The 144,179-nt window shown below is 44.2% G+C and overlaps 5 protein-coding genes and 2 long non-coding RNA genes across 23 annotated transcripts in view; 3 read left to right on the forward strand and 4 right to left on the reverse strand.

The window, feature by feature from the left end:
• The window catches only part of LOC132463521 (cadherin-6-like), a 29,029-nt gene extending 24,309 nt beyond the window's left edge, over nucleotides 1-4,720 (forward strand). Inside the window, exons 10-12 of one of the 2 annotated variants that reach the window (XM_060059765.1) lie at nucleotides 36-153; nucleotides 533-784; nucleotides 1,833-4,720. In XM_060059765.1, the coding sequence (XP_059915748.1) occupies nucleotides 36-153; nucleotides 533-784; nucleotides 1,833-2,389 (927 nt within the window). In that variant the 3' untranslated portion in view covers nucleotides 2,390-4,720. Of the gene's footprint in view, nucleotides 1-35; nucleotides 154-532; nucleotides 785-1,788 lie in introns of both variants that reach the window. The other variant, XM_060059766.1, reaches the window with a different exon arrangement.
• Nucleotides 4,721-32,733: 28,013 nt separating this feature from the next.
• On the forward strand, nucleotides 32,734-36,186 carry LOC132463524 (E3 ubiquitin-protein ligase TRIM39-like). The gene is made up of 2 exons (XM_060059783.1): nucleotides 32,734-32,888; nucleotides 33,456-36,186. Exon 2 carries the CDS (start codon nucleotides 33,458-33,460, stop codon nucleotides 35,081-35,083), a length of 1,626 nt encoding a protein of 541 aa, XP_059915766.1. The 5' UTR covers nucleotides 32,734-32,888; nucleotides 33,456-33,457; the 3' UTR covers nucleotides 35,084-36,186.
• Nucleotides 36,187-38,798: 2,612 nt separating this feature from the next.
• Nucleotides 38,799-42,161, reverse strand: tmem70 (transmembrane protein 70). Of its 2 annotated transcripts, none has more exons than XM_060059789.1 (3): nucleotides 41,877-42,161; nucleotides 41,154-41,274; nucleotides 38,799-39,335 (listed from the first exon to the last, which is right to left on the reverse strand). In XM_060059789.1, the coding sequence occupies exons 1-3, from the start codon at nucleotides 42,057-42,059 to the stop codon at nucleotides 38,890-38,892; spliced, it is 750 nt and encodes a 249-aa protein (XP_059915772.1). In that variant the 5' UTR covers nucleotides 42,060-42,161; the 3' UTR covers nucleotides 38,799-38,889. The 2 variants fall into 2 exon arrangements, with proteins under 2 accessions (XP_059915772.1, XP_059915771.1); XM_060059788.1 differs by having other exon boundaries at nucleotides 41,865-42,161.
• A 5,787-nt stretch (nucleotides 42,162-47,948) lies between these two features.
• LOC132463529 (uncharacterized) lies at nucleotides 47,949-49,425 on the reverse strand. Its single transcript, XR_009527043.1, has 3 exons — nucleotides 48,993-49,425; nucleotides 48,746-48,944; nucleotides 47,949-48,602 (listed from the first exon to the last, which is right to left on the reverse strand). It is a non-coding gene; the product is annotated as an uncharacterized LOC132463529 (long non-coding RNA).
• Nucleotides 49,426-51,263: 1,838 nt separating this feature from the next.
• On the reverse strand, nucleotides 51,264-99,726 carry kif20ba (kinesin family member 20Ba). Of its 15 annotated transcripts, XM_060059777.1 has the most exons (39): nucleotides 99,594-99,726; nucleotides 99,195-99,255; nucleotides 98,981-99,092; nucleotides 95,293-95,385; nucleotides 93,010-93,123; nucleotides 92,201-92,339; nucleotides 86,159-86,343; nucleotides 85,910-85,964; nucleotides 85,617-85,817; nucleotides 82,138-82,249; nucleotides 81,790-81,861; nucleotides 80,061-80,207; nucleotides 79,001-79,163; nucleotides 76,949-77,098; nucleotides 76,590-76,709; nucleotides 76,216-76,355; nucleotides 75,014-75,128; nucleotides 73,575-73,752; nucleotides 72,796-72,827; nucleotides 71,717-71,830; nucleotides 69,455-69,524; nucleotides 67,403-67,485; nucleotides 66,784-66,918; nucleotides 66,182-66,567; nucleotides 64,809-64,947; nucleotides 64,085-64,207; nucleotides 63,847-63,889; nucleotides 63,275-63,379; nucleotides 62,737-62,864; nucleotides 61,741-61,896; nucleotides 59,635-59,808; nucleotides 59,198-59,245; nucleotides 58,894-59,100; nucleotides 58,539-58,580; nucleotides 55,911-55,973; nucleotides 55,119-55,224; nucleotides 53,558-53,676; nucleotides 53,297-53,348; nucleotides 51,264-53,220 (listed from the first exon to the last, which is right to left on the reverse strand). In XM_060059777.1, the coding sequence occupies exons 3-39, from the start codon at nucleotides 99,086-99,088 to the stop codon at nucleotides 53,210-53,212; spliced, it is 4,428 nt and encodes a 1,475-aa protein (XP_059915760.1). In that variant the 5' UTR covers nucleotides 99,089-99,092; nucleotides 99,195-99,255; nucleotides 99,594-99,726; the 3' UTR covers nucleotides 51,264-53,209. The 15 variants fall into 15 exon arrangements, with proteins under 15 accessions (XP_059915760.1, XP_059915757.1, XP_059915751.1 ...); XM_060059774.1 differs by lacking the exon at nucleotides 53,297-53,348 and having other exon boundaries at nucleotides 95,293-95,382; nucleotides 99,204-99,255; nucleotides 99,594-99,725; XM_060059768.1 differs by lacking the exon at nucleotides 53,297-53,348 and having other exon boundaries at nucleotides 99,204-99,255; nucleotides 99,594-99,725.
• LOC132463530 (uncharacterized) lies at nucleotides 59,095-60,195 on the forward strand. Its single transcript, XR_009527044.1, has 2 exons — nucleotides 59,095-59,297; nucleotides 59,699-60,195. It is a non-coding gene; the product is annotated as an uncharacterized LOC132463530 (long non-coding RNA).
• Nucleotides 99,727-101,124: 1,398 nt separating the features above from the next.
• Nucleotides 101,125-107,431, reverse strand: LOC132463527 (cytochrome P450 7A1). Its single transcript, XM_060059787.1, has 8 exons — nucleotides 107,093-107,431; nucleotides 105,538-105,778; nucleotides 105,137-105,346; nucleotides 104,133-104,327; nucleotides 103,704-103,903; nucleotides 103,124-103,254; nucleotides 102,787-102,965; nucleotides 101,125-102,538 (listed from the first exon to the last, which is right to left on the reverse strand). The coding sequence occupies exons 1-8, from the start codon at nucleotides 107,173-107,175 to the stop codon at nucleotides 102,236-102,238; spliced, it is 1,542 nt and encodes a 513-aa protein (XP_059915770.1). The 5' UTR covers nucleotides 107,176-107,431; the 3' UTR covers nucleotides 101,125-102,235.
• Nucleotides 107,432-144,179: the final 36,748 nt, after the last annotated feature.

Below are 144,179 nucleotides of genomic sequence, written 5' to 3' on the forward strand. Positions count from 1 at the left end.
ATTGATCATAATGTTTCATTTGATCTTCCTGATAGCGCATTCAGACGGTGAGCGCGGTGGACGCTGATGAGCCGGCCTCAGGCCACCGCTTCTTCTTCAGCCTGGCTCCCGAGGGAATCCATCACAGCAACTTCACAGTACGCGACAACGGAGGTAGGAGCCGACTGAGGTCAGACAGGACTGGTTAATAACGTTAACTAGTCTTCACTTTGTGTCTGAAGTATTAGTTTCTTCTACAGGATTATTTTTGCTTTGGAAACTGATGATGGGCATCTGCTTGTTTGCTGGTTTGCTGTTAAAAATAGCTGCTTTACTGCTGCATTTGTTATAACCCAGGTCTGATTGAAATGGCCACCTAAACTGTCGAATAGTATCTTTAGCAGTTTTTAAGTGTTTATGTTAATGTAGGTGCACTACCAATTTCACCAAATCAAGTTGCAGCTTTCTGTTTCAACATTTGTGTTTTTTTATAATATTCATAGTTTAGTTACATAACGACTAAAAAATATTCCCTGTACCACCCCAAAACCAGACAACACTGCAGGCATCCTCACACGGCGCTCCAGTTACAACCGCCAGCTGCAGAGTGTCTACCTGGTCCCTGTGGTGATCACCGACGGGGACTACCCCATGCAGAGCAGCACAGGCACACTGTCGGTGCGCGTTTGCTTGTGCGACCGCCACGGGAAAATGGAGGTGTGCAACACAGAGGCCCTGACCAGTTCGGCTGGCATCAGCACCGGGGCACTCATCGCCATCCTCCTCTGTGCCATCATACTCCTGAGTAAGTGATGCTGGCTTCATATGATAAGGAGCCTGATATTGGGCCTGATATCCACCTGCCGACCAATTTTGATTGTTTAGTTTGCAAATTTTTCACCAAAAACTCAATTGTGATGGTTTGGCAGATGAAGAAGTCCATCTCACGCAGCAAAGGTGCAGGGTTTTCCATGCCGTCTCATGACTTCATTCATAGCAATGTAGTAATTATTTTGGTTGCTACGGTAAATACGAGTGCAAAAGCTAGCATTGCATGGCCGCCGTCCGCCATGTCTATTGACACCAAGAGTTACGGTTTTGAGAATCTGGACTTGGTTTTTTAGGGAATTGAAATCGTAAAGTGTGTGGTGTGCTTTGTTTTTTCAACCCACGGATTGATATATCCCCGGGACTGCTCGCATGATTAGCCTCACAAAGCCAGCCTAAATCGGGCAAACTCAATGCCGGTTTTGCCTCGACATATAAAAACGCAGCTTGGCTCCAGACCACAGTGAACCCTAGCGAAAAGGATTTCCAACTGTTCTGAATAAGCCGGGACATCCCGTATTTTGGGCTAAATTGGTTTGTCCCACGCGGGACCTCCCTTGTCCCGTATATTGACTGCTAATCTAGTTGGTCACGCCATGGGTGAGATCACCTGTCAATAATTGTCCGTCATCCAAACACAGGCCCCCTCATGCGCATCAGTTGCACCATAGAACTGGAATTGGCGCAATTATGCTATACGTACGTGATGTGAGTGAGATATTTTTCTGCGGTTGCTTGAGTAGAGAATTTACTGGATATTAGAGACATCACAGACTATGCACAGACTATGTTGTTTTTTTGATTGCGCTAATTCTAGGTCATTTCTGGTGTTGTTTGTTCAAATATGGATATACCTGTGAAAAAGAAAAGACGAAAAAAAGGAATGGGAAATAAAAGAGACATGGGTTAGGCCCGGCAGTAGTGACTCAACGAAAGCCTTCTTTACTTTGTTCCGTCGCGAATGCTCGCGACGGAACAAAGTGATCGTGGTGCCGTTGTGTCTAACTCTCTGTCTCCCTCCCTAGTGATCGTGGTGCTGTTTACGGCGCTGAGGCGGCAGAGGAAGCAGGAGCCGCTGATCGTCTCCAAGGAGGACGTGCGGGACAACGTGGTGAGCTACAACGACGAGGGCGGCGGCGAGGAGGACACGCAGGCGTACGACATCGGGGCCCTGCGGCACCCGGAGTCGGCCGCCGACGCCCCGGAGGACTCGGCCAAGCAGAGGCGGGACATCCTGCCCACCGGCAGCCTCCTCTACCCTCGCGGCCGCGGCGGTGCCCCGGGCCCCTCGTGCCGGGTCGGCGTCGCCCAGGCCGGTGCGGCGGCGGCGCGGGACAATGCCGACGTGCGGGAGTTCATCAACCAGAGAGTGCTGGAGAACGACTGCAACCCCACCGCGCCGCCCTACGACTCGCTGGCCACGTACGCCTACGAGGGAGCGGGCTCGGTGGCCGAGTCGCTGAGCTCGCTGGGGTCCCTGTCGTCGGAGGGCGAGCAGGACTACCACTACCTGAGCACCTGGGGGCCGCGGTTCAGGAAGTTAGCAGACCTGTACGGCGCTGAGGACGCCCACTTCTGCTAATACCAGGGAACTTTGGCATGGGCACCCACAAACAGGTGTGTGTACGTGTGCATGCGTCCGTGCTTGTGCGGGCATGCGTGTATGTGTGCGGGCATGCGTGTATGTGTGCGTGTATGTGTGCGTGTATGCGTGCGTGTGTGTGCATCTTCAGGAAACTGTTTTATTGTGAAGAAAAGCATTAATCTCATGGAAACAGACGTGGATGTGATGCTGGTGTTGGGGCTGCGTATTGTTAATTCAACTGTTGAATATTGATTATGTTGATCAAAATTAATGTACACATTATTTGCTTGCTACAGAACAAAAAACATCCCTTAAAAATATAAAGACGAGGGATTTAAGAATCTTGAAAGGGACAACTGAAACTTTTTTTCACAACTTTTGTAGCACATATGCACATACACAGCATCGATTAATGGTCTGATAGCCTTCACAAGCCTTTTTTCTGTCATTATGATCAACACGGATTTGTGCGGAAAAATCTGCCAGCACAGGATCCCTGCCCCCAAGATTTTCCTCTGTCTGCAAACATCAAAACAAATGGATGACAACATATTTTAAGTGTGGATGAAACACCAATTCAAAACCAAAACCTGACTTGGTTGGCAATTTCATTTGAAATGCACTTGACATTTTATTTGATTCAGTATTACAATTCAGTTAATAATTCAGTGAATTATTTGATTTTCAGAGCCTAATTCTAGCCTTTCTCGTCAACAAATGGCTGAATAGGCCTATGCCTCGAGTTTTATCTGTTGGTTTTATGTGATTCCTTCAGCAATTTCAGCAGAAAAAAATCAAGCCAACATTTTCCTGTGTTTACCAACATTAATATGTGAAGACTTATTTTGACAAAGTGGCCTTCAGAACCACCCTCCTCCGGCTCCTTGAAGAACAATACGTCTGGCTGCCAGGAGGGGGGACACATGACTTTTTATATCATATGATCCTCTTCAATTCACTGTTTTGTCTTATGTGAAAAAGGAAAGTCATGAAAAAGAAGAGCAAATGCAATTGTTAATTTTGTTAATGTACTTGCTGCGGTTTTGGTGTTGTTGTACTATGCTGTACAATTCTGAATGTCATATATTCAAACTCACTGTTTGTACTTATGTGTTTTCTCACATAATAACAAAATAAATCGAATTTAATTTCTGTGTAAAAAAGATTACTACTTAAATTAGTTAACAGCAGGTAAAAGTGAAGTGCTTAGGAAAAGCATCTAAACAAATGTGTGTTAAATCTACAATATCTTTCCTAATTTGATATTGTTACAGCCTCTCCTTCGTGCAACCCTTTTTTCTAACCACAACTAAATTCAACGTGCGGGGCAACACACCCACCGGCGGGAGATCAGCCAATAAGAACGAAAGGTAGGAGCATCAATGGGCCAGCCGCAATGGGCCGTCTGACCGTAGCGATACTCCACAAACTATAAAAACTAAACAACGCTAAGCTCACCAAACAATACCCCAGAAACAGAACTACCACATCTCCCCCTCAAAATAACAACATCTGGTTAACAACAGAACACGTGGACTGGGCTTCGGCAGTGAGCGGCCGGATTAGTCTTCTCCCTCCATCCAGAGCGTCGGCACAGAACAGGAAGCAGATACCAAAGAAGCCCGGGCACCGATCCGGGCATCACTTTCATTCCACTCTCTGGATGAACCCATTAAAGCGGGGAAGAATACTAGGGAATATTAGGAGTGCATTAAGAGATACCCATAACAAAACCTCAAATGTAAGACTTCTAGAAAAATCATAATTTATATATTGTGAACCAGTGATGGTTGGACAAGATTAATGCAATGCCATTTTCATCAGTTGAAATTATTACATCTTTATTTCTGGCAGAGAATTTGCCACAGTATATACAGAATTTGAATAATTCTACTGACAAAATGAATGAGCCTTACACACAGTTAGCAAAAATAATGCACAAAATATTAAAATTCTCAACATTTAACCTATATATTACATGATTATACACTGAATTAATTCAATACTTTAACACTCTATTTAATGGATTTTGCATAAGAAGCTGGGGATTAAAGGGCAAAACATTCTTGGGGAGTTAAAATTATTGGATCCGAAAACTCATGACAGAAACGTGATTGATCTTTACTTTGTATCCATTGTATTTCCAGCTATTTTGTATCTAACATTTGTAAGGCACAATGACATTCCTGAATTCTTTCAAAAAGAAGACCAAACGTCCAGCTTTAATCTTTTGTCATTTTGGAAGTGTTGGTGTTTGCAGGCTACTGCTCATCTTCGATGTAATGTAATATAAATTGTATAATTTTATCAATAAACTTTTTGCAGTTACTTCAAAGTGTTTCCATTTACCATATAAATAGAAAGGTTCCTCTTAAATTGTGGTAAGAAATAAGTACTCTGAAGTATTAGTAATGAGTTGTTTTGAGGCCAACGGCCAACATATGAGATCAGCCATTGTGGAGCTTCTGGTCTGGAATGAGATGAGGGAACTGATTGATTGATTTATTGATTTATTGATACTGATAAAATAAGCGTTCCCATTGCACTTTTTTGTAGATGATATTGTTGGTCTGTGCAATGGGTTACCCATCAGGCGGTTATATTGCCCGATGGGTATCGCCTCCCACTGCCCAGTTCCCTGTTTCATCGTCTTTTTTCACCACATAGAGCAGTGTTGGATTCCTGTTTATAGGATTTCATCAGGTATACCCAATTACCACGCTGCTGGACTCTGTTAATTGAGCAGGGCTCACAGAAAAATGTGCCATCAATACACCAATACCAATTAATCAGACCCCCTGCAGTTTAGGTACGGCACCTCCTCCACACATACTCCGCACTGGATCCTGCAAGGGCTGCGGTCCCTCTCCTATACTTTCTGTTTCATCGCAGCTGCGTGATTACTCACAGCACATCTCTGCAGGCTATAGTTGTGGATCAGGCCAATGACGGTATTGGTCTGATCGACAATGACAGCCTTCAGATAAGAGGCAAGAGTACTTAGAGTGTCAGTATCAGGGCTTCCGGTCAGCAGGAAACCATCGCCAAAGAAAAGCCAAAGAGGCTGATAGTTGACCACTAGCAGGGACAAGACGGCCTCAAACTTGCCTGTTGTTAATATGCATCTTATAATGCACATGAATCGTTACTGCATCTCCAAATGGTGAATGATTAATCCCTACCAAAAAGGGAAATATATATGGATATATGAGACATTTGGCACGTTCTCGACACAATACAAATGATCGCTCCTGTTGTATTAGAAAAAATAAATTACTTGTTATAATAAAATAATTTTGCATGATGACCAGTAAGGTAATTTAATTTGTGCTAGGATTGCCCCCTTAACTAAAATACAGTCTAAACCAGGGGTCTTCAACCTGTTAAGCCAGGGATCCGTTTGTAGATTGAGATACATAGTAGAGCAGTGATGTGAATATTTTATTAATAATAGAATACTGTTGCATTTAACCATGCCTAATAATATATGTATATGCAAGCTTCTTCACATATTGATACACACATCTTTGGTATTATTACAAAACATCTATAGATAACAATTAAAATAATCAAAATTAATGTATCAGGCTCAAACTTTTAAAATGTTAACTTCATCAATTTATATTTTACAATAAATTCTTAAGTTATGTGAGAACATATCTATCGTATTGTTTTACCTTGGCCCCAGCAGCATGTTACAGTGCCCATGGTGAGCAGTGCATAGGGTGGGTCCTCTTGGGGAGACGGAGGTTCTCCCCGTGGTGTCAGGGTGTGTGTGTTTCCCTGTGTTTCCCTCCTGTGTTGATTTCTGTTCCCTCCCCTAATGTGTCTCAGCTGTTCCTAGTTGTGTTTGTTATTTAAGCCCTCGTCTTTCCTTTGTTCCTTGTGCTGTCATTGTGGTTGTTTGTGGTTGTTTGTGGTTGTTAGTCCTGCGTGTTCCGTGTTCCCTGTCGTCTCCCGAGTTCCGAGTTGTCTCCCGAGTTCCCTGATTCCTGTGCCTTAGCCTTTAGGCCTGATTAAAGTGCAGTTTTCCCTGAAACCGTCTGCGTCTGGGTCCTACCTGCCTGCCTGCACCCGCAGTTCCTTAACACGTGGAGAAACATTGATTTGAGGTTGAGGAAAACGAGTGGGGTAAGGCTACAGCAAAGATTGCTTTCTGCATTAAGGTTCATGGGATGGTGGAAAGGATGGTCCCGATAAAAAAAATTGGTTCATCACAGGTCTGCAAGACACATTCATGTTACATATATTGCACCCCATACATATTGTACCCCAAAATAGGTTTGCTCTCTAAAGTCAACATCTCCACTTTTCAAATAAATAAAGCATATATATCAAAACATAAGATAGATACAAAAGTGTGTGTGTGTGTGTGTGTGTGTGTGTGTGTGTGTGTGTGTGTGTATGTGTGTATGTGTGTATGTGTGTATGTGTGTGTGTGTGTGTGTGTGTGTGTGTGTGTGTGTGTGTGTGTGTGTGTGTGTGTGTGTGTGCGCACGTGCGTGCGCGTGTGTGTGTACATGCAGTTGCAGACATTGCAATCGGTGGCTCTGTCTTCATGCAATACTAACCTCTGTAGGGTTCAATTATAGATATGTGCCAGGTTGCTGGACTCTCTGAATAGCCAGATCTACTGCAATCGGATGTATACATTGTTGAAGAAAATAAGGTACACTGTACTCTACTTTTCACTGTATATCTAACATATCATAACAAGAAGTATTTTAAACTGTCAATAGCCCACTGCTAGACACTCAAGTTCAACAGAAGAGTAAGGCGTTTCCCTCTGGAGAAGTTTTCTGCTGATGTAGGCCACAGCTCGCCGGTTCTCTCCTTCTCCTTGCAGTAGCACGCCTCCAATGCCCTTTACAGAAGCATCTGTTTGGAGGTTCGAGGGTCAGCTAGAATCTGGTCTCTGGAGAACGGGCTACTTGTAGAGAGCCTCCTTTAGATCCTGGAAGGTCTTCTCCCGCTCTTTTCCCCATACCAGCTTGGATTTTGACTTGTGCATCAGATCTGTCAAAGGAGGGGCGAGAGCAGCCAATTGATGGATGTAACAGCTGGTCACCTTCTGGCTTTAAAGGCCTCCACTCTGAGACCTCCTCCTCCCCATCTGAAGCCAGGTATTTTGTCTGTTGCTGGGCTAGGGGACAATTTGGGGGTTAATTGTTAGGCTTGCCTGATGTATACTGGGAAAAACGTCACACACAGTTGAGGGGAATTAAAGGGGTGATATCATGCTGTTTTGACTTATCCCTTTGCATTACACCAGGGATTGGCAACTTTCATGATAAAAAGAGACAAAAAAAATTATCATCACCATCAGAGGGCCACATGACCGAGCAATTTGTTACACAAATTGTAACATGTTTATACTCTTGTAAACGACAAATACAAAAAGTTTCTTTCAAAAGAAGCAACAACATCCAACAACAGCCCAACAACATGAGTGATGAGTGCAAAGGGCTCACATACATCATTCAATAATTAAACAAAACAGATAAACAGTGGCCCAACATTAAGTGCAACATATTGAGTGCAGTTGTAGTAGTTGTAGTGGCGACTTAAGTTGAAATCTTTTATGACTGATATCGTTTCTAAGCAAACTAGACACATGGGTTTGCCTTTGAATTCTACTAACAGATACTCTGCTTCCCATCTTGACTCTCCATCTTTATTCCTCGCTGATGGGGAAGGCCTGGGGCCCGTCTGTCATGTCACGCAAAGTTTGCTAATTCTGTTGAGCATTTTCCAATGGAAAGCACAATGGGCCAGTCACAGACTATGCCATTGAATTCAGGACTTTGGCTGCAGACAGTGGATGGAACACCCTTGCCTTAATTGATGCCTTCATGAACGGACTCACAGACTCCATCAAAGACCAGTTGGCACCCCTAGAGCTTCCCACCGATCTGGATATAATAATCTCCATGGTCACTCGCATAGACAACCGTCTTCAAGAGAGACTCAGAGAAAGACTGCGCACTTCTGCTCCCTTTCCCAGGACGGCCTGGACACCAAAGCTCCAGCCTTATCCTTCTCCGGAGGGACCAGCGCTCACTAAAGTTCCTGAGGAGCCCATGCAGTTGGGCAGGGCTAAGGTCACACCCGAGGAGCGACAGCATCGTAAACATGAGGGCTGCTGTTTCTACTGCGGCCAACCAGACCATCAGTGGTCATCATGCCCAGCAAAAGGGCAGGCTCGCCATTGAGGAGGAGAGCGCTGGCGAGCCGACCCCCTGTCTTCAACTTCCCTTCTCGTCCCATGACTCAAGTCCAGGTATCTGCTCATGACCAGGCTCTCACTCGGGGGGTGCTGGTAGTCTCAGGAGTGGATGCAGATCTCTTGGACTGGAGTATGGTTAAAAGGCTTAACATTAAGACTGAGATCTTGCCTCAACCCATCACAGCCAGGGCTCTAGATGGTAAAATCGTATTCAATGTCACCCATGTCACAGAACCCATCACACTTACATTCGCCGATAAACACACAGAAGACATAAAGTTCAATTTATTCAACTCACTACTGTAGCCACTCATATTAGGCTTCCCATGGCTGACCAGACATAATCCCCAAATAGACTGGGGATCGGGCAGGATCAAGGAGTGGGGATTCGATTGCTGCGAGTTGTGTTTTAGAGACAATACTGGTAAGATAGACCAGGTTCACGAGACCGACACTAGTCTAACTGTCAATCATGTCCAGACCAAGACTGAACCAATCGAGCATGATTGTGACTCTGACTTCCCAGATTTCACCAAGATACCGCCATGTTATCTGAATCTTAAAGAGGCGTTCAACAAGGCTAAGGCCACATCACTTCCCCCACATAGGCCCTATGACTGTGCCATAGACTTGTTCCCTGGGGCTCCCATCCCCAAGGGCAGACTGTACTCTCTCTCAGGTCCAGAGAAGAAGGCCATGACTGATTACATCAACTCCTCGTTGAAGGCTGGATTGATTCGGCCTTCCTCCTCACCGGCGGGAGCCGGATTCTTCTTTGTAGGGAAGAAAGATGGGTCTCTCAGGCCCTGTATCGACTATGCCCCATTGAATGAAATCACTGTTAAAAACAGGTACCCCCTCCTGCTCATCTCCTCTGCTTTTGAACTTTTACAGGACGCCAAAATATTCACTAAGCTAGATCTCCTTAATGCTTACCATTTGGTTCGAATCAGGGAGGGGGACTAATGGAAAACAGGTTTTAATACACCTCATGGACATTAGGAGTACCTTTCGGCTTAACTAATGCACCTGGTGTTTTCCAAGCTTTTGTAAATGATGTGCTTAGAGATTATTTAAACAGATTTGTGTTTGTAAATCTGCATGACATTTTAATATTCTCCCCTGATGAAAAGGCCCAGCACGTCCGACAGGTCCTCCAGAAGCTTCTGGAAAATCAATCGTTTGTGAAAGCTGAGAAGTGCAAATTCATGTGAACACTACCTCATTCCTAGGGTTCATCATCTCAGAGAACAAGGTCCAGATGGACCCTAGCAAGGTCAGTGCTGTGGTCAATTGGCCTACTCCAACCAGCTGCAAAAAGCTGCAACAGTTCTTAGGGTTCGCTAACTTTTACCGGATGTTTGTCAGAAATGTCGGTGCCATTGCGTCCCCTTTGCATGCTCTCACCTCTTCCAAGGATCCGTTTGGGTGGAATCCTCAGGCGGAGCGAGCCTTCCAACAGCTGAAGGAACAGTTCACCGCGGCTCCCATACTGGAGCCATTCTGTCACAGAAGTCGGCCAAGGACAACAAACTCACGTAAATTGAATCCAGCTGAGAAGAACTATGACATAGGCAACAAGGAACTTTTAGCAGTCAAAGTTGCATTAGAGGAATGGAGGCACTGGTTGGAGGGGGCAGAGCAGCCTTTTTTGGTCTGGACGGACCATAAAAACATTGAGTACTTAAAGTTTGGGTATGGAATTCTCTTTTTGGGCCATTTTTGCAAAATTACTTGAAATCGTTATCATAACCCACTTACAGCCGCTGAGTTAGAAGTACTGAAATGAAAATTAAACAAGTCAATCATCTGTGGAACGGGCAGGGCTTGAAAAACTCCAGCCAATGATTTCCAGACCCACCGAGTGGCATTGGACAGTAAGTACGTCAATCAAACGGTCGTACTGCACTCCCCCTCCCCCGCTCGTGACCCCTTCGTGCACGTACTCAAAGCTCGTGACCCAGAGCAAGCTTTTGTTTGTTGTTATCCTGCGGTAGCTACTGGAGCTAGCTAACTAGCTAATGGCTCGCTCTCGCACATCTGTGTTTGCTCGTGCATGATTGCGCGTCCATGTACTTGGAATGGTTGGAGTCAGAGTCAGCGTTGAAGGAGAGGAGGTAGGACCATTTGAGTTGTGTATTTTCAAAATCTGCTGGCGTCTCGCAAATCCCATACCCAACCTTTAAAGAATGTCAAGAGACTTAACTCTCACCAGGCCAGGTGGTCCCTCTTTTTCAATCAGTTTAACTTCTCACTTTCTTACAGACCTGGGTCTCAAAATACCAAGCCTGATGCTCTGTCAGGTCTGTATGACTCTGAGCCTGCTGCCAAGGAACCTGAACATATCCTACCACTTAACAGTGTGGTAGGAGGGGTTACTGGCAAATAGAATCAGAGGTGAAGAGTGCTAACGGGGTGAGCCCGGCACAGGGACGCTGGAAGTCAGTCCGAGTATTGATTTGTTCAGAAAACTTTCTCAATTGCAGTTACAGCCAGAGGCCGCCAGGGGGGGTGCTGCAGCACCCTAAGCACCCCCACTTCCCGCGTCCCTGGCCCGGCACCTAGTGGTTGTCCTCAAAACCGGTTGTTTGTCCCAGTGTCCCTCCGTCCACAGGTTATCCACTGGGCTCACACATCGGTGCTCACCTGTCATCCAGGGGTAAGAAGAACTGTGTTTTTCATTAAGCAGAGGTTCTGGTGGCCGGCCATGGAAAGAGCAGTCAAGGAGCAGTCAGATCGTGGTGGCTTGTCCGATCTGTGCACAAAACAAATTCTCTTCCAGAGCACCGATGGGACTGCTTCAGTCTCTCCCTGTCCCACACCGCCCCTGGTCAGATATCTCGATGGACTTCGTCACCGGTCTCCCCTACTCAGAAGGTAACACCACTATGCTGACGGTGGTAGACAGGTTTTCTAAAATGGCCCATTTTATTGCTCTACCCAAGCTGCCCTCAGCCAAAGAAACAGCAGACGTTATGATGAACCATGTTTTCAGGCTCCATGGATTCCCCAGAGACATTGTCTCGGATCGTGGACCGCAGTTTATTTCCAAGTTTTGGAAGGAGTTCTGCCATCTCCTAGGTGCCACCGTCAGTCTCACTTCCGGTTATCATCCTCAGTCTAATGGTCAGACTGCGAGGCTTAACCAGGAGCTGGAGACCTGCCTCCGCTGCTTAGTCTCCCAGAACCAGGCCTCCTGGAGTAAGCACCTCACATGGGTAGAATATGCCCAAAACACACTTCCTACCTCTGCTACAGGTCTCTCCCCTTTTCAGTGTGCTTATCAGCCTCCATTATTTCAGCCTCCAGGTCACGGTCCCCTCCGCCCATGCCATGGTCTGTCGCTGCCACTGCGTCTGGGCTGGGGCTCGCAGGGTCCTGCTGCGTAGCGCCACAAGGATGAAGAGTGTTGCAGATCGGCAACGTTGGCCTGCTCCATGCTACAGGCCAGGTCAGAAAGTCTGGCTGGCCACCAAGGACTTACCTCTCCATGTCATGTCACGTAAGCTAGCTCCCAAGTATATTGGTCGATTCCCAGTGTCCAATGTGGTTAATCCTGTGTCTGTGAGATTAAAATTCCCCAAATCTCTGAAAGTACATCCCACATTTCATGTCAGCAAGGTCAAACCACTCACCGAGAGCACCTTGGTTCCCGCCTCCAAGGCCCCACCAATCCCCCGGATTGTGGATGGTGGCCCAACATACACTGTCAAAAGGCTTTTGGCTGTCCGTAAGAGAGGACGAGGGAGGCAGTTCCTGGTGGATTGGGAGGGTTATGGCCCAGAGGAAAGGTCTTGGATCCCATCCAGTTTCGTGTAGAGGACTTAATAGAGGACTTTGACAGGCAATATCCTCAGGTGCCTGAGCCATCCTTAGAAAGGGGGGTACTGTCATGTCACACAAAGTTTGCTAATTCTGTTGAGCATTTTCATGTCAAGTTAAAATAACTCATGTCATTCACTTCCTGTTTTATTTTGTAATTCCCTTTTCCCTCTCGTTTCAGGCACTTGACTTCCTCCACTGTGATTGCCTCCCCGGTCCCTGATTCGTCTCACCTGTGCTCCCCTCCTCATTTATAAATAGCCCTTGTTTCCCTTTGTCTAATGTCAGTTCGTCTTGCGTCCCCTAGGTATTGTCAAGCGTCAGTATTTGCTCGTTTTTCGTGCCCAGATACTTGCAGATACTACTGTATTTAATTGTGTTTTGTATCCTCCTTAGCGAGCACCTTTTGTTATAGTTTTGTATCCTTCATGAAACCGTTTTTGTTACCATGTTCTAGTAAAGCGTTTTTGGTTTAAACGTACTGCTGTCTTTTGAGTCCCTGTCCCTGAGTCAAGGCGCGACACCGAGATTGTTTGCATAGGAAGATTGTTTGCATCGGTGGGCAGTATAATTACAATGACATTAAAATATAATTCATTATAATAATTACATTTTAAATGATCTGCAGGCCGCACACAACAGTCACTGCCCTCTAGAGGATGTATTGGGTAACATAACAATGCTGAAACCGGACGGAGGTATGAAGGGTAGTCCCGGAGACAACGTTTGGTACGGACGGACAAATTTCGTCTGGATCCGGAGGTATGAATCAGCCTTAAGTCTGCCCACTTTGTGCAACTCGCCATGCTTCCCTCGGCTAAACAGACGGCTGGGTTAATGATCGCCCATGTGTTTAAGCTCCACAGTTTACCCATAGACATCGTCTCGGAATTTTCTGCCCAGTTTTGCTTTTGTAAGCTAATCGGTGCCATTTCCAGTCTGTCTTCAGGCTGTCATCCACAGACTATCGGAGCGCTCTAATCAAGATCTGGAGGTGGCTCAGCGCTGTACGGCTGCTGGGCACGATTCGTGGAGCCAGATGATGGCCTGGGTTGAATAGCCTTCCCTCTACTTCCACGGGCCTCTCGTCCTTCCAGTTCTCCCTGGGTAACCAGCCTGTGCTGTTCCCCTCTTACTATTATTATTACAGGGCTCTCAAGTCTCACGCATTCGGCGTGAGACACACGTAATTCAACCCATGCACACGCTCACACGCCACACTTCGTATTTCTCACGCAGAGAAATTACCAGGATAATTGGTCATTTCTCTGGGTGAGAAATACGAGAATATTCGCTATTTCGCTATTTAACAGTGGAACAGGTAGGAATCAAATGGGTATCCCGTACGTAGGGTAACCAGACGTCCTCCCCCCCCATACATTTAGATCATTGACTAAAACATTAGCATTTTCCAATGGAGTCTGACATCAAACTCTTTACAACAGCTTTTCACTGAGAGTAACTAGGTCTTGCAGCTTGAGCTGCTCCTGCATGTTATTCCAGGAAGATGGTGCAAAAACCTTAAAGGCCTTTTTTCCCAGTTCTGTCTGCGCTTCATATAACGCAGACATATAAAGAGAAGGGGTCGGGCCACCATCGGCTCAAGCCTTCGTTCGCAACTGTAACGCCTCGTGCCCACTGCCTCCGTCTGTTGACTGATCCCCATTGACTTTGAATGGGGACGGACGCGCAATGCATTGTGGATCCGTGCGCTGAACTTTTTCGGCAGTGACGGATCCGTCATCCAATCAGATCACGTATGCAAATTTAAGCACTGTGACACTACTCTGGCTCTGACGACCCAGGAAAGCTCCCCCATCCGTCAGCCACGCCTTCTGAGTCCTTTGACTGACTTTACAGTGGGCAATAGTGGTGGATTTAATGATTAGTTTCCGTGACCCAGTTCGCGTGATTCAGTTCGCCAAGAGGAGTCGTTCGCGAATCGTTCGTTCGTTCGTTCGTTCAGTCGAGTTTCCGGTAGCACTAACTCCACTGAGTCTGACTGACTCAGCTGAGAACTGTGCAATGGCGTCCATTCCATGATGCGATTTACCACTACCGGAAACCAGGCTGAACAAACAAACGATTCGCGAAAGACTCCTCCCAGTTCAGTCGAGTGGAACTGGGAGGAACTCGGTGGAGGAGTCGTTCGCGAATCAGCCTAGTTTCCGGTAGCGGTGAATCGTATCATGGAATGCACGCTATTGCACGGTTCTCAGCTGAGTCAGTCAGACTCAGTGCTACCGGAAACTCGACTGAACTGGGAGGAGTCGTTCGCGAATCGTTTGTCCGTTCAGCCTGGTTTCCAGTAGTGGTGAATCGCATCATGGAATGCACGCCATTGCACGGTTCTCAGCTGAGTCAGTCAGACTCAGCGGAGTTGGTGCTACCGGAAACTCGTTCGTTCGTTCAGTCGAGTTTCCGGTGAATCGAATGGTGAACGAGACGAACGAGAGAAACAAACCGGTTGGTTTGTTCGTCCTAAAGACTCGTTCATTCAAATGAGTTCGCGAACGAACGAGCCAACACTAGTGGGCATGAGGCGGAGAGTATGGCGAGTTTGGCGGACAGCCACTGGATGCCTGTGCCCGTTGTTGTGGATAAAACCCACGGTCTAATACTTTAACAAATGACGAGAGGTCGAGAAAGACTAGGGTTGAATGATCAAGGCTGTATTTTCCCCGCAGAGAGTAACAACATCACCTGAGTTGGTTTGCAAAGAACTCACCAACAGTCTGGGAGCTCCGCGTATATCCTAAGGTTGAGTCTGATTTCATTGCTCATAGGAAAACCTCACCCCTACCCCTCGCTGTTGCGCGTTCACGCGCCGTGGAGCCATGTCTGAAACCCATTTAAAGGTAGCGTAAGGGGTAAGGGGGAGGGCTAACATCCCCTCAAAATGTATATTTTCGATGGGCACAATGAAAGGCTCCAGTTCTGACTTGCTCCCACAATACCTTGCGAGAAAATGGAAAATCAAGAAAAATCCTAGGCAAGATGGAGGGCGAAAAGATGCGACAGGATGGAAAACCACAAATGTAAGTGTTTTCTATGTTAATAATCACGGCCGCGGGCTCCTCAGCCCGGCCGTGGACCGGGGTCAGGCGGCCGTCGGTCGGGCTGCCCGCGGTCGGGGAGCTGCCGGGCTCATATCTTATGATATCCATATGTTCCATGTTCCTGGGACTCCAGTTTGAAGATAAGCTTTAATCCCCTGCCAAGTAATGCAATAATTTGTTTTAAAAATGCTTATTAGCCTGGACAATGGTGGATCAATGTGATGTTGTTTCTTTTATAAACCAGTGTATTTTTTCATTTATTTTGGTAGAAATATCTATCTATCATTATATATTGTACGTAACATGTGGCCTTATAACCCAGTTATAATTCCTTCTTATTTGTTATTTGTTGTGTTTTCTTTCTGGAGATCATTCAGGCCGCTGCCATCACCTCAAGCACCTTTTCTGCATTAGTAGCCCTAAAACCCCAGGAAGACACAAAGATTAACCATTGGTCGGTTTAAAACCGACCAAGTTGTTGATAAAATGTGATGGTTGATGCCATTTTGTAAATATTAGTTCCATTATATCACTGGTTCTTGTTTGTATGATATTTATTAGGGGTGTGCATCTCTCCTTTATAGGAGAGATGCACCAATACATATCTAGATACATGTGCTACGATACGATTCAGGGACGATACATTTTGATATGGAACGATTCGATGCGATTCGATTCAATGTGCTAACGATCCGGTGTGATTTGATGAGATATGAATCAATCTGATAGATACAGTTAATATTCATTTAACGTTAACGCATTAAATTTCTAATAATTCAAATAAGCCTTCTATAAAAGAGACATTGCCTACTTTCAAATATATATATGGTATAGGGAACATGGAATCGTAGGTTTTTACATTTATTTCTTTATGTAAATAAAGTGTTGCTTCTTTAAAGTGTTCTTGTTCTTAACCGATTCATATCTAATACCACCTTTAACATGTAGCTAAGTGACATTCAAAATAAATGGTATATTACGAGGGACATTAAAAAAATCCTTTATTTAAACATGCCAATTACAAAATACATAATATAAATACCATTTCAGGCTAAACATCTTTACAATGCTTGCTCATTGCCTGAGACAATGGCAGCCAGTCTGTCCCTTGTAGCATTACCAGGTGTCTGGTTATCTGCTAGTGGGTCACAGGAGGTTGGGGGTCAAGCATTTCGAGTTGACTAATGATCACTAATGATGAAGTCACAGGGTACCGTAGGGTTGTCCCATTTGGTAGGGCGAAGAAGGGTAGGGGTAGGGGGTTGGCTTAAAAGTTAGGGTTAGGGGTAGGATTGAGCAATAAATAAGCAATGAATTTGGATTCAGCCTAATTGTGTGGCCTCCTCTAAGATGTCCTTGGCCAATCACAAAGCTCTAAACTACGGGCTCTTCACGTTCACAACAACAATGTCCAAAATACATTCCATACAGTAATTCAAGCATTACGTACAAAAGGGGTACATATTAAACATTACTTACAGGAAGTTACATATTATACATTAGTTATATGAAGTGAGGTCTTTCATTCAAATCCATTCAACAACTTGTTTATTAACCTGATCTTAAATCACCATGACTTACATGGGTTCAAGATATGAGCCCTGTGAAAGCAATATCAATTTAAACAGTAAAATATGCATTTGTAATAGTTAACAATGCCACTTTATTTGTCTATGGCTTAACTCTAACTTGCAGTCTACAGAACATACATTCTAAAACCACAGACGCGGAACCACAGGGGGTAACAGATGTACTGTCACAGTCCGGGCCTGCTCTTCACGGTCCAGCCGGGTTTTCCCTCCTGCTACCTGCCTTCAGTGTGCCCACTGCTAGTTTTCTCTCTGTGGGAGTCCCTCGAGGAAGCCCGGGGAGGCCACCTGCCCTATTGTAGCTATGTGTCGTACTTCATTCATTGTCAGGATTTCTACCCGTAGACGGCGTTACCATGGCTCCTCTGCTCGGCGCAGTAACCCGTCTAATCTGTGCCATCCACCTACCCTTGCTTCCACTGACCTTGAGGTGTTGGGAGGACTCTGGAACTGCCAGTCGGCGGTCAAGAAGGCAGACTCGATTTCAGCCTACGCGTCCCTCATGACCCTTCACTTCCTGGCCCTGACAGAGACCTGGATCACTGCAGAGAACTCTGCTACTCCTGCTGCCCTCTCCACCGTCTACTCATTCTCGCACACCCCTAGACCATCCGGGTGAGGAGGGGGGACCGGACTCCTCATCTCGCCCATGTGGTCCTACCAGGTCCTTCCACTAGAATACTTGGCCAGATCTGCGTTTGAACTCCAAGCTGTCACGGTCACCATTCCAATCAATCCCCCATTGTGGTGATCTACCGTCCTCCAAGTCCCCTCCGTGACTTCTACGACGAGATGGATGCCCTCCTCAGCTGCTTTCCTGAGGATGGCACCCCACTTGTTATCCTCGGCGACTTCAACATCCTGCCAGAGAAGTTGCACTCACCTGAACTAACCAACTTTTTCGCCACCTTTGACTTAACACTATCCCCTTCTCCTCCCACACACAGGGCCGGGAACCAGCTTGACCTAATATTCTGCGGCACCTCTGCTCTCTCCGTTACCCGCTCCCCGTGTCTGACCATCACTTTGTTGATTTTTCTCTCCCCTCCTCTCCCCTCCCCTCCTCTCTAGTCCCAACATTGTCACCACTCGCCGTAACCTCAAATCCCTCTCTCCATCTACGTTTTCCTCTACTGTTCTGTTCTACACTCTGCTATCCTCCCTCTCCTCCTCCTTGGATTCCCTCTGTCCCTTCCACTCCAGAGCAGCGCGATCCTCACCCCCCCCGCCTTGGCTGTCCCATCCTCTGCGGACTTATAGAACAAAGTTGCGTGCAGTTGAGAGTAAATGGAAGAGATCAGACTGTCCTAATGATCTATCTCACTATCTTTTCCTTCTCTCAGATTTCACCTCTTGTGTGTCAACAACCAAATCTGCCTTCTACCGGAACAAAATCAACTCCTCTGCCTCAAACCCCAGGAAACTGTTCTCCCTGTTCTCGTCCCTCCTCGACCGTCCCTCACCCCCACCTCCCTCCTGCCTCACTGCTGATGACTTTGTTACCTATTTTACCCAGAAAGTGAAGGACATTAGCTTCTCTTTTATCCCTGCCTCCATTTTCCCCTCCTCTGTCTTTACCCAATTTAGCCCTCTCACCTCAGACGAGGTCAACAGAATAATAACATCTAACCATGCCACCACCTGCCCCCTTGACGCTATCCCCTCCTCTCTCCTCCAGGATGTCTCAAGCGAGATCCTGCCATTTCTCACCTCAATTATCAACTCCTCCCTCACTTCAGGCATTGTTCCAGCATCTTTCAAGACTGCCAGAATAAAGCCTCTCCTCAAAAAAACAACTCTTAATACCACCGACATCCAGAACTACAGACCGGTATCTCTTCTTTCATTCTTGTCTAAAACACGGGAACGTGCCGTTGCTAACCAACTGTCCTCCTATCTCTCATCTAACAACCTCCTTGACCCTCACCAGTCAGGTTTGAAGAAGGCACACTCCACTGAGACGGCTCTCCTCGCGGTGACTGAGTCCCTCCGTGCTGCCAGAGTCCCTCCGTGCTGCCAGAGCCTCGTCCCTCTCATCGGTTCTCATTCTCCTCGACCTGTCCGCAGCATTTGACACGGTGAACCACCAGATCCTCCTTGCCACTCTTGCCGAACTTGGCATCGCTGAATCTGCTCTTTCCTGGTTCACATCCTACCTGACGAACCGCACCTATCAAGTGACATGGAATGGCTCCGTGTCCAAACCTTGCACGCTTGAAACTGGTGTCCCTCAAGGCTCTGTACTGGGGCCTCTTCTGTTCTCTCTCTATACCAGATCTCTGGGCTTGGTAAATGCATCACACGGCTTTTCCTATCACTGCTATGCTGACGACACTCAGCTATTTCTCTCTTTCCCCTCATCTGATAAAGCCCTGATTGCAACACGCATATTGGAATGTCTGGCGGATGTCAGCACCTGGACAACTGCCCATCACCTGAGGCTTAACCTCAACAAAACCGAGCTCCTCCTAATCCCATCTCAGCTGGATGTCTGGTACCGCCATCGCTAAGAGCTAGCAAAGGCCGTTCAGCAAAGTCACAACTTCTCTCGGTTTTGGGACCTCAGTGGTGGAACGAGCTCCCTGCCGCTCTCAGGACTGAGCCCTATCTTCCGAAAAAGGCTCAAGACTCACCTGTTCAGAGTCCACCTCGACACTGCATAGCCACCCTCCCCCTTCTGGCCACCATTGTACACTGTATTGTATTGTGTTGTATTGGATTGTATTATAGTACTTAACTGTGTAGCAACTGCAGTAGCTGCTATCATTGCTGTAAAACGGGGAATTGGTTAGCCTAGCGATTGTTGTACTTGCACTTGGTTCTATGAACATCCTTTCTGTACCGACAGCGATATATTGATGCACTTCTTATGACAAATGTACTTATTGTAAGTCGCTTTGGATAAAAGCGTCTGCTAAATGCCCTAAATGTAAATGTAGTTTTCGTTTCCCATGGTGCACCAGGGCCTTGCCAAGCTCCCTAGTTGTCCCCCCACTGCTGCTTTGCCCGTGCTCGTTGGAGCCTGTTGCCTATACCTCTGTTTAAAATAAAACCATATTTTTGTTCAAGTATTTCTTTTCTGCTATGCAGTCCATTTTCTGCACCTTGGCCAGTGGCCTTGACACCCCATAACAACGAATTGAGGCCGGGAAGAAACCCCAGCCGAAGCCTACCCCCCCGCCCCCACACACACACAAACCCAAACCCCTCTTTCCCCTCACCTCCCCAGGGGGACCCACCAACCCCCCTCCCCCTCCATCCTGGAGACCGGAGGCCTGGGCTGCCGCCTTGACTGGCAACTGACTTGAAAAAGTCAGACAATGGTGCTCCATGTCGCCATGCAGGAGATCTTTCGCTGAGTGTGTGCATTGATGGTTGGTTTAACCTGTGCTCTCTTCAATGTGCAAGCCATCATCCACACACACTCCCACAACAAATATTTCACATTGTTGCACTCTTCATGTGTGCTGGGTGTCAGGCTTGAATGGCAAGCTGTATTGATTTTAAATTCTAAAGCTGTAAGCTATTTCCATTCAAGCACTGCCATAACAATGTCAATAACCTGCGCTTACAGGATAGTTTGTGATGATTAATTTATTTATATGTGATAAAGCTAGGCTATAGAGCCAACAAGAGAAAAAACAACGCAGAGAATGTTAGTATGCCTACAGGAAATAATTGCTCCGCCATTGAAAACTGTTCCAAAAAAGACCCCTGTGTGCCCAAAAAGGCTTCAAATAATTATAACCCTGCAAATTATACTTTGAGTGGGATAATGGGTTTGTTCAATTAAACCAAAAATAAAAACAACTCAATTAAATATTGATGCACCAATGTTACTAGCATAAGCAAAAAAGATTACAAAATTGTTTCCCTTAAATTGCAATGTAATTGGAGTTATTCCATGTCTAAATCCATTATTATATTAATTTAAGCTAGGGACGGCTCTGAAAAAATACTCTAAATCAAAAAGTACGATAAAGTACTGGCAGAAATATGAAACAAATGGTTTAAGGAAAGGTGGAGAAGTAAAATTAATAAACCATTAATGAGGGCATGTCTGATATCGCTGCTTAATTTGGCTTTGGTTATCAACTGAGACCTACTGTTTCGACATATGGATTGTTTAAATTCAGAAGACAGAAGAAGCTTCTGCTTAAATAGAGAAGTAAACATTTGTTGAGAAATCCTATCCTACGGCCCCTTTGAACATGTGTCTCTACTCTCTTCTAATCTAATGACATTCGCGTGGTAACTATATATATATATATATATATATATATATATCAATAATCCACTACCCAGATCTAACATACTGGCAAATTAACCTTGAATCAACCTTATTGGCCGATACAAATCAATGCATTCTCTGCTTGAAAGCTAATATGTATTTCCTTAAGAGTTCCTGTATTTATAAAAAATGATATTTCGACAGTGTGTGGCTGTCTCTTCCATGTCCAAACATCACCACCACTACCATAAGCAAAATGCACTTTGAGACGCTTGTAGAAGGGTCAACAGAATTTCTTTGTATTGTTTAGTCGCAGAAATGAGAAGGAAAGGTTTTCACCGTCAACATATTTGTGTCCAACGGCGGAATCAATTCCCATTTGACCCACAACTTGAGGCAGAATAACAGTTTTGATTAATATAATGATTCATATCACACTCTTTATTCTTTATTTTAGTTTTTGACTAATTTGTTTATTATTTTAATTATTTATTTTTCCCCATGTTATATTATTATTGTTGTTGTACCATTGTCATTGTTTTATGTTTGTTTGTAAGCACTTTGGGTCAACTCAGTTGTTTTTAAATGTGCTATAGAAATAAAGTTGTCTTGACTTGACACTGCTAATCATATGATCAATAGCTCAAGGTTATTTTATCCTAAATAATAGTCATGCATGGTTGTACAGTTTGACATTTACTTTAACATGTACATATTTTGGTTTGTTCTTTGACTCAAGATGACAGGAATGACTGAAGGGCATTGTTGCTTAAATTGGAGCCCTTGCTCCAATTTAAGCATGTTTTTGTGAAAAGCATTAAATTATTGATTCAGAATTATTTGTTTGTCAACGTGTTTCTATTTCCATGCAGTGGACCTCCAGGAAAATACTATCACATGAAAATACTAATTCATATTCTTTCCAAGTATTGTCACTCCACCTTTTAGTTTTTAAGTGTAATTCAAGAAAATTGCATGGACGTATTTAACAAAATTAGTTAAGCATCTTAAAAAAAAAATCTTTTTCCTTTCATGTAAAGCTGTGCAGTAAGCGGGAGGGCGATTTGAGCAGCTGGAATATACACTTATGTTCTCACCATTTCTGATGACTACTGTGAAAAGGCCATCCATGCCTTGTGTTTGCTAAGTATTTTGTTGAAGCGCACCAAAGTCCACCCCACTCATCCCCCACCTCCTGGCCAAAGCCTCTTAGAGCTGCTCTATTGGAGAAGATAATAGCCTGCAGCATATCAAATATATAATCCTTTTTCTGTTCTTCCTATCTCAGGACAGCTGGTGATGGCATACAAAGCATGTTGGACCGATCTGTCTGCCAGCAAGCCTGTTTCTGGCTAATCCTTAAATCAACTATAGGATAATACACACGTCTAGGACTATGAGGCACCAGGAGAAGTGAGTTGTAGAGTGATGGCGCCTTTTGGTTGACACAGTCATCACTTGGTCACTCATTCTATCTCCTTTTTCTTTATCTCACTCTTTCTCGATCAATGTTTCACTCCATCTCTCCCTCTCTCTCTCCCTGTCTCTCTCTATGCCCCTCTTACTCTTTCCGTACCTCGCTCTCTCCATCTCTCTCTCTCTCTCTCTCTCTCTCTCTCTCTCTCTCTCTCTCTCTCTCTCTCTCTCTCTCTCTCTCGCTCTCTCTCTCTCCCTTACTTTATATCCCTCTCTCTCACCATCTCTCCCTCAATTCAATTCAATTCAATACAATTTCGATTCAAAAAAGCTTTATTGGCGTGAGAAATATACATTTGCATTGCCAAAGCAGGTGAACAATAAAACGGTCAAAGTGTAAAACATTAAAGGAGACATATTATGGAGTTTTCCCAACAAGTAAACATAGTATTTGAGTTCCAGAAAACATGTTTTTGAAGCTGTTTGCTGGAAATAGCTTTTAGGAAAAAATATATTGTCTACCGCTATTCCCCTCTGTTTCAGTCCCTTTAGAATGCGCTGTTTCTGGTGTCTGTAGCATTGATGCAAATGAGCTGCTGCCCATTGACCAATGAGCTGTCAGACTGAACCACAGCATGGAGGAGAAGGGATTGTTGCCGTTTGCTGACTCCTGGAGCTCTATATCTATATAATATAGTTGTCAAGTAATAGTGTTACTATAGTAATAGTGCTGTCAAGCGATTTAAATATTTAATCACGATTAATCACATTAATGTCATAGTTAACTCACGATTAATTGCGATTAATCACAATTTTTCTACTATGCTAAATATCCCTTGATTTCTTTGTCACAATAATTTTTCTAATTTTAATGCTGTTATCAACATGGAGTAGTGCATCGGCTTGCCTTGTGCAAATGTTTTTTTCTTGATAACAACATTGGCATATACTCAAAGCAGGACGATACAAAAAAAAAGCCTATAGTGCAATTAAACGATGAACATACAAACATACTGCCTTGAACATAGCAGTCAGGCTACTGCTTCTTTGTTTTGAGCCCCAAAAAAATAAAAAGCGTTAATCGCGCGATTAAAAAATCAACGCCGTTAAAATTGGTTTGTGTTAACGACGTTAATAACACGTTTAACTGACAGCACTAAATATAACATAATAATAATATTATACACGGGTATTTATATAATCTATATAATATCACGGCCAAAAGCTATGTGCGCCTCGGATGATATTATGAATAATAAAGACTGTCTGACATCTCTGGTACTTCCACAAGTAAAGACTCGTAGTGGGGGATATCTCGGCCATGGTTGAGAAGAATTGGGGGGAAGGAACTTTGGCATTGACTCTCCATGAACCGCGACATGGAGAAGAAAAGGATTGTACTCCGGGAGCTGAGCTGCCGGACTGCCGCCCAGCTCCTCGCGCCGGAGCTGCCAGCCGCCGTCGAAGCCGTCCGGCCGCAGTCCAGCAGTGTACTCCGGGAGCTGAACTGGTGCCGAAGCTAGGCAGCTCCAGCGGACTAGCAGCTCCGGCTGGGCTAGCTCGGCGGCAGTCCGGCAGCTCAGCTCCGGGAGTACAATCCCTTTCTACTCCATGTCCACTCCTCCCGACTTCCCTTCGGTGGCAGCTCCGGCGGGGTGAGCTCGGCGCCAGAGAAAGGGATTGTACTCCCGGAGCTTAGCTGCAGGGATAGCGCCGAGTTCCCCCCACCGGAGTTGCTCGTCCGCTGGTCCACAAAATCTTAGCGATGCTCTGATTGGAGGGGAGTAGGGAAGTGGGAGGTAATATTCAAATGTGCCCCCTTCATACGTAGGAGGGGGCACCGAAACTGACTCGCTCGTCTGGCAGCTGGAGGCGTACTGCTTCCAGAAATGCGTATCTCACTCAAAAAAATTATGTATGGACTTATTTCAAAGTTTGTATGCGTGTCGGAGCACCATCTACCCACAACAACACCCCAAATCCCAGGAAAAGTGCTGTTTTCATAATATGTCCCCTTTTAATATGTATGCATATCAGATATTATACTAAGTACTTTAAAGTCCTTGCATGCCTTTGTAATCCGTGGGAATTGTGTGTTCCTGATGTCTTCTTACGGGTTATGACTAACCCAGGAAGTCAGGAAGTGCGGCTCTGTTTCTAGTTGGTTTTGAGTGCAGCAGGAGCACAGTCTGTCTTCTCTTGGGAGCCAGATCTGTCTGTCGCGTCCCTTCTCGATGGCCAGAGACGATTTGATATCGTCCTAATTCTGCTCTGCATACTGCTCTCTTATTTTGTGTTTTTCTTTGAACTTTTACTATTGATTTGCAAAATTCTGTCTTTTTTCAAATATCATTATTTTGGTTTTAGAAAGGTTCACTGTCAGGACCCAGGTATTTGAGAAGCTGTGCAGAAGATCTAGGTGTTGCTGTAGGCCTTCTTTAGTTGGGGACAGCAGCACCAGGTCATCTGCAAACAGCAGACATTTGATTTTGGTGTCTACCAGTGTCCCCTGTCTCCGACCCGGCTTTGTGGGAAGAAGTGCATTTCTTTCCTTTCTTAGCCGCACATTTGTTGTTTGTGTACATTGACTTATGTAATGTGAATATACGGTATGTTGTACGATAATTTGATAAGAAGCTGATTTGGTTTTCGCTTATGGCATTATTGTCAGTCAGGAAGTTAAGGAGTCTGCTATTTATAATCAGACAGAGAATTTTTCCAAGGTAGCTGTGGACACAGACCCCTCTGTAGTATAAGGGTCAAATATATCTCCACCTTTGTGGATTGGCTAATCAGTCCTCGGTTCTAAGAACAGTGTTAAGCAATCTCTCATGTATATCTTGCTTGCTCGAAAGTATTGCCACGGCAACTATGCATGTTGGTAATTTCCGTAATTTTAGTTAGAAGAAGGAAGATATTTGGAGAAAGTTCTGCATAATGACAGAAAATTGTACTCCTTACAGTAATTATGTTGTCTTCTTCTCCATCAACTTGTTCTCCATCCTTATCTAACAGGATAAGAAAAAATATAATCCCCCAATTCCTCTGTCTACTCAAATAAAACAACAACAGCAGTGTACAACGTCATAAATATTAGTTAATCACTGTACACGGACACTTATAATATTTATAGTAAATGCATTTTTCCAAACACCGCAATTAATCTTCCAATTTATTCAGAAATACCTTTTATTGTTAAAAGTTACAATGCCCGTAAATCCTCGACTATAGTCCATTCCTTTGACGAACAAAAAACATAAGATAAATGTAGACTTGATTTGTCCAAATCGGATTCCAATCTAATTTTCATATATCTCTTTCTCTGTGGAGAATACAGATAATAAAATAATTAATTAATTAATAACTATATTCATTTATAATGAATACTACTACTATCATTAAATAGCATAAATCGTTTCATTACAGGCCTCCTATAAAGGGCTTATGTAAACTGTATAAATAACCGAGGGAGAGAGAAACAAGTCGTTTACCCAATTTGAGTAGTTTGGTATGAGAACAAATTGTGCAAAGTAATTATTGGCCTGCCACGTTCACATATAAGGCTACTTTTCAAATTTACATTGAGTCATCACTTGCAAAAGCTTTTAACCGAAGCAACTTTGGGTGAAAATTCTACGAAAAAGCAGCATCCAACCAAAATGAGAGTAACACACCTACACGTTGCAGAGTAAGGTCATCAGTTAACAGATGGACGGTTAGGTAAGGTCAGATGCTTCCACTGTCATTAGATGGTATTTAATACTATGGCTACTCGCGCTAGGTTCAGCAAGGGCCTTCCATAAAGCAACATCCCATCTAGCGGCCCTAGTTCCAAATTAATTAGGAAAGAGAATGCACTATAGGGTACACGTAAAAATGAGAAAAATGACATGTGATAACTTTAACCTTTGCTTTGTTACACGGTAACGGCATTGTAACTACGGAAACAGTAATTAGCTAGATTACCCTGGTACTGAAAAAATAACGGTGTTACGTAACGAGACAAATGCTATTTTGTTAGTTCATGAGTGTTGTTAAAAAATCCCATATCGTGCTTTTTTAGGGTTAGTAATAGAATTCTAGGGTAGGCCTACTGCTAGAATAGGGGTACACTGTTTCACGGTCTTTCAAAAACGTTCTGTTTAGTATCAGGTCGCTTAAGGCCCCCGCTTAAGTATTGATGAGCTAACCTGTGATTGGTCGAACACTTTCCGCTTGCATCATCAAATTTAGACCTACTGAGAAGTTGTCATCATTGCGGTTAGCCGGGACGGGAGGTACGGCTGCGCTTCAGCACCACCCACTGCACAGTCTGACGTCACACTATTACAAAGCAAAGTTTGAGCGCAAGTTTAAGCCGTTTAACGCACTTATTGAGGGGCTTTCTCAGTGGCTGCGAATACTCCGCCTGACTCAGCGTTCGATTTTTCTAGTTGAGCAGACATAAAGCATGCATACATAGGCCTACACTAGCGTTCGAAAGATTGGGTTCACCCAAATAATTTCATGTTTTCCATAAAAACTTTTATTCACCAGTTTTCAGCCTTGCCAACATAATTGTTTCAATTTTTTTTAATGGTATTTTTAAAAAAATACCATTAGAACACAGGTGTGATGGTTGCTTGAAATTTAGCTCTTCTTTCAGAAGAGGTTGTTGAATCAGGATCGCGTTTTACTCACTTTATCTGGTAAAGTTTGTGGTATGATATCTATGAAGCAAAGGGAGTGGAATGTATATGCATGCGTGGAGATACCCTTAGCAGGGCATCCGCAGATGCCCTGCAGATGCCCTGCCTCTAGAGCAGGGGTCGGCAACCCTAGGCACGCGTGCCACACTGGCACGTGGCAGCATAATCATTGCCACACTTAAAAAATAATAATAAAAAAATATATATATATTATTATTATTAAAAAATGTCACCACACAGTATGACAGCATAATTATTTCTAGCGATTTCTTTTGCACTTTATTCTGTTTTGGGCATTTCCTCCAAGTGCAAATCTGATTAATTAGTTACTGAAAGCAGTGGCCTGTATGCATCGCCTTCACATGGTTTTGCAAAGCTGTACATGTCTTAAAGATATTGATGTGAATGGTTCCAACATTCTCATCTATTCTTGTTTTTTACATTTCTCACAGTGCAAATATGTTATTGAATGAGTTTCTGAAAGTGGTGTTTTAAGATGGGACACATGTAATTATAACTTGTAAGCCCATGTAGCAAATATAACAACAAAAAAAACATTTAAAATGTTGATGCACGATTGTGGACTATATGGAAATAATACAATTCCAGGTCTTCTGGAAATGTTTTTGGTCGCTCTGTCATAATTCAGCTTAATATTTAATATATTGTTGCTTAAGGCTAACTCATTAACAAGAAAATGTCAAACTGGCACTGCGTGTTGAAAAGGTTGCTGACCCTGCTCTAGAGTGTCTGACCTGTTGTGGGTTGCGCTCTCTCTTAATATACGGAGCAGGCGCGGCCTCTATGACGTATAACATGCTCTGATTGGCTATGGTTTTGAGCGCCCGCCCCTATTTCCTCGTATGTGTGATGGTGCTGCCATCTTATGGCTATGTGCGGATATTATAGCTTATATGCTTGGTCCTACTCCCTTGTGGCTATGTGTAGATATTATAGTTTATATGCTGATTTGCATCATCATAACACCTATCTAGATATCCCAGTGTTTCCCCTATATGCAGCTGAAAAAAATGATAATATAATAATAATAATAATAATAATAATAATAATAATAATAATAATAATAATAATAATAATAATAACAATAACAATAATAATTTCTGCCAAGGGCTCGAGACTGCGACCAAATCGTCGCATTTTGCGACCAAAATCTGAGAGTGTGCGACTGAATTCTTCATCTGGTCGCACATGTGTGACCAGTAAATTCTTCCTTTTTGTTGTTTTTATTTTTACACGTTGAACGGGGAAGGGGCGCGTCAACGAATACGGAATCTGTAGCAGCCAAATGAGTGTGAGAATGTTAGGGAATGGCCACTTTTAGTGGCTAATGTGTGGAGGGGGAGGGTCCTAGAGATTAAATATCGAGCGTGCGTAAACGTCTCTGTGACGTTTAGGGCACACTTAGGGCACACTCACACTAGGCAAGTGTGCCTTTTCCGTTATTTTTCAAACCTGCACCCGTCCGTACCCGCAATATTTAAAACCGCATCCGACCCGTGTTCCAGGGTCGGATGACAGTAGCGCAAATTACATTCCGCACCCGACCTGACCCTCCGCATCCAACCGGACAAATTGTGCGGGTCACCCGTCGGGTACCCGAACCCGGTCAGGACTTCATGAGCCATAAAGGGCTTTTCACAGGGGAGGCGTTTGTCGCGCCTGCTGAATTGTCAATGGCAGGGGTCTCAAACTCGCAGCCCGCGGGCCAATTGCGGGCCGCCGGACGATATTGTGTGGCCCCCTACTTGACATAAAAGTTTAGTCACTTTCTTTTTTCTTTTTTTTGCTGAGTCGCTGCGCTTTATAAAGCTTGCTGCGCACAAAAACCTTGCATAAGACGAAGGTGAAATGTACGTAGGCAAATGGTATGGCTTCTCCCAAGTGTGTGTGTGCTGGAGATACGCCCTTCTCTCCTGTGTGACTCCTCTGATGTATTTGGAGCTTACTGAAGCATCTGAAACTAACCGCTTAGCAACCGAGTGCCTCAAGTTGTGGAGCTTCATATCCCTGAGCATGAAATGTGTGTCAGTTTTTCTCACTACAAACGTTGGTAGGCTATTTATAGAAAATGTCTATGTTTTGACATGTTTGATTGCATTTTATAACTGCATGGGCCTGGATACGTCGGTAGGTGTGTGTGTGTGTGTGTGTGTGTGTGTGTGTGTGTGTGTGTGTGTGTGTGTGTGTGTGTGTGTGTGTGTGTGTGTGTGTGTGTGTGTGTGTGTGAGTGTGTGGGTGTGTGTGTGTCTTCCTGTGTGTCCAGTGGGAGAGGAAATATCGACGATGTGAAAGAGTGTTTTGTATAAAGTTGAGGCCGACACATATTGATTGAAATTTATATATCATGAGATAAAATCATGTAATACATTTAGGAAATTATTACATGCATCTCTTCTCAAAAATATTCTACCCTGGAAGTTTAAACTAAGCCGTTCATGGAAATTTAAACTACTCCGTTTCTCTGCCGCAATCATCTGCGCGTCTAGGGCTTTTTTCTTTTTTTTTCTTCCTGTGTTAAAATGATGAACAGATGAGGAGCAGCAGTGATCAGGAGGAGTAGGCAAGAAAAGCCATATGTTCAGAAGGACAGTTCATGTTCTGAAGAAGGTTCATTTTTAAGAGCCGTTCATGTTCAAAAGAGCCATTCATGTTCAAAAAAGCATTCATGTTGCAGAACTGTTAATAGTAAAGCTTGAGAAGATTGGATATTTGTACTTTTTTGTGGAATACTTGATGCGGCCCAGCCTCACCCAGACACTACCTCCAGCGGCCCCCAGTTAAATTGAGTTTGAGACCCCTGGTCAATGGAGAAGCGAGCAGGCAGAGAGGAAGCAGCACGCCAAGCGGGCGCGCTCCCGTGAAACTGTCGATTCCGTGCTCGTCCAACGCATGCGCACACACATGGAAACAGTTGGTTTAGATCATGAGAATCACAAGCGAGCAGGCAGAGAGGAAGCGGCATATTTTTTAAAATTTGAAACTGAATTTGAAACCGCAAATTGTAATTTCTGCATCTATTATCAAAATATTTATTAGTAATACATTGAAAAACATGAGAAAATCACATTGGCATGTTGATTTACGGTGTGTGCCCCTAATTTAGGGGCCACCGCGTGCTCCTGTGAAGAAAGTTAGTCTGGAGCCCTGTTAAGTTCAAAGTACATTTGCACAATGATCTGGTCTCAGCTGATACATTGACTCTGTTGGTTGTTATATCATATTTGGAAGCTCAATCTGTAAATTTTCCCCAAAAAATCTCACCAGAAGTAACCATTTAAAGAGTTATATTTTTTAAAAAATCTTCCAGGGGTGCATGCCCCCAGACCCCCCCAGCGTTGCTAGCTTACCAACTCACAGAACCACGGCTACAAAAAGATCTAGGGGAAACACTGTATCCCGTTGAAAAAAGTGGCCTTTTCCAGCTGGAGAAGTCATTAAGAATGTCTAGACTGTATTCCTGATTAATTTAATGTTATCTTCTTTGAAAAGATAGATTCACTTATCTTAAGGACATTTCTAAGTGACCCCAATCATGTTACAGTCTACGGGAAAAGTCGAAAAAGCATGATATCACCCCTTTAAGGCCCTTAACACACACACACACACACACACACACACACACACACACACACACACTGTCAGATCCGTCAATTCTACCACCACCTAAAAGGAGGTGCTAGTGAAACCTGTATCCACTAACGGTTGTAACAGGTTGGTGAGGAGATTCGCTCAGCCCCTAACTACCTTGTATCAGACGCCTATCCCACTTACTTCGGTGCCCCACCCCTGGGCATAACCCGTAGCCAGGAATGTGGCATACCGATCACGTCTAAACAACATGATAAATCTTATAGTGAATAATAGATATAAAAGAAAAAGATAGATATATGATGATACTAAAACAAGAAACACTTTATAATGAATGATAGATATTAAAGAAAGAGATATATTTATGATGATATTAAAACAAAGAAACACTTTGTGATGAATGATAGATATTAAAGAAAGAGATATATTTATGATGATATTAAAACAAAGAAACACGTTATAATGAATGATAGATATTAAAGAAAGAGATAGATTCATGATGATACTAAAATAAAGAAACAAAGAAAATGATTGTTATATGATGATACTAAAACATGATATATGATTTTATGATGTTTAACTGATACATGAATAAACCTGATACATGAGTAACACTGACATAAGTAAATCCATAACTCCTTAACATCCTTCAGCCCCCGCTGGTAAAACCCCCACCTTTCCCTAGGCCTTGGTAATACTCCAACAGCCCCTGCCTCCCCCGCCCTTATCCTCCCACAGACCTCTCCACCTCCTCCCTGTCTCCTGGACCACAAGAAATCGACCTTACTTGACAACACACACACACACACACACACACACACACACACACACACACACACACACACACACACACACACACACACACACACACACACACACACACACACACACACACACACACACACACACACACACTTTAGACCCTTGCCTCCCCAGCTGCCCCCTAACGGTTGTGTCCTTAAAACTGTAGCCTACTTGTAAAAAACAAACCGCCACTATGTCCACAGCCATCTCAAAGCATTGAAACAAACCATAAATGAACCAAATGTGTACGGTAATTGGAAATGTAATCTTAGGCCCCCTGACCCTAAAAAGCTTAAACACGTCCCTGCTCAAACTATGGCACACAGACTGTGCCGTGCACTGCATCCTAGCCCGCGGAATGGAATTCCTCGCCTGTCCTGAGCATTTGAAGGTAATGTGAGTTTCCCAATTCTCCAGGTAAAGTTTATCCACACCAATTCAACTTCTAATTAATTCAATTAATTTAATGTATGCTAAAGGCGATTGAGATGCTCTCTCATGGTGTGTAGAAGCATTTTACCCGATTATTTTAGATTTTACTCTGTCCTAAGCGAAGCTTGATACAAATGATTAAAACGGACATTTGAACCCACTTCATAACGTTGAACAGGGGGTTTCCTTTTTGGGGTCGAAGTTGCAACACAACTCAATTCAAACTAGGAGATAAAGCATTTTTATTTGATTAGCAGCCTGCATCTACCTGGCCTAGACAATTTAGGCCTACTTAGTCTCTCATATCACAGCGATGAGGCTGCACAGATTAGTCGTATCCTTTAGTGTAAAAAATTTGAAAAATAAAATACAATGTGATTAAACGTTTATCACATAGTATTAAAGAAAAACGTTTCAAAAAATGAACTGCGTCCATGGGGGCGGAGCCATAGGGAGGAGCATACTGTTAGACCGGATGGGAGAGGACCTCTATTTGAAGAAACGAAACTAAAAGATCATAGAAACCAAAAGCCAACCGACGTGTGAGCAGTTCTCTCTTCGAGTAGAACAATAAAACACATTTTGGAACAAATAGTCTGACAGACAGAAGCCATAGCAAGGTGAGTCAAACAGCACAACTTTAAGAGAAGTTAAAACCTTTTCTTCAAGTTCAAGTTCAAGTTTATTATAGCCATTTCAACAGTATATAAAATACAGTTGATAGGAATTTGTTTTGGTGTGCTCACATGTATTACACAGCAACATAACAACACAACATTACAAGACAGAAAGCCAAAACGGCACATAAATAACAAGGAGTATAACACTTAACACACATGAAAAACACACAATGCATGGTTCGCGGGGAATGACAGCAGTAAAGTACAGTACAGTGGTGCAAAAACTGCAAGTGAGGTAGACCATGAAGATCTTAAAGACCTTAAAGTGCTTAGTGCTTGTTCAAGTGACGTACAGCTTGTAGATAGGTACTATCCCTAAAGCGTGTTGTTTTACTTGTGATGCTTCTGTACCTCCTCCCTGATGGTAAGAGTGTGAATTAGTGGTGTGCTGGATGAGAGGGGTCAGAGATGATCTTCCTAGTTTTCCTGGAAATTCTGTTATGTAATTAGAAAAATATAGGAATCAAGTAAAATCATTAATGTATCAAACTTGTCTTCTGTGTATAGGAATGGCCTCTGCTAAGACTTCCTGGTCTGAAGATAACTTTTCATGTTCCATCTGTCTGGATGTATTCAGCAACCCAGTTTCCACACCATGTGGACACAACTTCTGCAGAGCCTGTATTTCTAATTTCTGGGATGAACAAGTCCGGTACAAATGTCCTGCTTGCAATGAGATTTTTCACACTAGACCTGATCTACGTGTCAATATGCTCGTATCGGAGATGGCTGCTCAGTTTAGAATGACCGTACGAGTAAAGGAGCAGCCTTGTGTTGAACCAGGAAAAGTTCCATGTGACGTCTGTACTGGGACCCAGCTGAAGGCCGTGAAGTCATGCCTAGTGTGTTTCACCTCTTACTGCCAAACCCACCTGGAGCCACATGATAGAGCGGCAGGCCTGAGGAGACATCTGCTGGTTGAGCCTATGGTCTGTCTGGAAGACAGGATGTGTAAGAAACACAATCAACTACTGGAGCATTTCTGCAAGAATGAACAGGTGTTTGTGTGTCAGTTCTGCACAGAGACAAACCACAGGTCACATCCTGTTGTACCACTAAAGGAGGTATATGAATTGAAGACGGCCCAGCTGGGGAAGATAGAGTCTGAAGTTCAGCAGATGATCCAGGAGAGACAACAAAAGATTAAAGACATCAGAGAAACAAGGGTCCGCAGCAAAGCAGACACAGACAGAGAGATAGCTGATGGTGTGCAGGTCCTCACTGCTCTGAAGCGCCGCGTGGAAAAATGCTGGGATGAATTCCACCAAACTGTTAAAGATAAACTGAAAACCACAAATAAACAAGCTGAAGACCGCATCCAAGAGCTGGAGAAGGAAATAGAAGATTTGATCAAAAGGAGCAAAGAGCTGAAGCCACTCTCACACATCGAAGACCACTTCAACTTCCTCCAGACCTTCAGATCCCTGAAGGATCCTCCACACACCAGGGACTGGACGACGGTGGAGGTCCATCCTCCGTCATACGTAGGGACCTTGAGGAGATCCCTGGATCAGCTGGAGGAGACACTGAACATGGAGATGAAGAAGCTTCGTGACGTTGAACTGAAGAAGGTCCAGCAGTATGAAGTAGATGTGACTCTGGATCCTGATACAGCTGACCCCCGTCTCATCCTGTCTGAGGATGGGAAACAGGTCCATGATGGCATTGTTTGGCAGAAACTCCCAGACAACCCTAAGAGATTTATATGGAGTTTGTGTACTCTCACGAGGAAGAACTTCTCATCAGGGAGATTTTACTTTGAGGTCCAGGTTAAAAACAAGACTGGATGGTGTTTAGGAGTGGCCAGAGAGTCCATCAACAGAAAAGGTGTGATCAAATTCACGCCTGAGAATGGCTACCTGAGTATTGCGTTTAACAATGACGGGTTGGTATTTAATAATAACCCTGTGGTCCGTCTCCCTCTGAGAGCTGAGCTCCAGAAGGTGGGGGTGTTTGGTGATTATGATGAGGGTGTGGTCTCCTTCTATGATGTGGAAGCCATGGTTCATATCTACTCTGCTACTGGCTGCACCTTCACTGGGCCTCTCTATCCATTCCTCTGCCCAGGTCTCTATAATTATGAGGGCATAAACTCTGCCCCACTGATCATCTCACCTGTCAATCAAACAGACTAGGACTTTGTTTGATAATAAAATAAAACGACCAAAACAACTAATCTTGTTTCCTGATTAAAACCTCTACCATGGGAGATTTGAGAGCGCTGCATTCATATCATACTGTTCACTGTCATTTAAGGAAAATAAAATAACCCTTACTGTTGTTAAATATAACCCATTATACATGATCAAATTACACAAAATATATTGTTCATATTGTTCATACATAATATTCATGTCAATTGGCTCTAACCCTATACAATTGTAACGGTATAATCTGTATTATGTATGAATTTTTCCAAAGTTAGTTACGACCATAAATTAAGTAGTACATCACCCTACAGTGCATTTTAATGTAATGATTTTAAGCAGAACTTTTTACATCTTCACTCTTGCAGGCCAGAGTAGCTGGACAGTGACAAGCAGCATACCAAATGAAAAGCTTAAATTGGGGATATTGCCAATTATTTCGCCTGTACAACATTTATATTGTTTTTGCCAGTGAGTACTTTTCGTGTTCTTGTTTTGTAAAATATATTTACCTTGATTCTTCCCACGTACTGTCGTTCCAAGCCCACCTGCCAAGACCTAAAGCCACCCCATGTCAAATGTTCTAGATCCGCCAGAGTCTCTTCACACCAGATGATGTAGTGAGTAACAACCTCAGTACCCCCTCCCAGTCTCTAGTCAAAACCAGTAAGCCCCTCCCAGTCTCTACTGTCAAAACCAGTTATCCCCTCCCAGTCTCTACAGTCAAAACCAGTTAGCCAATAATATCAATAGGGATGTAATGTTTGTACGTGCTCTTCAGAGTACCCTAACAGAGGTATAATTGTGTTATTAGCTCTGGTGGTGCATTAAACATACTTTGGTCAGTAGGCAGTGTTTTGATAAGTATGCAATCATTACAATAACATAGGATGATAAGTAATAAGTTGTTTTGGGGTTTGGTTAACATTCAAGGTCACGGTTAGTTAGTAGCTCTATGTCCATTGTGCAACAAAACTGATAATTGCAATTATTTTGCTTGTTATTGTGATTATTATCTTATTATGAAACCAAATAATGTTCTGTGCTGCCTACTGTATATAAAAAATAATAAAGCAATTACTGAGCTGTAAGTAGCCAATGGTTTGAATTGAGATATAATTTAACATGCTTGTCTAGATTATCATATTGTCATATTGTCGTGTGTAGAGTCATCTGCACTTCATAGACTCCCATCAACATGGGCCAAGTTGAGTAAGGATTCGGTGCTCGTTTAAAGGGGACCTATTATGAAAACAACACTTTCCCTGGGATTTGGGGTGTTGTTTTGGGGCTCTGGTGCTCCCGCACGCACACAAACTTTCAAAAAAGTCTGTACATGAGTTTTTGAGTGAGCATTTCTGAAAGTACCCCGCCTACAGTTGCCAAACAAGCGAGTCAGTTTCGGCGCCCCCTCCTACGTAAGAATGGGGCACAGTTGAATATTACCTCCCATTTCCCCACTCCCTTCCAATCAGAGCATAGCTAAGATTTTGTGGACCATTGGACGAGGAGCTCCGGCGGGGGGTACTCGGCGGCAGCTCAGCTCCCAGAGTACAGTCCCTTTCTCTGCCGGACTGCCGCCGAGCTCCCCCCGCCGGTCTCTTTTCAGTTCCCGGAGGACACCCGCCAGAGCAGCCGGACTGCCGCCGAAGCTTCGGCGGCGGCCAAACGGCTTCTAAGCGGGCAGTCCGGCAGCTCAGCTCCCGGAGTACAATCCATTTCTCCTCCATGTCGCGGTTCATGGACTTCAGAGTCAAGGCCAAAGTTCCTTTCCCTCAATTCTTCTCAACCATGGCCGAGATATTCCCCACTACGAGTCTTTACTTGTTGTGGAAGTGCCAGAGACGTCAGACGCAGTCTTTATGATTCATAATATCATCGCACATAGCTTTTGGCCATGATAATAGATATATTATATAAATACTAGAGCTGTCAGTTAAACGCGTTATTAACGGCGTTAACGCAAACCAATTTTAACGGCGTTAAAAATTGTATCGAGCGATTGACGCAATTATTTTATTTAAAAAATAATAATAATATTTTTTTTTTTTTTTTCTTTGGCTCAAAACAAAGAAGCAGTAGCCTGACTGCTATGTTCAAATGAAATTTGTTCAAAGCAGTCGTTTAATTGCACTATAGGCTCTTTTTTTGTATCGTCCTGTTTTGATCAGTATATGCCAATGTTGTTATCAATAAAAAATCATTTGCACAAGGCAAGCCGATGCACTTCACCATGTTGATAAGAGAATTCAAATGAGAAGAATTATGGGACAAAAAAATCAAGGGATACAAAAAGCATAGAAAAAGAATTTGCGATTAATCGCAATTAATCGTACCCATACATAATATTATTATCACCTTATATTACATAGAAAGAGCTCCAAGGGTCCGCAAACGGCAACAATCCCTTCTCCTCCATGCTGTGGTTCAGTCTGACAGCTCATTGGTCAATGGGCAGCTGCTCATTTGCATTAAAGCTACAGACACCAGAATCAGCGCATTCTGAAGGGACTGAAATAGAGTGGAATAGCGGTAGGCGAGATTTTTTTTCCTGAAAGCTATATCCAGCATACAGCTTCAAAAACATGTTTTCTGGAACTCAAATAATCCGTGTATGGTTCGTTCTTTGAATATTCCGATTTAAAACCAAATCAGAAAAACCAAATAACGGAGTCGTTTTTTGGTTTTTCTGATTTGGTTTTGAAACGGAAAAAGGGCAAAAGGAATAAACAAATAAACAGCATTTTATTTGTGTTTGTGTTTTGTTTGTTGGTTTTTTTAAACCCGAAACAGAAAAACAAAAATAGATACATTTGCAGGCTACACCAGAAGGCAGAACGCAGCGAGCGAAGAAAAAAGAGCCTACCACCTAAACCAGCAATAGACTGTCCAATTATATTTAGCCTTAGCTATGGCCGCACTTGAACCATATGGGGATTTTATTCGTGAACTATTTGACAATGGAAAGACACACGACGAGATCAGTACCGCTCTAAAGCAATCTGGTGCACCAAAGTGCTCCGTTATGACGGTGAGGAGGTTCTGTGTGGAGCACAACCTTCGAAGAAGAAATCTAGTTTCTTTCTTCTTCTATGTAGCCTATTGTACAATATGTAGGCTACTTGTCATTTAGATGTATTTTAATGTTTTGTGACCAGCTAGGCTTCTTAGTAAACAGCCACCTGGAATATCATGGCGATCTTCTCCACGGTCATATCGTCCACTCGCAGACTAAGTCGCCGGCTCCCACGGAAAACAATAAAGCCATTGTAGAATGCGAGACTCAATGGAAAGTTTGAAACGTCTTTATATGTATTTTTTTAAAACCACGTGCCCTTTTCCTGGCATTCATTGTGGTTTTATCTAAATATCACACAAACAAAACAAGCAACTGGATTATTCAGTATTCCCGTTTTGATTTAAAAAACTGAAAAATGCCGTTTATTTGTTTATTCCTTTTGCCCTTTTTCCGTTTCAAAACCAAATCAGAAAAACCAAAAAACGACTGTTATTTGATTTTTCTGACTTTGTTTTAAATCGGAATATTCAAAGAACGAACCATACACGGATTTCAAATACTATGTTTACTTGTTTTGAAAACACCACAATATGTCTCCTTTAAGACTTACCTTCTTTATAGTACCATTGGCTGATCTATTGAACTTACGTGATATAATTAAATGGAAAATAAGAACAACATAACCAAAGATCAAACCATTTCTGGATTTATTACAGTATTTGATTGTTCTTTGGAATTAGGGCCTTATTATTTTCAGGGAACCCGACCCACCCACTCAGCCTTTGTCATGCCTCTCCAAGTCCTCCTCACTGAATGTGAACGGCTGGTCATAACCCATCAGATGATTGTAGTCACTGGGGAGCTGGAAGAGGTCGGGGTTCACCAGCATGCTCCTGCGGCCAGCGTAGAACGAGGTGAACATCTTTGCGACGGCTGGAATGCTGACCTCCCCCTGTTTAAACACAGTCCTCTTCTCCATCAGGAAGATGTTGCAGGTGACGGCCGTGTAGGTGTCCTGATCGGCGTTGTGGTACAGTCGGATAACGTAGCCCTTGGTGAGCAGGTGGAGGAGGACGGGGGTGACGAACGTGAAGAGGCTGATGATCGCGATGAAGGACGCCTGCACAGCCAAACTCTGTGTGGCCAGCCCGGTCTTGAAGAGGACGTGTGGCATTAGACACAGACTGGTGCCACTGCTGGTGTAGGAGAACATCTTCACTCCTGAGGAGAGACACATGTAGAAATAATTAATGATACTAGAGTTTTCGCGAGTGCATTCAACCTATAGTTGTAATTAATAGGGGTAATTGTTCAATGGAATGTGAAGTATACTACACAAGCAGATATATTATTAAAAAAGCTTTTATTGTTACTCAGGGCTGATGAGTGCATTGACATTTAAAAATGCAAGGCAACTACTATTGGTTAGTTGAAAATAATAATCATCATTGAGATTAAACATCTCTTCCAGTGTCCTGGCCGAGACAGGCAGCAGTAGCCTACAGTCACACATAGCATACACACAAAACATAAGCAAAATAAAACTACTAAAACAGTCTGCAGGGGGGAAAGGGGGCTATCAATATCGCAAGACATTTCGGGAGGCTCAAGGAGTAGAGTAATATTAAGTTTGAGCAACAAAGTGTAAATACATTTCGGGAGGCTAAAGGAGGATAGTAAAGAGTAGTCCTGTGGTGGACTTTATAGACATAATTCACCATAATTCACTACTATGTCATTGACATGTTTTGTTGTGTTATAGGGACACAGTCTCTTTAAGATCACCTCACTTGTGTGTTAATATGCCGGTCTGCGCTATGTTTGAATTTAACGGTTTTTATATGACAAAATGAACGACCTGCCGTTGCTTGTCGAGGTGAGAAATTGTCTCTTCCCTTATGTTATCGCAATTGAGTTAAAAAATAGTTTATAGACAGAACATTTTACCTTGGAGTTTGTCAACGGCGGAGCTTGCGTGTGTGTTCTTACCTGCGCGTGTGCCGATGGCGGAGCCAGTAAACGTCTTACCTGTGAGCGTGTGTGTGTGTGTGTGTGTGCGTGCTCTGTGTGTGTGCTTCCGTGTATGTGTCACTGCCTTTGTGTTGACGTCCGGTGTGCGCGTGCTTTAGTGTGTGCGCGTTTCCGTGTATGTTCGTGCGCACTTGAGTGCGCACGAGTGACTTGAGTAACTGGCGCGACAGGCATGCAATTATAGTTGTAAGATATTATCATTATGTATATAATGAAAACATCATCAACAAACCTAGGATAGATTGTCTCCCGTCCAGCAATTCTTAACTTTTCGACTGTGGGGATTAGGGCTGGGTATCGTGGCCAATTTCCTAAATCGATTCGATTCCGATTCATAAGGTTCTGGATCGATTAATCACGATTCGATTCGATTCAATCTGCTCTTAAATAATGAAAATGGCTCAACTGTTTTACAAACTATTTTTCTCTTCATCTTAAACAACAGGTTTTAAGTGCAAACTTGTAAATTGGACAGTTTAAACTTGAGCTGTAAACAAAACTGTCTCAAGTCTCAAAAGTGCAATTTTGAAATTAGAAAGGAATTGCAAGTGAAAGTGAACTTGAACTACAACATTCCATCACTGCAAATTGCATTAAGGCATTGTTTATTAAAGTGAAAAAATAATAATCGTAAAACAAAAACAAAAAATAAATACATGGATCTCATGCCCTATGAATCGATATTGCAAAATATAAATGAAATCGATCCAAAATCGATTAAATCGATTTTTTTTACCCAGCCCTACTGGGATCCTCTCATGGGTTCCCTCTCAAAGTATTACTAGTATAAGTCAAAGATATATAACAGGACCACCTTGTTACCTTCACCCTCGTAGGGCTATAGTTGGTGACTTCTTGACAAGTCAATTATCATTTACATAACGTTTGTCAACTGTGGAATGACTAAAAAAATAAAAATCTAATCGAATTGAAAATAAAATGTCTATTGCACAGAAATGGTATTAATTGTGACTTATCTTAGAACAAATGTTACAGCATCTGACTTACCAATTATAGCTCTACCAAGGCTCCCTGTGTAAACAAGTCTCCCTGTCTCAGAGTAGTCCGACGCAGCGGTGCAGAGACTTTTTGAGGAGAGACACAGGGGTTGAAGGGGTTTGCACTGCGTCTGTGCACAGAAAAGCATACAAGATGGCCAAATGATAAAGCCAGTCAACACAATCAACCCATCACCATAGACACCATTGTTGTCCAATCATTCAGACAGGAATAAGATAAGTCACAGTACTTAAGATGTATTGCTTCACAGAAGTCTTCCTCCCTCGGGTTAATATCGTCTAATCATTTAGGGTTTATTAGATCGTGGTCAGCCAATGGGAGAATGAATATTCAGGGTATGGTCAATTGTAAATGCTAATTGTGATTGTCATTTTTTCGTATTTTGTAGTATTCATACATAACAATTTACAGCGTTAGCTGTTTTTCTTTTCACAAGAATCTTTACACATGTCATTCCAAATTAAAGTCACTTTGGGAGTCAGGGTTAAGGCCTGGTATGAATGACAGAAATACTAACATTTCCAAACGGAATCCCACATATTCAACGTTTTATTCGAAGTCTTTCAGCTGAATGAATGGCATTTGCATTACAAACATGGTCCAATAACTTTATAATACCAAGTGATGCTCTCCCGTTTCCAGTAAAGAACATAACACTAATTAATAGATCCTAAATCCGTGGTTAACTATTAAACTTACTTGTCTAAATACCTTGACATTCCCGGAGTGGAACGACCTCCTCAGAAACGAGGTATCCGTCCTCTGGTGAGGGCTCGACAGCCCCCTGCTCATACAGCCTGGTTCTACCGAAAACTGAGCTTTACATTTGACATTTCTTAGAGATTGCGGGCCAACACACCGCTGCAATCCTCGAAGTAGGGTTAAATAAAGCATTTTTTTGGTATATTTGAAATAGATGAATGGTTAAGCTCTAGGTAAAGTCAAGGCGGATTTGTTGTGATGAGGTCTTCTTCTCGTAGTTTTAGATATAAACGGACCGTAGAAGGGCGTCTTGCACAACGCTGCCACCTACAGGTTTGGACGTCAGCACTGACCATTCATAAAAAAAAAATGAAATAAAATAAAAAGAGAAAATAAAAGTATGCCCAAGTTCAGCATATTGAAGTTCATGGCTCATTACAAAAATATATGCAGGAGTGATTAATGCTTATTTTGGAAACATAAAGATGAGAGGAGAAGGGTGGCTAGCAGGGGCGCTTCTCACCCATTTTACTGGATAACAACTGGATATAAAAAAATATATATTTTTCGATATGATATTTTAATTTACTACAATAATGCTTGTAATGAATTAGCAGTAAGTAACATGAGTTTTACACAACAAAATATTGGCTTTAGATTACGGCCAGCAACGTAGTGCGTAATTACTCCGTAGGTACGGTGTAATATTGAGTAATTTTAATAAAGAAACAAAATATCTGATATATTCTCTGTGAATATAGCCGTGAACTGGCAGACAGTGAGACCACAAGGAAAATTCCAATCCAACAAGGGAACTAAAGAAGTGGGGAAAAAAATTGAAGTGAAGAATAAGGGGATACATTGGCTGTTCCCAATGTGAAGGATGCTCAACGGCTGCCCTTCTAAGGACGCGTCGTCATAGAACGCCGACAAGCTCTGTTCCAATGTTGAGAAAACTCGGAAATTCAGGCCCTTTTCGCGTCCTTTATTTTTGAGAATTCCTAAATTTTTCAAGGATGCATCGATGGATCCTCAACAAGCCAAACACCCACAATCCTTTGCGTTCACACGCTGCGCGGGATATTAAAAAATTGCCTATAGAAAGAAATACACATTGCTTTACACAAGTGAAGTAATTTGAACGTTTCAGAAATATTTTGTGCCGTATTGCCTTTTATAGATTAAATGCAAAAAAATAACCTGTGCGATTTCTTTCAAAAGTTTTTGCAACGTAATGATAGGCTATATTTTGCATGGATTGATTTGTGCAAGTAGGTGGTGTAAGTAGGTGGTGTTTAAACAAACTACTATCGTCAATAACAATTTCAACAATTCAAATATTACAATATATATGACTGGAGCAATATTTAAAAAGCGGAAGCGCTTCCACACTAGCAAGTCGTTCCAAACTCTGAACGTTACAAACACGCAGTACTCTAGCCTCATCTCCATAGGACGCGACTAGCAAGGAAGTGTTCTAGCAAGGCTGCAGCCTGCACTTTGGGGAACAGCCACTGATGAGGGAATGAGGTGCAGGGGGCAAGATTAACAAGGACGCACAGGTGAGGGAAATTAAGTCATTGGACAAGTCAAAGGACACCTGATGGACGTCGAGAACAAACACTAAACAACTAATGGACAAAGTCAGGTCATGACATCCCCTGGCAGAATACAGGATGATCATTCAACGTTTGCGCGGAAGACAACAGCAGAGGATAACCTGGGAAAGTATGACGTAAGCCTCTCGATGCAATCAGAAATTACTTTTTCGTAGATGATTGGGTCAGTTCCCACAGAGACCGAAGTGATTACCTTGGTCAAAGACCTCAGGTCCTTCTGTTTGGAAGGAGGATTCAGGCTCACAACGTTGACAGCAACAGGAGTGTTGTTGTGGATTCTCTACCCTCAGAGGAAAAGGCCAAACGGTGAAGGATTTGGACAGGGAGACCTTGCCTTTGGAGAAAGCACTGGGAGGCCAGTGGAATGCAGAGACGCCCTCTTATTCCAAGTAACTGTGTAGAATAAACACCAGATGAGGTATTCTTTCGGTAGTCTGCTCTATATGTACCTCTAGGATTCCTTGCACCTTTTATCCTGACAGTATGAGCATACTCCATGTAAATCCAACTGTGATTAGGATGGAACTAGAATAACCTTTCTTCTGGACTGGCAGCACATCAGTCTTGCGCTACATCGCACCACAAATCCATGAGTAGATATCACAAGATTGTGTCAAACCGGTAGGGTTTACTATGAAGCGCACTATGTAACATTACCGGGCTTTCTTTGGATAACTTGGATAGACAAAGACAAAATTCACAAACAGAGATAAATAGTACCATGAAGCTCACTTACTCCGTGGATACTGCTTTAGTTTCAATGTGTGTTCCCATAAACGGGCGTTTACCACGTTATTTTACTCACCTTTATAAAATGGATAGATCCAGAGCAGTGTATTTCACACAAGAGGAACATATTGTCATAATGAAATCCTATGGAGTTCAAGAATGAGACGACAGCTTGGGGCAACACAGTTGCACTTAAGTATAGGGAGGCCTGCTGGCAAAAAATAGCAGATCGTGTAAATTCGTAAGTGAAAAGATTCTGCATATTGTCTTCAAAATGCAAAGGCAACATCCAATCTGCTTTAATCTATAATTTAGGGAATTCACTTTAAAAACACAACTATGTAAGAAATGCATAGCATATGTTTTCAATTGCTGAGAGATAGTAGTGGTGGCATAGTGGATCAGTATAAAACCCGAACGCCAGCAACCGGGGTTTAAATCTCACCTGTCCATCATGCCTTTTATCCCCATCTAGATGTGGTGCCAGCATGACCTTGAGAATATGGGTCAAGTTCGGAATAAGCACAAAGATATAATTCAATGTGGTAAGCTTTAAGCATCAGTTTGAATAATTTCAGGTGAATGTAGCCTATGATTTTCAATTGGCTAGTCTAATCTGATGTTGATAACCTGTGTAGAATTACCGAGCGTGAATCAGATGTTAATTCCAAAGGTTTATTAACTCATTATTGTTTAAGATGTGAGAGCATCAAGCGAGAGCACCTTCCACTCGCCGTCACTTTCCGAACCCCCTCCCATTCCCCACACACATAGATATAACCTAAATGTATTCCTGCACGCTCCGCGCTGCACATAAACTAGTGCCATTACAACACATCTCCCTTTCTTTGAGTCTGTTAAGACATGCAGAACATTAATGATTCTTAAACAGTTCAAAGTAATCCTGGCAATATTCTCACACCACTGCAAAATTACATTTGAACCTTACTTATTCCATAACGCATTCTGCATTCATTTCAAAAGAACATTCTTTTCATTTATCTTTTTTTTTCTTTCTTTCACCCTCTAGTACTTCAACAGCTAAATTCAACATGAACAATTGGAAGTTAATCTAAACATATTCCACATATCTGTCTGGTGGTTTCACTGCTCTTCCACTGCTTCTCTGAGTCTCTGGAAACACAAGCACAGTGGAAATGGGAGTCACCTTGGGTAAGTATGTCAGGTCTTGGGTCAGTCACCAATGTGTTGCTGTCCTTGTTTGTGTGTATTATGACCCAACGGAACCTGTTCTCGTTGAGTAGTCTGTGGGCCCCCACAGATGGGTCTGAGGTGGTGTCTGTTTCTCCGCAGCTCTCCCTGCTCGGTCTGTACAATGTACGACCGTGGAGTGTGGCACTTCCTCACCACTGCAGCACATTTAGTACATCCCCTCTCATTGTCCAGCTTAACTGAAACACGGGTTCCGGGCTGAAGTTCAGGTAATGGTCTGGCCTTGTACCTGGCGTTGTAGGTTTGACTGTAGCGCAGCTTGGAGCGACTGTCAGTCTGCCGCACTTTCTGCAGGTCCGGCCATGCAGGTTGCAGGTCCTCCTCCAAGATAGGCAGTGTGGAGCGGATCTGTCTGCCCAGCATCAGCTGTGCAGGGCTAGCTCCTGTTGCTTGCAGTGGCGTCGCTCTGTAGGATAACAAAGCTAAAGCAGGGTCAGCTTGCCTGAGGATCTGTTTGGCTGTCCGCACAGCTCTTTCTGCCTCCCCGTTGGCCTGTGCATAGTGAGGGCTTGTAGTTGTGTGTCTGAAATCAAACATTTTGGCAAACTGGGCAAAAACAGTCCATGAGAATTGGGGCCCATTATCAGTTATGAGTTCCTTTGGCCAGCCCCACCTGGCAAAGATGTTCTTCAGGCTGGCTATGGTTGTAGCGGCTGACATGGTAGTTAGGTGGGCAATTTCAATGTACCTTGAAAAATAATCAACCACTACTAGAAAGTTATCCTTTTTCCACTGGCAAATGTCTGCTGCCACTTTCTCCCATGGGCGGCTTGGGAGTGGTGTACAGATCAGAGGTTCCCTCCTCCGAGTAGGCTTGATCTCTTGGCATGTGCTGACAGTCTCTTGTACATGTTTGCTTATGCCAGGCCACCACACACTACATTTAGCTCGCTCACGGCACTTAAAAATCCCTTGGTGGCCATCGTGTATGCGTTCCAGTATTTCAGTTCTTATGTTCTGGGGTATCACAATTCTGTTATTGTACAACACTAGCCCTTGGTCACGATGTGTATAGTAAGCTTTTACCTTCAGTGGCACGTTGGCTGAATACTGTGGCCACCCACCCAGTACGTAGCGTTGCACAAACTATACCTCATCATCCTGTAGCGTTTGCTGTTTGACCATGTCAAGCTTGCTGGGAGAGATAGGCCATGCCTCACGAACAGCCTCCTCGTACGCCTCCAGGTCACTGGTCAACTCTGCGATGTCCTGCGTAAGTTCCGGCTGAGGATGTCTAGACAGGGTGTCTGCAATGACCAACTGCTTCCCTGGAACAAACTCAGCTTTTGGGTTATAGCGCATCATGCGCAGCAGCAGTCTGACATCTCAATGGTACTGAGTCTAGATCTTTACTGTTAATGAGTGGAATGAGTGGTTTGTGGTCACTCTGTAAAGTGAATGTGTCCAGGCCATACAAGTACCTAGAGAACTTTTCACATGCCCAGACTGCAGCAAGACATTATTTTTCAATCTGCGCATAGCGCTTTTCAGCATCAGTCACTGTCATGGAGCAGTTAGCTACTGGCTTCAATTGTTCATCATGTAACTGCAGTAAGACCCCACCCAGCCCATAACTGCTTGCATCAGCACTGACTGTCTTTCTTTAAATCAAAGAATGCTAAAACAGGAGCCTCAGGGACTAACTGTTTCACCCTCTTAGTTTTTCTCGATTGCTTAAGCACAATTTTCAAAACAGGGCCTGTGTTTTCAAAACACTACACACAATTAGCACAACCACACACCCAATTAGCAAAACACTACAGATCCTTTGCAAAATTAAACACTCCTGTAAAAACTATACACTTCTTTTTAAAAACCACACTTTGTTACTATATGAAACACACGTTTCACATTACTATACTCTGTTTGCACGAGTTACACTCTGCTCTGATAAACCTAAAACACTTTTAGCACTTCTACTTCCCTATGATTAGAGTAGGCTACTATCAACAAAGTACAAATATAATCTAAATTCACCAAACAATACACAAGACCAATGTTGCAGACTGAAGAAACTCATTTATTTCAACACGCCCAAAATGTTGACATAGAGATTCATAATACTGTAATCAAACGTCACTTTACGTATTGTAAGTTAAAAAACAACAACTAGACATTGTCTCTTCGCCTAGCTGGATCTGGCCAGAGAATTTCATCAACATCGCAGGCAATGTTGTCATTAGCAAGACACCTTGGAAAGAAACGTCTTGAATGACGAATCCATCCTTGCATTGCTGCTACCTCCATCTGGTCACAGGCCTCCTCCATGGCTTGGATGAGGGGTACCTCAGCCTGGAGACGGAGATCATATACCTTCCACCGCCATGCCGAGAAAAACTCTTCTATAGGGTTGAGGAATGGAGAGTATGGTGGAAGATATAAGACGGTGAAATGTGGATGTTGCTGAAACCAGTTCTGAACCAGAGCAGAGCGATGGAAAGACACATTGTCCCAGACAACAATGTATTGCATATGATTTATTTGATTTGCTGCTGTTATGTTGCGCAATTGGTCCAAGAATGCAAGCATGAGTGCTGTGTTGTAAGCGCCCATATGGGCATGGCGGTGGAGGACCCCATTCTGTGTAATGGCTGCACAGAGTGTTATATTACCCCCACGTTGCCCTGGGACATTGACTATAGCCCTGTGGCCAATGATGTTTCTTCCCCTCCTTCGTGTTCTCGTCAGGTTGAACCCAGCCTCATCTACGTAAATGAACTCATGCTGGATCTCCTCTCCATCCATTCGTAAAACTCTGAAAAACAGTGTCCGGCAAAATTGTGTCGTTCAGTGTAGATCTAGTATACATATTACAGTACAGTAAAAAACTGAGACAGTATGCAAGATCACACTGCTAAAGTGAATACATACCTCTGCATAATCATGCCGCAGTCGTTTTACCCTTTCGGAATTGCGCTCGAAAGGCACTCGATAAATTTGCTTCATTTGAATATGTTTCTTTTTTAGGATGCGTGCCAGTGTTGATGTTGAGACCTGATGGATATCATTGAAAATGGCGTGGTTATTGACAATGTTAGCTTGGAGCTGCTTGAGTGTTATAGCATTGTTGGCCAAAACCATGTTTACTATCTCCCTCTCTTGCTGTTCTGTGAACATAGGAGGCCTTCCCCCTTGTCGTCCCTGACCCTCAATCCTATGTCGAAAAAAAAACAGTATACAATAGTACAGTAATTTCACAGGAAAAGGTAACAGAAGTGCTGATAGTGCATAGAATACAGTACTGTAAGCAGTGACTGAAACCGTGCAGATGTTTTTGATATGATATTTTTACAATACCTATTTTCCAGTCGAAATGTTCTCATCACACTTGCCACTGTATATCGGCTTAGATTTGGCTGTACTCGCAGTCCAGCCTCCCTCAGCGTCAGGCCTTGGTTGACAACGTGGTCAACCAGTGTTGCGCGGATCTCATTTGTCAGATTCGGTCCTCTTTGAGCACCTTCTTGTCTTCCTCTTCCTCCTCGTTCTCCCCGTCCTCGTCCTCGTCCTCCTCGTCCTCCTCCTCCTCCTCCTCCACCTCCACCTCCTCCACCTCCTCGTCGTCGTCGTCGTCGTCGTCGTCTTACTCTTTCTCTGACTCTTTCCATTGTGCTTGGAGAACGCTGAACTCACCTACTGCTTTTTATAGTGCTTACACACCTGATTGTTGTGTCTGCAATTAAGCAAACAAGTGTTTGCACACCTGATGACTGTGTTGAACCAATTGGTTGGACGGTGTGGTAATTTGACAGTCAGTGCTTTGGTATTGCAAGGACGTGACTTCATGATAGATTTTTGTGTGTAATGTATGTTAAGTGTGTTTAGTAAATCACTGTGTATTGTTTTGCAAAAAGTGTGAAGCTGACATTGTGCTTATAGTGGTGCAGATCTGGGCTCATGTTATGATCCTTGAGTGTAAGGTTTTGATAATAGTGTCATACTTTGGATTTTAGTGTTTAAGCAATCGAAAAAAACTGTAAAGGCCTCCTGTTGTGCAGCACCCGAACTCCACATTACCTCTTTCTTCTGTTAGTGGCTTGGTGACTTCTGACAGGTTTGGGAGGGACCTGCCAAGGTAGTGAATCATGCCCAAGATTCTCCGGAGCTCGGGCACGTTGTTTGGTGGTTGTAGCTGGGTGATGGCTTGAACTTTGGTCTCGTCCGGTCGGATTCCATCTTCATCGATGCAGTGGCCCAGGCACTTGTCGTTGTTCAGCTTTAATCCGGCTCTTTTCAACGTGTCGAGGGTGTTCTGGAGCCTCTCCTCATGAAGCTCGGTGGTCTCTGCATAGATTAGGATGTCATCTATGTATGTAGCCACACCCTCTAGGTCCTTCAAAATCTCAGCCAGGTTGCGAAATTGCGCCATATGGGCATTCAATGGTATTGAATGTGTTTTAATAAAACGCATCCAATACACGGAATCTCCGCTGGTGACGCCACTGAGGCTATAGTAGGCTAACGATGCTCTTAGCATCCTACGAGAACCCCTGGAGTCCTCGTTAGCTACTGTATGAGCGTTTTCACAACGTTCGTTACCAACGATGCAATCGGGAAACGGTGTGAAAACTGTACGATGCTCGTACGACGCACTTCACGATCCACTCTTAGGCTAACGATGCTTTCGGGAAACGGGGCCCAGGACACTGGAAGAGATGTTTACTCTCAATGATGATTATTATTTTCAACTAACCAATAGTAATTGTCTTGCATTTTAAAATGTCAATGCACTTTTCAGCCCTGAATAACAGTAAAAGCTTTTTATTTGCATGCATAGTATACTACACTTTCCATTGAGCAATTACTCCTGTTAATTAAAACTAGAGGTTTAGCGTGCGCAATGCGCGCGAAAAGTCTAGTTTATTTTAAAGAGGGATGATACCTTAGATGAGCCCTCCACCTCCACATCAAGGCCTTTTCACGGGATGGACAAGATTTTTATTTAGGTATTCTTTTGTAAGTTGTGCCACAAGGCTTTGATCATGGTAAATAAATTAAAATTTTAACCCATTTCTTTAGGTTGGAACAGAGGGCGCTGTATAAGCGCAACCTTCAGTTGGATAATGTGAAAAAAATTCACATTATCCATATGAGATGGATAAAGGGCCCAGAGTCTCTTTGGAATGGAGTTGATCTTTGGCCACTGATGCCTAAGGGTCTGAGTCAGATTTCCCCAGATGACCCGGAGGTCAAAAAGGAATTTGTGGTCAATCACGATGCAGTTATGGAGGAAAGATAACCTACAAGCAAGCTGTTGGAACACACAAGATGGAGTAGTGTAAAGGCCGTATCATGGATGTTGAGGTTCAGACGAACCCTTTGTCAACCAAGCCACAAGAGAAAATAATGCACTGAAAGGCTCAGAGGTGGGAGTAAAGACACTGTTCAACAGCAAATGAACAAGTTCAGAAGAACACTGGGAGCTCAGAACCTTGAGCAGAAGTCAGGCTAGATCCAGTCATGGAAGATGGATTGTTAAGGGTTGGAGGAAAGCTAAGTAGGCCAGTTATGCCACAGGAACACATGCCATCCTCCTACATAACGACCTGGAGAACCTTGCACCGAAACAACTACACCTTCATAACCAATACACTTCAATTTGATCGTGTTTGCATGAATAAAGAAAACATATAGCCAACATAAAAAAATGACTAGATCAATGTTTATGAGTGAATGAATGAATGTCTTCAGGGACAAGAGGAACCCTCTCCACTTCTTGGCTACTCTGAAATGGCTACCATCTCTGCCTAATTTTTAGCCTGGAGAAAAAAAAGTGCATATATATATAATATAAATCCTTACAGTACACGCAAAATCTGTAACAAGGCACATCCACATTTTATTGTTCACAGCAAGAAGTTTTCTAAATATAACATCTATAAAAAGTAACAACTTTATGATAAATACAGAACAGGTAACAAGTAACCATACAACAACGTTTCTATCTGGGTTTCCCGTCTTCTTTCCATCATTTGACCTCTGAGCATTGGGGCGAGGATCAAGAGGAGGAGCTCCTCTGGGTCATGCTGCTCATTCAGTAGACATGAGGCTCTCTTCAACCCGTCCGGATTGGGATGAGCTCTTCTTGTTTTTCCCCCAGTGGAGCCATGGGGTCGGAGGGTTGGAGAGGTGTGCTGGGAGGCTGAGGGAGTGAAGGCGTGGCTGCTGAACATGAGGGCTGGGTTGTGCTGCAGTATCTGGGCAGGGAGCTGGACAACAAAATCCTCTTCCCCAACGTTTCCACTCGTTACTCTACACGGCAAATAAGGGTCCAGGAACCCCTAAATGGAGCAATACTGCCATTTCTTTCCCTCTCCTCCCTCACCACCGTCTCTCCTTTCTGTGCCTGTTGCTCAGGGTTTTCTACCAACTTTCCAGTTACAACCCGCTCTACCACCTGAGCTACTGCCGCCCTATTAGCATCAGGCTAGTCCCTCAAAGCTCACGTGAAGGAAACATGTGTCGAGGATGCTACATTAATTAGCTTTAATGCTACCCTCGCTGAGTCAAAACCATTTATAGGTCAGTTTATTATAGCAATTTAATTTCCGAATCATCCCCAGGATACAGTATAGTTGGTGGGTTAGGCTAAACCTTTTATTTCTCCTGACCACATGACGTTGAACTATCATGATGTTGTTAAGCTTGGGCTACATGTTATTGACCGATACATGGGCTATGTTATTTACATCCCATCACATTTAATCATCCGACTCAAGGTCCACATAGTGACATCCAATAAAAGATCAAGGTTTGAGAAGAGGAACTAGATGCTGGTGTCTTTATAACAGTTCTTTCGAACCAAGATGACCTCGTTTTCAGAGTCGTAGAGCCGTCAAATCAATATACATACAAATTATTAAAACATGTTGGAGGTATTGACTCCCGCAGCCGCAAACATTTCCCTTGCACCGCCAGCTACGTGTCTTAAGTGAACATGTCTATACAGTAAATTAAAAGAAATTAAAGTCAACTTAAAGCATACCATTCACAAAGGTTCAGAGTACACATTCTGATTAACTTATGTATATGCGATAATAATGGACAGACTTTTTTTATCAGAATCAAAATGGTCTGGAATCCTTATGCTTTTATTTGACAGAAGGGCACCATTCAAATATGATTATGTATGATCAGATATAGACCCATATATGATTAAATATAATCATATATGTCATGAATAATAACATTATATAATGTCCTAATATAATCCTAAACATCAGGACCCCTAGAGGGTGGGTGACACTAAGGCCCAATCACATTTCTACCCCTTACCCCTTCGCCTTACCCCTTCAAAACAAGGGGGAGGGGTAAGGGGAAGGGGTAAGGGGTAGAAATGGGATTGGGCCTTAACTCTCTAACCAGGACCCTCACTAGCGCACTAGATCCAGTCTTGGTTCATCCATGACCGGGCAGACGGTCTGAGGTCCAAGACTTGGAAGAAGACGTTAAGAAGATAACAGAATAAAATAAATCAGAAATCGTCCTAGATCAGTCATGATAATGTTTGCCCCTGGCGGCCTACAGCAGCATCCCATGCCCAAATATTGATCTGTGTATAGATATGTATATATATATAGTACAGCATTATGGCGTAGTAGTACTCCCCAAGCAGTACGCGATGAATGGACTCCTCCAAGACTCCTTCTGTTGCACTTCAGGGTGGAGGGTTGGGGGAGAGGGGAGGAGAGTAGGGGCAGCTACTTGGCTGTCCGGCTTCGGAGGCGTCTCTTGATGATGAGGTGGTCGCTGTCCTTCTCCTCAGGGATGATCTGTAACACACATTCATATAGGACACAATATCCATGAAGAGTGTGTGTGAGAGAAGGCAGGATTCAGCAGCCTCACCTGGCCCAGGTCTGATTGATTGGTGCTGGTTGAGGCATCGCTGGTAATGACACTGATCAATGCACACAGGTCAAACCAGCCATCAGCACACACACACACACACAAACACACAGTCAGGGAGATCTCCTGCATTGCAGCATGGAGCACCAGGTTGGGCTTCAGACCTATCAATAAACTCAACATCAGCTCCCTGTCTCCTCTTTCTGGACCGGCCCGGATAAAGCCAGTTGGCATGAAGTGTGTGTGTGTGTGTGTGTGTACCGGGTTGGAGGGAAGGTCCATGGGGGAGGAGATGTGTGGCTGGTAGAGTTTCTTCTTGCTTTTCTTCACCCTCACAGAGGAAGAGGAAGAGCTGCTGACCAGACTCATCACCTTCTTAGCTAGAAAGACAAGTTAGAGTTAGTGTGTGTGTACCTACAGAGGTGAACAGAGACAGAGACAGAGACAGAGACAGAGACAGAGACAGAGACAGAGACAGAGAGAGACAGAGGCAGAGACAGAGAGAGAGGTACCTCTGTGGGGTGAACTACGAACCTGAACATACTGAGGGCTGAACATACCCAGGCTCTCTTGGGAAAGCCTGGATCGAACTCGCGACCAGAGTTAAATGGTACTAAGAAGCTCACTTAGGATTCGATTAGTCGAGCCAGGTTTTCCGCTTTAGGTTCAATGCGCGTTCACGTGAAAGGGGCGTTTATCGCGTAATTTTACTCACCTTTACAAACTGGATAGATCAAGCAGCCTATATAAATGCGTGTAAGTGAAAAGATTCTGCATATTGTCTATGAAAATAACTATGCCAAATGCAGAATTGTTCGCCATTAATGCCAATAGAATGGTGATTTCAAAATGCAGAAGCAACTTCCAACCTGCCTTATTCTATAATTTAGGGAATCCACTTTAAAGACACCCTATGTAATAAATGCATTGCATATGTTTTCAACCACTGAGGAGGTAGCGGCGGTGGCATAGTGGATTAGTTTAAGACCCGAACGCCAGCGACCGGGGTTCAAATCTCGCCGGTTTATCATCATACCTTTTACCCCCATAGATGTGGTGCCAGCGCGGCCTTGAAAATATGGGTTGAAGTTCGAAATAAGCACAAAAGTATAATTCCATAACCTTTAGTGAATAAGTATTCCATATGCATGAGAATTGGGACTTTTTAAGCTTCACATAAATGCGCGTCACTTGGGAGTCGAACCCCCCGGGCAGAAATTCAAGACTGTCGCGCTACCTCCACTCTACCACTCTCTCACGGGGACACAAAGTGCAACAGTAATCATTGTCTACATAAGGTCCAACAAGGACGATCAAATAGCAAATATCCTCTGATGAGAACCTGTATCTCTCATAAAGAATATTCTCAGGGAATGCCAAGGGGTCGGTCCCGAAAGAGCCTCTGTCGGAGAGACCCCTGTACGATACGGGCTCCGAGGTCCACGGGAACACCCAGTAACGGTGACGCCATTGTCAGAGGAGGGACGAGGAACCTGCGTGTCGCTTTACGTAGCCGATCTCCCGATAGACTAAGCTGAACACCTGCTCCTGACCAGGTTTGGTTGAGAGCATAAGTTACCATGGTGATACAGCGACGCTAAAAGAGATCGACCTTCGTGTCCCAGCTAACCCAGGCTTTGAGCTCAACATATCCCGCTAACCCACTAATCGAGGTTCGTAGTACAGGCCACTGGAGGCGAACAGAGTGAGAGTGAGAGCGCTCAGTACCTCCGGAGGTGAACATATCCCGCTAACCCACTAATCGAGGTTCGTAGTACAGGCCACTGGAGGCGAACAGAGTGAGAGTGAGAGCGCTCAGTACCTCCGGAGGTGAACAGCGTGGGGGAGCTCTGCAGGAAGTCTCCGATCCTCAGCAGCGCTCCGTCCTTCCTGCTGCGCGTAACGCTTCCCCCGCCAGGAGAGGGGCCCTGAAGGACCGCAAGTCAGCCTTCACCACTGGCGTGTGTGTGTGTGTGTGTGTGTGTGTGTGTGTGTGTGTGTGTGTGTGTGTGTGTGTGTGTGTGTGTGTGTGTGTGTGTGTGTGTGTGTGTGTGTGTGTGTGTGTGTGTGTGTGTGTGTGTGTGTGTGTTAGGGCTTTGACTCCGAACTTCGTCATTCGAATATAATTCGAATATCAAAAAATAAATCAAAATTCTAACAAATATTAGGCAGCCCTTAATATTCGAACCTGTTATGGGCAGGCCAAGAGGGAGAGACGTCGGAGAACCCGACGCAGTCTATTCATAATATTGTAATGACCACGGAAGAGGCAGTGAATGAAGTATTGATCAGACAGCGATTTATTAGAGAAACCTAATAAACCGTTGGAACACGCAAGACCGTAACCATAGCAACGCCGGAAAACAAACCTTGCGAAGCCCAATCCAGGTCTTACTGAAGGCATTTAATGGTCAAAATATGATTAATAAATATTCAAATATTAATAAACAAACTTCGAATATGATTTTTGGGCAAAAGTCAAAGCCCTAGTGTGTGTGTGTGTGTGTGTGTGTGTGTGTGTGTGTGTGTGTGTGTGTGTGTGTGTGTGTGTGTGTGTGTGTGTGTGTGTGTGTGTGTGTGTGTGTGTGTGTGTGTGTGTGTGTGTGTGTTTTACCTCCTCCTGTTTGGGGGTCAGTTTGGTCTTGGTATTTATTTTGTTTTCAACCTCTACCTCATCCTGGAAACACACAAACACACCAATCAGGACAGTAAGGTGAGGTAAGCTGTGGTGAGGTATAGTTTGGTGTGGTGGGTTATGGTGTGGTGGGTTATGGTGAGGTGGGTTATGGTGAGGTAAGGTATGGTATGGTGAGATGAGGTGTGGTGGGGTGAAGGGAGAAATTAATCTTCGGTTAGTGTCCACTCATCACTGTGTTTGGGTTAGTGTCCACTCATCACTGTGTGTTTAGGTTAGTGTCCACTCATCACTGTGTTTGGGTTAGTGTCCACTCATCACTGGGTTTGGGTTAGTGTCCACTCACTGTGTTTAAGTTAGTGTCCACTCATCACTGTGTTTAGGTTAATGTCCACTCATCACTGGGTTTGGGTTAGTGTCCACTCACTGTGTTTGGGTTAGTGTCCACTCATCACTGTTTAGGTTAGTGTCCACTCATCACTGTGTGTTTAGGTTAGTGTCCACTCATCACTGTGTTTAGGTTAATGTCCACTCATCACTGGGTTTGGGTTAGTGTCCACTCACTGTGTTTGGGTTAGTGTCCACTCACTGTGTTTGGGTTAGTGTCCACTCATCACTGTTTAGGTTAGTGTCCACTCATCACTGTGTGTTTAGGTTAGTGTCCACTCACTGTGTTTAGGTTAGTGTCCACTCACTGTGTTTAGGTTAGTGTCCACTCACTGTGTTTGGGTTAGTGTCCACTCATCACTGGGTTTGGGTTAGTGTCCACTCATCACTGGGTTTGGGTTAGTGTCCACTCATCACTGTGTTTGGGTTAGTGTCCACTCATCACTGTGTTTGGGTTAGTGTCCACTCATCACTGTGTTTGGGTTAGTGTCCACTCACTGTGTTTGGGTTAGTGTCCACTCATCACTGTGTTTAGGTTAGTGTCCACTCATCACTGTGTTTAGGTTAGTGTCCACTCACTGTGTTTAGGTTAGTGTCCACTCATCACTGTGTGTTTGGGTTAGTGTCCACTCATCACTGTGTTTGGGTTAGTGTCCACTCATCACTGTGTTTGGGTTAGTGTCCACTCATCACTGTTTAGGTTAGTGTCCACTCACTGTGTTTAGGTTAATGTCCACTCATCACTGGGTTTGTGTTAGTGTCCACTCACTGTGTTTGGGTTAGTGTCCACTCATCACTGTTTAGGTTAGTGTCCACTCATCACTGTGTGTTTAGGTTAGTGTCCACTCATCACTGTGTTTAGGTTAATGTCCACTCATCACTGGGTTTGGGTTAGTGTCCACTCACTGTGTTTGGGTTAGTGTCCACTCATCACTGTTTAGGTTAGTGTCCACTCATCACTGTGTGTTTAGGTTAGTGTCCACTCACTGTGTTTAGGTTAGTGTCCACTCACTGTGTTTAGGTTAGTGTCCACTCACTGTGTTTGGGTTAGTGTCCACTCATCACTGGGTTTGGGTTAGTGTCCACTCATCACTGGGTTTGGGTTAGTGTCCACTCATCACTGTGTTTGGGTTAGTGTCCACTCATCACTGTGTTTGGGTTAGTGTCCACTCATCACTGTGTTTGGGTTAGTGTCCACTCACTGTGTTTGGGTTAGTGTCCACTCATCACTGTGTTTAGGTTAGTGTCCACTCATCACTGTGTTTAGGTTAGTGTCCACTCACTGTGTTTAGGTTAGTGTCCACTCACTGTGTTTAGGTTAGTGTCCACTCATCACTGTGTGTTTGGGTTAGTGTCCACTCATCACTGTGTTTGGGTTAGTGTCCACTCATCACTGTGTTTGGGTTAGTGTCCACTCATCACTGTGTTTAGGTTAGTGTCCACTCATCACTGTGTTTAGGTTAGTGTCCACTCATCACTGTGTGTTTGGGTTAGTGTCCACTCATCACTGTGTGTTTGGGTTAGTGTCCACTCATCACTGTGTTTGGGTTAGTGTCCACTCATCACTGTGTTTGGGTAAGTGTCCACTCATCACTGTGTTTGGGTAAGTGTCCACTCATCACTGGGTTTGGGTTAGTGTCCACTCATCCCTTGGTTTGGGTTAGTGTCCACTCATCACTGTGTTTGGGTTAGTGTCCACTCATCACTGTGTTTAGGTTAGTGTCCACTCATCACTGTGTGTTTGGGTTAGTGTCCACTCATCACTGTGTTTGGGTTAGTGTCCACTCATCACTGTGTTTGGGTTAGTGTCCACTCATCACTGTGTTTGGGTTAGTGTCCACTCATCACTGTGTTTGGGTTAGTGTCCACTCATCACTGTGTTTGGGTTAGTGTCCACTCATCACTGTGTTTGGGTTAGTGTCCACTCATCACTGTGTTTAGGTTAGTGTCCACTCATCACTGTGTTTAGGTTAGTGTCCACTCATCACTGTGTTTAGGTTAGTGTCCACTCATCACTGTGTTTGGGTTAGTGTCCACTCATCACTGTGTCCTGGTTAGTGTCCACTCATCAGTCTAGTGGGAGCTGTGAGGACAGGTCTTCTGTGGTGTTTCATGCTGCTACTGTCACTACTGCTGGTTACCTACTAGCCCAACCTTAATATGACTGAACTGATGCATGTGATGAGGATGAGGAGGATGAAGACTATCTAACCGTCATACCTGCTGAGGAGCCTTTCTCTTACTCCTCATGAGAACCAAAGTCTGACCCAACAAACAAACAAGGTGAGAAACATTAGCAGGATACTCTAAACGCCAGCACTCATGGCGTCCCCCTACTGTTAATCACTGAGCTGAGAACCAACATGAGCTCAACCAAAACCATCTCCATCTCTGAGCTCCACCATGTGTCCTAGGCTCTATCTCTGAGCTATGTGTCCTAGGCTCTATCTCTGAGCTATGTGTCCTAGGCTCTATCTCTGAGCTATGTGTCCTAGGCTCTATCTCTGAGCTATGTGTCCTAGGCTCTATCTCTGAGCTCCACTATGTGTCCTAGGCTCCATTTCTGCCTCCTCACCCTGTCCATGTCGTTGCTCCTCCTCTTGCGGGGGCGGCTGATCTTGACGGTGACCGAGTCCTGCTCCCCCTGCCTCCTCAGAGCCAGGCGGTTGGGCTGGAGGGGGCTGAACGAGATCTCCATCTCAGGCCGGGGGAACCGGCTCCTCCGCCCATTCTCAGTGGAGATCTGAGAAGACTCCAGGACCGAGGGGAACCCCGCCGAACCCTGGGAAACAAACACACACACAGACCTCCAGACGTTACAAACCAGGGCACACATGTTGGGCTCTCCATGGCGACCTCTGACCCCAGGCCCTGCTCACCGAACTGGTCCTCTCTGCTGAGCTTCTGCTGGTGGAGTCCAGGGTAGTCTGTAACACAACACAGGAGACATGAGGACAAGTACCACCGCAGTAGTACCAGGTCCAGTACCACAGTAGTACCAGGTCCAGTACCGCAGTAGTACCAGGTCCAGTACCGCAGTAGTACCAGGTCCAGTACCGCAGTAGTACCAGGTCCAGTACCGCAGTAGTATCAGGTCCAGTACCGCAGTAGTACCAGGTCCAGTACCGCAGTAGTACCAGGTCCAGTACCGCAGTAGTACCAGGTCCAGTACCGCAGTAGTACCAGGTCCAGTACCGCAGTAGTACCAGGTCCAGTACCGCAGTAGTACCAGGTCCAGTACTGCAGTAGTACCAGGTCCAGTACTGCAGTAGTACCAGGTCCAGTACCGCAGTAGTACCAGGTGTATTAGCCTGACCTCTGGTGGCGGGCCGGGGTCAGCGCGGAGCTGCTTGATCAGCTGCTCCTGCTCTTTGTTGCAGGAGAGGAGCTTCAGCAGCTGGACCTCCAGAGCAGACACCAGGGAGTCCCTCTCCCTCCTCCACTGGCCCATCTCCTGCTCCTTCACCGCCAGCTCAGCACAAACACTCTCCTACAGAGAGACAGAGAGCTAGTGTTACACTAGAGCACCGGTCTCCAACAGGGGGACCGCGACCCCTAGAGGGTCCACGGAGGTACTGCAGGGGGGAGGGGGGTTTTGGTTGATTAGACATTTTTTTATATTCCCCGCAATTCTTTCCACAAATTGAAATGTCTTTAAATACACATTAACATCCAACACAATCCAACACACTCGCCGTGTTTACATGGACACTTTTGATCCGATTTCTAATCGGAATAGATCTATTTCTATCATGCGATCCGAATGTACTATATATGGCATTTACAAAAGTGGTAAGCGTACGTTCGTATGTCTCTCGTGCACACCTGACACATCTGGACAGTTTGCGACATTTTTATGCATTTGATTTTAATGAAAGCCCAGCAGGAGAGAGCTTTTTCTCTGCCTGCTCCTTTAATTAAGGACAGCACAGCAACGTCAGTTTCCCGTCCGGTCTTTATATCTACCCCCTCCTCCGCCGCAAACAATATGCATTTGGATGAGAGTGCGCAGCCAAGACTGTTGAGAGAGAAAGAGTGCTGTTATGTTAGGGATAATGTACAGAATGCTGGTCAGCAGAGAAATAGTCTGCCAAAGACGTTGACGTCGCTTAGCTACCGGACACGCTGGGGTTGATAAATTACCGGACTACTTGCGGAGTAATAAGAAAGACACTAACAAACATCACTAATTTTCGTTTCCACGTTTATGTTTTAAAAATGTCCATTTGAATAGCTTTTATGCATGATTACATGCAATTGCCAGACATTGTTGACCTTGGCAGGTATCAGTTTATTATGTTATGTTGTGTTTATGAATGGCAGTGGCATGGCCACCCTACTCACTGTAATTTGCACATGTTTAAAATGAAAACATGAATGTATGAACCTGTTTATTCATGGAATATCTTAGTATTGAATGCAAAATAACAAGGTACATTTATACATGGCACTATAGGACCAGTTTAATATAAGCAGCAATTGTATACAATATATAAGTAGGGGGTCCCTGCTCCATCTCTCCATCAGTTTGGGGGTCCTTGACCTGGAAAACGTTGAAGACCCCTGCACTAGAGAGCCCTAGTGGCACACACACACGAGAGAGAGAGAGAGAGAGAGAGAGAGAGAGAGAGACCTAGTGTTACACTAGAGAGGGCTGGTGTTACACTAGAGAGGGAGAGACCTAGTGGTACACTGGGGGGGGGGGGAGAGAGAGAGAGAGAGAGAGAGAGAGAGAGAGAGAGAGAGAGAGAGAGAGAGAGAGAGAGAGAGAGAGAGAGAGAGAGAGAGAGAGAGAGAGAGAGAGAGAGAGAGAGAGAGAGAGAGAGAGAGAGAGAGAGAGAGAGAGAGAGAGAGAGAGAGAGAGAGAGAGAGAGAGAGAGAGAGAGAGAGAGAGAGAGAGCTAGTGCTACACTAGAGGTACACTGGAGAGAGAGCCCTAGTGTTACACAGTTCACATGGTCCGTGCGTTTACACAGACTGAGTAAATATACCGGCTTGATTTCGGACCTCAATTTACCCTCCCGGACCCTTCACATATTGGCGGTTTCATTTTCATGTAAATGCAATGAGACGGCTCTGAGGTTCCAGGGGCGGGTAGAGGTGCTGCTGCGTTGTCTCTACAACAGAGACAACGCAGCGATATCAAAGTAAGTAGTTCTAACTTGAGACGCTGGCATCCGTGAGCTGCTAACCATCATGTGAGGGGATGCAGTCTTATCTAACAGGGAAAGATGGTGCGATCTATGAGAAATACGCACCCGGAACGTTCCTTAGGAGGCTTTTGTCAAGATAAAAAACAAGTGGTCAGCAAAATAAAGAATATGTTGATGTTTTTGCTGAGAGAGCGAGCTAGTGTTACACTGGAGAGAGAGAGAGAGCTAGTGATACAGGTTACACTGAAGAGAGTAAAGTTTGCGGGTACCAGTTGGATGTGTTCCCTAGCGTGTCGCTCTCTGTCCTCGGCAAACTTCCTCATCTCTTGGTTCCTCTTCTCTTCTGCTTCTTTAGCCTGACCAATCAGAAGCATCTTCTCCTCCAGCCATCTCTTCCGGTCCGTCTGCTGTCTATCAGTACACAGCTACACACACACACACACACACACAAACAATCTGGTTTAGACTAGAATAGGATCTGGTGTAGAGATAATCTGGTTTAGATTTAATCTGGTTAAAACCAATAGAGTAGGATCTGTTGTTGATATAAACTGGTATAGATATAATCGGGTTTAGATATTATCTGGTTTAGACTAGTGAATAGGATCTGGTGTAGATATAATCTGGTTTAGATTTTATCTGGTTAAAACCAATAGAGTAGGATCTGGTGTTGATATAAACTGTTATAGATATAATCGGGTTTAGATATTATCTGGTTTAGACTAGTAGAAAAGGATCTGGTGTAGATATAATCTGGTTTAGATTTAATCTGTTTAAGACCAATAGAGTAGGATCTGGTGTTGATATAAACTGGTATAGATATAATCGGGTTTAGATATTATCTGGTTTAGAAAAGTCGAATAGGATCTGGCGTAGAAATAATCTGGTTTAGATTTTATCTGGTTCAGACCAGTGGAGTATGACCTGCTGTACCTATAAACTGGTGTAGATTGAATCTGGTTCAGACAAGTATAATGTGATCCGATTCGATATAATTTGGTTTAGATTTAATCTGGTTAAGGTTTACTAGGATCTGGTGTAGATATAATCTGGATGAGATTTAATCAGGTTTAGATGAGTGGAATAGTTTATCGTTTAGATATATCTGGTTGAGGCTATAGAATAGGATCTGTTGTTGATATACTCTGTTTTAGATTGAATCTGGTTTAGACTTCAGAGTAGGACTTGGTTCAAATATAAAATGGTTTAGTTATAATCTGCTTTAGATTTTCACAGAATGCAGGGGAAATATGGAAACTTCTCACCTTCAGACTCTCCTGGGCCTGAACTACTTCCTGTCTGGCCTGTTGGAGTTCTGATTGGCTGAGTCTCTGAGTGGGCGTGTCTTTTGTATTGCCATGGTTCTCATACAAGCCTTTAAGATGATCAAGCTCTGAATGGAGCAGAAAGGACAGCACAGTTTGAGATCAATAGAAACAATGTTGGACCATTGGATACTTTTTTGGACGAATAGAAAACATTTGCACGGATAGAAAACATTTTGGAACAATAGAAAATATATTTTGGAGAATATAATACATTAACTTTAACATATGATATATTTATATATCATATGTATTCTTATACTCCTGCAGTGCTTTGGGCGTATTGTTTCTTCGTTGTCAGGGAAACAGACTGGATAGTTGTATTGGACAGTTGTTGTCAATGTTGGATTTGTCGAGCATTGATTCATAAATGTTAAAAAGGCAGAGGTGTACGAACGAACCCTTGTAATCTGTCCACCAATAAGAATCAAGGGTTCAACAGGAGGTATAATCAAATGTGTGAGGTTTAATATCCTGCCTTGTGTGAGTTCCTGGATCAGCTGCTCCTGCTGCTGCTGCGTCTCCTCCTGCTCCGAGAGAGCCACGCGCATGTCCCCCACAACCCGGCGCTGGGCCTCCAGGTCTACACACGCACACACACACACACACACACACACACACACACACACACACATTAACATCTACATTTAGGGCATTTAGCAGACGCTCTTTTCAAAAGCTAAGTGCCAGGAAGTACATCATACAATAAGTACATAGGAGGGGGTGGCTACGCAGAATCTAGATGAACTCTGAACAAGTGAGTCTTGAGTCACACACACACACAATGATTCGCTGCCAAGACTCCAGGTCTAAACACACACACACACACACACACACACACACACACACACACACACACACACACACACACACACACACACACACACACACACACACACACACACACACACACACACACACACACACACACACACACACACACACAATAACTCACTGCTAAGGCTCCAGGTCTAAACATACACACACACACACACACACACAACATAAACACAGTACATAAGCACACACAAACACACAAACACAGGGTACCTTGGCAGGCCTGTTGGTACAGGGTGGTCTGTTGGGAGTGATCCTGGAACATAGAATGGCTGGTTAGTCTGTATACAATAAAATAAATGCTACCAAATTATCGAATACTAAAGCTAGATAAGCAAAGACTTCCTACTGGTCCGCCACCTCAGTCTTTATTCACCAATAAGTTGATAGTTTCCCAATACTTAAAAACAGAATACATTTCAAATCTATAACACTTTCTAAATCTACCAACCTTGGTGAGCAGCAGGATGGAGCGGTCGCTGGCCGACACTTTGGACTGCAGCTGTTTCACCAACTTATCAGCATCGGTCAGCTTCTGAGTCAAAGCCTTCGCCTCCAGGCGCAGCGATGCCACCTGGACACGGGGAGAGAAGACCCCAGTCAGCACAACCCACCAGAGAGCAGGGAGGAGACTGAACCCACCAGAGAGCAGGGAGCAGGAGGGGAATGAGGGTGCGTTTTAGTATTCTCTGCGCACCGACTCGGACCTCGGATGTGACGTCACTCCCACACTTGGTCGTTGGAGGAAAACATGGACGCCACCCGGAAAGCTGTTATCGCGGTAGCATTGGCAGAGTACCAGGCGCTCCAAAATAAGTAGCCTATAGGCCATAGGCAGAGATACGGACGCAGTAAGGTATTGCAGTAATGCGAGTGATTGAAATTGCCATTTAAACCACCAAAGCGGTCCAAACCGAAGAAAACAGTTCATACTTCAAGTCACACTGGGTGCAGCCCTCTTGAATTCTGTCTCGAAATCCTTGCTCGGCCTCTTCTGAGTTCATCCGAGCAAGCAAGTTTGCCGTCCGAGGAAAAGGGGCGTGTTCATGCGTGTCGCTAGGCAACGTCCTCGGACCTCCGGGACGGATGGATAATAAAACGCACCATGAACCCACCAGAGAGCAGGGAGGAGGAGACTGAACCCATCAGAGAGCAGGCGGAGGAGGAGGCTGTACCTCTTTGTGGACCTGCTGGATCTGTCTCTTGGAGTCGGCCAGCTTCTCACGGAGGTCGGCCGTCTCCTCGTCTCTTCTCTGGAGGTCCACTTCTAGGCTCTTCACTCCGTCAGAGTCCAGGGTGGACTGCTGCTTTAACCTAAAACCGACACACAACATATGCACACAACACATTCATACACACGGTTGCTTGCCTGTAGTATTAGAACTCTACTACTAAGTATTTGCATAATGGCACAGGCTATCTGTCAAACACACCGTCTTTGACAGGGTAGGATATACTCACTAGGATCTAGTCACTAGGACCGGTTAGAATATAGTCGCTAGGACAGGGTACTATAGACGCTAGGACAGGGTAGGATCTAGTCACTAGGACAGGGTACTATAGTCACTAGGACAGGGTACTATAGACGCAAGGACAGGGAAGGATCTAGTCACTAGTACAGGGTAGGATCTAGTCACTAGGACAGGGTACTATAGTCACCAGGACAGGGTAGGATCTAGTCACCAGGACAGGGTAGGATCTAGTCACTAGTACAGGGTAGGATCTAGTCACTAGTACAGGGTAGGATCTAGTCACTAGTACAGGGTAGGATCTAGTCACTAGGACAGGGTAGGATCTAGTCACTAGGACAGGGTAGGATCTAGTCACTAGTACAGGGTAGGATCTAGTCACTAGGACAGGGTAGGATCTAGTCACTAGGACAGGGTACTATAGTCACTAGGAAGGGGTTGGATCTAGTCACCAGGACAGGGTAGGATATATGTGTAAATGTAAATCAACTGCATTTATGTAGGGCTTTTCTAACCATTGGCCACCCAAAGTGCTTTACAATATTGCCTCACATTCACGCACACATTCACACACTGACGGCGGAGACAGCCATGCATGGACACCATCGAACCAACAACCTTCAGGTTCAACCTTTCACGAGTACAGGGTAGGACATAGTCACTTGGACAGGGTAGGATATAGTCCAGTGTTTCCCTCAGAAAATGTCTTAGTCAAGGTGGTCAAGGAGCAGGGGGGGGTGGGGGGGGGAGTCTCCGTTTTAATTCCATGGCACGACCATTGTTGGAAACAGTATTCCTGATGCATTGTTTAACTTTATATTTTATTGGCAGTATGTTTTCTTTCCCTACGAGAGTTTTATACTTTGTTAATGCATACTTATTAAAAAATATTCATAATTTATTTATTTTCTTCATTGGTATTCAAGGCGGGGCCCTATTGTTGTTAAGGCGGCCGCCTTAACCATACAGTGCTGGGGGAAACACTGTAGTCACTAGGACAGGGTAGGATATAGTCACAAGGATGTGTGGGCCTTTAATGACCAGTGGTAGGGCCGAGACAGTGGCTCCTCTTAGGGTACCTTTGGAGATCGAGGCCTCTGCGTTCCAGCTCAGCGTCCTTCTCTGTGATGGCGTGCTCCGCCGCAGCCAGCAGCTCCCTGCGCCGCGTCTGCTGCTCCCGCTGGCTCTGGACCAGCCTTTCCGTGGCCTGGGACGTCTCCTGCTCCAGATCCTCCATCTGCCTCATCGTTTTCTTCTTCTCCTCTCCCTCTCGCAGCAGATTCTTCTTGAGCTCTAGTATCTCTTCTCTCAATAGATCACAGCCACCCTCGGCTCGTGCAGCAACTGAAGCCATCTTTGCTTCCTGTTTCAGGCCCAGGACTTCCTGTTTCAGGCCCACGACTTCTATTTCAAGCCTATGAATGTGGAGCTTTCTCTCCTGGATCTGCTCCTCGTTTTCCTCCTGCTGAACCGGGGTCAGAAAGAACCGCAATCAACCATCTAGAAAAGCGTTTCTCAAACTATGGACCGGCCTCCAGTTGGGAGGTGGGTCGCACCTGCACAACACACTGAACCCTCAGAGCACACACTACGTCTTTACAGTGAAGGCCACATGGTGAAGACATCTGTCGCCTAGTTGTTGGTAAATCCATCAAAAAGGAAACCCAGACCCTCTGCTTACCTCCTCTTTGCTCCTCTGGGATCCCTCCCTTCCTCTTCTTTTTTTCTCCTCCTGTTTTAACATCATCTGCTCCTCCAGGGCAGTGTATACCACCTCTCTGGTCCTCCTCTCCCCCCGGAGCTCACACAGCACCTCCTGTCAGACAGGACGGTTAAGGTTTGTTCATACAGCACCTCCTGTCAGACAGGACGGTTAAGGTCCGTACATACAGCACCTCCTGTCAGACAGGAGGGTTAAGACAAAAAGTAGTAGCAATGTTGTTTTAGTGGTCGTAGAGTAAATTATGAGAACCAAAATGCAGAATTAGCTAGCGATGTTGTGATTCCGACAACACTAGGTTAGATGGTTAGCTGAGATATTATTGTATTGAGATCGCTAGGTAAGCAAGTTAGTAGGTACTATTGTGGTGCTTAAAGTGGTTGGTTTCTGATAATGGGGCTTTGACCTTGCTAGGTTTGCTAGTGCTATTGTGGTTTGTAGAAATAGGTTGGCTAGTGCTATTGTGGTTCTGACAGCACTAGGTTAGCTAGTGATAGTGGGGTTCTGAGCAGCCAATGAGGAGGCATTGTACATTGTGGCCCCACAGCTTCACCTCCTCCCATGTCCCTTCCTCTCTCACCTCCACCCGGGGCTCAGCACTCCCCTCCTTAGGTGACCTCGCCTGCCGCTCAGGGTTCCCTTCGGCACCTCCACGGCTCCCTGCTAGGGGGACAGGTCAGAGGTCAGAGGTGAAGGGGTACTGCGGGGGGATTATAGTGAGGGGAAAGTCATTCAGTTTGGATAAAAAAAAACGCAAGCAACATTAAATACTAGAAATGTGTTGCCCATGAGTGCTGCGAACAAACATACATAGGAACAAAACAAAATGTCAACAAGGCCCTGCTGGTAGTGAATGAGCAGCACAGGAAGTGAATGAGCAGCACAGGAAGTGACGGAAGTTACCGAGCAGCGCTAGAAGTCACCGAGTGCCACAGGAAGTGACCGAGTAGCATAGGAAGTGACCGAGAAGCACAGGAAGTGACCGAGCAGCACAGGAAGTGAACGAGCAGCACAGGAAGTGAACGAGCAGCACAGGAGGTGAACGAGCAGCACAGGAAGTGAATGAGCAGCCCAGGCAGTGAATGAGCACCACAGGAAATGACTGAGCAATGCTGGAAGTGATGGTGTGGCTGAACGCGGTCACATTGGATACACAACACACTCATTTTCCAATTAAAAAAACACTTATTTGAAAGTGTGTAGGGGAGGATGTGTGTGTTAACTGCACTAGGGCCACAGGACAGAGGTTATTAGGGATGGCCCGAAAACATAATTTCCAGCTTTGGATGTTTGTTAAGGTGCAATTGTGCGGGACAGATCTATAAGAAAAAACATCGCTGCCTGTTCTTTTTACGATTACTAAATAACCAACACATTATACGTAGGTAGAACAATTCTTCTAATTGTTACCTAACTAACGATAATTCGGTCCTCAAACATTTGGCCTTTCTGATGACTGCCGCAACATCAGCTGAAGCGTTGACCTTCATATATATTTTAATCACTGGGATATTCAGAGGAAATAACCCAGCCTTCTACCCGCAGTCCGCAAATATGCATTGATGTTAAAAAAACTGAAATATCTGAATATTGAATTGAGATTCAAATACCTTCCTTACAAACTAATATCTGAATATTCTGGCAAGTTCCAAGAGGTTATCGGACAAGTCAAATGTTGGTTTATCCACTAGGGTTACAGGTCAAAGGTCAGACAGGTGAAAAGTCAGAAATCAATTCAAATTCGTGTGGCCCTGTCCACACAAAGCCGATTTCATGGCGAAACCGCAAAAGGTCTTGTACGGTTCGGCCTACCGTCCACACGAAGACAGCGAATCCGCTGATCGAAACCGTAAACTTCAAATCTACCCGGTTTCGTTTTGGATTCATGTGGACGCCTGAAACCGACTGAAATCGTAAACCATGACTTCATCGCCCCACCCCTCGACCGTCTAGCCAATGACTGTTAAGCCCGCGGAGTCCCACCCATAGATATATATATTAACATACCACAGCCTGTCGTGATCTATTGCTTAAATATAAGTATGAAACGTTAAATATAATATATATACATATCAGATATTATACAACTATCTATTTTCGCGAATGGTCGTATATCGAACGGTGGTATTGCTCCGTTTCTCCCGGAGCACTCCGGATTCGTAAGCTCAGAGGCGACGGACCCATTGACGGACGAAACACCTCCGGGACCGGACGAAACGGTCCGTATCCGTATTTACCGTAGGGTGTGAATGGGCCTTTAACGGTTTCGCCCGTTTCGGCTTCGTGTGGACGGGGCCCACTATAGATACCACGTCATCTCAAAACTAGACAAGAGGTTTATAGAGTAGGGTATCTCTAGATATATAATATTTTTGATATTATATGTTCTTGTTGTTAGGTTGAATAAAGGATTTTATTCAGGCACTTTACGAATGACCCAAGCAGCGACACACCCAGTGAAACATCAGTTGATTGACCCAAGAAGAATGGAACGGTCTTTATTAATAGTTGAAGAGGTAAAAGAGGAGGTGAGGTCACTTCCTGCGGGCAGAGATGCGGCGGCGGATGCGGAGGTTGGCTCGGGTGTTCTCCCGGCCTGGTGGTCTGCTGGATGTCCCAGACGGGGCCGTACCTTTCTTAGACGGGGGCTGGCAGTCCCCTTCCGGCTCTCCCTCCACCGGTCGCTTCCTGGAACCAGCGACCTGCCACACAAAAACACTAGAGTTAAACTGATCTGGTGGCCCTAGTTAACACCGTCTGGGGGCTTAGGTCCATCCCGACTGGGGGCTTAGGTCAACCCCGACTGGGGGCTTAGGTCCACCCAGTCTGGGGGCTTAGGTCAACCCCGACTGGGGGCTTAGGTCAACCCCGACTAGGGGCTTAGGTCAACCAAGGCTGTTGGCTTCAGTTAACCTTGTATAGGTGCTTAAACTAGTCTGGGGACTTAAACCAGTCTGGGGACTTAAACCAGTCTGGGGACTTAAACCAGTCTGGGGACTTAAACCAGTCTGGGGACTTAAACCAGTCTGGGGACTTAGGGTGCACTCACACTAGGCCATCTGGCCGTGGTCGTTGGCCGTTTTCACACCTAACGGTGCTCAACTGGCCCCATTGTTCTCTGGCCTGCATTCAGACTAGGCTATCTGGCCGTGGCCGTTGGCCGTCGCAACTGTGGCCTGGCCACGGTAGGCTCTTGTACATACTAGGAATGGGCGTGAGGAATCGATTACTCGAGTACTCCTCGTTACAAATGAACTCGGTTGGTGGACAGGCAAACTCGAGTTTGCATATACACACACAAACAAAGTTTTCTGAAGCAAATGTATACATTTTCTGTCGGCGCCACCAACGCATGCCGTGGGCACAAAGCAAATGAAATGTATCCATTTCTGTGTGGCGCGTTCCGTGCCGTGTGCAGGCATGCCACAATTAAAAAAGTTAAGAGATGGTGGTTAAAGCAAAGCGCAGCGAAGAATTGAAAAACTTTAAAGAAATAGGAGATCATAAGGTAAAATGTAAAATATGCCAAGCGAAATCGAGCTACCAGAAAGTACTATGCGGCAACATATGCTCCTGAAACACAACGGTGAGTTCGGGAAAGCAGACCCGCAGCAACCAAGTGTGTCGGCTATTTTCACCGCCGCAAGATGCAGCTCTAATCCCGACCGTGTAGAGAAGATCACAACGCTGAGTATTTCCGTAGTCCATTTGCTGCCGTTTCAGCTTTAAATTATTTGCAATGGTTCGGCTACTTGTTTCGTTGTTGGTTTTTTCAAACTGTTACAGGCCTTGGTTCGACGTGATTTAAATTGTGAGACGCATATATTTATTTTTGTAAGGAAAATGTGTTTTGAACGTTTGCAAAAATAAATAATGAATACTCTGATAACTCTTACTGTTTAGATGGAGAATAAGCATTACATGTTTGGTTGGTAATATTGCCGTTCATCATCAGGCCTATTCCTGCTGCAGATGCGTTGCATTCTAAAAATAGATTCGATTAAACGAGTACTCGATTGATCCTCAAGGAATTCCTTCGATCACTCGAGTTTGGAATTTACTACTCGTGCCCATCCCTAGTACATACGTCATCACGTCGTAACACGTCATCACCAAGCGTCCGTTGCATGGACCATAATAAAGTCTGCCGCCAGTCAGAGTTTTAACAACAATGGACAACAACACAGAGAACACAGTTCGCACTTTGCTGAGTCTGTGGTCGCGGATTCTCCCAAATACATCGGAATTCTTGTGGGTCTTCTCCAACTGTGCCTGAATAGCATCGTCTGCCCAAATGGCAGTCGACTTCTCTATGCGACCAACGTCAACCAACAGTTGAACCGCTTGACGCCATGTTTACCGTTTAATGGGAAAGAAGGCTCGACGCCTTTATTATGTCCATGGTCGTCGCATGGACTATACGTCATCCAGCTCAGGTTGCGTAGCCGTGCGTGTGTCGGCTCATTAGCATCTGTACCGTGGCGGCCCGTACTGTAGCAGCACACCTCTCCCAAGTGGCCAAGTTGGCCTGGCCAGACTAGCCACACTCACACTGGCAGATTTGAGCAAGGTTAGGTGTGAAAACGGCCACGGCCAGATGGCCTAGTGTGAGTGCACCCTCAAACCAGTCTGGTGGCTTTAACTAGTCGGGTGGCTTTAACTAGTCTGGTGGCTTTCACTAGTCCGGTGGCTTTAACTAGTCCGGTGGCTTTAACTAGTCCGGTGGCTTTAACCAGTCCGGTGGCTTTAACCAGTCCGGTGGCTTTAACCAGTCTGGTGGCTTTAACCAGTCTGGTGGCTTTAACTAGTCCGGGGGCTTTAACGAGTCCGGTGGCTTTAATGAGTCCGGTGGCTTTAACGAGTCTGGTGGCTTTAACGAGTCTGGGTGTTTTACGTTGGTATCCTGCAGCTGCTCGTCTAGGGCCTTCTGGAGTCTGGAGATGATGTCATCCTTCTCCCGACACATCTCCATCAGCTGGGACAGCCTCAGCTCATGGGACTCCAGGGCCTGGGAACAACCCCATTACATGTTAGTAGGGATGGGCAAAATGATTATTTTCCGGGAATCAGTTCTTTCAGTTCAGTTCACTATAATGATTCATTTGTTTGATTCGTTCGTCTTGATTCGTTCGTTAAGTCAGATTAAACGACTTCTAGGCTCTACCCTCCGTGAAAATCCACAAGATATTCTATTTAGTTTGGGTTAGCCAAACGTTCCACCAATATTTATACCACTTACCACACAATTTTTTTTTACTTTACATTTAATTCTTCATTATTCAGGCATTACAGAACTTTCATGGTCATAAATAAAATACACGAACTGCAGCTTAATTTCTTTGTTTGTTCTTGAATTGACGTAGAATGGAGCAAAGACTCCTGGGATTGGGAAATGGGTTTATCCAATAAACAGATGGAGGTCAAGTCTATTTTCGGAAATGTAGGGGGATATATGAGTGGCCCCAGGTCGAATGGCATGACCCAAGATACGTCTGACAGAGAAAGCACTCAAATTCGACGGTACCACCTTGTCATTTGTTTACCCAGGTGCCATGGCAACACCATTGCTACCTCTCATTGGCTGAATCTTTGAGAATGTTGTAGACTCAATCAATATAAGGTTGCGGGGAGACGAAGCTCTGTTCGTTTGTATTTTTTATTTACGTGACCATATTTTTGTTTTATGTTAAAAAAAAAAGAATCAAAGAATCAGTTCTCTTGTTTTGGGGAACCAGTTCTTGTCGTTCACCTTCGGGATTCGTTCGTTGTGAACGAATCGGTCGCGACCGACTCATCCCTACATGTTAGAGCTACATACACACATACAACCTATATACTGAAATAGAATAGGTTTGGGCTGGTTTGGACCCCCAGAACATATGAGGCCTCATCTCAAGGGCTATATCCACAAACTCTCACTCTCACAAACTGTCATATTCAAATCATTCATTCAATGTGGAAGGTGTGTCTTACCTGTCTGGAGATTTGGGTTTGCTGGAGCAGGTCTAACACAAACGAGGTCAGAGATAAAAAAAACACAACAAGAGTTCAGAGACAAACAACAAAAGTTGCATAGATGCACCACTTCTATAATAGAGCGATGTCTAGACTGGAGGTGTATCTATAATAGAGGCGCTGTATCCATAAGAGAGGGGTGTCTATAATAGCGGAGGTGTATCTCTAAAAAAAGCGGAGGTGTATCTCTAAAATAGCTCAGTATCTCTATCATAGAGGTGGTGTATCTCTATCGTAGTGGTGTATCTCTATCATAGAGGTGGTGTATCTCTATCGTAGAGGTGGTGTATCTCTATCGTAGAGGTGGTGTATCTCTATCGTAGAGGTGGTGTATCTCTATCGTAGAGGTGGTGTATCTCTATCATAGAGGTGGTGTATCTCTATCATAGAGGAGGTGTATCTCTATCATAGAGGAAGTGTATCTCTATCATAGAGGAGGTGTATCTCTATCATAGAGGTGGTGTATCTCTATCATAGAGGCGGCGTATCAATAACAGGGGTGTCTATAATAGCGGAGGTGTATCTCTAAAATAGAGGTGTATCTCTAAAATAAGGGAGTGTGTCTCTAAAATAGAGGAGGTGTATGTCTATCAAAGAAGGTTTATCTCTATCAGAGAGGTATATCTCCATCATAGAGGAGGTGTATTTCTATAAAAGAGGAGGTGTATCTCTATAATGGAGGAGGTGCATCTCCATGAGAAAGGTAATCTCCATGACGGAGGAGATTTGGGTCTTACCAGCTGTCTTGGCGTCCAACAGCTCCTGAGACTTGTTGAGCTGTTGCTCCATTGACTGCACCTTCAGCCCCAGCCGCTCAGGGCTTGGTTCTCCCAGACAGCTGAGCGCGGTCTGGGTGGCCAGGGTGTCCTGCTTTATCCCGGCCAAGTCCTGAAGCATACAGGCAGCCCTGTCAGCCTAAGATGGATGTAGAATGTGTCTGATTCTAGAGTGTGTGGGTTCAATTAATCCATGCTTATCCTAGCATACTGTAGCAAAACCTCTGTGGGGAGGCCGACCTTAGAATCTCAAGGCTGGTGGTAGATAAAACCAATTTTTACCGACTTTAGTTTCCACCAATAATTTAGCTGGAGGCGGAGATCTGTAAGCGCATAATTAGCTAAAAGAAACACAAACTTAGCCATCACTAGTAAACTTTCCCTGGTGGGAATACAAGCTATGGTGCCCGTCACACTGAGCACTTAAGCAGCCTGTAAAACGAGAGGCACACTGCGAGTGCACAACTACATTTATACCTACGATGTTGGGTGCGTTTTTCCGGAGTTTATATTTGTTTAACTCTGAGCATCCAAAAATGTGAGTTTCAGGGCTAGCCAAAAATGTAGGTGCTTAGACACGCAAAAGCAGTGAGCAAAGCACCTTGTTCCAATGGATAACCACACAACAGCCACTTCCAGAGGTAAAGCCCTCAGTTTGAGAGGGGCCTCAAACATCCTGTCATATCAGACTCTAAAGTTCTTATAAAAAGTGTCTGTCAAGGTTTAAAATCAACACCTGTAGACTGGCCACTGCTGGAGTAAGGTCCTTCTACACCTGCCGTGTAGCGAATAAATGCAAATACACGGACGGAATAGTCGCTTCAAAACTTCAGCCGCGACGCAAATAAGCGGCAACTTCTAATAATAATCAGGCTGGCGAAAATGACAGATGGACTATTAGACTTAAGGAGAGTTTATGCTCTGTCCTTTCATGAAAAATTATATCTGATTAAATAAATTCTATAAGAAAATGAGTTGTGCTTTTCAATCCAAGCTTAGAAAAGTCTAGCGAATGATACTTTGCTGAAGAGGGTGATAATGATGTTTTTAACAGCCTTTTTTTGTTCCCTGTTCGAGAACTACATTTTGGCACTCTTTGGGAGAAGGTTGGTATCCATACGAAGCTGTAGTGATACATCTGCACACAGTTATGTTTTCAAAAGCAAAGTTGCGTTGTCTGTTTACAGTCCCATTCACCTCCCATTTGTAATTATTTGATTGCGAATAATCGCGTCCAATGTAAAAGGAACTTAACACTAGCAAACCACGAAACAAAATGCTACTTTGACCCTGGCTCTGTTCCGTCTACCCCAAGGAGTTCTGCTACAACTTGGTAGGACTGCTGGGACACAGATTAGGGTTCTGCATGTAGCGGGTTGTAGTGTGAAACAAGGAGAGACCTGCTTCTTTGGGCCGGGTCCAGTGCTGCTCAGCTCCTTCACCAGGTTCTTAAAGATCTCCAACCGCTTCTCAGCTTTCTCCTCCAAGATATCCTTCTGCCTCTCCAAACGATCTCTGAAGAACAAGAGAAGAGGTGAGACAGGGTCACTAGGAGAAGAAGTGAGCCAGGGTCTCTAACAGAAGAGGTGAGCCAGGTCTCTAGGGAAGAGGTGAGCCAGGTCTCTAGGAGAAGAGGTGAGCCAGGTCTCTAGGGAAGAGGTGAGCCAGGTCTCTAGGGAAGAGGTGAGCCAGGTCTCTAGGAGAAGAGGTGAGCCAGGTCTCTAGGAGAAGAGGTGAGCCAGGTCTCTAGGAGAAGAGGTGAGCCAGGTCTCTAGGGAAGAGGTGAGCCAGGTCTCTAGGGAAGAGGTGAGCCAGGTCTCTAGGGAAGAGGTGAGCCAGGTCTCTAGGGAAGAGGTGAGCCAGGTCTCTAGGGGAGAGGTGAGACAGGGTCTCTAGAAGAGGTGAGACAGGGTCTCTAGGAGAAGAAGTGAGCCAGGGTCTCTAACAGAAGAGGTGAGCCAGGTCTCTAGGGAAGAGGTGAGCCAGGTCTCTAGGAGAAGAGGTGAGCCAGGTCTCTAGGAGAAGAGGTGAGCCAGGTCTCTAGGGAAGAGGTGAGCCAGGTCTCTAGGGAAGAGGTGAGCCAGGTCTCTAGGGAAGAGGTGAGCCAGGTCTCTAGGAAAGAGGTGAGCCAGGTCTCTAGGGAAGAGGTGAGCCAGGTCTCTAGGGAAGAGGTGAGCCAGGTCTCTAGGGAAGAGGTGAGCCAGGTCTCTAGGAGAAGAGGTGAGCCAGGTCTCTAGGGAAGAGGTGAGCCAGGTCTCTAGGGAAGAGGTGAGCCAGGTCTCTAGGGAAGAGGTGAGCCAGGTCTCTAGGGAAGAGGTGAGCCAGGTCTCTAGGGGAGAGGTGAGACAGGGTCTCTAGAAGAGGTGAGACAGGGTCTCTAGGAGAAGAGGTGAGTCAGGTCTCTAGGGAAGAGGTGAGACAGGGTCTCTAGAAGAGGTGAGACAGGGTCTCTAGGAGAGAGGTGAGCCAGGTCTCTAGGAGAGAGGTGAGCCAGTGTCTCTAGGAGAGAGGTGAGCCAGGGTCTCTAGGAGAGAGGTGAGCCAGGTCTCTAGTGGGACTACATCAAAGCTAGAAGGACAACGTTAGTACAAGAAGCTTTTACTTGTAGTCTCCCTCCATCTCAGAGAAGAGAGCTGAGTACTCCGAGCTGACATCCTCCCTGATGCGCTGCTCCAGCTGAAGGCTCTGCTTCTGCTGCTCCTCCCGCCACGCATGCATCTCCTTCAGCTGAGACACCTGCCTCTGAGGAGCACAGTCGGCCATTTAGCCCAGACCTGCCTACCAGCCGGCGCTACAGGGGATCCCATGGTGGCCTTTCCATGTCAAGTTTCCCTTAACTACTAGTATTATGTAAAGGTAACCCTAAGTACGACTATAGCATTACTTAAGGTTACCTTCACACAATACTATAGTCGTACTTAAGGTTACCTTTACCTTTACTGACACGGACCACACCTAGCTCTTGGTCAGACTAACCTGGTAGATCTTTTTACACACAACAACCTTGTCTTCTTCCTCATCATCTTCACCATTACTGCCCTCTTCCATCGTGTCCTCCATTAGGCTCTCTTCCTCTTCATCATCATCCTCCTCCTCCTCCTAGATACAAAACACACAGTTAGCACATGGGCCTCCAGGGTCAGCTGAAGGGACCCCCAGGGTCATCTGAAGGGACCCCCAGGGTCAGATGAAGGGACCCCCAGGGTCAGCTGAAGGGACCCTCAGGGTCAGATGAAGGGACACCCAGGGTCAGATGAGGGGACCCTCAGGGTCAGATGAAGGGACCCCCAGGGTCATCTGAAGGGACCCCCAGGGTCAGATGAAGGGACCCCTACCTGCACATCCTCCAGGCTAGAGTCCCAGCCCATCAGAGAGCTCCTCCGTTGAGTCAGGCTCTTCTGGTCGGTGTTGTTGATGAGGAAGGAGACATCCCTTGCAGCCCTCTGGGACTTGATTGGGAGGGTCTTGGAGGTCAACACAACAACCTGTAGACAAAGAATAACACACAAACTATAGCTTTATGTCGATGGGTAATCATCTTAAACGTATTCCAGGAACACAAAAGATGCAAATACCCTATATATCTCACACACACACACACCTTAAAGGTCCCATGGCATGGTACTTTATGGATGCTTTAATATAGATATTAGTGGGCCCCTAACATAGCATTCGAAGACGTTCCTAAAATTTCGCCGTGGTGCAGAATTACAGCCACTACGAGCCAGTCGCACATTGAGCTTTCCCCTAACGCCCCGTTTCGGTGTCTGTAGAGGAGAGAGGCGGGTCAAGGAGGAAAAAAATTGCTGCCACGGTACCATAGACCGGTACCACCAGAACACTCCTGGTGCCTCGGCGGCACCAGGAGTGCCTCGGCGGGAGTCCTATACCTAAATAATTTCATATTATACATAGATATCTATATCATAAAATATATGTGTGCGCCTCCAGACGATATTATGAATCTCAAACGACTGTGTCAGGTTCTCAGACGTCTCTGGTTCTTCCACTTCCACATCAATCTGAAGTAGACTGAACCGCGAAATGGAGGAGAAAGGGATTGTTGCCCATGATTGTTGACCGCGATTGTCTCCCGCCGGAGCCCTGCCCTGCTGCCCCAACGTATATATCCATTTAACCAATCTCATTCAGGTATATTTGTCACAGTCACCATGGACACTGAACAAGTTACAGGTCATGGTGGAGGAAACAGACTATTTAGGATTCTCAACACAGTGTTCTGACTGCATCCCTAGTGGTGAACGACCATAGACCTAGAATTATCACTATATGTAATATGTATTGATCATCCATGGTAAACTACAATCCGAGAGCTATAATTATCACTATCTGTTATATGTATTGAACATCCATAATGGTAGACTACAATCCTAGACCTATAATCAGCACTATCTGTTATATGTATTGATCATTCAACTAGATAGGTCGGGGTCGGCTTAGCTCAGGTTGCTAGTTCGATCCCCAGCTCCTCCTAGTTGAGTGTTGATGTGTCCCTGAGCAAGACACTTAACTCTACCTGCTTCTGACGAGCTGGCTGTATCCTTGCATGGTTGATTCTGCCGTCGGTGTGTCAATGTGTGTATTAACCGATGTAAGTCGCTTTAGATAAAAGCGTCTGCTAAATGCCCTAATTGTAATTGTAGATAGCGGTTAGCGCGTGTTTATTTGCACTGTGGTACCTGAAATACAAATAGCTTTTGAGAACATGAAGTTGTGCAGTTGTATAACAGTTTAGATTTGGATACCAAGTTTCTATGAAAAGGGAGATAGACAATTTTAGTTAGTGAACAGGGAAACTAACGTCTCCAAAACACACCAACTTAAAAAGAAAAATTCCTGTTAATCGAATCCTCTAAATACATAGGATGTGTTGGTGGATTAACGGAGCATCAGCTCGTCTTCATCAGGCTATAGGATGAGTATTACATCAGTCTTTTAACGGCGTGATTATCCTAGGAATTTGCCGTATAATTGCATCGCGGTAGCCTGGCTATTGCCAGACCAAGCTCAATCGTAGATTGCACGTTGGTCTGGGGAAGTTGCTCTCTTTTGCTTCAGCACAAGAGGCGTGATCAATGGGCCAAGTTCAAATGACTAAGCAATTGGCTGCTTGCCGTCGTGAGCTATCATCCGTGACGTGAGCAAAGCTCAATACTATTTTGACTATTCCATTATACATATTTTCTCGATCTATTGGTTACCTTATGAAAAATAATTCATAAAATGACGGAAACAGATGTAAGAGACAGAGGAACTAATGTGTTTGGGGATTTCTTAATACCCTGAGCAACCGTACCGGACACCGACCAAGCCTTGTAACGTGGGAAAGGCATGAAGAGTTGAAAGAGGGACGGAGAGAGAAGCACCTTTTGAGCGACAGCAGAGAACTTGAGTACGTTGAGTGTCTCGTCGTACATGGAGGCACACTGGTTGACGTTGACGATCATGCAGGCTCTGCCTCGACCACAGAAGAAGCTCTGCAGGTAGTGGGTCAGCTTGCTCTCCCTGAACGGGATGTGTCTTAGCAGCCTGTGGGGTAGGGTAAGTCCATTTAGTAGGGTGTCAGACCATTCAGTAGGGGTCAGATCATTCAGTAGGGGGTCAGACCATTTAGAAGTCTTATTTGGCCTTCCTTATGCCAGCTGCCCCGTTAGCTACTAGTTAGCTAATCTTGGCCTGCAGGTGCTGAGCTAGACTGTTTGTTGGTGGTGAGCTAGCCTGTAACCTGGAGGATAGCTAGCCTGTTAGCTGGTGGTGAGCTAGCTGGTTATCTGGTGGTGAGCTAGCCTGTTAGCTGTCAGTGAACTATCCTGGAAGCTGGTGGGGAGCAAGCCTGTAGACTGATGGTGAGATGTTCTGAATTGGCCTTCTGCTGTTGAGCTAGCCTGATAACTGGAGGTGAGCTAGTTTGCTGGCTTGTTAGCTGGTATTGAGCAGGTCTGACCTTCCCTGCTGGTGGTGAGCTAGCCTGTTAGCAGGTAGGTAGCTAGCCTGTTAACTGGTGGTGAGCAAGGCTGCTAGCTTGTAGGTAGAAAGCTTGATAGCTGATGGTGAGCTTGGCTGCTAGTTTGTTAGGTGGCGGTGGGCTAGGATGCTAGCTTGTTAGCTGGCGGTGGGCTAGGCTGCTAGCTTGTTAGCTGGTGGTGAGCTAGCCTGCTAGCTTGTTAGCTGGTGGTGGGCTAAGCTGCTAGCGTGTTAGTTTGTGTTGAGCTATCCTGCTAGCCAACGGTGAGCTAGTATGCTAGCCAACGGTGAGCTAGTATGCTAGCCGGCGGGAAGCTAGTATGCAAGCGGCGGGAAGCTAGTCTGCAAGCCGGCGGGAAGCTAGTCTGCCAGCCGGCGGGAAGCTAGTCTGCAAGCCGGCGGGAAGCTAGTCTGCAAGCCGGCGGGAAGCTAGCCTGCTGTATACCTAGTTGGTGGTCTTACTTGGACTGCTGGTTGTGTCGCAGAGCGTTGATGCACTTCCCCAGCGTCAGCAGGGAGGTGTTGATGTTACCTGCTTCCTTCAGACGCTCCCCACGGTTCTGAGTCTTAGCACACCTCTCAGACCCCGCCAGGTCACATAGAGACAACCTGGAGTACAAAAGCAGCCCATCAGACAAAACCAGGAGAACACAAGCAGCCAATCAGACACAACCTGAAGAACACAAGCAGCCAATCAGACACAACCTGGAGAACACAAGCAGCCAATCAGAGACAACCTGGAGAACACAAGCAGCCAGATAACACACAGAGAACACAACAAGCCAGGTAACACAGAGAACCTGGGGTACATACAAACAGCCGGTAGATTAGACTTATGTATCACCTCCCTCTATAACCTTATCCACATACTACATATCACAATATAATAGCAGAGTAATCAAAGAACTTCATCCACATATGAACAAGTAGGGGACTCTCAGGGCCCTATCTTGCATCCGGCGCAATTGACTTAATCACACTGGCGCATGTGTCGTTGCTAGTTTGCAACTGGAGCAGAGGGTTCTTTTCCCTCCTGCGCCACGTGTCGGTAAATTAGGGAATGATCTTGCGCCCCAAGGGGCGGCTCGGCGAAAGGAGGAGGCATGTTCTGGCGCAAACGTTCCCTGGTGCTATTTTGACGTTTCAGAAACCACTTGCGCCACAAACCAGGAAATACCTGGTTTACAGTAAAGTCAGTGGCGCGTTGTTCAGATGCTACTTTAAGGGCGCATGCATAATGTTGCTTGTGCACCTTGCACATACACTTTGCTTCTCTCATCTACCTAGCCACACATTCTCGGTATATTATTTGGGAAAGAACAGCGGTAATAAGTTGTACTTTTAAATCAATGCATCTGCAAACAACGTACACCAAACGCATATTTTCTTGACACAGACATTGTGTACATGCCCATAACGTTTAGGATTGATGAGTATTTGATCGTGAGTAAACATTGTTTTACCACGAGTGAGTGTTAAAAAGAATGAATGAATGCGGGCGCGTGTGTGTATGTGTAACACACACACGCGTGCGGGTGCGCGTCCATCTGTTTGAACACACGCAAACTAAACACGTAACGCATAATACAGTCCATGGCAATGTATATTAACGGGGGGACACATGCATATTAGGAACACAGGTTGATAACGATAATGCATACAATACTGATAAGAAACAATGTTTATAATGTATTGTGTATATCATTAAATAGAACCACATTAAATAGGACTCAGTATTTGAAGTTGTGGAAGAAAACCTTATTCCATGTATGACTTAGGCCATATTATTTGGCCATAAACGGAGCCATATGAAGTTTGAAATTCATGTGCATCTGTCATCGAAGACTGAAGACGTGCTGTCAAAATATCAACTCGTCAGATTCAAATGCGCTCATGGCTCTTAAAGGGGATGGGAGATGGCACTGTCATTGGTTTATTGCGCGTTACGTCCAAACCATACGTCCATCAACCCTTTTTAGATTAGCGCCGGGCGCAAGAGTCATTATTCGCGCCGGTAAACTAGCGACATCGCCATAGAACCGCCCACAAAGCTACTTGCGCTTGGCGCTTCTCACTTGCGTTTCAGACCGTTAAAATAGGGCCCTTAATGTGTAGTAACCTTACTTCTTCACACACACACACACAACCACACCACATATTAACTAGTAAGGGACTCTAGTGTAGTACTGACTCGCTGATGCCGTCGACCCTGGGGACACCAGCCTGGTCCGTCCTCAGGATGCGGATGGAGAAGATGCTGTGACTGCACACAGACACAGATACAGAGAGAGTCAGCGGGTAGAGCCACAGAGCTACGAGGCGTACTGCCTACATGGTTAGCAGTAATGGGCTGAGCCACCCCACATAGTGATCTCTTAATATACGCCTTGTCCGAGAACATGCTGTCCGGATAAAGGCCAGGTGCAGAAAGGTAGCATTATTCACCTAGCAGCCATCTTGGAGCGCATTAAGGTCCAGATAGCTATTATTTAGAACCAAGATGGCCGCTAGGGGCTGGAGGTCCATAGAGTGTGAGTACCTGCGACTGGACGACTGGTTCAGTTTGGTGAATGCGAAACTCTGGTTCCTCCGGCCCAACTTCATCACCTTCAATGCCTCTTCAGCACTGTTCACCTGCACCCAGCGCAGGTCTGTACACAAGCACACACACACACGTTGGAGGGTTGCCAGCTTTGTTGGGACATGGCCAGGCCTGTTGGGCGTGGCCAGGTGCTTTGGGGCGTGGCCAGGTGTGTTGGGCGTGGCCAGGTGTGTTGGGCGTGGCCAGGCGTGTTGGGCGTGGCCAGGCGTGTTGGGCGTGGCCAGGCGTGTTGGGCGTGGCCAGGCGTGTTGGGCGTGGCCAGGCGTGTTGGGCGTGGCCAGGCGTGTTGGGCGTGGCCAGGCGTGTTGGGCGTGGCCAGGCGTGTTGGGCGTGGCCAGGCGTGTTGGGCGAATTACATTCAAAGACCTATAATTATCACTGTTATTTGTATTGTTCGTTTATTTACATAGCGGTTAGTGCTACAAGCCAATGTTTACTGGCTCGGCGGTACGTGAATATAAGTTTATTTTTAGGGATGCACGATATATCGGCAGTGATATCGTTATCGGCCGATGTTAGTCATTTTTTAACATATCGGCATCGGCCCGATAAGTAAAACTGGTCCGATATTAACAGCCGATATTTATTTCCTAGTCTAGTTGCCGTTGTGTGTGTTTTTTGCCCATGCGCAGCTTGTTTGGTCATGTGACATTGTCAGTGACGCAGCCAGAGACGCACGGAGAGGCAGTACAGGAGTGTTTGTCACCTTAACTGAAAAGAATCAATGTCGGCGGATTTTTACGGTCTCAAATGAAGGTACTCGAATTGCAATATGCACTACTTGCAAAGCCGAAGTAATGCGGAGGATGCCGTGTCAAATCATTATATACATTATCGTAGCGAAATACAGTTTCTGTTGTGTTTTATTTGGCGTTCCGTAATCCCATTGAAACCGGAACCGGAAGCGGATATGTTTATGTTTGGTTGTAGTCTTTTCGCTCGGTTCTCCGGATCAACAGTAGGGCTAGAACCGAGTGAAAAGACTACAACCAACCTCCCTTGATACATTTGATTTAGTCTATTTCACAGATTTGAGTTGAAATTGACTTAAACTTGAAACACTTTTTGCAATTTATTAGACAAGTGTCTGGTTTCCAAGAATATTGGCAAATTTGATTTAAGTTATAAAACCTTGTCAAGATATTTTGATTTGTGATCGTTATTCTGATTTATGATCCAAACTTTTTCATAGATGCAAGTTGTAAAAGTAGCCTAAAACTAACACTGTTAGTAACTTGTGTTTGTTATGGATGCCCTGTAACTTGTTGAAGAAACAATGTATTTCGAAGTTTTGGTAAATAAATAAATAAATAACTTTTTTCATATTCACAGTGTTTACATGTTCTTCAGTATACAAAATCATCATAGAAACTTGTTTTTATACCAATATCGATATCGGTAAATATCGGTTATCGGGCGTAACAGCAATTTTAATATCGGAATCGGTCAAAATTTTCATATCGGTGCATCCCTATTTATTTTGATGGCATTAAGGTGTGCAGTTGTATCGAAACAGTTTTTTTAGAGGTTAGCAAACGGCCATAGGGGTTGAGTATTCCATTCTTCTTTTTCCCTGTGTGATTATAGTAATACCCTGCATACTCGCATCTCGGCTGTTGTAAATTGTTAACGTGCGTGTAGACTTACTCATCCGGGGCCGTATTCACAAAGCTTTTTATCTTACCGCTAGGAGTGCTCCTAACTCGCGCTAAACGTTTTTTCGCAGGAGTTTTTTCTTAAAAGTAATTCACAAAGCTGCTGAGACGTACTCATAGCAAGGATAAATCACTAAGAGTGAATTAAGTGACGTGCACGAGTTTAGAAGCGGTCAGTGCGGAATTGGTTGTTGAGTCCAGGCGGTCTCGTGAAAACTCATCTGCAACATCCCCGCAACATAGGCTACAAATAAAGACCTGCCAAATATTTATGGACAGTGCCGTTAGCATAATACACACATGATGACAAGTTTGCGCAGACAACAGTAATGACGTTGTATGCACGTTAAAAAGAGAGAAAGCAAACAATAAAAATAAGTAAATTGCATTATATCAAGAAGGTAATTTGAAGCACCCTGCAAACTATTGAGCATATTTTCAGTGCTTAATTTAAATATCAGCCCTTACCTCCGTTCAAGTCCTTCTATCATGATGATTGAAAGCGGAAAAAAAGACGTGAAACGCATGCGAAAGCCCAACTGGTCCCAGGACAAATTTCTACTGAGCTTTTCTAAACTTAATACAATTAATCATCTTATGATAAATGATGGATAGTAATCATAAGTAAGAGTAGTTATATATATTTATTACACAGCTCTTCTCAATGCTGTGAAGCGCTACGTTCACTTGCATGGGCCTTCACAACTTCCGGCGGTGAGTTATTTGATAATTCACCGTTGCTAAACATATAATTACCGCTGTCAAGGAAAGTGGATTTTTTTCGTTTTTGCAAGTAGCCGTGTAAGAATTAGGTTGTTTTCTTTTTTAACTAAATAAGGATCATTAATTTCATTAGTCATTTTTTTCAAAGAATTTTTTTCAATAAATAATGATTAAAGTGAATATTAATTTATATATTGCATAATTAACATTGTGTTTTAACCATCACTTATGTTTGCGATATTCTTAAATCGTCAGCATTTCAAAGTTGCATTTTCCCTGTTGTTAAATATCGAAGTGTTGCCAAACATTTTATCTCCAGAGAGGTTTGGTCATTCCCGTTTGTTGGGGACGGTATTGCATCCTGTACTAATTCAACCACAAATTTGATACCCTCACGAATTACCCTATATCTCTTTATCAATTAGCAGTCCTCCATTGTCTACAAAGCATTTCGTCTCACTGCAGCCATTTTCAGATTCTTTGTGAATAGATCTTACTGAGATAGGAGTCCTCTCGAGGACTTTTAAGCTCTTCTAGAATTAGGTGCTACTTTTAGGCCTAAAATATTTTGTGAATTGCTTAGTAAATTCTATTAGGAGTCCTAAATTTAAGAGTGACATGCCAATTATCTTTTCGGAGTTTCTCCTAAATTCACCACTTATGACCTACTTTTAGCGCTACGACTCTTTGTGAATATGGCCCCAGGAGTGACGTGAGAAAAACATTTTGTTTTAACATGCGAGTAGGCCAAGGCGAGATTCACTTACATTAGCAAAAGTTTGAGTTTCATAGAGGGCAGAGTATCTGCCCTCACACAATGTTATACCTGCACACACACCTTTACAACTACCCTCCCACACCTTTACAACTGCCCTCACACAACGTTACACCTGCACACACATGCAACGATACATCTGCAACCACACACACACACGTTACACCTGAACACACACTTACACCTGCACACACACTTACACCTGCACACACACTTACACCTGCACACACACTTACACCTGCACACACACACACACAGCTGACCTTTGACAAAAGAGTTCCCCTTGATGTCCTGTGAGAGACGCAGCGCCGCCCGGCGGGGGGCCCCTGGGGGCCCGGCGTCCAGCAGGTCATGGATGTTTTCATTGTAGATTTCACAGAAGGACACCCAGATGGAGAAGCTGGTGTCTGGGGCAACATCCAGCACCACTGGGTCCTCCAGCAGGGAGCCAAGAACACTGGGGCCTGCAGACAACACACACAACCCATCGTACCGACCATCTGCAACTATTGAATAATAGATATACAATTATAATAAACCAGACCATTGGATTTACCTTCTGAAGAGTTTTGACTGGTGGAACACAGCTGGCTGGCACTGGCCTTTTCACTCTAGACATACAGATGAGCAGACAGACAGATGGGTGAGACAGGTGCTTCCCCACTTGGAGCTGTCCGAGCCGAGAAACAGGCCGCAGTGAGACCGGTACGGAGACAGCAGACTGAGCCATGAGCAGTCTCAGAAGCAGTGAGGCCGGTTTCAGACACAGTGAGACAGGTACCAGAGACAGGGAAAGACGTGTCACCTCTTTGAGCTGTTTGAGGAGGGTGTTCTTGGCCAGGGCCTCCTCAGCCTGCTGTTCCCGGGTCAGTCTACTGAACTCTCTGCAGCGGTGTGGCTTCACGGCCATGTGCGGGGAGAGGCGTTCCTCCACACTACGGAACACCAGCTGTAGGGAGCGGGGCAGGAGGCCTGCATCCCCGTCGGGACCTGGCGACCAGACAAACACTATAACGCACTTCCACTTCCTCAGAATAAGGCAAGGCAACTTTATTTATATAGCACTTTTCATACACAAGGCAGACTCAAAGTGCTTCACATATAAACATTGTCATACAATTAAATAAAATAATAGGTAAGTAAAAGAAAAACATATGCAAAAAAATAGAATTTAAGGCATTTTAGTATTAAAATAGAAAATAAAGGCAAAGTTAAAAAAGCTTTTTTAGAAAGTGCAATGTCTTTCAGATTTAGCAGAAAGCTATAGCGAACATAAAAGTCTTCAGTCTTGTTTTAAAGGTGCTCAGAGTTGGGGCAAGTCTTAAATCCTCTGGGAGTTTATTCCAGCTATTTGTTGCGTAGTAACTAAATCCTGCTTTCCCATGTTTTGTGTTTACTCTGGGGATAATTAACAGATTGGTCTCAGAGCTTCTTAGTGGTCTAAAAGGCTGATGTAGTGGAAGCATATCAGTTAAATATTTTGGGCCTAAACCATGTAGGGATTTATAGGTAAGCAACATGATTTTAAAATCAATTCTCTGACCTACAGGAAGCCAATGTAACGATTTCAGAATTGGTGCAATATGATCAAATTTTTTGGTCTTTGTTAGAACTCTAGCAGCAACATTCTGAACAAGCTGAAGCTTCCTCAGAGTTTGTTTTGGGAGACCTGTAAGGAGACCATTGCAGTAATCAAGCTTACTAGTGATAAAGGCATGTACAAGTTTTTGTAAGTCTTCGGTGGACATGAGCCCTCTAAGTCTTGCTACATTTTTAAGGTGATAGTATGCCGATTTTGTAACTGATTTGATGTGACTGTCAAAATGTAAATCTGAATCCATGATAACCCCTAGATTTCTGGCTTTGATTGAGGTTTTCAGGGACAGAGAATGAAGGTGTTGGGTTACTTTAAGCCTTTCCGTTTTAGAACCAAATACAATTATCTCTGTTTTGTCCTCATTTAGTTGAAGGAAATTTCGGCACATCCATTCCTTCACTTGCTCAATGCACTGGCACAGCAGATCTATGGGCCGATAGTCATTTGGTGATAGCGATACATAGATTTGCGTGTCATCAGCATAGCAATGATGGTCAATATTGTTATTTTGCATGATTTGCCCTAGTGGGAGCATGTAGATGTTGAATAAAGAGGGTCCTAAGATCGAACCTTGTGGGACTCCACATGTCACGTTGGTTGATTCTGATAAAAAGTCGCCAATGGAAACAAAGTAGTTCCTATTTTGTAGGTAGGACCTGAACCAATTTAAGACAGTGCCTGAAAGCCCCACCCAGTTTTCTAACCTTTCCAGAAGTAATGTATGGTCTACAGTGTCGAATGCAGCACTGAGGTCAAGTAGCATTAGTATTGAGGTTTTGCCAGAGTCTGTGTTAAGACGGATGTCGTTTACAACTTTAATAAGGGCGGTCTCAGTGCTGTGCAGGGGTCGAAATCCTGATTGGAAGGTGTCATAGCAACCAGTTGATGCCAGGAAGTGATTTAGTTGCTGGAGGACAACTTTCTCAATGATTTTACTTATGAAGGGTAGATTTGATATTGGTCTGTAGTTGTTAATAATAGAGGCATCTAGGCTCCACTTTTTTAAAAGGGGTATAATAACTGCAGTTTTCAAAGCTTTTGGGAAATTGCCTGATTGGAGAGAGTTGTTAACTATCAGCAATATGTCTACTGCTTACGCAGTCGAAAACATTCTTAAAGAGGTTGGTAAGTATAGTATCAAGGCAACAGGTGGATGGCTTTAGTTGTGTCACAGTTTCCACAAGATTTTGAGAGTCTATAACATTAAAGCATGCCATCCTTGCCACGTAATTTTTGCCTGAACAGGGTGGTAGTCCAACATTTTTGTTTGACGTGGAGATATTGATGGCGCGTCTGATACCTTCAATTTTATCAATATAAAAAGCTGCAAACTCATTGCATTTCTGCGTGGAATGGAGATCAGGTGGAATTTCTGTTGGGGGGTTGGTCAGTCTGTCAACAGTTGCAAAAAGGGTTTTTGCATTATTAGTGTTGGTTTTAATGATATTGGAGAAAAATGTTTCTCTAGCATTTTTTAAGTCTAAATTGTAGGCACGGAGGCTCTCTTTATAGATATCATGGTGAATATGAAGTTTTGTTTTACGCCAGATGCGTTCAACCTTCCTGCATTCCTTTTTCTGTGCTGTTACAGAAGCAGCTTTTCTCCAGGGTGCCTTTTGCTTTCCAGAAATCGTTTTAACCTTATAAGGTGCAATGACATCTATGACTTTCAAAATTTTCAAATTAAAGTTTTCTACAAGATCATCAGCAGAACATGGGTTTAGAGGTGGTAGCAAGGAGATGGCCTTTTTAAAAAGTACATTAGAATCTTCATTGATATACCGTTTTTTGACAGTGTTTGATTTTGTCTGTATGTCGGGAATAAAAGATAGGTTAAAGAAAACACAAAAGTGGTCAGACAAGGAAGGATCAGTCACAGAGAGATCAGAAACATTGAGGCCCTTTGTGATAACCAGGTCTAGAGTATGCCCCTTACAATGAGTAGCCTCTTTCACATGTTGAGACAGTTCAAATGTGTCCAAAAAGGCAAAAAGTTTTTTTGCACACTTGTCATTCAAATCATCAGTATGAAAATTGAAGTCACCAGTTATAACTAGACAGTCAAATTCTGTGGAGATGCTAGACAATAATTCTGTGAAGTCATCGAAAAAATTTGCAGAATATGTGGGTGGCCTGTAAATAATTAATAGGAGAACTCTGGGGGAGCATTTCAATACAGCACTAAGGTATTCGAACGATGGAAAATCACCAAATAACATCTGTTTCCCCTGAAATACATTTTTAAATATAGCAGCAACCCCTCCACCTCTTTTTCCAGATCTACATGCATCAAAAAAGTTATAGTTGGGAGGAGCTGTCTCTATCAGAACGGTTGCACTGTTAATTTGTTCCAGCCATGTTTCAGTTAAAAACATAAAATCCAGTTTAGAAGTGGTAATAAAATCATTAACTAAAAATGATTTGTTATTAAGAGACCTCACATTAAGTAGAGCCATCCTGATGGTGTTGTTGATAGGCTTTAAGGTTGTTTTTGGTTTGGAGGCAATAGATATGAGATTTGTGAGGTTAGCAGTGTGTCTAAGTTTCCCTTTGTTTACTCTCTTAGTGGTTACAGCATGAATGCGAAAGTTGCCCTGCTTTGACGTAGGCAACCTTGGGTTCAGCAGATTATGTGAAACTTCCTTTATACTGTGTCTACGGCTGAACCCTTTTTTGTCTCAGTAATACTCAGGACTACTATCAGTATAGGGGGGGGGGGCTGGGGCGCCATCCTCTTGGGTGTTATCAGCCTGTCGCCATGATATGGCGATGCTATCAATGACGCAGATATTCCAACATATTCCAGTCTCTTATATTCGGCTGGAAAATCGCAAAGGGAGGAGACATTGGGGCTGGAGAGATAGCTGTGGGAGAGATGAGGCTGGAGGTCATCGTCAATGAGGTAATGCAGAGGAAGGGGAAGGGGGTGGTCGTTCCCCGCCAAGCCGGCCACCCCCCTCAGCACAGTGTTGATGACGTCGGGCGGGCTGTTGTCTCTCTTCAAGGTCTGTGGGCTGTCTGCTATCTGTGTGTCAGATAGTGGACATAGAGCACATTTGTGGGGGGGGGGGGGGGGGGGAGGCTGTAGTCTCGCTTCTTCTCAGCTCGCCTCAATGGCGACTGGTTATTGTTCCGTCTCTGTCCGCACTGTCCGTCCGGACGCATCTCGGGGCTCAGGGGTGCATGGGTGGCAGGCGCGTTCGTGGACTCTTGAAGTTGCAGGAACCGGTTCTTCAGTGGCAGGGTTAATTCGGGTGACGGGCTAATCCGGCTGATACATGTCTTCTTCTCAACCTGTGCTCTGATTGTGGCCTGTGCGTCAGACCATGGCTGTGGGCTGTCTGCTATCTGTGTGTCAGATAGTGGCAGAGTAGTTGTGTGGGGGAGGCTGTAGTCTCGCTTCTTCTCAACCTGTGCTCTGATTGTGGCCTGTGCGTCAGACCATGGAGATTTGTGGGAAAGCGAGAAAAGAAGATTGTCCCTCAACAGTTTTGAGCCTAACCTGTTTGGGTGTAGGCCATCTGCTCTGAAAAGATATTTGCGCCCCCAGAATAAGTTGAAAATGTCAATAAAGCCCCTTCCTCTTTCATTGCAGACTCTGGAAAGCCATGTATTCAGTGCAAGTAGATGACTGAATCTGTTTATTCCCCTGTCAACTGTTGGTATGGGTCCACTGATGAAAGACTTGATGTGTATTTTGTCCAGTGTATCCAATAGATCAGTGTAATCCCTCTTCAGAAGTTCTGACTGTTCTCTTTGAATATCATTAAATCCTGCATGCACAATAATCTGTGAGATTTTGGGGTTTTCCAATATGATTTTGGCTAGTTTATGGTTGATATCACTAACCATTCCATATGGGAAGATGCCTGTTTTGATCTTCTTACCGGTTATATCCTTGATAGTTGAGTCTCCTATAATCAGAGTGTCTGGTTCATCTGCTTTCTCTGAGATGGGCCCTTGTTGGACGGTGGCAGACACATGCGCAGCCCGCCTCCGTGGCGACTGGTTGTTCCGTCTCTGTCCGCACTGTCCGTCCGGACGCATCTCGGGGCTCAGGGGTGCATCGGTGGCAGGCGCGTTCGTGGACTCTTGAAGTGGCAGGAACCGGTTCTTCAGTGGCAGGGTTAATTTCAGTGATGGGCTAATCCGGCTGATACATGTAACTTTAGCTTTGGGTAGCTTAGCATTTGGTGTTGAGTGAACTTGTTGATTCACTTTGATATGTTGTTTTGGCTTAGCACCGACTCTGTGCCAGTGAGACGCAGCTGGAACTGTCTCTCTCTTGTCCAGCTTCGGGAAGGATACAGTGTAACTTTGATCATCTTGCTGTATCTGAGTGAGCTCAGCAAACTCACCCATCGGCACTGTATCCTGTAGGAGTCCTTTGCATTTTTCTACTGCTGCTAGTCTCGTTTCAAATAAAGCCAATGTCTGTTGCAGTTTGGTGCAGTCTGAGCATTTCCCAGTCTCCGTGCCTGAGATATCCGAATACAGAGGCATGTTGGCGATAGGAAAGTCCAAGGCTTTTTCTGCGGTCTGATCCGGGAGTAAAAAGTGCCAAAATGTATTGTTGAATCGAGCGATTGAGGACAACGGAAACAAACTATATACTGTTAGGTAAATAAAATAAGATAAAGTAGATCTGAACGATGAATTAAGTAGTTTTTTCCAATGCCTAGCGGAGCTTCGGGAAACATGACCTCTCTCTCTGCTCTCTGCTCCCTAACCCTTTAATATACCTTTAGACCCGTCACGGTTATACACACAATGAATCTACCTGCATACCTCAAACACCTTTAAAACACCTGTATGCCTCAAACGCAGCTTCCATGAGGGATTCCAGCGTTATGGATGCGACATTTGTACTCAAATTGAACAACAAAATGTTTCAGAGAAACTATCGGTTCAGCATAAATGAAAGCAGTCACATTAACTTTTAGGTTATTTTAAAGGTAGATGTTGTAATATGATTATGAAAACATCAGCAGAGGGTGTCAATAGAGTAATTCACCCCCACCGCCTAGCAGACTGAAACCTGTTGTCCTGTGAGCCTTTACAATTAGTAAATGTATGATGTAATATGCATTGATTACAATATGAATGCTGGATTTACTGAATCCTTCAATATAGCTGCAAAAAATACGCATTTTCTGAAAAATATTGATCAGATAAATTAACTTTGTGGCTGCTCCGGTAGAACAACAAGGGTTTAAGGTGTGGTGAAGGTGAGGGAGTGATGTAACAGACCCAGGAAGGTGAAGGTTTTGCCAGCGTTGGTGACACCGTACGTGAACACCAGAGAGTTTCCTCCTTCCAGAACATGTCTGACCAGATCCTTCACCGTGCCATCAAACAGGTCCAGCTGGCTGGTCTCAGGACCGTACACCTGCCCCAGGAACCAGATACACACAGTCAGTCTGCCCACCGAATAATACAGAAACACACTACAATAGCACTTCCATTTATCAAACAGTCAGGCACATAAGACCTCCAGGCCAGAACAGAGCTGGACTGTATGTAGGGGCTACAGACCTGTGTGTAGGGGCTACAGACCTGTGTGTAGGGGCTACAGACCTGTGTGTAGGGGCTACAGACCTGTGTGTAGGGGCTACAGACCTGTGTGTAGGGGCTACAGACCTGTGTGTAGGGGCTACAGACCTGTGTGTAGGGGCTACAGACCTATGTGTAGGGGCTACAGACCTATATGTAGGGGCTTTTCCCCTGTATTTTTTCGAACCCAAAGTAGCGCCACACTTTGCTTTTGAAATGGTCAGGAATGTCAATTTCTTTCTCCCCCTCGGGGGCTGTTGTCTGTGTTGACGCGGCCATTTTTTTGCTATAAAATACAAAAGTGGGGTATTGACCTGTGTGTTGGAGGTTCTGACCTGTGTGTTGGAGGTACTGACCTGTGTGTAGGGGGTACTGACCTGTGTGTAGGGGGTACTGACCTGTGTGTAGGGGGTATTGACCTGTGTGTTCGAGGTACTGACTTGTGTGTTGGAGGTACTGACCTGTGTGTAGGGGGTACAGACCTGTGTGTAGGAGGGGGTACTGACCTTTGAGAAGTGGAAGCGTTGGCCGGTTTGAGGGACAGACTTGTCGCTGAGTCTAGACGAGTTCCTGGGAGGCTTCAACAGCACCGTTTCAGGAGACTCCATGGTCACACAGTCCTACACACACACACACACACACACACACACACACACACACACACACACACACACACACACACACACACACACACACACACACACACACACACACACACACACACACACACACACACACACACACACACACACACACACACACACACACACAGAGAGACTGAGCATTGGCTAGTGATATAGTAGTACATATATATTGTAGTACATGCATTCAGATCGGTATGTTTAAGAGGTTGAAGTGACAGTTCATATCATTGGCGGCTGGTGATTTTTAAAGTGAGCGAGGAAGGACTGCGCGCTTGGTTGCCATTGGCCTGCTTGCACTGTTAGTGGCGTATGGTGGCATAAGTATTTGAGACTCAAGTTGTTTCAGGGTGTTTTGGAGAACTACAAAATAGCAGCGAGGGATGATTATGTGAATAAAATTGATACAAAACCACCAGTGGGAGCATTGTACTTTGAAAGCTGGTGGGCAGCATGTCTTTGAAATGGACTACAAGGGCAGAAGGAAAGGATGCAAAGTAAATTAGTCAAATAAGGCCAACTCTTGATTTGTAAAACAAAATAAAGAAATCTGGGATATCATTGGGCCTATTTTTACCCCTTAATGACTGAAGGTAATGGTTGTAATTTGGCTGTTTATTTTCAGATACATCTGTTTCAAGAAAAATGTCACAAGAGTCACAAGACCAAAAGTGATGCCATTAAAAATGCATCATTCACTAACATCCTTTCCACAATATCAAACAGAATGGTCACCGTAACAAACAATTAAAAAACAAAACATTATTTCACAACTATTTACATGAGCTGTAAGCCTAACATTGTTTGGGGCAAATGTGGATGTTAATGGATGTTTCAGAATGTTGGCCATGGTGTTAAGCCAATTAAGATTGAGGGACTCAATCTTCATGTGTTATGAAGATATCAGTGACCTGTTCATACCAAATTGGATCTTTTTCAAGCGATTTCAGAATAACAGCGTGTTTAGCTCAACGTTTTCGGCAACCTTACAGACGGCTTGGTAACCCAACAGAGGAGTGCCGAAAAATAAGCGTGGCACTCGGCGTGTTTATTTCGGACCTTGCCTAACTTTTGGTGGTGGAAGTACCAATATAAGCGAACAGGGTCGCACCGCACCGCTCGGTGGAAACGAGGCATAAGCCTGAGTGCCGGGTTCGTTGGTTCTCTTAGCCTAGACTTGAGGGGATAACCCCTCCCTCCGGCCTGCTCCACAGCCAGGGCTCCTGCTTATTGGTTCATAGCGCAGCCAGGGCTCCTTCTTATTGGTTCATAGCGCATCCAGGGCTCCTTCTTATTGTTTCATAGAGCAGCCAGGGCTCCAGCCTATTGGTGAAGAGATTCAAACCCCATAGCTAGTCACACCCACTCAGGAGGACTTTCCTCCTCTCCCCCATTGAACCCCATGTTATACACCTGCCGCCAACACTGCCGGGAAATGAATGGGAGTCAGTGGAGGCTGAGGGAGGAACTTCCTCAAGTAGTCATTTTCAATAGGTGTTAGGGGTGCTAAGGATATTTAAGGGCATTAATTCATTACAGTATTCTGGGAAATCTCCATTTTTTATTCTCAACAATGTTAAGCAGGATCCTCCTCCCTCTCCTCACTGGAGAAGCCTCCACACACACACACACACACACACACACACACACACACACACACACACACACACACACACACACACACACACACACACACACACACACACACACACACACACACACACACACACACACACACACTGATTTGACCACTCCGGTACATAGTAGTACCCGGTCAGAGTAGTGCTGGGCGATTAATGAACAGCTGGATACATTATTTTAGATTTGAACATTTTCCTTTAGACCATTTTGTGTATTTTTTTTTGTCGAAGTTTCTAAGTTCTCAGTTAAAAAAAACAATCTGGGAGAGACATGCTGAATAAATACATCATGTTTTCAAACTCTAAAATAATCGCTTGAATAATCGTGATTTCAATATTGACCAAAATAATCGTGAGTATGATTTTTCCCATAATTTAGCAGCCCTAGGTCAGAGTAGTACTTATTGGTACATGCAGTAGGAGTACCTGGTCATAGTAGTACTTATTGGTACATGCAGTAGAAGGAGTACCTGGTCATAGTAGTACTTATTGGTACATATTGTAGTACCTGGGACTCAGTGCTGTCGCTCTCTGCTGTGGTGAAAGGTCTGATCCTCAGGTAGACCTCCAGATGTTCCTTCACGTCCACCACCGCATCCTGCTGGAGTACACCGCCCAAGATACATCAGTGTTTCCCCCAGCACTGTGTTGTTAAGGCGGCCGCCTTGACAACAACAGGGCCCCACCTTGACGACCAATGTATATAAAAAAATTAGTGCTGTCAAGCGATTAAAATATTTAATCGCGATTAATGTCATAGTTAACTCACGCTTAATTTCTTTTATGCTAAATATCCCTTGATTTCTTTGTCCCATTAATTTTTCTCATTTTAATGCTCTTATCAACATGGAGAAGTGCATCGGCTTGCCTTGTGCAAATGTTTTTTTATTGATAACAACAATGGAATACACTGATCAAAACAGGACGATACAAAAAAAAAGCCAATAGTGCAATTAAACGATGAACATACAAACATACTGCCTTGAACATAGCAGTCAGGCTACTGCTTCTTTGTTTTGAGAAAAAAAAAAAAAGTTAAAACTATTAATAACGCGTTTAACTGACAGCACTAAAAAATATATAAAATTTTTTTTAATATATTTTTTTCAATTATTATGCATTAACAAAGTAGAAAACTCTTGTAGGGAAAGAAAACATACTTCCATCAGGTGTAAAAAATAAAGATCAATAATGCATCGGTAATACTGTTCACAACAATGGTCGTGTCATAAAGCTTTTTGAATTGAATTGAAATGGAGACAACCCCCCGCTCCTTGACCACATTGAATAAGACATTTACTGGGGAAAACACTGTATGAACGCCTCCTAGTACATACAACTCCTAGAATATACACCACCTAGAATATACACCACCTAGAATATACACCTCCAAACATACATTAACACCTAGCACATACACCACCTAGTAAACCATCCAACCTACATTACCTCTTAGCACATACACCTCCTAGAATATACACCACCTAGTAAACAACCTACAACATCCAACATACATTACCTTGATAACATATGTATGTTACGAGGTATGTTACACCTCTTGTAACATTACCCAGCTAGAAAATACACCAAGGACGAACAACCCCTAGTACACACAACACCTAGAGCACATCCTAGAACATACACCACCTAGAACCCCACCCAACACCTACATTTATATACAGGAAACCCCTAGACCAGGACATACACCATCTATCAAGAGATTGTCAGACATGGTCTGACACACTGGTGATGAAAGTCAGGGACGTCCCTAGGAATTCTGGGCCCCCTGACAGAATTCAGTTATAATCATTAAATATTGGGTAATACTAGGTCAAAATTGGGTAGCCATTATCATCAGTAATGAATAACAACTGAATAACAACATGATAAACCTACTTGCCTAGGCTACTTTGTACACTAGATATTTAGTTAGTATTTAGTTACACATTTACCTGGCTTGTAGTTACTTTAGACAGAAATAAGCTAATAGACTGTGACAGTGCTGCTTCTACTTAGACTGTCCTCTTTCTCCCCTTCTTCTATTTCAACCTCACTGGTTTCTTCTGTGGGTTCATCATGGCTTGAAGAGGGCCCTGACTCTAAGATACATCATATAATTCAGAATATGTCTCATAATTATCTGAACATATTAAACAATGTTGCCAACAGTCTATTTGATTGGATTGACGTGGCGTGGGCATGACTAAATATGTATTTGTATGTTTTGATTTGCGGCATTAGCCTACAATAAATAGCAGCTATTAATCTAAGGGTAGACTACTTGTCATTTTAGCGGACTCAAAACTTAAAAGTCAAGCTGACTTTAGACTGCTAGTGTAAGACACTAGCAGTCTACTCTGCACTTGCTTCACCACGAACTGCCTGGCTGCTACTTTGCTCTGCAGTAGCGTAAGACTTGGGCTCAGGGGCGTTGCTAGACCTAGAGTTTTACTGGGGCACAGGCCCCCAACTGCCAATACTTATTTTATTTTATTTTCTTACGTGGGCACAATATGAAATAGATGGATACAGAAGGGTATGTACGAGCTTCAAAATCATTGTCAGTGTCATACTGTAGGCTATATTAAAGCACTGGTAAAGGTAAAGATTCAAAGATAGATTCATGAGTACCGTACAATGATATGTATTTAAACACATACACATCTCAAAGATTTACAAATAAGGTAACTGACAAATAAACAAAAAGTCTCTTTATGGCCTTCACCTCTTTATCAGGAGAAGTCTACACATCTATATTTATTTAGAAGCTGTGTGGAAACAGCATAATTTTGCCAGAACGACATGGACTACAAAGGCCAGAAACAAGGTTTAAAATATAATTTCTGACTTAAGGTGAGGTGGCTCATTGTCACCAATCAACCTGGAAAATGTTATAGAACATCAAAGCTCTTAAATTTAACTAAATAAGGCCATACACTACTGCATAGAGCCTTTTTAAATTATTATTTTTTCACTATTAAGCTGTATCGCCACGCCTTCATGGTGGCAAAGCGGTCAATAATTTGGCTTAGACTCACTTTGCATAGTTGCTCCCTTTCAATGGACAAAAGAGAAAGTTGGTGAAGCCTTCCTTGCCCCATGGTTGACCTAAGCCAGGTGTGGAGCCTTCTCAACACACTGAAAGATTGCTCACAACTACAACTGTTTACAGGAATTGTGAGTGCAATCTGAATTATCTGTTTCAGTGTTGGGAACATTGTTGGATCCAGTATGTTAAAAACACCCTGTCTATCCATAATTTCCTTTTTAGTGTTAAGGAAGTTTTTGGCCACTAAAACTTCCTCAAATTTTGAAGATTATTCATTTTCCGTGTGTGTGTGTGTGTGTGTGTGTGTGTGTGTGTGTGTGTGTGTGCGTGTGTGCGTGCGTGCGTGCGTGTGTGTTATAAACCGACAGGCTACAGACGCTCAGTATTGAAAAACTGGTGCTATTTATGTGGGCAACATTCTCTAACAGCAATCAAGTTGTCATTGTTTGTGTCAAACAAGTTGTGCATTTGTTGTAACGTTAAAACAGGAGATGACTATACTCTGCGCTGTTTCCAGCTCCCAGCTCCCGTGGTTTCCAACGAAACATTCAGAAGAGTCACGTGGACGAATCCGGAAATAACTGATTTTTTTCATTGGTTGTTGCGTTAAATCTTACCCAGATACAGTAGTGCTATTTTCTGATTGGCTTTTATGTGGCCCCTTTCGTTTTTTGATTGGCTGGTAAGTGGCAGGCTCGACTGAAGACTCCCGAGGCAGCAGGAGATGCACTTGATGAATCCTGCCGATTCCATAGCGAGAGCGGCGCTTCTGCAGATTAATTTAATGATGATCAATGGAATTTTACTGGGGCACTGGAGACTTTTACTGGGGCACGTGCCCCAGTAAAAAGGGCCTGACGACGCCTCTGGGCTGTACCAAATAATGACAAATGAGAGGGTTGATAATAGGGTGAAGACTTTCTAATGATTTTGTACAATGGAATCACAAACCACAACAAAACAAACCACCTTAATTTGATGATTTAATCCGATTTGTTTAAATAATATCCGAGTTTTAATAATACCACCAGTGTCCTATGGGGCGCCCCCGTCAGTGCTGTGCCCCTGGAATCACCCTTATTAACCCCCCCCCCCCCCCCCCACAATTTTTCTCTTCCTTTGTATTATTCAAGCAGGAGAGCCGTACCTCAGAGTATGGGAGGGTGCTGAACTCCATGGACAGGTCCTTCTTCAGGTCCTCCACCCCTAAGGGCTCCACCTGCTCACGCCTGGTGTTGAAGCAAGACTCCATCATCAACCTGGGAGACCGGGAGCATACTTCAGTCAAACACCCTGGTTACCTTCAACTACCCACACTGGTTACATTCAACCTCCCACCCTGGTTACCTTCAACTACTCACCCTGGTTACCTTCAACGAACCAGCCTGGCTACCTTCAACTACCCACCCTGGTTACCTTCAACTAGAAAACAGAAACATGGAGTGACAGACTGACGGAGTTCCTTATCCTGCAAATAGTTGATTTGGTAACCAAAGGCATGCGATACAAAGATGATCCCGAAAAGGGGAAATACTGGTCGGTCAATCCATCATACATGGGATTAGACCTCCTGAAAAGAGCTCTGGAGGGAACGGGGGGTTGTAGCACCGATTTCCTAGCCGCTGGTACACGACGGTGACATCCAGTCTCTGGACTAAAAGACCGTCAACGCCTTGTTTTATTCATAGATGCGTCCACTCACTTCCATCAAAGAAAATACACGTCAAACTATTCCTTATTACCAAATAAATTCAACATACCTTTGGAAAGGCTATCACCGCGGAGCTAAAACAGTCGCGGTCTTATTTTGAATCCAACTCAGATTTGACCAATCACAACACCGCGGAAAATAATTTCTCTGCGGAAAGTAGAATGTTGTCTCCTGGCTGTTGGAGCACACTACCGCCGCCTAGCTGTGGACCGCCACCTGGCGGGCCTACTGCCACCTAGCGGAGGGCCACCGCCTAGCGAGCATGTGAACCCCGCCTGGCGGGCATGTGACACAAAATTGTTACAGAAGTAGGCCCTACACACACACGTGTGTCCACATGAAATACACACTGATACTTTGTTGTATCATTACATTTTTGGTTTCCAAGTAGCGCATTAAGAAAAGTTGGGGCTACCGTTACTGTTAAATGGACTCCTTGTTAACGAACAGCTGTGCTTCTAATTATTTCTGATCCTTGCATTGTTTTATGTAGGAACTTGGCTTCCCTGGTTCCTGCTGCAACCAACACATTTGACATGCGTAAACACTGTAACTGAAAAAGTTGGACTCATGTTTTTGTTGTTTTAACCTGGAATGTACAATGTTTATAAAATTATGTCTTAATCTCTCTTTAGAATGGTATCCTAATGTATGAAAGTCGCTGTTTATTCGCTAATCAAGGCAGCCCAGAATATGTGCACTTCTAAATATCAGGTAAAAAAATACAGCAATCGTAATTTAATAAATTATTTCAGTTTGTGGTTAGTCTTTTGCATCTGTACAAGAGGTTATCAGGGGACAGGAATATGGTCGGTTACTACAGCTGAACTCACTTAAACTCTTGCAGCTGCAGTAGTTAAATATTGTTGGATTGCCCTTTACGTCAGATAGCACCAATCAGCCACGCACTGAGTTCTACCTTTCTGAATCTGTGTGACCTTGAAATGTTCAAGGGTTATCAGGCTCATGAAGATCACCAACATGCAGGCCGTTATTTATATGTTATTAGTTTATGTCAAAATATGTATTTCCTTTCTCTTTTTGCAACAATTGTTAAACCCTTAATAAAAAAGGGTGCTAATAAAATCTAAAAATACAGTTTTCCCGTCTCAAATGTTAGTGCTAACAAAAAGGATTGTATTGATTTTTGTATTTGGACTATATTCTAACCAAATAAAAACTTGAATGTACTTTAAATTAATGTTAGCATATACTGTATGTTTGTGAATATGTGGCCTTCCAGTATTAGATTGATTTTTAAACAATAAAGTAGACAAAAAAAATTATATATTCTGAATACAAATCATTTAATGTTTGTCCTGTCACTAGCAAAGGGCCAGGTTGTGTTGGTATGCAACACAGACATACATCTAGTGATGCCTCTGGACACATCATCAGTGATTTATATGATATCTAATAATCTAAATCCCTAACAATTTTGTGAAAAGGCTCTTTCTATGGTGTCATAGACCAATTATCCATGCAACACAGCGACAGAGCAGTAAACTTTCACCCATACATTGATCCTCATCCTCTGGAAATAATGAAGGACAACAACGGACGACTCATGGTTAGTGTAAGAATGATACAATCTTTAATTCGTGCTTAATGAGACCTTTGTACAGTGCTGCAATCAGGAGCTTAAGTTATCAAGTCCCATAGATAAGAACAACAAATATGTGTGTGCAGTACTTCTTTCATACGTCCTTCTTCTTTCAAACTTTTTTTCAAACCAATGGATTATATAAAAAGGATCTCACAATCATTAAACAATGAAAAATATGTTGATGACCATTTATGTGTAAATATTAAGGTCATGCTGAGTGGCATTGAGGCACAATTCTAGAAATCATCAGTAAAGATAAATACACTAACAGCAACAAATACAAGCTTATTTATCTACATATTTTATATAAGTTAATTTATATACAGCTATTCGTTCATACACAGATAGGTATCTGTAATGGCTTTTATTAATATAAATATACAGTATATACATGCCAATAAAAACCCATCTGGATGAGTTGGAAGAAACGTGAGGGAATGAAGAAACGTTCACAGGTCGCAGTAATCTGAAGGAGCGACAAAGCATTTTGTGCTTGACCTTTGCCTGACAATATAGAGGATCCTTCTGATTGGCTTGAATGGCACTTGGTGGAATAGGCCTTAAGTCAATCCATTGGTGTATTAGTTTATGAACTTATAGCACAGCAATGCTTTCATCCCCCGACGCAACATTTGCATCAACAGCAATAGAGAATGGGAGACTTCAGCCAGTAATGTTAATATACCTCATTCCTATCTGTCGCAGTTTGAGATCAGGAATAAGAAAATATATGAGAGGGAAAGGTATAGTAAAGGTAGAAGACTAGGAGGAGTTATTAGACAAGAGTTCATGTGGTAAGAAAAGTAGGGCCTTGATGCCTAGAAGTGTTGAGTTAATTTACATTCTAACAGTGCAAATCATTAACCAACATCCGGAGGTAGTTAACTTGCCAAGTCTTATTAGTTAAAAATGTAGGGGAGTTAAATGTCTTTCTTGTTTTTATGGGTGTTATATTTACAATGTGGAAGTTATATACAAAGTTAAGAAGAGCGGTAATCCGGTGGTACTGGAGATTATCCAGGATCACATTCAGAATGAGACTCTTCTCCAACGGTGTGCAGTTTTCTAAATATTTCCCCTCACCCTCATGGGTGAGATTTCAGCTTGTACCTGAAGTCTACGTCATAGGTTGGCTGAAGGATGCCAAGGCCGGCACGTGATTGGTCAAGAGGAGGAACTTTGACGAGTGGGTCCAGTAGCTCCATCTCAAAGTAGGACAGTGCCAGAGTCAGAAACTGCTTGATCTCGTGGATGGCAAAGAAGCGACCTGGGCATTTGGTGACCCCGGAGCCAAAGGGCATGTAGTAGTAGCGCAGTCGTCGCCCCCCACGGAAGAAGGTGTTTTTTTCTTGACCGTCTTCATCCAGGAACCGGTCGTATTTATACTCCTTCAGGGAGGCACAAGAAATAAATAAAAAAGCTAATTATTCATTTCAATAAAATCTACTAAAGACAGCATTTTAACTCAAAGTATGATTGAAAATTGTATTATAGAGTGAGGAATATAGATTGTATATTAACATTTATTTATTTAAATCTATTCAAATACATATTTTTAACAGAAACACATGTGGCCATATCTTGTAATTGTTCATTTATAATATCGCTCATGGGTCTGATCATGACAGAGGCTTACATAGGGGTCTTCAAAGATCTCCGGGTCAAAGTGCAGCATGGGGGGGTACAGGGCGATGACATCGTCCTTTCTTATATGATATGCTTCCTGGTTGTCAAGGTGAAGCAGGAAGTTGTCCTTTGCAACGCGGACGTTCATGGAAGCACTGGATAGACGCATGGCTTCTTTAATGACGCTGTCTGGAATGGTAGGAAACAAGGTGTAGATCTTTTTAAACATGAGATACTTGGTATTGGGTTTTAAACATGCGATATTTGTATAGTAAAGTGAAGTCTCTGCACTTGGTGTACATAGGAGCAGATCTGGGGCACAGCGCTTATGTGTGTTCTAAACGTACCTAAAACATGCATGTTGTCCAGCTCTTCTCTGGTGAGGGTCAGCCTTGGCCCATTGGGTTCCGCCTGTTGACCGGTGCTCTGTAGAACTTTCTGAACCTCTTCACGGGCTGCTTTCATTGCATCTGGACTCCTGAAAATGCATGTCATTAATATTGTGGCCAATTATAAAAACTTGTGGAGTTGAAGTGTCTTTAGTACCCTTAACCCTCACTCCTGTTGGCATCAAAATAAACCACTGCTAAGATGGAGCTTCGCCCTCCACACACAACCGGTCCTAGAATAGGAATATAGGTGTGTGGAGAAGCCTAAGCCTCTCTCGATGCTGCAGTAGACCGCTGGCCAGACAGAGCTCTACACATCCACACACCCCTCCCCTCGCCTTTGTCCCTAGGTCATGACATCATCAGAGTCGAACGGTCACATAGTGGGGTTTTTACGGAGACTTGCAAAACCGTATGATTACGGTATACACTACAAAACCATGGCTGCATGGAGATACAACCAGCGATCCCATATTGTCTCAAGCTGCTAACTTCCCAGCCGTGGGATGGACCACAGGTGTCCCAGCGGACCAGTTACCTGATGAGGTAGAACAGGCTCCAGAAGGTGGCAGGCAGGGTGTTGGCCTGGGAGGCCCACAGTAAGGCCACGTGTGTCCGGGCCTTGCTGATGTCATTGAATGTGGATAGGGAGTCATTGAGGATCATTCTCATTGAGATGAGGTCCGAGACATTTTCTCTCTTGGACAGGTTGTCAGCATGCATGGTTTTGGCGAGATTCTGAAAATTAAGATAGTGATGATCAACTGACTGCAAATTATGTGATGGTTAAGATAAGTTCTTTTTTGCATGTTATATGTGCATGCCTGCAATTTGAACATGTAACTTGTAAAATAACAGGTCAAATAAGTAACCACTACAATGAATGTCGGGAACATCCACACACACTGGTAATTGGTCTTATAGATTGTGTTTCCTGTGCAGCACTGATTAGAAAATGTCTACTGACCTCTCTAGCACTGTGGGCACTCTTGAACACATGTATGGGCAGACCGGCCACTAATGCCGGGAAAATCTTGTCAAACTCCTTGAAGTTTTCCAAAGCGTTGAGGACAAGGGCCCTCTGAGCGGCCTGCCGGGCCTGAGGCTTATCCCTGCCCAGCTCCTTGCCAAAGAGAGTCAGGTAGCCAGACTCAAACATGACCTAGGAGATAAGGAGGCAGTGAGAGAATGAACAATGACATACATACAAAGTATGCAACCGTCAGCGGTTTGAGTTCCGTTACTGTTTTCTGAAAGTGTTGAATGACGTTGTTGTTACGAAGGAAACCCGACATGACTTCATTTGAATTTTCGTGTTACATACTACATGTATAAGATCAATAAAGGTGGGTAGGGGAGGGGGGTGGTGGGCAACAGTGGACCATTTCCCTGGATGACTTGGCCCGAAGCATTCAGATATATATATAAAAAAAACATTACGCCGGTTTTAACTGACAAATCTCACAAATCACTCACAAATCAAGAATTTCGGTCCTCCTGTCATATTGTTATCCAACCTTACATACGATCCATTATAAACCACCACCAGTGGCTTCCTCCTGTGCCCTAAGTCTGCCCTAAGTCCTAAGTTCTGCCAACCTGCTACAAGTTCCACGGACGGAGCGACGGACTTGGGGTGATCGGGCCTTCTCAGTTGCTGCCCCCACCCTTTGGAATTCACTCCCCTCCCACATCAAAGTCTCTCCAACCCTCTCTTCATTCAAATCTGCCCTCAAAACATACCTTTTCACACTAGCCTTCCCCACCTAACTCCCACCTTATTCTTCATGTTTAACCTCTGTTTTTCTTTTATTCCTAGTCTGTCTTACATAGTTTTGATTGCAATATGTAAAGCGTCTTAGAGTACCATATTAAGCGCTATATCAATTTTATTTATTATTATTATTATTATTATTATTATTAAGTCATGTTGGTCTATGAGTCAGACTGTACACCTTCTATATTACTGACCTTATAACAGAAGACAAAGATGCCGTCCACCTGCCAGCGTTCAGCGCAGGGCCGGACCGTGTCTGAATCCAGCATGATGTCCTGCAGGTGGCCCATCATGGCGTCAATCAGGGAGGGCAGGGCCTCTCCCTGCAACGTCTTCAGGAAGGTCTGGTGCAGGTTCTCTGTGGTGTGGCCATGGCGAGGATCAAAGCTGTCATGTCCAAAGGCCTGAAGAACCAATTATACAACTTCAGCAATCAGGATCATGCAAAACATTTGTGAACCATTTGAGCACAATTTGACCTACATTTCTGTGTAGTTGTAGGTTTATTTTTTTACTATAAATATACACAGTTATAGACTAAAATAAATTTCTAAGTAATTATGTACAGAGAGTATAACAGAGAGTATCCCCTTACTTTGACAGAGGTAGCAAAGTGAAATTTCATCCAATCCAGATGTCTGCCCTGACGAATGACGGCATGGTAGGAGAAAGGGTCGCAGAGGAAGTGGAAGTACTGTCCAGCAATTTTGCAGGTGAATATATGGCCATATTTTTTCTGACGGCTGCGTAGAAACTGAAGTGGGTTGGCACCAAACTGTAGGGCACAGCCCAGGTAGGGAATGAGGCCGTTCTCAACCGGTGGTTCTCCAGGATTCCTGTAAAGTAGGCAAAATGGAACATATTCAATAACATGCACAATCTTTGTTTTACCGTTCAGTTCTCCCGTACAGGCGCTGGTAGGTGATGATGCATCAAATGTTCTGTAAGTTCAGTTGTTGGTTTAGAGAGTGTATGTGTATGTTCGCGCTTCATTGTCAAGCAGCTAAAACCGGCAGACACTCGTAGCAGCCCCACAAAAAGTGTTGCTCATGAAGATGCTTTAAGTACCGCTGTTGAGGCTAAAGGTTAGAGGTGGAGGAAAGGTTTCATCACAAGGGGGCAAGATGGACTCAATGGGCCTTTTTATAATAAAGACCTTGGCACTGGCAAATGATACAAATCAATGTAAACCCATTTACTATGTGTTCCATCTTCCATCTGTGAATCGCTACGCTACTGTCTGATGTTTATCTCTCAGTAAAGGGACTTCAGCGGTGAGACAGAACAGCAAAAAGATTGCCTTTCACTAGTCCCTCTCATCTCCTGCCCTCGTAATAAACCTCTCACACCACCTGAAAGCCTCCTCAGACAGCCTCCCTACGCCTGAACAGGTGGAGGGACGCTCACATAGTATAACAATAATAAATATGTTTTATTTATTCACAGCAGATTGGTGAATCATTTAGAAATTACTTTGAACATAAATAAAATAACAATAGGTGCTATGGTAGAAATTAACCTTACATTTTATGTTAAACTATGATTATTATAAGGCCTACATATCATATAGATACTTTAGATGTTAGGTGTTATGTGGCGCCAGTGAGTGGGTTCACTCTATTTCTATCTGATGTACTCTCTGAAGACAATGCTGACATTCACACATGTGCATCATCTCTGTGTGCATAGAGATAATATATGTTATAAAAGGCACAGTTGTGACCTAGAAAACATAAGAATAGGCTGACATCCACACAGTATGACCCAAAAAAACATGCTATGCACATCAATATTTGATGAAAGTCCAACTTTGTATTGTGTAATGATAAGGAGCAGGACGAGAGTCATTCTGCAGTGTCTTTACCACTCAAATACCACTCGGTTTTGTTGTCTCTCGTTTGCGGGTTACAATAAACTCTCCATCTATACTTGACCCGGACTCTCCGATTCCTCTTGCGTATAGCTAGTTGAAGTGAATTAGATAAGTCGTTAATAGAAATCTACGACAGTGCTTGCAACTACAGTGCAGTGATAAACACTGTGCTTAAACTACATTGTTGCTCACTGACTTCAACCTTTTGCACACGTTATTATCAGGGGTGAAACATCCCATTGCAGTCACTACAAGAAAAACATAAAAGGTGTCTTACCTCCGTCGTATCCCTACAGCCAGCCAGAGGAGACAGCAGAACCCCACGAGGACTGCCCAGATCAGAGCTATGCTCAGCATCATCTTTATGGAGGTGTGAACGTGCTCCAGCAAAAGACTGATGATCGGTTTCTTAGTTTACTTGCTGAACTTAGATTATATTTTGGAAGAAAGGTGTAACTGATATTTCAATCACTTAATCAAAATGTGAAGGTTGACTGACGGAGTGATTGCCATCTAATCATATTACAATTAAATGTGAATGATGGGTTCAAAAATGTATTCCAATGCCTGACTCTCTACACTCAACGCTATCATTTCCAATGTGCTTCAAGTGTCACTGTGGTTCAGGTTTTTATACTTTTCTCTCTTCAGGCCAGAACCAGAGGAGAGTTGATGATGTCACCAATGGAGGAGTAGCTGACAGCTTCAAAACCCGCCCCTACCTCCTGTTCATGTCTGGTATCTCTTGGTAAATACTGTTGGACTCTCTCTAGGAAGCCTTGTTTCAAAACACTATCAAAATATGTACCCTGTGTATGTGTGTGTGGCCGTGCGTGTGTGTGCTTAGGTACAATGGCCTTGACTGTTGTCCATGAGCCACCTTACCTGAAGGACAGAGAACACTATGAACTACTATGATAGCACTGCTTGGTTGGCAAATAGATTCAAGGTTATCTATCAGTGTGTCTGAACCGCATGTATGTATTTATGACTGTACAGTTCGTGGATTCATATTACGCATGTGTATATATATATATATATATATATAATATATATATATATAGTGTACATGGAGATAAATATCAATCTTATATTATATATGCATATCTACACACACACATCCATATACAGCAGCAGGCTGAGGGAGATATTTGTATACATACACATACATACATACACACATCCTCATGGGGATACCCGTGACACTTCAATGCTTGCTGATAAGGTCAAGGCCAAACTTGTAAATTGATAAACTTGTCATTCATGTTGCTGTTGTACACATACTTTTTTGCAGAATATCTGTTTTTTTGTTTTTTCCATTATCTCTTCTTTGCCAGTTATGACCAAATAAATGGACTGCAAGGCCTCAGTTCCTCATCCTTTCAATGTGACATTTTTGATCAATTCACGGAAGGACAGATTCACTGTCAACTGTTGACACTCCACAATCAGATTTTTATCTCATTGTAGATAGGTCAGGGTCGCATTCTGATTGGGTTCAATCTGGCCATGAAATACTTAATATAATATATTAAAATATTAAAAAATAATAAACTGCAATTGCATTCAATTTAATGAATTTGCAGTGTGTTGGTTTCAACTAACTTTTGTTCAACTAACCAAAGTTCAATTAAGTAAATTTTATATTTAAAAATGCAACATCAAATTAAGGTTGATATTCAACTTTAACTAGGCACATCCACTATTCTTGACTTGACCATGAATTAATGCCTATAGGCCTACTCAGAAAACTATTTTAAGCAGCGACAAAAAAGACACCTCAACCTTTGTATTCAACAAAATTTTTCCAGGTATTTTAATAATAATTTACAGGGACAAAAGATCCGATAACATATCTAGCCGCAAAAGTTGCATTGAAAAGACAAGTGAAACCACTGCCTGAGTCTACTCAGTCTACTTTGTCTTCTAACCTTCTTTGGTAAGTCAGCGGCTGTCCAGCTCACACTCCAGTAACCTTGAGTGTTCGTTGGGTGTCAGGTAACCCCAGGGTACATGGAGATTGTTGACAGACATTAGGCCATCCCCCGGAGAACAAATACAAAAGTAGCAAATTTAAACAATGTTGTATATTACACTATAATCTTAATGATACACAGGTAAACAAAACAAAAAGTCAGACCTATACTGGGGTATTATTGGAGAACCGTATGTGCTTGAAACAGAACAAATTTTCAGGAAACTTTTGGAATGCCAAATTTGAGTTAATCCCAATGCACATGGATAGCAAATATCGTTTCTTATCTGTGGTGAGACCCGAAAAAGGATTTGTGTCTAACTGAGCACAGGACATATTGTTCCAATTTGGCAATGTATTTGCTTGCGTCTAATATAAATCAAGTCTATGTTGGACCGAGACTTATATTTTTCATTTGTCCCGAAACAGACCTCGGCTTTTAGCATGAAACAAAAACAAAAAGTCCAGTGAAACTGGTCAACTGTCAACAATAACAACAACAAGTACACAGAGTAAAGCAGCAGAAAGCCTTCCCTGCAGCGATGGATGTGGCGTAACTCGCTGTCAAGCTGCTCACGGTGCATGAATACCAACTCCACATTAATTTTGAGTTATTCAACAATAAAATGAATCATTCCATCCAGGGAATGTTTCTCTATCAATTATTTTATTGTGGTCGACTTACCCACTACCCCCCTCCCCCTCAAACATTTGATATCTGTGTGTACATTTGTAATCTGTGTGAATATTTTTAAAACTCATGCATACATTGGTAATCTGTATGAAAAATACTGATTTGACATTTGTTTATCTGCAATTAGAAAACCGTTCACAAAGAAATCACAGAAATGGATAGATGAAAGAAAGGAACGATGGAACAGTACAAATCAACAGAGGGAGGAATTTGGGTGTTACAGCAGCAGGAAAAAAGAGCCTTAATAGGAATAAGAGACAGTTTTCAATTGTATACATTACATAAAATAGCTTATGCTTACGTCCAAAGCGTCTAGCAATAGTGCATTCAATGATGAAGATACAACCAAGAAAGTATAAGAATCAAAAATCCTATTGAATATGCCCTTTGCAAAGATGTTGCCTCAGGAGTTATTTGCTTCATTATAAAACACTTTTGCTGTTCATCAGGACTTATTGATTTTATTAGTTTGTGGTACGAATGAAGCAGTTTCCAGTCCACCCTACATGCATGGTGCACCAGCCAGGCCTAGAGCCTAACTGCTTGAATCCGTATATAGCCTGCAGAACATAAACAACATCCTCAGAGCGGACTATGGACCTTTGAGGCTTAGGATAGAAGTAGAGTAATTTGTTATTAAATGTAAGGAGATACAACTGTCTCAAATAAAATCGAAACAATGTAAATAATTGTTTTGCTGAATGTACAAACACTTCACAGAAGCTTCCCTGCATACACGCAGTAACTTGGGACAGAAGGTCAGGGAGGTCATCCCGTTGTGTGTTGTGCTCTGGATACTCCAAGTGTTTCCTGATCCGGCTGGACAGTATGTAGGGTTCCCCCTGGACTAAAGCGGGAGACACGGCTGGCAACTTCCTCCTTTTGGGGTCCCTCATACTGGGACGACAGGTCAGTTGGTATTGGGATCTTCCTCAACCCTTCAACAAATGGTGATTGGTCCTGAAACAACTCATCAAAGGCTCAGCAGGTCATCCACATAGACTGCAAAACATTTCAGTTTATTTGTTACTTTGTGTTTTAGTACCATGTACCTATGTAACCTTTGGCAATAGTTATTTACATGGTTTGGTATGTTTTGCTGTTGTAAAGGTACTGTATCTTGGGCCCTGGCGTTGAAGAATACGCCCTCTAGTAGACGTGATTTCTTACGCTGCGCAGCCACATCTTCCAAACCTCAAGTTTGTCAAGTTTCTTAGACAAACTTGATCAAAAAGTATATATGTCATTAAGTAATATGCAAAACATTTAGGGCTGCAACTAACCATATATTCATAGTCCATTAATGTAACAAATAATTTTGATTACCTTTCTCAAAGTGCCACACATCGTAGTAATGTTTGATCTTTGATCTCCAAGATACTTCTGAATCTTTGGATGGCGGTCTGTAGCAATGCAGTCCCCATCCAAACAATTGTGCTCAAGAAGATAGTTACAGTTTATGCACTGCTGATTGAATGCCACATAAGTGCCCATCCGTCGTCGCTTGACCTCACTGTTTTTCTTGCACACCAGACAGGTGTCAAACAGCAACTTTCAGAAAGAACATACTCTGTGTCACTGTACCTGGACGTTGGACCAAACCTATACAATGATGAAAAAATTGCATTAGGTTTCAAACTCCCTGCTTTTCAGTTAATTTACATTCACATTTACTTTTAAGTGATTTTGCTGACTCTTCACACATTCACAAACCGACGGCGGAGTCAATAACGCAGCGCGACTTGCTCAGGGACACCTCGACACTCAGCTAGCAGGGGATCGAACTAGCAACCTTCCGGTCAACTCTACCTCCTGAGCTACTGTCGCCCCACTGATCATCTCTGCTGATAAGTCATGGCAACATGTAAGACAATAACTTACGATATTTCAGACTGTCTAACAGAATCGCCGGGGGAATATGATGAGTCAAGCGGCTCAGCTTGAGCATTGAGCTTTCTCCTTCTTCCTCCTCCACGTTAAGGCCCAATCCCATTTCTACCCCTTACCCCTTCCCCTTCCCCCTTCAAAACAAGGGGGAAGGGGAAGGGGAAGGGGTAAGGGGTAGAAATGGGATTGGGCCTTAGGAGCCACTCACACTAGGGCCGCGGCCCCGTGCCCGAGCTCATTTGCATACTAAAGTCTAGAACGTTTGGCTATTGTGACCACGCCATCCGTATTCCAGCACGGAACAGCCCCTTGGCCACGGCACACTTGGGAGAGGTGTGCCGTGGCCAAAGTACAGATGCTAATGAGATGACACGCGCACACACGTGGATACGCAACGTGAGCTGGATGACGTAGTCCTTGCGTGACCCTTCATTCTTTATAGGTCCATGCCCTTCTACCCCACAACAATCATTTTAAGCATTGAGAGAGGGCTGTATCTTAATAGAACGGCTCCAAATGAGAAGCAAAGTCAGGAAAGTGCCAATTGTGTTCTCTGTGTTGATCTCGTTGTTGTTCTCCATTGTTGTTATGGCGGCGAGGACGCTTGGTGATGACGTATTTATCGTATTACGACGTGATGACGTATGTATGAAGGAGCAATCGTGCCCAGGCCACGGCCTTTGGGAGCAGTGTGACCACGGGCCAGCAGGGGGGGGGGGGCCTGGGTTTTGTTGTGATCCTGGGCCCTGGAGCAAACAGGCCCGTGTCCATTAATGGAACTGGAGGTCGTCGCCACTCAGGGAGACCTACCCGGGGCCCTCCACCGTGACGGGCCGACAACCTGTCTGTCGAGGCACAGGGATTCTACGTCAGCAGCAGGAGGCCGCGCCCACTTGGCTCCAAGAATATGCGTAGGATGTTTCTTTTGTTAGCACACCCGTTTTGTTTGTGGTCAATGTATGTCTTTGAAGACAAAGTTCATTCATCTTTCGCAAGAATTTATCCTGTATGAAAGATCAGCCTGCCAGATGTTTTCCTTTCAGAATATGCTCTTGGATTAAAAACCAAGTCTAAATAAGTCTACCTAATCGACGCAACCGTTTCATGGGGATACATTGGGTTTGTTTGGAATGTATATCTCTTCTATAAAGCCTGATGCATTGAATGATGTGATACTTCCTTATACCAAGGTATCACACAGACACATAGTGTGGCAGTGGGTCACGACGAATGGCACATCTTTAACAGACATGAACAGATTGCATGTAAGATATGCATATATATCATACACATATATACAGTATATATAAATCAAATGTCATTGTTCAAAATGTTTTTTACCTGCTTGCTGGTTTTTTACTTTGAGTACATGTAACCGTCCGGTACAGTTGGATTTAGTTCCCACTTAGCGTGTTATAGTTCTAAACCAATGAGGTACCCACAGCCACCTGCTAACCCGGTTAGAAACCCTGCTGGGTATCAATGGTGTTCCACTGTCCTGGTTCAAATCATACCTCACCGAGAGAGAACAGTTTGTTTCCATTTGGAACTTCAGATCATCTACTTCACCCCTCCCACATGTTGTCCTACAGGGCTCTGTCCTGGGTCCCTTACTGTTCATAATCTACATCCTTCCTCTCTGCAATATAATACAACACTATGTGCGGAATTTCCACTGTTGCAGATGACACTCAGATTTACATTCACACCAAGCCTGCTCAGATATTATCTTTATCTAACCTGGTGTGCTGCTTAAACGCCAGTAACAATTGGATGACTCAAAACTTCCTCAAACTTAATCAAGACAAAACTTAAAAATATTCTCATCTAACATTTTGAAAAAAATAGAACACATTCAGTTATCTATCCCCGGCTGTTTCACCACCACCTCTGCTAAAGTAAGAAATCTGCGAGTAATACTGGACTCGATTCACATATCAAAAATATCACCAAAACGTCTTTCTTTCATTTAAAAAGCATTTCGAACCTCCGCCCCTTGTGGCGGAGGTATTGAATGCACTTATTCATGCATTCAATACATCGAGGCTTGACTAATGCAATGCTCTACTGCATGGCATTCCATCTTCCAACAGTTGCATCCACAACCGCATTAAATTCAAAGTTCTTCTCCTTGTCTATAAATCTCTTTATAATCTGGCCCCATCCTATCTTTCAACCCTCCCTACTCCATACCGAAAATCCTGCTCCCTTCGCTTTTTAGATGCCTGTTACTTAGCAGTCCCCACATCTCGGCTTCGCATAATTGGTGACGGGGCTTTCAGAGTGGCAGGCCCAAAGCAATGGAAGGCCCTGCCACTCGTGATGCGCCAAAGCACAACCTTATCTACTTTAAAAACACAGGTAAAAACACGTATTTTTAGTTCCGCTTTCCTTTCCGCCTCCTGATTTGTACTTGCACTGCCACGTTTATTTTCCCTGTTTTTACTTGTTATCATCCCAACATCTGGTGTACACTTTATGCCCTATGTATTGTTTGTTTCACCTCTGAGGGTCTTTATGTGTGTTTTTCCCTTTGTGCCTTGCATCCATGTCCATCCTTTGTCATCTCCATACTGTACCCTTGCTCTCTGCCTGTCCCCAGTGTTTTATGTCTATAGTGTCAGTGTCTGATTGCTTGATTATATGTACTTTGTATTGGCTTTATGTATCTTATTTGTACAGTGCCCTTGGGTACCTTGAAAGGCGCTTTTAAAATAAAATGTATTATTTTTATTGTTATTGTTATGTTTGATGTACATGTTGTTTGTAGTTTTCGTTATGAATATAACACTTGCATGGGAATGGGTGGTTTGCAACGGACCTTCTTCCTCCTGTTAACCAGTGGACAACTCATTGGCCTTGGCCGAGAAGACGTGGCGTGGCTCCGTGTGCGTTATGGAGTGGCCTGTGGAAATATGCTGCCGGTTGTTGCTGCATGGAGCACATATGGCGATACCAGTGAGTATTTCTGGTGGATGGCCGTGTTTGCGTTGGATGTCCGGGGATTTAGGGCGTCAGTCACCAACGTGGGCGTTCGTTTGTATTGAGATGTATTGCACCACGTGGTGTGTTTGAGAACTGCAGTATCATCTATTTTAGAGATAACGACTTGGGAAAAAGAAGCCAGCTGGAAACTACAGGAGGGTCCACCTGGCTTAGTTCAAGTTTGCTGAAATGCTAGTGTTATAAGTAATTTAATGTGTGTACTGAGTCATTATCGTCAATGTTTATGTGGTGAAATGTGTGTGCAACATGTTATTTTATATTTCCTGTTTACAGCCAATACCAATGCCGTATTTTCTTGTATTTACTTTATTTGTTTATTATATAATTTGTTTTTCTGGAAATTGAGGTGCAACTGTTGCTCACAATAAGCATACAAGCTATAGTCTGTTACTCAGTCAAAAGGACTGAAGCGATGTGTTCTACAATAAATGAATGCTACAAGAACCCCAAAAGTCATTGTGTCATGTGTGGCATCTATTTTCACGGGCTACATATACTTTGCCTCGTTAACCAACAATATAACCAATATAACCAATCTAACCCTAACCCTATACTTGAGGTATATCCCTTTGCTTCTCACTCAGTGTTAGGGTTAGGGTCCTCAGTGTACCCCTGGACAGCTGTGTGCGGACCAAGACCGTCTTAGGGGATTCCCCTGTCTGTGTGCCCACTGACATGCTTTGTGGCGGGTCCGTTTGGAGGAGTTGGGTACTGGTGGCCTGCTCTGATGTAGAGGCAAATTCAATTATGAAAGTAAATTGGCCTCACATGAGTGACAGTCAACAGCTTAACGCTTGTCCCCCGTAAAATAAGCAGATCCCACACACTGGAATCATATATAAACACATGTAAGCCAGAGTTCCCGTTGTCCGGCTCGATCTGCAATTTCAACAGAGCAGATCGAGCAGGGCAGGAAGTGAAAAAGTAAAAGCCATAGAGCATCCGGTCAATTTTCAAAATAAAACACAATAAATAAAACACCAACATTATTACGTCATGACCGGTGGCACCAGGTCAGCAGTCAATCAATCAAAGGGTCTAAAATCATCCTTTTTATAAGAACAATGTCAGAAAGGACAAAGCCTGGCATTTAATTGCAGTAGTTTTGGGAGTGGAAGGTGAGTACATTAGGTTTAGGATTATCGTGGGATCTCGTGATCTCGCGTGAATACGGCTGGCTCGCAAGGCAGCGTTGCGCTGCCGTAACGCGCCCGGTGGAAATGCAAGCAGGGCAAAGTCGCGGCCAAGACGTGCCGCAGCCGTAACGTTGCCGTAACGCGTCTGGTGGAATCCCCGGGTTAGAGATGCTCAAAGAGACTACAGGGTCAAACTGGAGTCTAACTACCACAGCTCTGACCCATGTGGTGTGGACTACAAGGCATCAGGGATTACAAAAAGAAAAACAGCAATGTCACCCAGCCTGCTGCCTCACTCCCAGATGAGCTCAAAATCCACTATGGTTTATGGCAAGCAACACCATCCCTATTGTGAGGCTAGCTGAGGACCAGGACGACTCTACTCTGTCCCTAACTATAGACAACGTGATGAGAGCTTTTAAGAGAATAAACCTAGGAAGTCTCCAGGGCCCGATGGCCTTCCAGGCCGTGTCCTCAGAGGGTGTGCCGACCAGCTAGCGTGGGTTTTCACCTCCATATTCAACCTCTCCCTGAAACAGTGTGCAACTTTTGTCTGTGTACCCAAGAAACCTTCCATCGGCTGCCTGAATGACTACTGCCCCGTACCCCCGACCTCCATCTTCATGAAGTGCTTCAGCGGCTATTCAGAAACCTCATCTGCTCCCTCCTCCCTGACACCTTGGACCCCCTTACATTTGCATACCGCCCCAACAGATCTACAGACAACGCCATAGCCCTGACAGTACACACCGCCCTCTCTCACCTGGAGAATGGCAATACATACGTGTGAATGCTGTTCGTAGATTACAGCTCAGCATTCAACATGTTGCTTGGCACAGAATAATATAAATGACTACAGCCACTCAGGCTCTACACTTTTCCCGCTGCTGCTGTCTGTGAGATGCTACTGAAGCATACAGGCACGGACTACCAGACTCACAAACAGTTTCAACCCCCAGGCCATCAGGGTTTCTCAACCGGAAACCTTAAACATTGATTCCTGAACGTTTCAGTATGCCCTTGTCCATTTCTGCCTGCCACCCACCAGTAAGCTTTCCAAACCATCATTGAGAAGCTCACTTCGGCTCCCTTTCTGTTTTTCACTGATCCTAAGCTGCCTCCCATCTTCACACCGATGCAAGTACAACCGTGCTAGGATAAGCCTTGCACCAAGAACAGGAGGAGAGGATGCAAGTCATTGCGTTGGCCTACAACGCAACGTGATGGTTGTCACAGAGTGAATTTTGATAACCAGCTCAGAAGCTTACGTTTTTGTCAACTTTTTTGTTCAATCTTCAGTATCACGGTGTTAATCTAAATCAACCTTGAAGGAGCAAGAGCGTATACCCTACTGTTAGAGCTGAACTCCAAGAATTTACTCTTCTTGTGTAAATGGAATAGTCTAGAGTTGTTCTTGTGTTGAGAATTCTCCACAATGATATGGGCCACATTGGCATAGATTGTACCCTCTACCTTGTGAGGTTGCATTTCTATTGGCCACAAATGTTATCTGCCGGGGAAACCAAAGTCAAGACCAAAAGTCAGAGAAAGCTGCTCTCTTGTGTTTGTGTGGGTGTGTTTGCCATGGTAGTAAGTATTTAGACTTTATAGGCCGCCTATGAGAAAAGTTCATTAACGTTTTAATGTATGACAAAAGCAAAATCAACCTTTAAGGGACATGGCATGCACTAGAAATGTGCTTAAAGATCACATTAAAACAGTCTGTATAGTTTTGTATTTATATTGTATAGTTATAAATATATTAAATATAAGAAAACATTTTTTAAAAAGTATCCCATTTTAGTTATCTCAATATGACCAGAGAAATAAAGTTTTCCTTAGGTTTGACTTAGTACGATAACGCATGTATTTCCTAAAAGGTATACTTTGAAAAAGTATACTTATAATAATTGTTTATTACCTTGGTAAAGTACCAAATAAATGTAACTGTACGGTTCTGTGTACTTTGGGAATAATTTATATTTAGTTAGGTTGAAGTGCAACACTAGTCAAATATATATATATATATATATATATATATATAATCTTGATATGAAAGAGTAAACTATAGTGCAGGTTTGCTGTTGAGGTTTGTTTGATAGGTTATACTGTAGACAGATCAGTTGGTGATTTTCTCTCTTGGACTGGATATGGATTATCTCTTGGCAGGAAAATCTGACGTAGCCTTGACCTGTAATTAACTCTGGATTGTGCAACTGGCGGACTGGGTTGATAAAGAGCTAGTTAAAAAAAAGGTTCTCCCAGTCACAAATTGCAAATCAAACTGACAAATTTGATTCAACAGTACTAAAAAAGATAACCAAATCTCCTTAATTTGCTTGATTTATAAAAATTAGTTTTGCTTTTCTATCTGTAAATAAGATTGAACGACATTTGTAGACACATTACTGAAAACAACACTTTTTCCAACTTTCATTTATGAGTTCAATTTTTTTCTGTCACTGATCTGCTGTAATCTCTACACTGAAGATTTGCTTAAATCACAGCTGTAGTGCGCGCTTATTTTTGTAATGCTAAACCATAGGAATATTATACATAATGTTTTGAATCCACTTACCATTCAAATTGTACATCTTAATGTTACAACCTAACCACCTTTCACCGTACAAAATTCTGTTCACCAAGAAGTCTAACCATTACGATGGTTATGATAACCATGCATCTTATCTAAATCCCAAAATGAGGCATTATTTAGGTATCTGCGAAAATGGGCAGCAAGGTAACCCTAGTGCCTACAGAGAAGTACACCTTTTTCTTTCCCTTTCACTTGGTCCGGTTCTATTTCATCCTTACTGACCGGTGCTTCAATCAATGAATGATCCATCTCGCGCATGCACAGGTTGAGTGTTAATACCAACAAAGTCACCTGTGACCCATCTGTCCCTTTTCATCTTCTTGCTTCGCAGGTATCTATGTATCACCACGCTAGCTAAAGCTAAGTGGCTATTATTATTTTGATCGTTCGTTGCTGGTGGCCTTGTGACGTCTTGTCGGAGCTGCGAGCTGCTCGCCCTCCAAAGGCCGCAACGGACCCGCCGAGAGGTTTGGATTGCCGTGGAATGCATCATCCTCGGCTGGTTAAGTTTACTTTGTGGTTATTTTTTCGTGTTTCGGTGAAGGCAATGTACCCGCTCCCTCTCCCGGCGTTTTTACTACGCTAATTTAATTTAAAATTTGTGTCGGTGCGCCGTGGTGTCCCCTTTTTTCATTGCTATTGGTGAAAGGAATGTGTGCACTCCCACTCCCGGCTTAGGTACGTTTTACTTTGGTGCCGACTCGGTTGTAAATGCTTTGTGTTAACTGGTGAAGGCAGTGTTTTCGCTCCCGCTCTCAGCATTTATAGTTATAGTTAGCTTTGTAGTTGGTAGCAGTGTTCCCACTGAAGCTAACTGTCTCGGCTATTATTCCTTCAACCTTTGTCGGCGAAGGCTGTGCTTTCGCTCCCTCTCCCGGCATTTATACTGCACTTCTTATTTCATTTCGTTCTGACCGCTTTCCGTCAACTGGTGAAGGCAGTGCTCTCGCTCCCGCTCCCAACAGAGTTCCCGCTGAGGCTAACTTGTCTGGGGTTCTTTCCATACATTCGTTGGTGAAGGTTGTGTTTTCGCCCCCTCTCCCAGTGTCTGTGGTTTCTTGCTTTTTATCCTGTGTGCTTTTGCTGGTTCTCAACATGGTTGGCGACCACTCATGCTCGGCCTGTATGGCTTCACTGCAGCTTGAGGATGGCCATGATTTGTGTCCCTCATGCCTTGGCCTCGGGCATCTGAAGGAGGGTCTTTCAGATGATCCCTGCATGAACTGCAGTTTTATGCCTCGGGCAGTGAGAGTTGCTAGACTGGCTGAGGTGGAACAACGGTTGGGCCTCGTTTCATTCGCCGAAAAGTTGCCCCCAGCCCAGCGACGTAATGCAGCTCAGGATGGTCGCTCTAAACGTCGGGCTGTGGAGACCGCAGGCCCCACTTCTAGGAAGAAGGTTGGGGAGTCCGGGCTTGCCTCCAAGGTGGGCCAATTAACAGCGGAGCTCGAAAGCATGAAGTCCCTCTTCCTGGCCTTTCAGGCTGGGACTGGTGCAGGGGAGCCAGGTGCTCTTGCTCCTCCGGCAGCTGCCTTGGAGTTGGAGGAAGATGTGCTTTCTGTGGCAGCGTCAGCTGCCGAGTTTGCTGAGTACGAGCCGGATGGGGTCCTACAGGATGTAGCCTCCCGTGCCTCCGCAGCGTGCTCCCGTCCTTCGACCCGCAGCTCTACTGGTGCTTCTGAGGACAACTCAATGGGAGCCATCATTCGAATGGCCCTGGACCGTCGGCAGCTAGACGTGCCGAAAGTGCAGCCAGCTCCGGCCAGTGCTTTCTTCAGGCATGGCCCAGCCCCCACCAGCTATACCGTTCCTCCATCAGAGGAGTATCTGAGGGAGTTCCCTGCATGCTGAAGGGATCCTAGAGCCCTCTCTCATGCAACATCCGACGGTCGGACCCTGGCAGCCATTCAGGATGCACCCAAGTTTGGCTTGGACCGCATGCCAGCAGTTGAACCGACTATAGCTGCTCTAATTGTCTCGCCTGATGAGGCTCTAAGAGCGGAAGTGAGGTGTCCTCGTCCCCAGTCTCGGGTTACTGATGACCTGCTCTCCAAAGCCTATGACGCAGCGGCACGCATGGAATGCATGGGCAATTCTATGTCCCACCTGATGCTCGCTCTGTCAGCATCCCTGAAGGAGGTTGCAATGGATGCTGATTTCAGCGACGCTTCTCTGCAGGCATTTGCGCTGATGTCCAGAGAGTTGGGGCGATGTCCACTCTCGTCAAGGCTCGCCGCCAGGTTTGGTGGCAGAGCGCAGGTCTCCTCTCACTGAGGTGTGCAGGAGAACCCTCCGCAGTGTTCCAGTGGAACCTGGGGAGCTGTTTGGCTCTGCAGCTCTAGAGGCACTTGAGCGAACAGTCCAAGCCAGAAAGACTCGCCAGCAGCTATCTATGCCTGTGCCTCCTCGGAGCAGGCCTATAGGTTCTTCAGCTGCCCCACAGCCCAGCTCTCGACCACAGGCTCACCCCAGTGGCTACCTCAGGCCTCAGCGCCCACGTCCACAGCCTGTTCAGCAGCAGGCACAGGCCTCTCGGGCCCCTGAGCGACTGCCCTCGGGGCAACCTCAGGTCTCATAGCAGACTGTAAGATTGCTAAAATTATCCCACTGCCAAAGAATAATTTAAAAAAAATCTCAGGGAAGAATAGTAGACCAATAAGCATTCTACCCACCATGAGCAAGATCATGGATAGAATAGTATATGACCAAATACAAAATTATTTCTGTATAAATGACTTGAACACAGCTCATCAACATGCATACAAAAAGGGGCACTCCACAGCTACAGTGCTAACCCAAATGACTGACGACTGGCTGAAAGAAATAGACGCAGGTAAGATAGTAGGTTCTGTTTTATTAGACTTCAGTGCCACTTTTGATATTCTTGACCATAGATTATTAGTGAATAAACTGTGCTGTTATGGTTTTGATAAGGGTTCTATTGCCTGGATCAATAGTTATCTTACAAATATAAAATACTGTGTGTACTTTAATGGTGGGTTTTCAGAAATGCGGGTTATGAGCTGTGGAGTGCCGCAAGGGAGTTGTTCAGGGCCACTTTTATTTTCAACATTTACAAATGATTTACCTTTAATTCTAAACAATGCATCTATTGCTATGTACGCAGATGACTCAACCATTTATTCATCAGCGCTGACACCAAGAGATATTGAAAAGGTTCTAAATGAAGAGCTAGTGCTGATAAGGAAATGGGTTAACATAAATAAAATGGTACTAAACATAAAAAAAACAAAATGCATAGTATTACACTCTAAACGGGGAAGGAGAGTTGAGCCGAAACTGCATCTAAAACAAGATGATAAAGAAATCAAACAGGTCACCGAAGTTAAGCTACTTGGTGTGCTGATTGACAGCCAAATGACCTGAGTAGTTGATATTACATGCTCTTTGGGGCCATTCCTATCAGAACTCACTTCCGGTTGGGGAGGGGGTGGGGGTGGAGGGGGGGGATCCCTATTCACAGAGGCACTTCCTGTTTATGTTTTATGACAGGTCATAAAAGCATAGCCCTTTGTGTTGGGATGACCCTTGTAATGACAGTGGTGATCCTGTAGGGGTCGCTGGGATGCGGGATCTGTATAGACAGAGGTGTGTATGTAGATGAGGGTGTGTGTGTGCATGTGTGCGTGTGTGTGTGTGTGTGTGTGTGTGTGTGTGTGTGTGTGGGTACTAGGGGGATGCAATGCAATAGTGTGTGTTCTGTAGGGGTGATTGTTGTGTGGGCACAGGGGCGGTGGGAGGACAGCCAGTCGTCTATGCGGATTGTGTCGTGAGGCCCTTGATGGAGGAAGGGGGGCATGTAGACACGGTCATAGAGCGTGTGAGATGGGACACTGTCGAAAGGTGGATCGACACGAGCTGTTTGATGTACCCTCGTCACTATAGGCAGATTGATCTTGAAGGGAGTGTGTGTATGTGTGTGTGTGTGTGTGTGTGTGTGTGTGTGTGTGTGTGTGTGTGTGTGTGTGTGTGTGTGTGTGTGTGTGTGTGTGTGTGTGTGCGTGAGTGAGTCAACAGATGTTTCAGGAAAACAAGTGCTGTTTGAAGTCTCTCCCGATACTGTATGCAGAGTGATTTGATTCTATTAGCATTATATGGACAGCAGCAGCAGCAGCATTATATGATACAATTCTTATAACAAATGTGTTTTGTAAGTAGTGTCATGCAAGGCCTTTGAACACTGAGGGGATGTATAATTCGGTGCCTTAATGGCTGGAGGAGATGCGATGCGTCGATTGCCACACATATGCTTGACGACCACACCACCCCCTATGTTGATTACGGGACAGAGTCGTTGGTACTGGAAAACAAGTGCTGTTTGATGTACCCTTGTCACTATAGTCAGATTGATTTGATGTGTGTGTGTGTGTGTGTGTGTGTGTGTGTGTGTGTGTGTGTGTGTGTGTGTGTGTGTGTGTGTGTGTGTGTGTATGTGTGTGTGTGTGTGTGTGTGTGTGTGTGCGTGAGTGTGTCAACAGATGTTTCATGGGCTATGACTCTATTAGCATTATATGGACAGCAGCAGCAGCAGCAGCATTATATGATACAATTCTTATAACAAATGTGTTTTGTAAGTAGTGACATGCAATGCCTTTGAACACTGAGGGGATGTATAATTCGGTGCCTTAATGGCTGGAGGAGATGCGATGCGTCGATTGCCACACATATGCTTGACGACCACACCACCCCCTATGTTGATTACGGGACAGAGTCGTTGGTACTGGAAAACAAGTGCTGTTTGATGTACCCTCGTCACTATAGTCAGATTGATTTGATGTGTGTGTGTGTGTGTGTGTGTGTGTGTGTGTGTGTGTGTGTATGTGTGTGTGTGTGTGTGTGTGTGTGTGTGTGCGTGTGTGCGTGAGTGTGTCAACAGATGTTTCATGGGCTATGACTCTATTAGCATTATATGGGCAGCAGCAGCAGCAGCATTATATGATACAATTCTTATAACAAATGTGTTTTGTAAGTAGTGACATGCAATGCCTTTGAACACTGAGGGGATGTATAATTCGGTGTCTTAATGTCTGGAGGAGATGCATAGCATCGATTGTCACACATATGTTTGACGACCACACCACCCCTATGGTGATTACGGGGGCAGAGTCGTTGGCCCTGGAAGACACACGCTGGTTGAAGTCTCTCCCAATACTGTATGCAGAGTGATTTGATGTGTGTGTGTGTGTGTGTGTGTGTGTGTGTGTGTGTGTGTGTGTGTGTGTGTGTGTGTGTGTGTGTGTGTGTGTGACGTAATAATGTGCTTTTATAATCTACCCCACTATTTTACGAAACCGGCAGATACATTTATATATAGTGATGGGGATGCCGATAACAGGGCCGTAATCATCTGTATAGGGATATAGATATATATGTATATATAAATATTTTAGATATATTTATAGTAGGGCTAAAAAGTAGTGGGTTCCACCGATGGTAGAACTATCATAGTGAAGATACGGACGGTGGTTCACATTGACAATATATTAGGTGATATCATGATACTATTAAGATAGTTTAGTATTTCTCATCTAATATAGTGTATTTGGATTAACTTTATTTTATCAATATGAGGATCTTTCAGCGTTTGATGGAGGGGTACAATGTCAAACATTTCTCTACATCTAATGAGACCAAGGCCAGTATAGTGGAACGCTTCAACAGGACTCTGAAAACCCGTATGTGGAGATATTTAACAGCTGCCAACTCCAAACGATATGTGGATAATCTACAGGATATGGTCCATGCTTATAACCATTCATACCATAGATCGATAAAAATGACCCCGGTCAGCGTTGATAAAGATAATGAGAAAACAGTGTTTAACACGCTATACAAAACCACTCACGAGCCGATGGTGGTGTTTAGATACGATGTTGGTGACACGGTTAGAATTTCAAAAGTCAGAGCTACATTTCGAAAGGGGTATGAGCAGACATTTACAGATGAATATTTTGTAATATCGCAGCGCATAGCAAGGTGTCCTCCAGTCTATAAGCTGCAAGACTATGCAGGTGTCCCTGTCCATGGAACATTTTATGAGAAAGAGCTACAAAAAGTTATAGTGTCTAAAAACAAGGTGTATAAAATAGAAAAGATTATAGATAGAAAAAGGGAGGGGTCTAAGAATCTGATATACGTCAAATGGCTGGGGTGGCCGGAGGCATTCAATTCATGGGAGTGGGCTACCTGGCTATGAGGGCAGCAGCACACAATATGGAGCTGGTATCGGAGGGATGTTCCGTAGTCTCTTTAGAATGGCTATACCGCTATTTAGGCGGGGGGTTAGCATAGCAAAGCCTCATCTGAAGACTGCTGCTAAACATATTATAGGCGACGTTATGACCAACATAGCCCATGCTGTATCTACGCCCAAACAGCAGGGGTCAGGCATGAGGGTATATGCCAGAAGAGCAACAAAGTATCCTCCTATAGGTTGTGGGCGTACCCGTGCACCGGCACGACGCCGTAAACAGAATAAAAGATTGGCATCTATCAAAAAGAGACCCAAACCTAAAAGGGTCAGGAAGGCGGCAACCCGTCGTTTTAGAGGGGCAGCTAACGATATATTCATCTAGTATAACAATGGCGCTGCTACATAACATGTCAGACGAATGCATTAAGAGTGAACTGGACCTCTTCTCCCTGCCGATGACGCAGACTTCGATAGAAAAAAGTACATATATTGAAATACCCCCACTATCGGCGCTAACAGATGGTGGACCCATAGAGTTCTTTGTATCGGCCAGTAGCGAAGACTATATTGATCTAAACAATACGTATTTACACCTGAGGATCAAGATTACTAATGCTGATGGAACAGACTTGGCTCTGGCAGCACCCGTGGGACTGATTAACTATCCAGGATGCACATTATTCTCCCAAGTAGATATTACACTGGGTGATAGGCTTATCACCCAGTCGTCAAACACCTATCCGTACAGAGGCATAATAGAATGTCTGCTAAACTATGGAAACGGAACATTAGACACCCAATTTGGCTGTGGTCTATTCCAGAAAGACACACACGGACATATGGACGAGATTCTTCCCGGAGGCCTCAATCTAGGCTTAACGACAAGGAGTGAATATACGGGGCGAAGTCGTATAGTGGAGCTGATATCCCCTATACACGTCGATATGTTTTTTCAGGAGAAACTGTTGATTAACGGAGTTGATCTCCGCATGAGATTCATTAGAGCAAAAAATTATTTCTGTCTCATGTCCGATGGTGCTGTGGAATACCGTGTCTCTATAGTGTCTGCAAATGTTTTCATTAAAAAGGTATCGGTAGCACCAGGCGTCAAGCTGGCACATGCCCGTGCGTTAAACCAAGCCAACGTTAAATACCCTGTTGATAGGGTATGTCTAAAGAATGTATCCATCGCTGCGGGCAGCCGTATATGCACACAGGATAATCTATTTCTAGGACAAATACCCAAGATGGTTATTATAGGTTTTGTGAATAACGAAGCATTCACAGGGAGCTATGCCAGGAATCCTTTCAGCTTCCAGCATTTCGGCATGGAGTTCTTATCCCTATATTGCGACGGTCAAGCATACCCCTCTAAACCCTTTCAGCCTGACTTTAGAAATGGCCTCTATACACGAGAATATTTCCAGCTCATTCAGGCTACAGGTCGACAGCTCAAAGATAGAGAAATAGCCATTAATCATAAGGAATTCGGGGACGGGTATGCATTATTTTGTTTCAACCTTGAGGCAGATGAGGGCTGTGGACAACATGTATCGCTAGTCAGAACAGGGAATGTGAGGCTAGAGGCACGATTCAGAGCAGCATTGGCTACAACGGTCAATTTGATATGCTATGCAGTTTATGATTCTGTTATAGAAATATCAAATAGACGGCAGGTGCTATTGGACTATTACTGAAAAAGGTGGTGCGATATGAATACTATAGAGCTAACAGCTGTGTGTCAGAAAATGGCACACCAGGCATATTTTCTTGGTGCGTTACCGTGTAATCACCTACCCCGGGAAATTCATCAGAGGCCTGCAATGGTGGTGGTCAACACCGAACCTTCACACATGTCCGGGGCACATTGGCTGGCTGTATATATTACGGCTGAGAGCCAGGGCTTCTTTTTCGACTCCTACGGCAACCCTCCCTCATACTCTGAGTTTCCTGAGACCATACAGCGTTTTCTCGATCAGCACTGTATAGACGTTGTTCATTCTACACAACAGGTCCAGGATCCGTCAAGTACAGCATGCGGGCAGCATTGTGTTTTTTTCTTGTTTAATATGCAAAAAGGGGTATCCTATCAAAAGTTTTTGAAAATGTATGGAGATAATTTACCCCGTAATGATGAAAAGGTTTATGACTTTGTTAACCGTGTACAACCTAATGTCTGTAATGAACATGATATGATGTGTGTGCAGTCATGTGTATGCGGATGTAACATGTAGCATGTGTTGTTGTTGTTGTTATGGTTGTTTTCGGTATTGATAATAAAAATACAATAATTTGATCACAGTTTAGTCGTACTGTTTTCTTTTATTTTTACGGATAACACATACATTTAGATACATAATTTAAAATGGTATCCACTCGGCCATATGCATTCCAGGGGAAGTAATAGATGACAATGGCTGCTTGCGCTTCCTCCTTTTAACAGACGAGACAGGCATAGATGCCGTCGCATTGTCGTCCGTAGTGACGGGGCTATGCTTATACATGTCTACAGTTTGTCTGAGCTGTTTATTAGGGATAGCCGATAGTGGTATATTATTACTGGCTAAAGATTTCAGAAATACATTCCATCCCTGTGGTCTGACAGATTCGACAACATGATGAGGGGCGGTAACATTCTTTAACAGATCAAACATATGGGACCCCTTAATAGTTTCGCCTTGTAATATGATCTCCCCCTTGTCCGTCCATGAAACATTTTTAGATTTCTTTAAAGAGTCCAGGATATGTCTGGTATTGCTCTTGCTTCTGACGGGTATATGTTTCATTATATCCTTATAAATATGATCGTCGGGGCCATCATCGCCATCAACACCATGCGGTGCCGCCATAGGTGTATGAACTGGGTCCCCCTCAGCAAGTGACAGAGTTAATTCTCCATGTTCGCGCTGCCCTTGCTTTACCAGGGATAGATAGCGCTGCAGGACCGCTCCGTACCTAGCAGCTTTTTCATATAGGTCTGTATCGGGAGTGTTCAACACCATCGCAATTGCCTTATCCAGCTCATTTTCAGCAGTCTGTCTAACAGAATCCCTGGGTTGGGTATGCTTTAAGGCATCGAGTTGATGTTGAGGAACTAGATACATCTTATGCGTATGATCCATTATAATCACCCTCCTCTTGAGAACAGGCTTGTAAACAACGGTATGGCCACAGACAGCATCATTTTTGTTTCTAAGGAGGGTGATTGGGTACCCCCTTTAGGCCCTTATCTGGGCGACTTGACCGATGAGATAAATGATGGTGATCTGTATGGTACCGAACAGGAGGATTACATTAGCGAATATGTCTCAACAGGTCCTAAAAGCTATGCCTACCACACCCGTCACCACAAGTCTGTCGTCAAAAGCAAAGGGGTGACTTTAAATGCAGCTTGAGTATCACTTTACCATATGCGGACATGGTCTTTTGGGCTAATCACTTTGGCTCTCTGAGTGTATACAACATGCTGGTCTGACAATATAGCTGTTCTAAGTCTCATGTTGTCAGGGGTCATGGCTTTAAAGTCTACAAGCAGATAGCCGTAAGGCATGTCGGTAGCATCGTTAAAGGCTTCTAGAAAATATTTTGTCTTGCATGGAAACATCTGTTTGGCAATCAACATAATCTGATATTTGTCACGAGGGTTCTTAAACAAAACCATGTAATTGGTATTTAGACTAATCGTACGGCTGGTTTTACCCTGCATAAATAAATTCTGGACCAGATACATACAACTGAGATTACGATGGTGTACATATTTGGTAAAAACGTATTGAACCTCTATATTATTGCATGCATCGTTCATCAAGTCGTCAATAATGAGCAGATTTCTAGTATGGACTGGTAAGATTGCATCATCACATAGAGATTTGGGGATCCCTTCTACAAAGTGAATGTTCCTTATTTTAAGCAAATCATCATATATGGGCTGCCAGCATGAATAAACATATACTATATTTTCAATCTTTTCTGAGAATAACCGATCCATATTTTCAATGACTGTTTTGACAAAGTAGGTTTTGCCGCTGTTTGAAGGTCCCGATACTACCATGCTGAACGGGTGTTGAAGTCTAGGGTCGAACGTAGAGTGTACAACAGCCATCTCTGCGGTCTGTGTGCATCCCCTCTGATGGAAGAGTGTATTGTGACCATAGAACATGAAACATTTGACGGTTAACATTCTTTATTAACACCGTCATGATTATTAGCACAGTCATTCATCATTAATACATGATGCATAAAAAGTATATTCAGATACATTATGATACATATACATTTAACATGTGATTTGAATTTCTTTTAACACAATATGAATACCCTCCAAAATACAGAAATGATCAAAATAAAAAAGATGAAAGAAGAGAACATGGATCATTTGAAAACAATAATAAACAAAATAGTTAATAACATGAACATGAAACAATTCTTAACACACTATGCATACCCCCTCAAAAATATAAAATGAATAAAAACATGGATCATGTGAAAAAGTGAAAAACAATAAACAATATGGTTAATAGCCGTAAGGAAGCGTGGTGTAGTCGGGGAAGACCCTGCGCTTGTTGTAAACCACCCTAAGCCGTTTAACTACAGTAGCGTTTTTAAGCAGAAACCTAGTCTTATCCCGCTGGATGGTATCTACAGTGGTGGTGACGTCGAGGGTTTGAGGCCGATGGTTGACAAAATCATCCAATAGACATTTCAGTGTCTGCTGGGTGACCACTTTAGAATTTGCTGCATTTAAAGTCACCCCTTTGCTTTTGACGACAGACTTGTGGTGACGGGTGTGGTAGGCATAGCTTTTAGGACCTGTTGAGACATATTCGCTAATGACATATTCGCTAATTCGTCAACACCGCATGGTGTTGACGGGGCCAACGACTCTGCCCCCGTAATCACCATAGGGGTGGTGTGGTCGTCAAACATATGTGTGACAATCGATGCTATGCATCTCCTCCAGACATTAAGACACCGAATTATACATCCCCTCAGTGTTCAAAGGCATTGCATGTCACTACTTACAAAACACATTTGTTATAAGAATTGTATCATATAATGCTGCTGCTGCTGCTGTCCATATAATGCTAATAGAGTCATAGCCTAGACATTTTTATACTCGAATAATTGATTCACATGTTAATGTGTAATTTTACAAAGCATTGAAAATTTAAACGACCACTCAAAAGGGCACTTTGGTCCTTCAGAGGGAAAAGGGCAGGGGCTCGGGCACCCATAGCCCCCCCCTCTGCACGTGCCTGCTACAGAGCAATGGTAGCTTGGAATTCTCTACCACGTTTTTTGGTAAATGAAACAAGTAAAATGGCCTTTAAAATCAAATTGAAATTGTATTTGTTGATACAAGGTGTTAAATGATTTTTTTCTTTCTCAGAATAATATTAACCAACTTAAATCAAGTAATGATTTTCATTTCCTCTTTTTGTTGAATGTTTTGTTCTTGTTGTATGCTGTCTGAATGCATGATTGTATGTAAAATAGGATATGCAATTTGGAATTTTTGACCTCAGGAAGAACAGCACTCGTTTTTTTTCTTTCTTTCACTCCGCTTACAAGTCGCCCAGTTCTGACACCATGTCGGGTTATTCTTATAATAAGGCACGTACAACGACGTAATCGGAGTGTGTCTTTATTAAGCTTCCTCTCCAGCCGTAACCGTACACTAGTGTGCGCATGCACGGGACTCCAGCTAACCCCGCCCCCGGTACAGACGTCATCAGGTTACTACAAAATAAAGGCATTCCTTACACTATTATTCCATAATACCACATCTCCCTTTCTTTGAGAACAAAGGGTGGACTACCTTTGTCTCTGCAGGTCTTTGCTGGAAGACCTGTCCCTGATCTGTCCCTGTTTGAAGCATGCAAAATATAAATAAAATAACTTACACATTACCATACTGTGAACTATTACTTTAGCCGGCTGTGTTCTCAAAACTTAAACTCTCAGGTTTCAGGTAATTGTAAACAGTGAAGCAGAACAATTTAACAATCACATGTCACTCTTTTTCTTCCTTTAAAAAAAAAAAAAAAATGTTACCTTTGGAAAACAAATCATTAAATCACAAATAAAGTCTCTGCGGCTTTTTAACCTCTCTCCCACACCTGGTCCACACAGTCTCTGTGGTGGGGCCCTCTCTGCTGGGTGATGTTGTCACTGGTGGAGCTGGCTCTGGTGCAGGTGATTCTCCTCCCTCATCAGCGTCGACTACCCCACCGTTGGTCTGCAGTGGCACCTAGTGACGCTGGTTCCTCCTCAGTGTGCCCTGAGGTACCTGGACGATATAAGAGCGAGGGGTGTTGTGTGTAGATAGCACTTTGCCCTGGACTCGTGCATCGGTGATCCACACATCCTCCCCAGGTACGAGTGGCTCCAGGTTTCTCGCTCCGTGTCTCTTGTCGAAACATCTTGCGTCATTCCTCCTCTTCTCCTTTTCTTTGGCCTCCAGCGCATTGTAGTCAGGCAACACTGGATTCAGCAGGGTTGGAAGGGCAGGAACTGTAGTGCGGAGGCGGCGCCCCATCAACAGCTCGGCTGGGCTATAACCGTTCTGTAGAGGGGTTGCTCTGTAGGCCAGCAATGCAAGATATGGGTCTGACGCCTTTGTTAGCAGGTTTTTCACGGTTTGTACAGCGCGCTCCGCCTCCCCATTGCTCTGAGGAAACCTGGGGCTGCTCGTGATGTGCACAAAGCCATACTCGGCTGCAAAGGATTTGAAGTGGCTACGGGAGAACTGGGGCCCATTGTTACTTTTAAGAAATTCACAAATTCCATGACGAGCAAACATGGATTTCAGGTGCACCACCACATCTGTGGATTTTGTGGGTGACAGCAGCGCAACTTCCACGTACCTCGAGATATAATCTACTACCAGTAGATAGGTCTGGCCTTTCAGCGTGAAAAGGTCAGCTCCCAAGGTTTGCCAAGGCCTGTCTGGCATCTCCGTTGGCATCAGCGGCTCTGTGACGTTCCTTCTCTCCTGAATGCAGGTCCTACATTTCAGCACCATGTCATTCAGCTGGCTGCTGAGTCCTGGCCACCATACCGTCTATTTGGCCCGGCCCCTGCACTTTGTCACCCCCAGGTGTCCTTCATGTAGTCTCTCCAGCACATCACCTTGTAAGGCAGATGGGATGACGAGCCGCGTGCCCCGCAGCAGCAGTCCATCGTGCACAGTCAGCACTGCTTTATCAGCCCAGTAATGTCTCAGCACTCCCTGCAGTTGGCTTTTGTCAGGCCAGCCGTCTGTGCAGTACTCCATCAGTGCAGAGCATGTGCTGTCTGCCTTCAGGTGGTCACGTAGGCTGCTCAGATAATCTCCACTGACAGGAATGTTGCTGATGACAGAGTCTACATAGATGTTGGTGTCCTCTAGTAGGCTTGTATCTGTGTTCGCTCTTGCGGCTCTCAGAGGAGCACGAGATAAGGTGTCGGCCGTCCACAGGCTTTTTCCAGGGACATGATTGACTGTATAGCTGTACCTCATGAGTCTCATCCTAAACCTTTGGATTCTTGGTGGGAGGTCATCCAAAGCTTTCCCTCCCAGCAGACTCACCAACGGCTTATGGTCAGTTTCCAGCTCGAATGGTCTTCCTAGGATGAAACAGCTGAACCTTTCACACCTCTACGTTGCAGCCAAGGCCTCCTTCTCCACTTGAGCACAGCGCTGCTCTGTCGGTGACATTGACCTGGACGCATATGCCACAGGTGACCACATGGCATTGCTCTTCTGCAGCAGGACTGCCCCCAGGCCAAAGGAAGAGGCATCAGCAGAGATTTTTAGTGCACTGTTTGGGTTGTATAGTGTGAGCACCGGTGTGGATGACAGCTCTGTTTTTAACCGATCGAAGGCGGTCTGCTGCTCTATCACCCAGTACCAGTGGTTCTTCTTGGACAGCAGGTCTCGTGGCACTTTGTCTTTTTCAGCCAGGTTAGGCAAGAAGCGGCCCAGCTGATTGACCATGCCCAGAAATCTCCTGAGTTCGCTGACATTTTTGGGTGCATCCAGCTCTTGTACTGCTCTCGTCTTCTCTGGATCTGGCTTCACTCGATCTGCTGAAATCACATGACCCAGGAATCTGATTGTGTGGCGTGTGAGCTCACATTTGTCCATGTTGAGCGTAATGCCGGCCCTTTGTGCCTTCTCTAGCACCGCATGTAGCCACACATCATGCTCCTCCTGTGTCTGTCCCCAGACCAGGATGTCATCCATGTGACACAGTACCCCCTCCAGGCCACCAGTCACTTCTGTCACCATCATCCTTTGGAAGTGCTCGGGAGCTGATGCTATGCCGAATGGTAGACGGTTAAAATTGTAGCGCCCAAAAGGCGTGATGAAGGTGGTGTATTTGGCCGACTCTTTTGTCAATGGTACTTGCCAAAAGCCCATGTTGGCATCTAGTTTGCTGAATACTGTTGCGCCAGCTAGCATGCCCAGAGTGTGTTCGACAGAAGGCAGGATAAACTTTTCTCTGCATACTGATTCATTCATTTTTGTGAAATCCACACAAATGCGGCCAGCACCTGCTTTTTTCGGCACCACCACCATCCCGGCACACCAATCAGTCGGCTCCTCAATCTTGGTGATTGCGCCCATCTTCTCCATACGGTCTATCTCCTCCTTCACTTTTCCCATAAGCGTTAGAGGTACTCTGCGTGGTGTGTGGAGAGAGAAGGGCACAGCCTCTGGCTGTAATTTAATTGAGTAGGGCCTCTGAACAAGACCCAAGCCGCTACACAGCTTCGGATACTGTTGTTTCAACGATTCCATGGTGATGCCGTCAACCCTGCACACAAGCTGAAGCTTTTCTATGGCAGGCCTTCCCAACAGTGCCGTGTGCAGGTCTTTTACGACATAAATGTCCTCTATGGCTGTCTTTTTGCCACCGCGCAGTGTTTCTCTGGCTACACCTAGGACAGAGAGTACATTGCCACCTGGCCCAAACAATGGGCGTGTCGACACTGCCAGGTGCTTCACATCATGCCCCCCTGTAATCTCATGGTACACCTCGGCTGGCAGGGCGGTGACATCAGCACCAGTGTCTATTTTAAAGCACAATGTTTTTTGTCTCACTTGTAGCTGCACCGTCCACGGGTCTTTTCCAGAATCCACGGCCCCCAGGAAAAAGCACTCTTCTTCCTCTGTAGTGACAGCATTCAGAGATTTCGCACTGTTTCTGCACACCTTGCCATAATGTCCATTTTTGCCACAGTTGTGACACACAGCATCTTTAGCAGGGCATTCCATTATTCCATGCGAGGGCATTTTTCCACATCTATAACAGGCCTTTGAGCCTGACTGTGGCCATGCATTAGGTTTATCTTTGCCTGGTGATTGTGCCTGAGGCTTTGAGGGAAATTTTCTGTAGCTTTTAGCATGCACAGCATCAACATTAGAGCACCTGCTTGCACCGCCATTTTCTCCTCTTAAGTCAGACTGCTGTCTTAGTTGTCTTAGTTATAGCAGTTTCAAGGGTAAGGTCTCTGTCTAGCTGTAGTTTTTCTGACAATGAGACGTTCCTCAGCCCGACCACTAACCTGTCGCGGATCAGCTCGTTCCTTAACTGTCCATATTTACAGTGTTCAGCTAATCTGTATAGAGCAGTGATTGTCAGGGTGTGTGTGTTTCCCTCCTGTGTTGATTACTGTTCCCTCCCCTAATGTGTCTCAGCTGTTCATCGTTGTGTTTGTTATTTAAGCCCTCGTCTTTCCTTTGTTCCTTGTGCTGTCATTGTGGTTGCTTGTGGTTTGCTGTGGTTAGTGTTGGTTGTTAGTCCTGCGTGTTCCGTGTTCCTTGTTCCCTCTCGAGTTCCCTGTTGTCTCCCGAGTTCCCTGATTCCTGTGCCTTAGCCTTTAGGTTTGATTAAAGTGCCGTTTTCCTCAATACCGTCTGCGTTTGGGTCCTACCTGCCTGCCTGCACCCGCAACCCCCTTAACAGTGATGAAGGAATCCACCGTTTCTCCTGGCAGTTGCACACGCTGATTGAACTTGGCTCTTTCGTAGATTACATTCTTTTTAGGCACAAAATGCATCCAAGCCCGCCTTGACATCCGTGTACCCCTTCCTCTCATCCGCAGTTAGTGTTAGCCCTTTTAGCACATCTTCAGCTTCATCGCCCATGCAATACACTAACGTGTTCACCTGGTTTTCTTCCGACGTCGCGTTTAAGTTGCTTGCAAGCCGAAAGCGGTCGAATCTCCTTATCCAACGCTCCCAATCTTGAGGCTTTGTAAAATCGAATGGCTCTGGAGGTTGTATTGTGAACGTAGCAGTTGGTGTAGGTTGCGCCATAGCTGCCGGCTCATCTCCCATTCCCGCGTAAACGATATACTTTCCTCTTCGTCGTCTTTCTATATATATTTTTTTCTTTCTTTCACTCCGCTTACAAGTCGCCCAGTTCTGACACCATGTCGGGTTATTCTTATAATAAGGCTCGTACAACGACGTAATCGGAGTGTGTCTTTATTAAGCTTCCTCTCCAGCCGTAACCGTACACTAGTGTGCGCATGCACGGGACTCCAGCTAACCCCGCCCCCGGTACAGACGTCATCAGGTTACTACAAAATAAAGGCATTCCTTACACTATTATTCCATAATACCACAAAGATGACCATCATACACGACCCGGCAAAAACCCAAGCCCTCACCCAGGAGTTGTCCGCCCGCCTGGACAAGGGTGCCATCGAGCCAGTTGATCCCCTGTTGCAACCCGGGGAGTTCTACTCAACTTACTTTCAGGTAACAAAGAAAGATGGCGGACTCCGTCCTATCCTCGACTTGAGGGGTCTCAACAGGTTCCTGAAGGTCCTTAGGTTCCACATGCTAAGCACTGCTCAGGTTCTGCGTACTGTTGCCAGAGGGGAGTGGTTTACATCAGTAGACCTAAAGGATGCCTACTTTCACGTTCCCATAGCACCACACCACAGACAGTTTCTGCAGTTTGCTTTCCAGGGGCGACGTTTTCAGTTCAGGGTGCTCCCATTTGGCCTCTCCCTTTCCCCACGGGTGTTCACCAGGTGTGTGGCAGGATCGAACACACAAGCTGCATTACCTCCACATAGCCACATTGAAGCAGGATCATACATAAGCTGTAATTACTATACATAGCCACAAGGGGAGCAGGACCAACATACAAGCTGTAATAACTACTCCAACCACAGAAGGCAGCATCTTTAAGCAGACGCGGAAGCCGGAGCCAATAAATCACATAGCCCACGCCTACTTGATACAACCGCGGAGCGGGAGTGAGATCAGGTCAGAAACCCATGGCAGCCCCGTCGAGAGCCCCGGGGCCCGGGGCTAGAATAGGCTCTGCTGTTTGTCGCTCACATGCATGTTCAATACAATTCCCCTCCTTTTGCTTCATAGTTACCATACCGAAATACTTTAACAAATAAAGTGAGTTAAAAGCGATCCGGTTTAGACTACTTTCTTCAAGAACACGACAATTTGGTGACCCCGTAAGTGATTCTGAGAAAGGGCCGAGGCTCGGAGACTCTTCCGCAGGCCACACATATCAGGGAAGCAAACCTATTGTCATAAAGACTGAATCTGCATAGGATTAGTTATGTGTAAGAGTTGTTTGAGCCACCGTCCGGTCGCGGCGCTCCGCAGTCCCGGCCCTGGGATAACAAATCATAACAGATGTGTAGTTGGACGGTCGCGGAGAACTCTGTAGGAGATTTAATTAAAATAATCATATTGAAGAAGCAAAGGGCCAGAATTCTATTAATGGGAATGTTGATCGACTGTGTTCATCCAATATAGGCCTAATTTTTGTATCGTGATGAGACACAATAAACACGAATCGTGAGGAGACATAATACTCGTGAATGTTTGTATCGTGATGAGACACAATAATCACGAATCGTGATGAGACATAATACTCACAAATGTTTGTACTGTGAGGAGACATAACACTTATGGTTTTGTGTACCGTGATGAGATATAATAATCACGAATCGTGAAGAGACATAATAATCACGAATGTTTGTACCGTGAGGAGAATACTCACTATATATATATCGACGAGAATACATCATTGCTCAGAACATTTAAGTTAAACGCCGCTACCAAACGATGCGGCAGACCGCGAGTGCCTCCGGTCTAGAATAAATAGGCTATTGCCTTCCCCGTTGTATCCCCGGTTGCATCTTCTGACATTCGCTTGAGATTCATATCTCTGGGGGTAGTGACTCATGCTTTAGTCACAAACATACTACTAACTCTTAACCTGGAGAACATTTTCCTGGCTGGTTTTAATCTCCTAGCGGTTCTGATGTCAACTTGACTAATTGAGTGCAAATGCAATATAATATACCTCTAACACCAAGGGTGAAAGCCAATGTGCATGAATCATAACACCCTTTTGTAAATAACCTTATTTCCTCAGGCAGTGTTGAAGGCTGTACGTAATCTTTTTCCTGCAGTTGCAGGCTATGGTTGCAGTACAGGGCTCACTGACGCTCTGTGGATGCTAACCGGATTTTTCCCACAGGAATTCAACGCAATGTGTTTATCTAAGTACTAACTAGAAACGATCTGCAAAGTATGCGGTTTTGTCCATAGGCGCCATAATGTTTTCTGTAGGCACTGCATAGTCCCTTATTTGGAACAATAGAAACAGACAACCTTGTTGAGATCTCTCTCTCTCTCTCTCTCTCTCTCTCTCTCTCTCTCTCTCTCTCTCTCTCTCTCTCTCTCTCTCTCTCTCTCTCTCTCTCTCTCTCTCTCTCTCTCTCTCTCTCTCTCTCAAGATCCATTGCAGTTTCAAGCCACAGTAACTGACAAATTAATGTTAACGTATAACATTCAACATCTTTAAGAGAACAATATTCATGCATACATATAAAAACATGTGTATATACAGTATATATATATAGTGTGTTTTTACGTATTTACACCCCACACACACACACACACACACACACACACACACATAACAGAGTGGCTCACACTTTTCTTTCATGCTTCACTCTGGACATTCTTTTGAGTACTCATCGTGCCCGATTGTACTTTACTGTAGGTCTCTGTGTAGATCGGGTCACAATAGAAAAATAACAAGGCGTTCTTTGCACTTTTTCTATCTTTCATTTCCGACATTCTTCCGTCCTTTTCTGAGGCCGGCACGGTCTGTATTCCTCGTAGCTCCATAGCTGACATTCAGAGTGGCGATTATCTTATCTGCAAATCCGCTGATACTACACTAGACTGCATGCTTACATTTTACATTCAGGTCTATTGGGATTTTGTTATTAAAGACGATGAATTATTTAGGTACAAGTCTCCCCCCTCCTGACCCCTTACCCCGTATAACTCAGCTTCACCATCCCCCCCGCCTCACTCCATACTCTCTTCGTGAACCCACTCCCCTCTCGTCGCAATCCAGGCCTAGATCGTAAATCTCCTCCCCACCTTTCCCTCTCCTCTCAATCCAGACCCGGCCGTAAATCTCCTCCCCACCTTTCCCCCCTCCCCCTCTCCATACCCTCTTCGTGAATCTCTACACCACTCTCTCTATCTCTCTCTCTGGGGCTGGTTTTATAAACAATAAATTCTGTTTGTAGTACCCCTTTTCATCCGAGGATCTCATAGGGCTATCTGTGTATATATAAATATACACACAGCGCAGAGAGCAGATAGAGTGTGTTGAGAGTGTAAATTGTGGTTAAGTGGCGGCCTTATGCCATAAGGTACCACATATTTCAGCCAGACAGATAGAACTCAGAGGAGTTTCTTTTATCGATTGATACGTGTGTAGTCTCCCCCACCGCTCTTCGTAGTCTCTGTAGCCAAGCCCCCCCCCCCCCATCTCAACACCTCCCTGCTTGTTGAGAAGAGAACTATTCCCAGTTCTATTCCAACGCCTCCCCCTGCTCGTTGAGAAGAGAAATATTCCAAGTTCTATCTCAACCTCTCCCCCTGTACCACAAGAAGAGGACCGTTATAAATCCAACTAGGCGACTCCCTGCTTTCCAAGAAGCGAATTATTACTGCTTTCCCCACACCCAGCCCCAGAATCCCCTCAAGTGTCTGCCCCCACCAGGCGAGCCCAAGTTCGCCTTACAACAATAGGGTCACCCATGGAACAGCTGGTCAAAACCCCACTTGACTTTAACATACAGTACATACTGTATGTTAAAGTCCTGTCCTTTGTAATGCTGCTGCTATGTGCCCTCAATTGCCCCCTGGGGAAAAATTAAGTTTTTTTGAAATTGAATTTGAATACTGGAACAGAGAGGATCTCATTTGTTCCTATACGCCCCCCATTCCCCATCAACCTATTAGGCAGGGACCTGATGGGTTCCCTGCAGATCACACTGGCCTGCGACTTAGGGAGCACCACCCTTACACACCTAGTCTGTACCCTAAACCACTCTCTTGATACTGGGGCCTCTTCTGTTCTCCCTCTATACCAGATCTCTGGGCTCGGTAATTGCATCACACAGCTTTTCCTATCACTGCTATGCTGACGACACTCAGCTATTTCTCTCTTTCCCCTCATCTGATAAAGCCCTGATTGCAGCACGCATATCGGAATGTCTGGCGGACGTCAGCACCTGGACAACTGCCCATCAACTGAGGCTTAACCTTAACAAAACAGAGCTCCTCCTAATCCCAGGGAAAGATTGCCCACATATGGATTTACCGGTCACCGTTGAGAACATCACTGTATCTTCCTCTCCAACTGCCAGAAACCTTGGTGTGGTATTGGACAATCAGTTATGCTGCACCGCAAACATCACTGCGATCCTGTAGATTTGCAGTTTACAACATCCGCAGAATCCGGCCCTTCCTCACAAGGGAAGCAGCTCAGCTCATCTTTCTAGTCCAATCACTGGTCATCTCCCGCCTCGACTACTACTGCGATTAAACCTTTGCAGCGCATCCAGAATGCGGCAATGCGCCCCGTGTTCAACCTACCGAAGTTCTCCCATGTGACCCCCCCTCTTCCGGGACCTCCACTGGCTCCCTGTAGTAGCTCGCATCAAATTGAAGACGATGGTACTGGCATACAAGGCAGTCGATGGAACTGCCCCTGCCTACTTCCAAGCATTGCTAAAGCCACACACCCCAGCTCGATCCCTCCGCTCAACTACCTCAGCTGGACGTCTGGTACCGCCATCGCTAAGAGCTAGCAAAGGCCGTTCAGCAAAGTCACAACTTTTCTCGGTTTTGGGACCTCAGTGGTGGAACGAGCTCCCTGCCGCTCTCAGGACCGCAGAGTCGCTCACTATCTTCCGAAAAAGGCTCAAGACTCACCTGTTCAGAGTCCACCTCGACACTGCATAGCCACCCTCCCCCTTCTGGCCACCATTGTACACTCTATTGTATTGTGTTGTATTGTATTGTATTATAGTACTTAACTGTGTAGCAACTGCAGTAGCAGCTATCATTGCTGTAAAACGGGGAATTGGTTAGCCTAGCGATTGTTGTACTTGCACTTGGTTCTATGAACATCCTTTCTGTACCGACAGCGATATATTGATGCACTTCTTGTGACAAATGTACAAATGTAAGTCGCTTTGGATAAAAGCGTCTGCTAAATGCCATAAATGTAAATGATAATAGTAGTATTCATTTAGTTGAAAGAAGGAGGCCGAACCCCTTTCTATTGTTAGTCAAGTTGAAGGTTTTATCCTATTGTTCTCTCTTCCCCTCACTCCCTTCCACCCTAAACACCTAGGCAGGGCAAGGCAACTTTATTTATATAGCACTTTTCATACACAAGGCAGACTCAAAGTGCTTCACATATAAACATTGTTATACAATAAAATAAAATAATAGATAAGTAAAAGAAAACATATGCAAAGAAATGAGTAAAATAGAAAGTGCAATGTATTTAAGATCAGATCAACAGTCTCTCTGGTATCCGCGTCGGGACTCCAACCCGACCTGAAAGGAACTTGGTACTTTCTCTGGGACTCCAACCCGGATTCTAGTAACCCTTATCCTTTCTCTCTGGTATCAGATCATGTATCTTTCTGGTAAAAATTGAAAATTTAATTGAAAGTTAAAAAGGCTTTTTAGTAAGTAAAATTGAAAGTGCAATGTATTTAAGAAAGTGAGAAAATTAAATTGAAAGTTAAAAAGGCATTTTAGTAAAATAAAGGTAAAGTATTTAAGATTTAGCAGAAAGCTAAAGCAAACATAAAAGTCTTCAATCTTGTTTTGAAGGTGCTCAGAGTTGGGGCAAGTCTTAAATCCTCAGGGAGTTTATTCCAGCTATTTGTTGCATAGTAACTAAATCCTGCTTTCCCATGTTTCGTGTTTACTCTGGGGATAATTAACAGATTGGTCTCAGAAGATCTTAGTGTTCTAGAAGGCTTATGTAGTGGAAGCATATCAGTTAAATATTTTGGGCCTAAACCATGTAGGGATTTATAGGTTAGCAACATGATTTTAAAATCAATTCTCTGACCTACAGGAAGCCAATGTAACGATTTAAGAATTGGTGTAATATGTTCAAATTTTTTGGTCTTTGTTAAAACTCTAGCAGCAGCATTCTGAACAAGCTGAAGCTTCCTTAGAGTTTGTTTTGGGAGACCTGTAAGGAGACCATTGCAGTAATCAAGCTTACTAGTGATAAAGGCATGTACAAGTTTTTGTAAGTCTTCGGTGGACATGAGCCCTCTAAGTCTTGCTACATTTTTAAGGTGATAATATGCAGATTTTGTAACTGATTTGATGTGACTTTCGAAATGTAAATCAGAATCCATGATAACCCCTAGATTTCTGGCTTTGATTGAGGTTTTCAGGGACAGAGAGTGAAGGTGTTGGGTTACTTTAAGCCTTTCCGTTTTAGCACCAAATACAATTATCTCTGTTTTATCCTCATTTAGCTGAAGGAAATTTCGGCACATCCAGTCTTTCACTTGCTCAATGCACTGGCACAGCAGATCTATGGGCCGATAGTCATTTGGTGATAGCGATACATAGATTTGCGTGTCATCAGCATAGCAATGATGGTCAATATTGTTATTATGCATGATTTGCCCTAGTGGGAGCATGTAGATGTTGAATAAAGAGGGTCCTAAGATCGAACCTTGTGGGACTCCACACATCACGTTGGTTGATTCTGATACAAAGTCGCCGATGGAAACAAAGTAGTTCCTATTTTGTAGGTAGGATCTGAACCAATTTAAGACTGTGCCTGAAAGCCCCACCCAGTTTTCTAACCTGTCCAAAAGTATTGTATGGTCTACAGTGTCGAATGCAGCACTGAGGTCTAGTAGCATTAGTATTGAGGTTTTGCCAGAGTCTGTGTTAAGACGGATGTCGTTTACAACTTTAATGAGGGCGGTCTCAGGGTGCTGTGCAGGGGTCGAAATCCTGATTGGAAGGTGTCATAACAACCAGTTGATGCCAGGAAGTGATTAAGTTGCTGGAGGACAACTTTCTCAATGATTTTACTTATGAAGGGCAGATTTGATATTGGTCTGTAGTTGTTAATAATAGAGGTATCTAGGCTCCGCTTTTTTAAAAGGGGTTTAATAACTGCAGTTTTCAGGGCTTTTGGGAAGTTGTCTGACTGGAGAGAGTTGTTAACTATCTGCAATATGTCTATTGCTAGGCAGTCAAAAACATTCTTAAAGAGGTTGGTAGGTAAAGAATCAAGGCAACAGGTGGATGGCTTTAGTTGTGTAACAGTTTCCACAAGAGTTTTAGAGTCAATAACATTAAAGCATGCCATCCCTGCCACGTTACTTTTGCCTGAACAGGGTGGTAGTCCAACATTTTTGTTTGAAGTGGAGATATTGATGGCGCGTCTGATGCCTTCAATTTTATCAGTATAAAAAGCTGCAAACTCATTGCATTTCTGCGTGGAATGGAGATCAGGTGGAATTTGTGTTGGGGGGTTGGTCAGTCTGTCAACAGTTGCAAATAGGGTTTTTGCATTATTATTATTGGATTTAATGATATTGGAGAAAAATGTTTCCCCTTTCCTCTTTCATTGCAGACTCTGGAAAGCCATGTATTCAGTGCAAGTAGACGACTGAATCTGTTTATTCCCCTGTCAACTGCTGGTATGGGTCCACTGATGAATGAGTTGATGTGTATTTTGTCCAGTGTATCCAATAGATCAGTGTAATCCCTCTTCAGAAGTTCTGACTGTTCTCTTTGAATATCATTAGATCCTGCATGCACAATAATCTGTGAGATTTTGGGGTTTTCCAATATGATTTTGGCTAGTTTATGGTTGATATCACTAACCATTCCTTATGGGAAGTTGCATGTTTTGATCTTCTTACCGGTTATATCCTTGATGGTTGAGTCTCCTATAATCAGAGTGTCTGGTTCATCTGCTTCCTCTGAGATGGGCCCTTGTTGGACGGTGGCAGACACATGCACAGCCCGCCTCCGTGGCGACTGGTTGTTCCATGTCTGTCCGTACCGTCTGTCCGGACACATTTCAGGGGTCAGGGGTGCACAGGTGGCCGAGGCATGCGCAGCTCGCCTCCATGGCGACTGGTTCATGTTCCGTCTCTGTCCGCACTGTCCGTCCGGACGCATCTCGGGGCTCAGGGGTGCATGGGTGGCAGGCTCGTTCGTGGACTCTTGAAGTGGCAGGAACCGGTTCTTCAGTGGCAGGGTTAATTTCAGTGACGGGCTAATCCGGCTGATAACTTTAGCTTTGGGTAGTTTAGCATTTGGTGTTGAGTGAACTTGTTGATTCACTTTGGTATGTTGTTTTGGCTTAGCGCCGACTCTGTGCCAGTGAAACGCAGCTGGAACTGTCTCTCTCTTGTCCAGCTTCGGGAAGGATACAGTGTAGCTTTGATCATCTTGCTGTATCTGAGTGAGCTCAGCAAACTCACCCATCGGCACTGTATCCTGTAGGGGTCCTTTGCATTTTTCTAATGCTGCTAGTCTTTCTAATGCAGTGATTGAGAAGGAGGCCTTGGCACTTGTTTGGGCTCTGCTGCATTTTGATGTCTATGTGGGTTCAGGATTATCTCCGCTGATTGTTTTCACTGACCATAACCCCCTCACCTTTTTGAAGTCACTGCAAAATCCTAATCAGAGGCTAATGAGGTGGGCGCTGTTCCTGCAGCCATATAACCTAGACATCCGACACATTAAGGGGACTGACAATGTAATTGCAGATGCCCTGTCTCGGGCACCTGTGGACCCTTAGTCTATTTATTCATGCTGTCTCTCATTTCCATGCTCTCCTCTGCTCATCTCTCGGCTCTTCATTCCCTTAAAATGCTCCTTTGGTACCAAGGCTGCTGGGTTGGTGAGGATGGAGGGATGTGCTGGAGGATCCTCTGCTGCTGATCCTCTCTCTAGCTATGTGTTAGGACCAGATTGTCAGTTTTTGTATTTGTTTGTGTGTTTGAGTGACTGTGTGAGTGCTGAGATAAGGGGAGCCATTCCCTAGTTAATATCTGCAGAGCACGCATGTATTTGGAATAAATTATAATTACTGTGTTTTTGATTAACCAACATTAATTGTTTTAACAATCTTTAAAACTTTGCAGTTTTAAAGAGTCTGGAATCTGGAGTCTGGAATCTGCCCTCACCTACGTCAATCAATTACTTGTCATTGCTAACCATTTTAGTTAAGCATTGACCTTTTTATGTTTCGTTGAATGGTATCCTCTGTGCGTTCATTTATTTTTTTACACACAAATAATTTGTTCTTTGTAGAGTTTTAGTTAGGCACTTTAAGCAACTCCTATATTGTAGCCTGTATTGTACTGAAGACCTATCTGGTGTAATAAATGTAAATGTATCATACCTATTAATAATAATTCATAATACTAATTCTGTGTGTGTGTGTGTGTGTGTGTGTGTGTGTGTGTGTGTGTGTGTGTGTGTGTGTGTGTGTGTGTGT

The sequence above is a fragment of the Gadus macrocephalus genome, chromosome 8, assembly GCF_031168955.1.
Source record: "Gadus macrocephalus chromosome 8, ASM3116895v1".
Lineage (NCBI taxonomy): Eukaryota > Metazoa > Chordata > Actinopteri > Gadiformes > Gadidae > Gadus > Gadus macrocephalus.

Excerpts from the sequence above, each read along its gene's own strand:
- LOC132463524 (XM_060059783.1), top strand. The coding sequence starts at position 33,458 with ATGGCCTCTGCTAAGACTTCCTGGTCTGAAGATAACTTTTCATGTTCC.
- tmem70 (XM_060059788.1), bottom strand. The coding sequence starts at position 42,059 with ATGCTTTATTTAACCCTACTTCGAGGATTGCAGCGGTGTGTTGGCCCG. Across the intron at positions 41,275-41,864 it reads ATGTCAAGGTATTTAGACAA|ACGCAGTGCAAACCCCTTCA; the intron begins GTAAGTTTAATA and ends TTCTGTGCACAG. Across the intron at positions 39,336-41,153 it reads CCTTGGTAGAGCTATAATTG|GAGTGAAGATGTTCTCCTAC; the intron begins GTAAGTCAGATG and ends GTCTCTCCTCAG.
- kif20ba (XM_060059768.1), bottom strand. The coding sequence starts at position 99,088 with ATGATGGAGTCTTGCTTCAACACCAGGCGTGAGCAGGTGGAGCCCTTA. Across the intron at positions 72,828-73,574 it reads GTTGGACGCCAAGACAGCTG|ACCTGCTCCAGCAAACCCAA; the intron begins GTAAGACCCAAA and ends CGTTTGTGTTAG. Across the intron at positions 63,890-64,084 it reads CCATCCTGCTGCTCACCAAG|GATCACTCCCAACAGACCAC; the intron begins GTTGGTAGATTT and ends TCTATGTTCCAG.
- LOC132463527 (XM_060059787.1), bottom strand. The coding sequence starts at position 107,175 with ATGATGCTGAGCATAGCTCTGATCTGGGCAGTCCTCGTGGGGTTCTGC. Across the intron at positions 105,347-105,537 it reads ACTTTGCTACCTCTGTCAAA|GCCTTTGGACATGACAGCTT; the intron begins GTAAGGGGATAC and ends TTGGTTCTTCAG. Across the intron at positions 103,255-103,703 it reads AGCCTGTTCTACCTCATCAG|GAGTCCAGATGCAATGAAAG; the intron begins GTAACTGGTCCG and ends ATGCATTTTCAG.